Source organism: Balaenoptera musculus, chromosome 1, assembly GCF_009873245.2.
Source record: "Balaenoptera musculus isolate JJ_BM4_2016_0621 chromosome 1, mBalMus1.pri.v3, whole genome shotgun sequence".
Classification (NCBI taxonomy): Eukaryota; Metazoa; Chordata; class Mammalia; order Artiodactyla; family Balaenopteridae; genus Balaenoptera; species Balaenoptera musculus.
The window spans coordinates 97,800,774-97,944,952 of NC_045785.1; the positions used below are offsets into that span (position 1 = coordinate 97,800,774).

At 40.4% G+C, this 144,179-nt stretch overlaps 2 protein-coding genes and 4 pseudogenes across 3 annotated transcripts; 3 read left to right on the forward strand and 3 right to left on the reverse strand.

The window, feature by feature from the left end:
- The first annotated feature begins 729 nt into the window (after positions 1-729).
- Positions 730-5,415, forward strand: PIFO (primary cilia formation). Of its 2 annotated transcripts, XM_036870670.1 has the most exons (6): positions 730-748; positions 1,000-1,142; positions 1,777-1,875; positions 2,627-2,757; positions 4,189-4,306; positions 5,347-5,415. In XM_036870670.1, exons 1-6 carry the CDS (start codon positions 730-732, stop codon positions 5,413-5,415), a joined length of 579 nt encoding a protein of 192 aa, XP_036726565.1. The 2 variants fall into 2 exon arrangements, with proteins under 2 accessions (XP_036726565.1, XP_036726575.1); XM_036870680.1 differs by lacking the exon at positions 1,777-1,875.
- A 1,922-nt stretch (positions 5,416-7,337) lies between these two features.
- LOC118901020 lies at positions 7,338-26,485 on the reverse strand (annotated as a pseudogene).
- A 2,393-nt stretch (positions 26,486-28,878) lies between these two features.
- LOC118901074 lies at positions 28,879-37,139 on the reverse strand (annotated as a pseudogene).
- Positions 37,140-56,251: 19,112 nt separating this feature from the next.
- Positions 56,252-57,132, forward strand: LOC118905051 (annotated as a pseudogene).
- A 15,845-nt stretch (positions 57,133-72,977) lies between these two features.
- On the reverse strand, positions 72,978-81,758 carry LOC118901143 (annotated as a pseudogene).
- Positions 81,759-94,242: 12,484 nt separating this feature from the next.
- Positions 94,243-99,047, forward strand: LOC118903710 (protein pitchfork-like). The gene is made up of 6 exons (XM_036869061.1): positions 94,243-94,295; positions 94,533-94,675; positions 95,305-95,403; positions 96,135-96,265; positions 97,666-97,783; positions 98,816-99,047. Exons 1-6 carry the CDS (start codon positions 94,277-94,279, stop codon positions 98,882-98,884), a joined length of 579 nt encoding a protein of 192 aa, XP_036724956.1. The 5' UTR covers positions 94,243-94,276; the 3' UTR covers positions 98,885-99,047.
- The last annotated feature ends 45,132 nt before the right edge of the window (positions 99,048-144,179 follow it).

The following is a 144,179-nucleotide window of genomic DNA, read 5'->3' on the forward strand; positions in this document are numbered from 1 at the left end:
ACTAGGCAATGAACTGCTTTAATCCTGTTATCTTAATCCTCTCAACAACCCTATAAAGAGGAATTATTGTTCCCAATTTAGAGATGAGGAAACTGGGACTTAAGTAACTGCCCCCAAATTTAAACTATTAAGCACTTCTGTGATTCCACTGCACTCTTACTGTTCCCCTAAGGACTCCAGACCTTTTAAAGCCTCGAGCACCACTTAGAGGTAGAAGGGGGTAACCTGATGGGAATTGCTTGAAGAAAGGGAAAAATGTGTCTAAGAGAGGCCTAATACAGATCTATCTGGGCTCCATTAGGTCCCCAACTCCCCTCTTCTGGGCATTTCCCAGGAATCCCACCCCCATAGGCCACCACTGCAGAGGCTGTGTTTTCCCACATCCTTGAACCTAGTAGCTTGGATTTCAGGGCATCCTGAACATGGGGGTCCCTGCTTCCTCAACAGTGCATTTCTGGTGGCCCAGCTTCCAAAGCTCTTCAGCCTACAACTTCAGATGCAGCAAACCCCCTTCCTCCTGCCCAGCTGCAGAATTCTCACTCCCCTGTGCTCCTGGCCTTGGAGGTACAGTTCCTGCCCCAAGGATGGCTCTGCAGGATTCCCCACTTGCTGAGTAGGCTAGCTCAGAGCCACTCCTCTCCGGGAGCTTGGCAGCTGGGGCTGCCCAGCCCCGCCTCTGTTTCTTAGGCAATGTAGTACACAAACTCTGGCCCTGGTGGCATGGCTGAGATGTGCTTCAATAAAGCAGGTAAGGAGGGCTGTAATGGAGGAGTCAAAAGTAGAGGCAAGAGGAAGAGTAGGGAGGCTGGGAAAGAAGAAGGGCGAAGGAAGGGAAAATGCGCTTCACCTCCTTACATGGAGTTGATCTGGTTTTTGTTAAGAGCTGGGCCTGCTCTTAAGAGCTCTGCCCCTCCTCCCTACACCCCACCTGCCCCCGAGCTCTCACTTAGACCAGGGGTCTTCCCTCATGTGGAGTTTCTCCTGTTTCTTGATCTTCAGAGCCGCTGGTTAACTACTCCTTTGGAACATGTCAACAGAGGAAGGTCTTTCCTCACTCCTGTCCCCCAAGCTTGTTGGGGAACAAGTTGCTCCCTTTTAGGGGAGCGCCCAACAGAGGGCCTGGATGTTACATAGCAGAAGATGTGAGTATTCACCTTCCCTTAGGTGGGTCTCAGGGTATCTAAGGATACCCAAGTTTCCTGGAAGAAAAACTGTATGGGATTTGTGACCTTCAGGGTCCCAACATGAGAAATTGCCCTGGTCCTCTACAACTAGCTGTCAGGGCCAATATCAGAAATCAAAGGACAGTTGCTCCCTTTTTGCCTCCCACCAAACACAAGCCTTGGCCTCATGCAGTCCCCAGTATAGTCCTCACCAAAAGAGACTCCATTCCTACCTCCAAAGTCAAGTGACTCAATAGCTCCCCTTAGTCCAAATCTGGACTGTGGCTGTGCTGGTAGGTCAGTTTATGAAATCATATAATCAGACTGACAGTTGCATTACAGCAGATTCAGCTCTGTGGGGCTCAGAGGAGTGGATTCACTGGAAGTAGAGAAATGTCAATCACTCTACCTATCCAGCCACATTCCTTTGTAGAGTTGCCTGGGTTACTTATGTAATTGCTTGTATGGTCTTGATGCAGAGGAATCAAGAAAGAAAGAGCAACTTTGGCAGAGAAGATTCAGGAATACTCTAAGTTCATTCTGTTTTAATAACTATAATGTTCTCTATGTATGTTTTTTCTTTCTTTCTTTGTTTTCTATATACTACCGGAAGAGGTATGGCTTGGCATACAACCTCTCTAAGGTCCCAACCAGTATAAAAGGATATGCTTTTGGAGCCAGAACAGCCATGAGGTTTAAGCCAATTAACAAGGTGAGAAATGGCTGAATGTGCTTAGATTTTAGTGTGATCCATGTTGCTGTGTGTATTTGCACTGGGGAGCAAAGCTGGAGGTTATGTAAAGAATATGCCCTGAAATTCAAGAAAAAAAGTCATTTGGGCAAAAGCTACTAAGAAGCCTATCAGAAAAGCTTGGATGTTAGCATTGCAAATGTGTGTGTGAGTATACTGGGAGAGTGGAAAACAATTCTCAGAATGAATGGTACCAAGGCAGGGCTTCAGTCTTGAGACACCTGATGTTAAAATACTGGAAGCTTTGTTTATATGCATCATATTATCTTGTCAGTTAAAAAAAAAAATCCAACTTCTTCACCCTTTTGCGTGATTGGCCTTCAAGTCTTCAGTATAGGTTCCTAATCTCTTGTTGGACGTTTTCTTGACACTTAAGCTCAAGGAGAGGGATACTGGCTCCAGAAGAATCTCTGAGTGGGATGGTGGGATGGTGGGATGGTGGGGATAGTAGCTGCAATAAGTTACCTTGGCTCTCTACCCACCATAGGTTTATTTCTACATCCTAAGCTTTAGGTACATTTAGGTAGCTGAACCATACCCTTATTTTAGTTTTCTACCTACTATAGGCTTGTTTCTAAACCATACCTGATATATGAACAGGAAAAGGATGATTTTGTTTTCTCTACTTAGAAGACTTTTCGTGTGTGTGTGTGTGTGTATATATATATATATATATCACCCTCTAACATATTGGTCTTTTTCTTGGAAACAGGATATGACACCTTACCCAGGCATGTACCAGACAGTCAATCCTCGAGAGCAAAAACACAAACACAATTTTGCTCCATTTAATTCTTTGCTGCCTCGATTTAGGACATACTCAAAGGACTCTTGTTATCCTGGGTATGTGTCCCTTTTTCTGGTGCGCTTCAACAAATAGCAATAGGAAAGGAAGTACAAAAAGGGGTTTCATCCCAACCATGCCCTCTAAATAAGAAATCATCTGTCTTTAAAGATTCAACCTCTTGCCTTCCAGGTCTCTAGAATTATAAAATTGTAGAGTATAGTGATTCATTCAATAAATATTTATAAATGGCCAGGCAGATTTGTAGGGTTCAGAGATTTTGCATTAAACCCATCACACAAGATTCCTGATTTCTTCGAGTTTATATTCTAGAGTCCAAACAATGAGAAGCAAATAAACAAGAAAATATCAATGGTAATAAGGAGAGTGGCCATATTATTTGTTAGTCAGACAGTGACACTTCTGAGAATGAAAGGGTGTCTTATTAACAATTATACCAAGATGGTAGCCATAAACTAGGGCTGTCATGGGTGCATCAGGAAGTCTGGTGACCTGGTGATGTGCTGAATAAAATCAAACAGGATGATGATATCATACAGAGTGGTGGACTGGAATCTACTTTGGCAAGGATTGTCAAGATAGGTCTTTTTGGGGAAATGACACTACCTGAAATCACAATGACAAGACTGAGCTGGCCCTGTGAAGATCTGGGCCCAGAGTTTCTCCTAGAGGAGGAATAGCAAGTGCAAACGCTATAAACTGGGAAGGAATTTGGTGTGAGGAAAAAAGAAAGAAGATTAGTTTGGCGAGAGTGCAGTGAGCAAGGAGGAAATGAGAGCATAGGAGGAGGGGCGGGGCTAGAATACGTAGGCCTAATAGACCAAGGGAGGCATTATAAGTGCTTTAGGAAGCCTTTCAGAATGTGTGGAATTGTAGGGCACAGTGTCAAGGTCTTTCTTTTACTGGTGAGAAATCCAAGGGTCAGAGAGTGAGTGTAACTTTCTCAAGGTTGTAGTAAGGAAGTGGAGATGTTGAATATTGATTCCCTTGTCCATTCTATGTGTTATTTCCACAGCAAAGAGTCTACACCAAAAGGCAAAGTGTTATGAACAAAGGCAATTATTAAATAATCCCATTATCAAGAAATTTCACCTGGTTCTGCTTTGCTGTCCCTAGATTACTGATAACTTTAAATTACCACTGCACTTTTATCCTCAATTTTATATCATGAGCAGTACTTATGTATCACTGTGTTAGTTGTCTTTTATCACCCACCATTTCTGGGAACTTTTGGTCTCTCAGCTAAGGATACTGAAGTTCTGGAAATATTTTAAAATAGAGTTGATTTTTACTTTGTCAAGACTAGATATCTTGAACGCTAAAACTTAGAAATACATTAAAAGGTAAAGGAATCCTATGTTAATCAGTTGGCTACCATTCCCCAAAGAGTTAGGACTTTAGATCAGAGGTAGAAATTCATATATGGCCACTAACTCATTACATATGATGTTTTGTATTTTTGTTTCTAGCCCCACCACATACAACCCAGAGATAAAGCCACCAAAAAAAGTCACCTGGCCAATGAAATTTGGATCTCCAGACTGGGCTCAGGTTCCATGTTTACAGAAAAGAACACTGAGAACAGAGGTAATAGGATTGGACTTCTATGGAGCCCTTTACCTAATACGTCCATGTATATCAGTGATTCTTAACCAGGAGTCTGTGAATAAGCTTCAAGAAATCCTTGTTCCCCTGAAATCACTTGCACAGTTTTGTGTGTATATGCATATGGGGATCTTTTTGGAGAGTTACACAATTTCACTTGATTTTTAAATGTGCGTGTGAGCAAACAAGTCACATTTTCTTATTTAGTTCTCAAATAATGTATAGTAGTCAGAGATACTTATCCCTCTATGACTGAGGAGGAAACTGAGGCTCAGATGAATTAAGTGGCTTGTAGAAGTTGCTCAACTAGAATCTAGATCTTGTGAGTCCTAAGCCAGTGTTCTTTCCATCACACCACTTGCATATTAGATCATCAAGGGGCTATGGATCGTTCTGTCAAGATCATGGATTTCAGGAACAGACTGCCTGCGTTCAAATACTAGTTCCATATTTGCTTGCTTTGTGATCCTGTGCAAGTCATCTAACTCTTCTAAGCCTCAGTTTGCTTATCTTTAAAATAGATATAATAATAGACTCAATCTGATAAAGTTGTAAAGATTGAGATATTGTAGAGAAGCATTTAGCACAGTAGCTGTAACATAATAAATGCTCTCAATCCATGTCAGCTGTCATAATTCCAGAGGTGCCTTTTTTCCCCTAGTGGAACTTTGGATTAATTCTACAAATATTTATTAAACATCAAACGTATTAACATCATTGTGCCTATGGGTAACATTCAAGTATTAAACACATAATCTTCATTTTCAAGAAGTTTACCAGCCATACTTGACAATTTACCAAGTAGAAAATAATTCCTAGAATGATATATACCAGAGTAAGATGACAAATAGTACATGTACATAGTAATGTTGAGAGATTCACTAAGGCTAGGTTACTATGCAGTTGGGGTTCAGCTAGGCCACAACAGCTATAACATAGAGTTCTATTTTGCACAGCCAAGAAGACCAGAGGCAGAGGGTTCTCATTCTAATATTAACCTAGACAACATTCTTCCATTGCAGTTGCCCACAGACAAAGACTTTAGAAAACATCGGAACCGTGTGGCCTACCTAAGCCTGTATTACAACTGAAAAGCTGTGACTACCTTCACGTGCTCCTCCTGACCACAGACTCTCCAGGATTGAGGACACAGCTGCTCTTGTCCTTCTGCATTGCTCTGGCCCTCCTGTCTGCCAGCATGGGGCACAGGGAGGGGCAAGGGGCTCATAACTACTCTATGACAGCATAAAGACTAGTTCAGAGGGCTCTCTCTCCATGTGCTGGTTTGTTGTGTATACATGTAGATGGGTCAAGGGGGTTCCTACTGAGTGTTCAGTGGGGTGGCTTCACTTTACTGAAATACCTGTGGGTCCCTTCCCTCTAGCTCTAATTCCCAGGCATGAGTTTTATGTTTTCTACCACTAGCCCTCGTGATAGGTGACTGTTAGTCTATACATATCAAGGATTTGGATGGCTTGTTTGGCCTTGTATTTGGGCTTGCTAGATGCAGAGGATACTTAAAGACTTATAATATTTAGGTTTTAGGAGCTCTTCCAAGTGTCTGAGTTCCCCAGCGTGGATTGGGGAGGTCCTGATTTGATTGCCTTTCCCAGATTTGTGTAAAACTCACAGAATCAAAATATCCCCCCTTTCCCATTACATCATCTATTTAGTCTGTCAGTCATCATCATATTGAGCTCCTACCATGCATCAGGCAGAGTGGCAAACACTGGGGATAGAGCAAGAATCAAAATAAACTCACTACTGGCTTCTTGAGCCTGGACTTAAGAATGAGAAGGACTCCCCAGGGAGGCTAGTGAATTGGATCTGTTCCCCACTCCCAGTTTGAATGATGCCCTGAAGCCTTACAAGTTACTCTAGGTGTGTTAAGGTCAGAACTCATAGCAGCCACATTCAATGTACTTATCTAGACACTGGCCTGGGAGACAGGCCTTTTCCTTCCAGCACAAACTGAAATAACTCAAGTATGGTTCCTTCAGAAAGGGCATTAAGTATAGTCTACCTTATCTTTTAATGGGAAGGTCCTTTTGTGCCTACTTAGCCTTCTTAGTAATTATCAGACCGATGGCAAGTCTTCATGTGTCTGGATACCAAAGAGTGAGATGCTGTTAGTGCCTCAAAAAGCTGTAGCCTGCTGTACTCTTCAGGGTCAGCATATGATAAGTGTTAGCTGATGAAAGAAGCACTAGGAGTTGAAACCTACTGGGAATATGATGCTGAGAGGCCTAATTCCTTAGGGGCCAAGATCTTCTGAAGAAAAATGGTGAAAGACAAGTCCACTGGAAATCAAATTAGAATATTGAGATAATGCTAAATATACCTCAGTCTAAAAACTTTTACTTCATTTAATCTGATCATTTAAAGATTTCTATTATCTTGTCAAGAAGTATTTTTATGACTTGAGATAAATCAAGATTAACATTTCTCACCGCTTTAGCACACCTCCCTCCCTTTTCTCCTTTGGATCCACACACATGCTGCTTTCAGAGGTGGTAATTTAGCATTCATTATTTTTTCTGACTTAGGGTCTTGGGCCCCTTCTTTGGAGGATATTGACAGGGATGAGAGAACATCTTTCACACTGTTTTTTGGTTCATACTCTCAAGGCTTTTGCCAGGGAAGGCAACTCCTCTTTCTAAAATAGTAATCTGATTTGACAAAAAGTAAAAATTTTACTATAGCTTCAGTTAACCTCCAGGGTCCCTTGAAATGCTTAATTGTATATACAAGTACTTAAGAAAGAATACAAATGAATACAAAAAAATAAAGTATACAGTGTCATTTATTTTACATATGGGTTTTGTTCAAGGGGTTTACAGTTTTTTTTAGATCTTAATGGAGTAAAACCTAATTATAATGCTGCTTTAGTAACGTAGGGCTTCCAAATTGACAGATAGATTGATATAATATGTAGACTACATGGAGTATTGGAAGATTAAGTTTGACATGCAGCACAAGAGCATTTGTGACAAAGTAGAATTTTTCCAACATTTTAAATTGAAGGCCAATTACAACACTTGCGGTTCTGGTGGAACACCAGACCCTGAGCACACTGGGAGTGGAAGGTCTTGCCTCCAACACACTGGTGGAACTTGGTGGTGTCTTTAGGATTGCTAAAAATGCCATCTGCTTTACCAGTACAGAAACCTTCATCTCCTCCACTGCCCCCATCACCACCACCTTCTCCGCCACTGCTGCTGTCTCCACTGATATTGGCACAGAAACCTTCACTTCCGGGTGTCACTGGTGGGTTGTCTCCACCGATATTGGCACAGGAAACTTCATTTCCGGTTGTCACTGGTGGGTTGTACCAGGTCTTGGTGGCTGGTGGAGTGCATTCTAAAAGAACAAAAAGACCATTTCAGAACATCATCATAAGCTGTTTTTGAATGTAGAAGCAAAAACTATAGACCTCCTCTTATATCAGTTTTGTTCTCCAAGAACTTGAGCCCTGTGAGAGTTCCAAGTTATGGTTGGGAAGAATGTCCAAAGGGGACAACAAGGGGACAGATGTCCAAAGCAAGCAGGAAGGGAGAACAAGGGCCATTGGAGTCCTAGCAGGCTGTCAGGCCTGGGCTTATGCTACGTTTCCACTGAGGGAGATGTGAACCCAACCCTACCATGACTGACCAAGGATTTTATGTGGGGGGCTAATTAATACTTGTGTTTTCGTAGAGGAGGCTTATCCATATTTCTGTCATAAGTAATACATCTGCATTTTGTCATCTTGTTAGCCGCAAGTATTATACTTAGATTTTATCATCTTGTTATGTTTTGTTTCTTATGCTTTATTTTTGCTTGTTTCCTTTCAACATTGCTTTTTCTCCCCTTTTTCTCCCTCTGGCAATTCAGACATTTTATATTTCATTTTACTCTATTACTAGAACCCTCTCCACCACTAGAATTTGCTACCTCTTACTCCCTCACTCTATAATTTGAGCCCATCTTTTTATAATCATCTCTTAACAGGTTTTACAATTTAAAAAATCAATTATTCTGTCAATTCCTGAGAGTAGAGACATACGGAACCCTCATATCTTTTACTTCTCTACCTCCATCTTTAGCCTTACCCCAGGGATGCTTAACCAAGGAACATGCAAAGCCATATGAAGAGCAGGGGTTTCTCTCCTCACACTGCTGAGTCATGGACCAATCAGCAATGTGAGCCTTTGTGCCTGCTCTTCTTCAAGACCTACCTCCGACCCTCCCCACTAGCACCCAAAGACAAAATCTGTAACTAAAGCAGGTGGGAAGTGGCTAACTGGCCTGCTTATGTCTAAGTTATGATATGGTGCACTGCACTGACAGGGAAGCTGTCTAGTTTAGAGAAAATGTCAGCACATGCATCAGATTCACTTTCAAGATATCAGATTCTTCCTCCCAGACAAAATTTTCCTGAGAAGAAAGGCCCACCTCTAGGGTATAAGGTGTATTCAAATCTTTGCCCACATAGCTACTGAACTTAGACTGGCCTCTTGGTTGAAAAAAGTATTTCTAAAAAGCCTCTTCCTGTAAATCTGTCCCTTTTTCACATGATGCTCTGTGGCTGCCTCCATGCACTCTTGTCCCTCTGCAGTTGCCATTCTTGCAGCTTGACCTACATCATCTTTAGAACAATGTGGTGAACTTAGTAGTGATGCACCTGAGGACAAGCCCAGGAGTGACTTCAGCTTGATTGTGAGTGAATATTTGCCCTTATTGCAGAAGGAGCCTAATAAGTCATCCAGATCAATGGCCCAAATCATGGCCCCACCAAAATTGTTCTCCTTGAGAAAGTCAACCTGCAGACACAAAGAGCACTTGGTAGCCAGAATCAAATGGCATCTACACGACAAAGAATGGAGTACAGGGTGACAAGGGGATATAAGGGAGAAAATTGCAAGTGGGTTGAAACCCTATGAATTTTTTTTTTATGAAAGGATATGTGCTTTGTGAATTCAAGGTATGATTGTCTAACTCAGTTCTATTTTTGTTTTCTTGCTCCAGTTAATAAACTCTTGGGTATTAATATAAACAAAGCTAATATTTATTTAATACTAGTAGTCCAAGCTAAGCTACATTTTAACATTCATTACTTGCTTAATCTTCACAGGAACTACTGGGTAGATCCTATTATTATTACTCTTTCACAGATTTCTGGGAACTCACCCAATCCTAGATCAGGACTTGAGAACCAGGTATATCTGACACCAAAGTCTAGACTGTTAACCACTGCACCATACAGCCCCTTTCTCCTCCATGTTGACCACTTTTCTCCTGACCAGGATTCTGTAAAGATGAACTGACAGAGTAGTGCGATGGAAAGAGCCTAGATTCTGAGCCAGATAACATGTTCAATTACTGCCTTTGCATTCTCCAACTATGTAACCTTGGATTAGTCACACAATCTATGAACCTCAGCTTACACATCTGTAAAATGGAGATGCTATTTCTTACTTCACTGGATTGTGTAGAATCAAGTAAGATAATGGTTGCAAGGCATTTAGGTAAAAATGTAAAGGATTATTTTCATTATTGTCCATGAAAATGTTGGTCTTAGATCTAGCTTATAACCATTTCACATGAATTAGTATAGATTCATATTGGACAAAAATTGGGCAATAAATTTTAAACATATTAGAATATTATACTATATGTCAGTGTATTCTCCTATATATTGTACACTGTATCATTAAATCTATATTTAATCATATTGTTTTCTCTGTCTTGGTGGAAAGGTAAGTCATAATGAGGTTGGTCTACTCCACTTTGTACATATTTAAAACTTTGAAACCACTTAGGATTTGAAGCTAGAATTGTAATTTTTTACACTGTTCATACCTTATATCCATAGCTCTTAATATTGTCATAGCCAACCCCCTCAGGGTTTTTATAAGCATATGGAACTTTTTGGTCTTCTATCCAGGCATTTGTGACTTCACTTAGGAATGTGCAGATCTATGGGAGGAGTGAAGAAGGAAACATTGAGTATGTCACAGATTATGTCATGTATTGGAGGAGAAAGGACTTAAATGGGAGAAAAATAGTAAGAAATGGGAGACAGATGGAAAAGGGGGCATTGTGAAATATCTACTTTAATTTCACATATTTCTCTAGAAAGTGATTTTGTTTCATAAACTGAAGACACAAATTTATATGAAACCAGGTACAAAGAAGTGAAATTCTAATTCTATAACCACAGGTTAGTTGAGAAATGGTAAGCATGACCAAATGTGCTGAGGTCATTCTTCCACAAACACTCGAGTCTTTGGCAAACACTGCTAACTATTCACCTATCAGTCTGAATTTTTAACACAAGATTTGAGTACATGCAATCAATTCAGGTTGGAAAGAAGGTCCAATTATATGCCATCACTAGGCTAAACTACTGAAATCCTTCTCCATCTATTTACATGGATGTAACAGAATTCAGTATAGCTTTGGAGTGTAGAAAATATGGTCCCATACACTTCAAAACCCAAAAAGGAAATTCAGCTTGGTTTTTTTAAGTGAAAAGTATTCCACAGTCATCAACCTGCCTTTCCACAGGCTGCTATGCTCAGAGCTGTTAGATCCGTGAAAGCTGGGATATAGGATCTCAAGAGCAGAGGAGTAACAAAATGACTTGGAGAGTGGAAGAATTTTCCCCAGGGCATTTTAGCCTGAATTAGCTGTGTTAGTTACCTCATAGTAAGTCCAGAATCCATCCTCACCTGTGTAAGGACCAGATGACCCTGCTCCAGAGACTGGGCACAGACTGAGGTGTCAGAAGTGCTGAGCCAGAAAGTCCTCCCATAGGTGAGGAACCCCATGATGAGCTTCTCTGAAGGGACCCCATTGTCTCTCCAGGGCTTCATGGCATATTCCTGCAGAAGGTAACACAGACATTAGTCCTTACCAGTGTTTTCTCCATATGATTAACAAAGTCTAGCTAATTGTCCCCCAAAGAGAAACCCTGTTTTCCAACAACCAAGTTTCCCAATCCCTTCCCTGTCTTCCATCTGCATATGATTTGGGTCTTTTCTTTTTTACACAGTTGAAAGAACATATGTCGCCTTGATCCTTGGATCCTACACGCAGGGGGCTGTTGTGTCTTGTACTCGTGTCCCAGCCATGATGGAAGTCATAGGTCATCACACTGATGAAATCAAGAAGCCTGGAGCAAGAGATTTTGAGCCATCAAGATCCTGGGAGCATTTTCTTATGGACAATTTAAGAGCAAGAAATGGTAGCTGTGGAAACTCATGATGTCAAGTAGATATCCATATGGCCCCACTAATGTGGCTTCCTGGGTGTTATCTTCTGTGACTTCCATAGGGCTAGATAGAAAGTCTCCTTTACTTTCTTGAAATAAACAGGGCAAATCCAGAGCAGAAGGTAAGAAAACATGGTAGTTAGAGCATGTGTCTCAGAAACACATGTCTCTAGGGCCATGGGAGTTGCAGGTGAATATCTCTCCTATTGTTTTGTCAATAATAGCTTTTTAAAAAATTTTATAGCCTTTTTCAAAAGAAACTGTTAATGAGGTTAGCTGTTACATATAAAGATTTTCCAAGGTCTTGAATCTTGTTCCTCTTTCCCCCAAAGCCTACTACAGTGACAATTTAAAGGGGTCACCACCTTATCCCAGAACCACTTCAAACATTGTTGGCAATTGATGGTACCAACTTTCTCAACATTATGTTTACACAACTACTTGGAATGCTTTCTACCAAAACGTTTAGGTATCTCTGCTCTGGGATTTGGAGAACCTGAGAGACTCCTCACACTCACTTTCCAATCTCTGCAATTTCATATCCCGCATCAATGGTCCCTTTGCCTGCAGACACAGCTGCTGTGATCAGCAGTCTGGGTTTTCCTCTTTCTTTAGCCTCTTCTTCAAAAGCCTGTAGCATTTCCTGGAGAGAAGAGAGGGTGAATTTTAGTGGCTGTCTTCATTATCTATTTCCTATGGTGAGTACTTCTTGAGATGGTTTCCAGCTCATAGCAATTCCCCATTTCTGGAAATAGCCCTTGAAATATAGGGATAGATTCTGGTAAGGTATAACTTGGAACAAAGATAAAAACAGTAAGAGTCCTTGAATCTAAGTCTCATTTAATGACAATTCTAGAGAAAAAGACCAGAAACTCCTGGCAGAGGATCTAGAAACTCTCTTCCTTGCTGTGACTTCGTTCTCCCTTTTGAAGCTCTATCCTCAGCATTTGTTCTTTCCTGCCTCTAGCCTTTGCAAATGCTTTTATCGCTTCCTTAGAAAATTCTTCCTATCCTTTGTATTCATGGTTGCTTTTTTATCTTCATGTTGTTGCTCAAATGTCGCTTCTTTGAGTAGACTCCCCTGACCATCTTATTTGCTGCTATCATTGTTCTTATCATGATTGACAATTACTTATTCATTTATTTGTTTGTTTTGCTCTGTATCCTCCACTATGCTGTAATCCCCACAAGAGCAAGTATCACAATTATCTTACTCACTACTCTGTATCCAGTGTGAAGGACAGTGTCTGGATCATAGAATGCACTCAATACTTACTGAATGAATGACATAATGAAAGGTTCCTTCTTCTTGATTCAAGAATTTCTTGGAAGAGAGGATTCAAGGTGGAAGTGTAGAAGGACTCTGAACTGACTCCTCCCATGGATACAACAAATCTACTACTACATATGGAAAAATTCCCTCCAGAAAGGGCCTGAAAACTGGATGAATAGAGTCTCCACAACAAAGGGTAAAAGGACAGCATTGAGATGGGTAGAAGAAACAGAGATACAGTCACATCAAGGAAAAACCACACTCCAGCCACAGTGATCCACAATCACGAAGTATAACAAAGGTACAGTTACCTGAAACTAACACAACATTGTAAATCAACTATACTCAAATAAATTTTTTTTTAAAGTACAGTTATTTTCCCTGAGGAATAAAATTTTCGAGTTCCACATCAGGCAAACTAAGCCTTAGATCCTTCTCAGGAGATACAAACCCTGCCCTCCCCAAACCACTGAGTTTAAAAACCAATGTGAAATACTCCCAGGAAAACCATAGAACTACAGGGAAAGGAAAACTCGTTTTTAAAGGGCCCACACACAGTCTCTCTTGACACAAAAACCTGCATAAAATCACCAGATTGAAAAGTGCATGGACCATAGATGAAAGGGACACACTTTCTAATCCTGAAGCATCTGCTATAGAGTAAGGACCAGCTGGGATGATCCCTGGGGACTGAGACCCTAGTGGGAGCTATTTTTGCCACCTCAGGCTACCTTACTAATACTGGCACTGGTGGCACCATATTGGAAATCTCCATCTAATCTGTGGGTGCACACTGCTAAGAGCCCTGCCTACCTCTGTGTTTTGGCAGTGCCTCACAGCCAGCCAGGAAATAACCCTGCTGGGCACTGGTGGGCACAGCCCCACTGCAGTTCTGAGGGTCAGCCCTATCCCCCAGCATATGACAGCCCTGAAAATAGTCTTTGCAGCCATTATATGGCCAGCTCTGCCCACAGGTACCCAGCAGCCACCATGGATGAGTCTCACAGCCATTCTGGGACCAGCCAACCCACTAGTAACTGGCAGCCACCATGACTCGGCCCCACAGGCATTCCAGGGGCTACCGCTGACCACCAGCATCCAGCAGCCACTATGGTGAGACCCCATAGGCAATTTGCAGGGCCAATCCCGCATACTAGTGTGCTGTCATAGTATCTGTGACCCCACAACAACAGGAAAACATATGCAGCCCACATAGGGGACATGGCTTGTGCACATTGCTCTGGTGGCCAGTTAGGATAGTTCTTCTGAACCCCACAGGACATCTCCTATATAAAGCCAGTCTTTCAAGACTGGGAGTGGTAGCTGATTTACCTAATACATCAAAACAAACACAGAGAATTAGGCAAAATGAGTAGACAGAAGAATATGTTCCAATCAAAAGAACAAGACAAAAATCTCAGAAAAAAAATGAAATGAAATGGTGATAACCAACCTATCTGATAAAGAGTTCAACATAATGGTCATAAAGATGCTCCCTGAACTCAGGAGTAGAAGGGAAGAACACAATGACAGCATCAACAAAGAGATAGAAAAATATTTTTAAAAAGTAAACAGAAGTTATAACTGAACAGAAAAATACACTAGATGTGTTCAACAACAGATTACAATAGTAGTCAAACAAATCAGTGAGCTAAAAGGCAAAGCAATGGAACTCATCCAGACAGAGCAGCAAATTGAACAAAAAATTTTAAAAAGTGAAGATACTTTAAGGGACCTTTGCTACAACAACAAGTAGCATAACATTCACATTATAGGGGTCCCAGAAGTAGAAGAGAAAGAGAAAGGGACAGAAAAACTTATTTGAAGAAATAGTAGCTGAAGAATTCCTAATCTGGGGAAGGAAACAGACATCCAGGTCCAGGAAACTTGGAGAGTTTCGAATAAACTGAACCCAAAGAGACATGCACCAAGACACATTGTAATTAAAATGGCAAAAGTTAAGGAAAAAGAATCTGCTGCTTTTAGGAGAGCAGCAAGGGAAAAACAATTTGTTACATACAAGTGAAACTCCATAAGGCTATCAGCAGATTTTTCAGCAGAAACCTTACAAGCCAGTAGGAAGTGGCATGACATATTCAAAGTACTGAAAGGAAAAAACTTCCAAGAAAGAATTCTCTACCCAGCAAGGTTATCATTCACAATTGAAGGAGAGATTATGAGTTTCCAAGATAAACAAAAGCTAAAGGAGGTCACCACCACTAAACTGGCCTTATAAGAAATGTTTAAGGGACTTCTTTAAGATGAAAAAAAGGCACTAATTAATAATTTTTAAAAATATGAAAGCAAAAATCTCACTTGAAAATGTAAATATATTTTTTAAAAAGTAGTGGATCAATCACTAATAAAGTAAATGTGAAGGTTAAAAGACAAATGTAATAAAATTAACTAAAATTACAATAATCAGTTAAGAGTTACATAAAATAAGATGTAAGCAAAAGTATAAAATGTGGGAGAGATTAAAAGGGGATATTTACATAGAATGTTATATATGAACTTCATGGTAACTACATGAAAAAAAAAACTTTAAATGTAAATGGACTAGATTCACAATCATAAGACATAGAATGGCTGAATGAATAAAGAAACAAATCCATCTATATGCTGCCTACAAGAGACTCACTTCAAAAATAAAGACACACGTAGACTGAGGTGAAGGGATGGAAAAAAATATTTCATGCAAAAGGAAGTTAAAAAGAAATTTAGAGTAGCTAAACTCATACCAGAGAAAATAGACTTTAAAATAAACACTGTAATAAAGACAAAGAAGGGCATTACATAATGACAAAGGGGTCAATCCAATAAGAAGCTGTAACATTTGTAAATGTATATGCACCCAACAGAGGAGCACCAAGATATATAAAGCAATTATTAACGTACTCAAAGGGAGAAATTTAAAGCAATAGTAATAGTAGGGGAGTTATCACCCTCTTACATCAATAACAGATCATCCAGACAGAAAATCAAGAATAAAACAGTGGACTTAACACATTAGATCACATAGTTTTAGAGATATATACAGAACATTCCATCCAGACTAGCAAAATACACATTTTTTTCAAGTTCATATGGAAGGTTCTTCATGATAGATCACGTGTTAGGTCATAAAACAAGTCTCAATAAATTCAAGATTGAACTTATATAAAGCATCTTCTATAACCACAATGATATGAAACTAGAAATCAATCATGAGACAAAAATGAGAAAAACAACAAAATGTGGAGATTAAACAACAATGCTATGAATAACCAATGGACCATCAAGAAAATTAAAAGAGAAATCAAAAAATACCAAGAGACAAATGAGAATAGAAATATGACATGCCAGAATCCATCAGATGCAGCAACGGTGGTTCTGAGAGGGAACTTCATAGTAAAACAGACCTACATCAAGAAAAAAGAAAAATTCAAGTAAACAATCTAACTTTACCAAAAGGAACTAGAAGAAGAACCAAAAAGATCAATGAAATTAAAAGCTGTTTCTTTGAAAAGATAAATAGAATCAATAAGGCATTAGGCAGACTAACAGAGAGAGAGGGAGAGAACAAGTAAATAAAATCAGAAATGAAAGAGGAGAAGTTACAACTGATACCACAGAAATACAAAGGATAATAAGATACTACTAAGAACAATTGTAAGCCAATAAATTAGTCACCTAGAAGAAATGGATAGATTTCTAGAAACATACAATCTTTCAAGACTGAATTATGAAGAAATGGAAAATCTGAATAGACTGATTACTAAGGAGATTGAAACAGTAATCAAAAATCTTCCAACAAACAAAAGCTCAGGACCACATGGCTATTTAATACCTATCCTTCTCAAACTCAATTGAAAAGGAGGGAAAATTTTCACACATTTTACAAAGCCAGAATTGCCCTGATACCAAATCTAGACAAGGACCACACACAAAAAAAAACTATAGGCCAATACCCTGGATGAACATAGATGCAAAAGTTCTCAATAAAAATATTAACAAACCAAATCCAACAATACAATAAAAGGATCAGATGTTACTATCAAGTGTGATTTATACCAGGGATGCAAGGATGGTTCAGCACCTACAGATCAATCAAGGTGATACATCACATTAACAAATGAAGGATAAAAAACATATGATCATCTCAGTAGATGTAGAAAAAGCAGTTGACAAAATTCAAGATCCATTTATGATAAAATCTTTCAATAAAGGAGGCATAGAGGGAATGTATCTCAACATAAAAAGGCCATATATGATAAATCTACCTCCAATATATTCAATAGTGAAAAGCTAAAAGTTTTTCCTCTAAGATCACGAGCAATACAAGGATGCCCATTCTCACCACTTCTACTTAACATAGTGTTTGGAAGTCCTAGCCACAGCAGTTAGGCAAGAAAAATAAATTAAGACATTCAAATTGAAAAGGAAGAAATAAACTGTCACTATCTGTAGACGACATGATGTTATATATAGAAATCCCTAAAGACTCCACCAAAAAAAAAGTAAGAATAAATGAATTCAGTAAAATCGCAGAATACAAAATTAATATACAGACATCTGTTACATTTCTATACAATAATAATAAACCAGCTAAGAAAGAGAAATTAAGAAAACAATCCCATTTACAATTGCATCTCAAAGAATAAAATACCCAGGAATAAATTTAACCTAGGAGGTGAAAGACTTGTACTCTAAAAACTATAAGACATTGATGAAACAAATTGAAGACAATGAAAATACATGAAAGTATAAGCCATTCTTGTGGACTGGAAGAATTAATATTGTTGAAAAGTCCATACCAAAGCACTTCATAGATTCAATGCAATCCCTATCAAAATACCTATGGCATATTCACAGTATTGGAACTAATATTCTAAAATTTGTATGGGACCACAAAAGACCTTATATTCTCATATCATACTCCCTGATTTCAAACTATACTACAAAGCTATAGTAATCAAAACAGTATGGTACTGCCACAAAAATAGACACATAGATCAATGGAAAAGAATTGATTCCCCAGAAATAAATCCATGCATGTAGACAATTAATCTATAACAAAGGAGCAAATAACATATAATGATAAAAGACATTTTCTTCAATAAATAGTGTTGGGAAACTTGGATGGCCACACACAAAAGAATTAAACTCGACTACTCTCTTACACCATACACAAAAAATAACTCAAAATGGATTAAAGATGTGAATTCAAGACTTGAAACCATGAAATTTTTGGAAGAAAACTTAGGTAGTAACCTCATTAACATTGGTCACAGAGACATTTTTGGGGATCTGACTCCAAGGCAAGGGAAACATAAGCAAAAATATACAAACAAAATTACATTAAACTAATAAGCTTCTTTACAACAAACAAAACCATCATCAAAACAAAATTCAACCTACTGAATGGGAGAAAATATTTGCAAATCATATATCTGATAAGGGGTTAATATCTAAAATATGTAAAGAATTCAGAAAATTCAAGACCAAAAAACCCCAAACACTCCAATTAAAAAATAGGCAGAGGATCTGAATCGATATTTTTTCCAGAGAAGATATACAGTTGTCCCACAAGCACATGAAAGGATGTTCAACATCATTAATCAAAACCACAATAAAATATCCTCTCACAACTGTTAAAATGGCTATTATTCAAAAGACAAGGAATAACAAATGTTGGACAGGATGTGGAGAAAAGAGAACCCTCATACTTTGTTGGTGGGATTATAAATTGGTGCAAGCATTGTAGAAAACAGTATGGAGATTACTCAAAAAATTAAGGATAGAACTACCATATGACCCAGCTATTACACTTCTGGGTGTTTATCCAAAGAAAATGAAAACACGAATTAAAAAAAATATGTTCCCCTATGTTAACTGAAGCATTATTTACAATAGCCAAGATATGGAAGCAACCTAAGTGATCAAAACATGGTATACATGTGCGTGTATATATATATATAAATGGAATTCTACTCAGTCTTAAAAAAGAATGAAATTCTGCCATTTGCAACCACATGGATGGAACTTGAGTGTATTATGCTAAGTGAAATGAGTGAGATGGAGAGAGACAAATACCATGTTATTTTAATCATAGGTGGAATCTGAGGAAAAAACCCAGCAAACAAACAAAATAAAACAAAAACAAAGTCATAGATATAGTGAACAAACTGGTGGTTACCAGAGGGGAAGAGGGTTGTGGGGTGGGTGAAATGGGTGAAGGACATTAACTGCATGGTGATGGCTAATAACTAGACTTATGACTGTGATCACTCTGTAATGTATACAGATGTTGAACTATCATGCTGTATACCCGAAGCATATATAAAAGCATATATATTGATGAAGCATATATATTGACGAAGGAAGTCAATGACAGAACAGATGAAGATTTTGCTTTTGGCAGCTGTGGAGACCATGGTGGTGAATCTAGGCAGAGAGTTTGTCTGTATTAACATCACAGATCCAGGAATAATCCCCACAACATCTCTGATATCAATTTTTATTATGCATTTTATAGTAGCCACCATTGGATTTTTACAGTTAAGGTGAACTCAAAGTGTTAATGTTAATTAGTAGATAAGTGTTTATAATTAAAACTTTATTTTCTTCGGTATACCCATTCAATAATATTCTCTATTTATTTATAATATCAATGGTACATGTGCACTTAAATTATTAGTGAGATCTTTCAGGGGCAGTGGTTTAGATATCACAGTTCTTTGATCCTAAGATGTTCATTTTTTATATTTACTGTTTCTAAAATTAAGATGTGATTTATAATATGTGAATACGTTTAATGAAGCCCTTCTGACTCCCAAAGATGTGCTATTAAATATACTGAGTCTTGTACTTAAAGCTGCCTTGAAATCTAGAAAAATTAGTTCGTCTGTCATAGTCAGCAATTTTATACTCTATAAACACATTTTTAAACCCTCTTGGTTAGTTCTTGATTATAACGAGCCTGTGGTAAACCCTTTGTAACCTGGATCAAAACCTCCCTAATTTATCTTCTTTTTTTTCTTTTCTTTTTGCTTTTAGTTCAGGTATTCAATAGCAATTAAGTTTTATTTTTAATTGAAATAAACTGACTAGTGCAAACTGAGTTACCTAAAAAGGGAGGGGGGACATATTGTTTGGAGTTATGGGAATTGACCTGCAAAGATTTTCCTATATAAGTGATTTGTGAGCAAGATAAGAAAAAAGCTCTATTGGTGGAGTGGACTTGAGGCAGAAGAAATATTGATCAAATACCAAAGGTGAGAATTAGCTTGTTATCTGATAGGTAACTGCCAGAAAGTTCACTTGGCTATTTGAGAATAAAAACACTCATTGCAACTTGTTCCATCATTGCATTTTATGAGTAGCTGCCTACCTCTGAAGAATTTTGGAGGGAAGAAGAGAGAGGCAAGTTACTTTTCATGTCAAATAACTTTGTGATCTCTAATTTCAAAATAATTATAGGAAGGCCTTACTTTCAGAATTTAAAAAGTAGTTTACCACTGACTTGGATAACTTTTTACATACAAATCTAGTCTAACCTCATCATCTCTTTTTTCCAACTCAGAATCAAAAAGCCTGTGAGGTTACCAATCCTTTCTCACTGCTTCCTGGAAGAAAAGCCTATGACTCAACCCAGGGCTCATATTCTCGTGAGGACCCAAGTGCTTCTCCATCACCACGCCAGTTCTTTCTCACTCACCATTCTTCACATTCTTTTGAGTGTTTGCCCACCATTTTCTCCATACTATTTCTATGTTTCCACATCTGCTGCAGTCAGCCCTTCCCACCTGCAGACAGTATCTTCTTAAGTACCAGTCTCTTTCCCCCTGGAATATCCATTTTCACCTACCCACTGGTATCACATTTTCCCACCCCAGCCTGAAGGATTCTTCCTTTTGCCTCCACCCTCATATTCTGGCCATAGAAAGACTTACTTCTGAGTGCCAAAATTCCAGCCACCAACAGCCAGCAAAGTGACCAGATCTCTGTTGCTGCAGAAAGAAACAAACAGACACTTTTTAGTGAGACCTCTGTGAGCTTGCAGGATACAGGTACTGCAAAAACAACTCTGCTATCCTCATTCTTGACTCTCTGGGAAATAGGCAGCCACCAAGTACAAGCTCTAAAGTCCCCATGGCAAGTGTGCCTCTCCATCTGCCCACGTTAGTCTTTACATCATAGTTTACCATACATGTGTCAGAAATCTGTGTATTCTTTTCAGGAAAAAACTATCTGCAAGGGACTTTGCCTCTCAGAATCTTATGATATTTGGGAATAAATTGGAGACTGAACTTGGGCTCTCCATTATCCCTCGCTGACTCCCACTCACCGTGGATTCAATTCCCATTGACCAGTCTTTCAGGGTTTGGAACTGAGTATACAAGACATCAATATCATTCCATTCATAGGGAGCAATCTTGTTGTCATTCATGGTGGCAAAGGCATATATCAGATGTGTGCACAGACATGGGTCCACATCCTTGGGGAAGAACTTGGCTGGTTCTGGTCGATACTGTGACCAGTTGGTAAAATAGCACACTATCTTATAGGCTGAGCCTATGAGAGAAAGCAGCAGCCATTGTGGTGCAAGTCTCCACTGTCTGTGTCACTTGCTGATGACCTCTTCAAGGGGAAGGGCTACCTAAGTGTTCACATGACAGATACCTGGTAGATACTGCTGCACTCCTTTCCCAGGCCTATGAAGGACCTGGCTAAACAGTCATGACACTTTTGTGAACAGAATCTCAGCAAGACCTATGCATCTTTCATGACTCAGAAAGCTTTAAATCAATTCAAGTCAACACATAAAATAAAATCAATTCACCATCATAGCAGCAAATGGTGAGGTTAATTATGCTCCTTGGGTACTATTCATAACTTCAAAGACTACTCAAGTTCATTACCAATAAAACAAATACCTTTTGTAGATGGCATATGATGTGACTGATGCTTTATTTAGAGGTTTTATATGCATTGTTTTACTTAAATTTTAATACCCATACAGCCTTATGGGGGAAACATTCTCATTTTTAGATGAGACTCAGAACTACTCAAGGCTGAAAGATTAAGATGAATACCAATTCATTCATCCATTTATTCCCCAAATATTTATTGTGCATGCACTATTTCCAGGCAGTCTTGCTCTGAAGCTCACGCTCTTCCCACTCTCCTCTCCTGAGTCCCCATATCTGGGCCTTAGTAATATTTCACATCCACAGACCAATGCTTAGTTATTAGAAAGAACGTGAGGACATTTGAGGGGAAAAGAAGACAACACAAAGAAGAGTATAGACTACTAGGTAATAGACACTATTCTTGGCATTAGAATATTGGGTTAAGTCCTGGTGCTGAACAACCAAGGACAAGTCGCTTCCCTTCTCTGTGCTTTAGTTTTCCCACCTATAAAATGAGGCATTCTGGATTAGATGAGCTATATGTCCCCTCCCAGTGTCGACTTTCTGAGATCAAGCAAAACAGGCTGGGGCTAGTCCTAGTCCTGACATAGCAAAAGGAGAAGGAAATGCAGACTTGGAAGAAAGGAGGGAAAGAGGCGTAACTATCAGGAAAATTGGAGTGTGGATAGAAGGCTGTGTTACTCCTTACCTAGTTGTACCTGCAGCAGAACAGCCAAGCTTGAAACAAACAAAGAAAAAAAATAAAAAAACCAGGCGTCCTCAGATGGGTTTCCCTGTTAGGACCTGCTGTACTCACGAGACTTCCAGGACATCAAGGGCCTTTGGATTTATCAGTGGCATTTCCCCAGGACCCCATTTCATCACTCTCAGGCGTGGATCCCAAGTTCCTCTATCCACAGCCTGAGGCATGGGGGAATCCCCTATGTACAAGGCTCACTGAAACAGAAACCTGCCCTCCTCCCCATCCCCAGGGACACCCCATGACCTGTGGGAAGGAAGAAGGGCAAAAAGAGTAAGAGACTCACAGGCCCAGAGCAGCATCCTTCCCATTGTGCCTACACACTGACCACCTTGGGCAGCCTCTTGACCCAGCGGTATATAAGGAGAAGACCCCTTTTGTCACTATGGGAACAGCACAGCTGCCATCTCATGACCACAGGTGCCCAAGGGTGTCACGTTCATATCACCACCCATCCCATCTCATCCAGATTCATGAGAATCTAAGCGGGAGAGAATCCAGGAGAGTTCCCTCACCAGCCCAGGCCTGGCTACTCTGACAGAACTGCTTACAATTGGAAGCCTTAGCTCAGCACTGAGGTCAAGTCCCTCAGGGGATGTGGAAGCCCAGAGAAGGAATGAAGGGCACAGTGTTAGAATCAGGGTCCCAAGGTACAAGGCTCAGGGCCAGAAAAACACATGGTGGGAGGGTTTAGTTGTGATGTTAAGCATTCATTTAAGGCATGTAACTTTCTTCCTACAGGACCAGGCCCTACTTTTAAGGCCAGTGGCAAGGGTCCTAGAAGGAACCTGGTTCATGGAAGGGGCAGGATTAGCCCAGCTCATCTTCTCCCCCTTGTCCCCTAGTGATTTTACTACCACAGTGCTGGAGGGGAAGGACAGGGGCAGACATAGGATGCTGCAGCTCCCAGCTCTCCCCCCTTATTCCAGCTCAGGGAAGAGATAGGGAGAGAGCAGCTGCTGCCAGAGAAACATGGACCTTGTACCTCTGCCCTCTCCTCCTCATTCTGGGAGGAGTGGTGGCATTAGGTGTGTAAAGAACATTGTGTCCTATTTTTGCTAGAGTTTGACTCCTTAGGAAAAACATGAGATTGGGGTTTTGGTGGGGTGAGAGGTGTGGCTGGGAGAGCAGTCAGTGCTACAAGGAGTTGCAGAGGTCAGGGCCTGTTTTATCTCACCTGATGCCCCAAGGCCATAGACTTGCCACTGCCAGCAGCCACATCACTCAAACCTGGGCCTAAGCCAGTCCGGCAGATAAGAGTGGGCACAGGTGCAGGGGCAGCTGTCAGCCTTGGCCTTAAAGCAGGTCCCCAGGCTGAGCCAAGAATTTCTTCAGTGTATCTGGCCTCCTTTAAGTCATCTTGAATTCATCTTTGGATCCCTGGAAGTTGACACAGACTAGGCACTTGATACAAGTTGGTTGAATAAATGGATGTCTCTTCTTCAACAGTTCTGGTGTTGGGCAATCTCATGGCCAAATATCAACAACCAAGCTATTCCTGACTCTATTCATTATCTGTTGCTGTATAACAAATTATCCCCAAACTTAGACACTTAAAACAATAAGAAATATGTATTATTTCATATAGAGTCTATAATTCAGGAGCAGCTTGGCTGAGTGGTCCTGGATTGGGTTCTCTCCTGAGAACTGCAGGTTGCAGTCAAGATGTTGACTGGAGCAGGGGGACTTCCCTGGTGGTTCAGTGGTTAAGAATCTGCCTTCCAATGCAGGGGACGTGGGTTCGATTCCTGGCCAGGGAACTAAGATCCCACATGCTGCAGGGCAGCTAAGCCCGTGCACCGCAACTACTGAGCCCGCACGCTTTGGAGCCCACGCACCACAACTAGAGAGAAGCCGCGTGCCACAACGAAGAGCCCATGCGCGGCAGCAAAAGATCCCACTTGCCGCAATGAAGATCCCGCGTGCCGCAACTAAGACCCGATGCAGCCAAATAAATAAATAAATATTTAAAATATATATATATATATAAAAGATGTTGACTAGAGCAGTTATTGAAGGCTTGACTGGGTCTGAAGGATTCATTCCTAAAATAACTCACTCACATGGCTGGCAAGCTGGCACTGGCTGTTGGCAGAAGATCTCAGTACCCCTTGTGGCCTCTCTTTAGGGCTGCTGGAATGTCAGCTGGTTCTCTCAGGGTACGTGAACCAAGAAAGAGCATGATAGAAAGGTCTGAGCCCCACATCAGGCTCCCCAGTCTGGTGACCTCGTGACCCTGTGGTCACTGGACAGGTGGTGGGGGTTTTGACTAGACTGAATCTCTGCCCCTCTTACCTGTCTTGATGTTGCCTTTCCTTTATATCCTTAGTTGTAGAAAATCTGTTTTGCTAGTCTTCAGGTCATTTTCAGAGCTAGTTTTTTTTTTTTTTCAACATCTTTTTTGGAGTATAATTGCTTTACAATGGTGTGTTAGTTTCTGCTTTATAACAAAGTGAATCAGCTATACATATACATATATTTCTATATCTCCTCCCTCTTGCATCTCCTTCCCTCCCTCCCTTCCTTCCTTCCTTCATTCCTCTATTTATTTTTTTGTAACAATTTTGAGTATCCTACAGGAGGTAGAGACTCCAGTTCTCTCAGATTTTCAAATATGTCTAAGTCTGCTGATGGTGGAAACTCCTCTATCAAAAGGAAAGACACTCATGATGCTTACCAAGCTGCAGCTGCAGCAATACAACCAAACCTGTAAAAAGACAAGAAACAAATCCATGACTCAGGTCGGGGCTTCCCAGGGAAGCTACAGACCTGTTGCACTGCTGGGTAACTAACAATGAACAGTCAGCTACTGGTGAGTCCTGTACAGATCTTCCTCTCCACAGCTTGTGTCTAAGCCACCCTGGGGAGGAAGGGGTCCTGGAGCTGGGTTCCCCACCACCTAGTGAGTGGTGAGTAGAAAGAGCATGGGATCTGAGCAGATACTGCTGTGCTTGAAGCCTGGCTCTTCTCCTTCCAGCTGCAGGATGCTGGATATCTTGTCACACAACACCTAACCTCAATTTGCTTACTGACAAAAATGGGGAGATTAAAACCCACTTCAAAATATATTGTGAGGATTAGATGAGATAACTGAAGTGACATTACCTAACGTACAGTCAGAATAAAATAAATGTGTGTTAATTAAACCAGTAGCCTATCTACCTGGCGCAGTCATCAAGGCTCCAATAGACTGGATTCTCACCTTCCGACAGTGACCTTAAGCCAAGATCTAGCTTATCTACTCTTGTTTTAGCTCAGCTGTATCTTTAGTGGGGGCAAGAGCTGAACAGCTTTGCATTCTCGCTGAGGCCCAGGATGTCCCAGAATCTGTTGGATCAGCTGCTCCCACTGGTGGTGTTCAGCATCCTCAGGTACTCATGGACCACAGCCTTCCAAAGCTCTTTGGGAGTGGGGTGTTGCCAGGTTAAGGATCTGAGCACTGAGGGTAGCATTAGTTCTTCCTCTACAGAAGGTGGCACTGGGCAAGATATGGGTGGTGAGAGAGGTGATAGATGAAGGAGTAGAATCATTGTAAAAGTCATTCTATTAAGTGGGACATTGCAGAGAGAGAGGCAGTGAGATTTGGATTGGAAACAACAGAAGCAGTGCTTTGGGTTAGATGGATTCAGGGAATGCCTGACTTGCTAGGGCACACCTGCTAAGCCTTCGAAATTCAGTACTTTGTTAATTAGCACTTCCTATCAATGTACAGATGGTGTCACTCTTTTTATTCTGGAACCTGGGCATGTATAAGAGAAAGAAAAAGCCAGCAGCCTGGCAAAGCAGGGACCTAATGGGATGGCACATGCCAGGACAAGAGAGAAATGACATAGAAAAATCCAAACAAAGTCTTTCTTTATGGAAGCAAACTTCTGGGTCCCTGCTTTCTGATGCTTGATGGAGAGGATTCTCTGGATTTAGAGGAGAAGAGGGAATTGGGTCTGTGTTACTTACCAGTCCAAAGCAGCATCCTTTCCATCACTGCTGCAGTCCCCAGAGAAAGACCTGGCATCCTGTCGCTTTGTGTAAGATCTGAGCTGAGACAGGCCTCGTTATCTCTGTGACAGTAGAACAACCTATTGTGTTGTCAACTCCTCACCTGGTGTGGCCAATTTCAGAGGACTTGTTCAGAGAATGCATCAAATCTTCTCAAGAAGATAAAATCCTTTTGCCATGTCTTTGACCGTGAGAGGGACAAGGAAGGAGGCCTTGGTCAAAACATGCCACCAGGACAGTGGGGAGCTGTTTTTGTGGTTCCTGTGACTTTTGGATAGTAAAGTGGAGAGTCACAGTGGAACTAAGAAAGAGGGAAGCTGAGAGCTCTCTGATTTGGGTTGGCTCTAAATTCTGGGTATAGGAGTCTTTCACTTCTGTTTAGGTTTCTCGGCCATGACCATGAGCTAGGAAAATGGCTAGAGTCCTAAGGCAGAAGCTCTACCAGGAATGAAGAATATGCATCTCTCTGGAGTTGTGTCTCCACCAGGTACGGGAACCTGAGGAACCCCAAATGAGGGCTGTGGAACAGAGGGGCCCTGCCAGCAGACCTCTCTTCCTCAAACAAAGGTCTGATCATTCTCTCTCTTTTTCTAAACCCATTGTGGTTCCCATCGATTAGATAATAAAGTCCAGACTTTTAGCAAGGCCCTGCTCATCTGATCCAATCCACCTGGCAGCCTCATTCCCTGCTATCCTTTCCAGGTTCTGTGTGCTCCAGCCAGTTCAGATTCTTTGCTGATCTGCAATGGCACAAACTCTTCGAAGCCTCTGTGTTGTTCTTACGTTGTTTTTCTGCATGAGATGCCTTTTTACTTTCCATACATGATGAGCTCCTACTCATACTTCAAGGTCTAAAGTTAACACAGTTTCCTCTGTGATACCTTCTTCTTTCCTGACACTCTCAGGAAGAATTCACTGTAACAGCATTAATCTCACTTGTATTGTATATCATTAATTTAGTAGTACAAGTTTCTGCTAAGTACATCTTTTCTGCGAGACATCTAAGATCTGGGGATTTAAAGAGAAAATAACACAGTCTCTTTCCTCTAGGAGATCATAATCTAGTTGGGTAAATGGGTACAATCCAGTGCACTGTGTAATGCATTATCAGAGATACAAAGTATTGTACCTCTTCATAGAGAGTGGGAGGATAGGCAGAGGAAAGGGAGAAAGATGTCAGGGATCAGGGAAAATTTCATTTACACAAACCAAGATTTTGATTAATAGTTTATGAATAAATTAATGACATTTGACCTGTGATGACCCCATTAGAAATAATTAAATGGAAATCTCTTTTATAAGTATAACCCAAATATAGGCTGGGGTCCCATGTGGCCAGTGTCTTCATGAATTCAATTTAAAGAGCACATTATGACTGCCAATAATAATTAAAGGATAATTCCAATCTTTATATCTCTTTAGGAATATTTTTAAAACTCTAATTTGTAAGCATAGGCAACATTTCTCAGAATCTCCATCCTACATTCCTCTCTAGAGATGTTGTTCTGGAACATCTCCCCCAAAAAAACCCAGATCTCTAACTTCACCTCCACCTTCCATAGCTTCTACCTCTTCTCACTTTCCTGTTTCCTTGCAGCTCTCTATTTAAATACTTTTCTCTTTCCTCCTACCTTTGTGGACCTGCTGCTCTCTCTCAATCTATTGATATTTCCCTCTCTCTCCCTCTCCTTCTTCCCCTGTCTCTCTTCCCAGTCTTCAAATACTCTATCTCAGAAGAGAATATGTGCAGGTAAAGTGAATATGTGAAGCAGCCTGAAAGTACTGGTAGGAATAAATGGAGTCTGTGAAATGTCCCATAATATTTAAATTTATTACAACTGTGTTGCTCCTTTACAAAAACAAACAAATGAACAATAACACTATGTTCTGATCAGATATTGGCCTTCCAAGCACCTTTTTGAAATGCTCTCTAAGGATTCTTTTTTCTTCTCCAAAATTCTTCAGTCAGCAATTGATCTGGCTCACGTCTTTTTTAAGAATTTAGAGAAAATAATTTTGGAAGAGAGAGTGCTGGGAGGGGTGAAAACCTCCAACCACGACCATCATGTAGAGACCACTGTGTCCTTGACACCCATGCTGCATGCAGCCAGATACTGCCTCTCCTGTTCTCTCCCATTGATTAAAAGAGCCTCCAAACAGCTGTTGCTAACTTTCAATTTAGGATAAACTACTAAATTGTTTGTTGGAAGGAGTCTCAAAAATGTTTGGAGATTTCTGATTTCTTAGGTTCAGGAAGAAAAACACTCTAGTGGGCAGAAGGAATCAGGATAGTTTAAAATGCTGCCCTCAGCCACAAAGGCATTAGGGCAATTGCAGAGTCCTTGGGGAGGTTGCAGGCAGCTGCCTTGCACTAGTCTAAGTGGAGAGGGCAAAGCCCACATGATTGTTGGCCACATCGAAGACAGAGTAATACTCCTTGAGGAAGACATTGCCCAGAATCCACAGAGGCTCCCCGCTGGAGGAGGGCAGGTAAGAGGCCTCAATCCCCAGCATGCAGTAACTATTGTTCTGAAGAGACAGAGGACATGAGGACATCACCAGTTGCACTGCAGAGGCCTTTCCCATGGGAACGCCCCCCACCCTATATTCCGTGATGCCTGGGGCTCCCTGACTTCTTGTTCACCCTCAGCCCTGCCCCTGGTGATTGCCCATAGCAACCCAGATGTGAGCTGGGACACAGACCAGCCTTGGTCCCATCCAAACACACAATCCAGGGACCCTGGGGTGAATACGTATGTTGAAGACATAGGCAGAGGGAGGCAGTGGGAAATGGGACCCACTGATGATGAAGGTGATGGTGGGCATGCTCTGCACGGAGTCGCAGTTGACCACAAACAGAGAGAGAAGAGGCAATGCTGCAGAACGCCAGGGCTGGGGGCCCAGACAAAGGGCCCAAGTCCCCCCTTTCCTGTGAGACTCTCTTCTCCACCTTCCAGCAGAGGCTGTTTCAGAGCATGGAAGGCCAGGCCTGACTCTTGGGCACAATGTTGACTGGTCCTCTTGCTTCTTGACTCCTCTCCTTAAACATACCTCAGCTCTTAGTTTTGGGGAGTGTGGATATGGCCATAAGGAGTTAGGCTCTTCCAAAACCCAAATTCTAACCTCAGAAAGTACAAATTACAGAGAAAAGGCATTGGCACACTTTTGTAGAAGTATACTCATAACACACTCTCATATCCACATTTGTGTATACCAGTCCATGTACTCATCACATGCACACACACATCCACACACAGACACTTGCATGCAGGGAAAAGCAAACTACATATGTGTACCAAGGGGTGGAGATGTGGGCACAGGAGGCTCCTCAGAGTAAAACCCAAAGGTGCATTTCTAGAGAAGGAAGAAAGCCAAGTGGAATGTACAAGGGCATTGTGGCCTGACTCTATTTCACTCAGTCAAATGACAGTGGCCAGACCAAGCTGAATGTGCTCCTAGGACCTACAGTGAACTAGCAGCACCAGACAACCATTCAGCCCTCACTCACAGTCTGGATGGGGTTGGTATTATTCCCTCCCCTTTCCCTTCCGTGCATTGGAGGTTCATGAAATGCCAAGCTGTGTCCCCACCTGTTCTGTCCTGCCAGGGTTCAGGTCCCCACACAACCCTTCCTCCTCCCTCTCATGAACTCAGGCACTTGGGCTCCTGGCTGAGGCTGCATGGATGTGCAGAGAAACCTTTGGCTTCTGGCTACTCACATCACCATTCTCGTTTTCCTGGGCTCCTGTTGACTGCAGGAAGGAGGTTATGTACTGCTGGGAAACAGCCAGCAGGAAGGTCCCCATATCCACAATGGCCTGGCAGCCCTGGGAACACCAGCCAGTGGCCTGGTCACCGATGGCAAACCTGAGAGGGACACCAGTACAAAGAGAGTCAGGTGCCTCTTCCACAACCATGAGCCCTGTCCTCCCCTCATCACCGCCACCACCGCCCCCAATCTAGGAGCTCCAATGTTCTGCATCTTCCAGGAAGCAAGGCCACCCTATGACATATCTACCCATGTAATGGTGTTGGGCCTTTGTGATTATTGGAATAATAGCCTCAGTCTTGTACTGGTGACCTCTCCAGCTCTGACTGGAAGCTCTTGGAAGGCAGAGACTGTGTCTTGTCTTCTTTAATCTACCGTTGTGTGGCCCAGCACACAGTGCCAAACACAGTCAGGGCTTGAAATTAATTGATATATACAAGTTGAGCACCTACTATGTGCAAGACACTCCTATAGGGATCATGGTGATATAAGGAGGGGGTAAATCATACTTTCTGTTTTTAAGGAGCTTATTCTAACTGAAAAGACACAACACAATATGTCATGCCATGACAAACACTATAAGGCAGTAGCTGATAAACTCCATAATGTGGTACATAAAGTCCTATATGATTCAGTCCCTCATTCCCTGTCCAGCTTTTTCTGCTGCTCTACTTCTCCTCTTCATTCTCATGTGTTTGCTGGTGCTGTCTATGAGACAAGGCACTTGGAGATACAATGGTGAGCAAGACAGACACCACAGCCTAGTGGAAAGGCCAGACACTTAACAAAAACACACATATATGAGGTGTAATTGCAGTCCTGATATGTGCTGTGAAGAAAATACAATGTTTCAGAGAAGAGGAAACTTGAGCTATTCTGGGGTTTCACACAAGGGTTGTTCTAAGGAAGTGATGCTTAAAGAGTGAGAGTAATTGGTCCATGTGAAAAAGACACCTCTATTCCAAGCGCATGAAGCTAGTCCCCAGACATGCCCAGTTTTTCCTTTCTCCACTCCTGCACATTGGGCTGTTTTTCCAGTGCTTACCCAGTGATTTGGACATATAAATTGTGACAGGGGCACAGGTAAATACTACTGGATTAAAAGTGAGAGATCACTGTGGACTGGGCCCCCGGGAGAAATATGGAGGGGATAGGAGTTAATCCAGGCTCTGAAGTTTGCCTAAAATTCAAATAAGCATGGAGAAGAGGAGGGACACTTCAGGTGATATTAACAAAAGAAGCAAGAAAGTCATGACAAGGTGCAAGCACTTGATGAAGTCTATGCTTCAGATCAGGGAGTAGGGGAAAGGCTGTATAGATAGGTAGGGGCTAGCTTCTGTATGGTCTTGAGTACAGGCAAAAGGCGTTTTTTCTTAAATTTGCATGTGATGGAAAATTCTTGAGGGCTTTGAGTGTAGAAGCAGTGGATTCATGATCAGTGGGATCTGATGTGTTGTGTTCAGGTTCAAATTTTGAAATTTGTAAAATGTGTGACTTTTGATAATTTACCAACATCTGAGCCTTGATTTCTTTATCGATGGAATGAAATACAGTTCTGACATCCTTATAGTGTTATGGAAATTATATGCAATAGTATATGTAAAATATTTAGCACAGTATCTGGCACGTGGAAAGCATCAATGCATCAATAGTAACAACCATTACTCTTACTGATGATGGAAGTGGTAAAGATCATGTTGATGGGATAACGAAGCTTCTAAGAACAAAGACGTGAAGTCACAGGGCCTAGGAATGACCAACCTGCTGACACGGCAAAGCTCAGGGACCAGTTTAAAAAGTTCAGTCAAGAGCTAGACTCCAGAGTCTACTGAGCTCCAGGACAACCTCAGCCTGGGGGTTTGATGATTCTTTAAGAAATCTGTGTCATGAGAGGAATGGGAAATATTGTCATGTTGGAGGAACATCCTAGGAGTGTCCATAATCCATTGGAACTGTCCACTCTACTTATTCCTAGATGACAAGCTGCCAGTACATTTCCCGGGTGACAAGGATCCAGACGATCTGACCAGAATAGAGTTGGGTGTCCACACCTTCCAGGATGAGCTCTCACCATATTGATAGATTGGTTGGCTGGGGAGAAAGGTACAAGAGCATGAGTTCCACCACATGAATGGGTCAGGCAGTTCCTCTCTCTCCTCCCGCCTTCCCTCTCTCCCTCAGACACAGAGGTACTGCAGAACAAGGGTGTGCTGTCCTCTGAGCTGCTCCTTAGATTCCACCTGACTCAAAGTACAACAGAGAGGAGAATTCTTAGAGAAACACCCAAAGTGTCAGAGACTTGGAAACACAGACTCCATTATATAGGAGAGGACAGGCACCTGAAAACAAACTATAGAAGTATCCCAGAGAGACCTTTCCTGGACAGGGTGAGAATAAGAAGAAACCCCTCTGAGAATACCTGGAATGGGGCCTGACAGAGACACCAAGTGTACCATGATGGGCATGCTCCTATCGTGGTCAGGTTGGTAACTATATAATGTGAAGAGGATCTAGGCCTCCTGTGTTTACTACCTTGGATCAGGTACCCTGAGCTTGATATATTTAGGAAAAAAGATCAGGAAGTAAAATTTGCCATAAAAGTTCGAGGCCAGGTGGAGTAGGAAAAGTACTGGATTTCTGATCAAGACATTTAAGCTTGAGTCTCGGCTTCACACCTACTAGTGACTGACCTTGATCAACATCAACAACCTGTTTGAGCCTTCATTTCCTCATTGGCAAACCTGGGCTAATAACAGGATTTTTGAGATGTCATTTGAAGGGATTGCTACAAGAGTACCTTATAAAGCCAGAGATGTTATTATAATTATCATTCCATTTCTGTTCTCTTACTAGTAAATGCTCATGTGGCTTGTTCAATTGCTCTACAGTTGTGCAAATCTAACACAGCAATCTCTAGATTTACTAAACAAATGTTGAAGGAATATTGCATTTTTTAAGAAAAGAGTCATCATATGGCTTATGGTCATAATTAAAAATTCTTCTACTGTGTAAAATAAAATTCCCCCCACAATGTAATTACAAATTTTCAGAAATACATGGATTGTTTTACTCACTGTATCAGGAAACTTTTTTACCTAGGCTCTGTCTGATGTTGAGTTGTCCAAAGCCCCCACAGTGCATCATTTGATGAGCCCTTCCCAGGACAAAGGTTCTTACCGAGAGAAGTAGAAGCTGAAGAGGGGTTGGGTGAGCTGGTCCTGCTGCAGCCTGCTCTGCATGACTGTTGGGGTACCTCCCACCGCCAAGCTGGGGTAGGCCATTCCCAGAATCCCATCAAAGTCTAAATAGTAGAAGGGATAGCTGGGTTCACTCTCTCACTCAGGCCAAACTCCTGGTTATCAGTGACGAAGTTCTGAACCTGGGGTGAGCAGAGAGAAGAGTTTCACAATTCAGGTGGACAAATCTTTCCCAGACTTAGGTGCCCAGGGTCTGGAATCTAGAACCTCTCCCAGGAGAGGAAGTTGGCTTTTTTCATGCTAAGCTCAAACATGAGTGTGAGGGTGGAAGGTGAAGGGGCAACAACATAACCCAACCAAATATGTCTTGGAAAAAGGAGTGTGGCTGTTACGGAAGCAGAGGCAGCTGATTTCTGGAGTCATAGTTTCCACATCCATGGGCAAGGAAGAACAGTGACTGGTGTTATATTGAAAAATCCACGTGCAAGAACAAGAGAGAACTGTGGGAGTTGGATGTAAAGAAATAAGGAAAATGTGAAAGGATATGTCTTCAAATATCCAAAGTGAAATTGTGTGGAAGAGGGAGCAGATTTATTCTATCTGATTCTGAACAGCAGAGTAAAACCAGGGAAGAAAGTCAAAAGGCATAGCAACCTTAGCACCACATAAAGAGCTTTCTGCAGTCAGAACTGCTGTGGAAGCAATGCCTGTCTTGGGAGGAAGGTTGAATTAGATGAACTTTGACATCCTTTCCAACTCTAGCTTCTGGGAATGTCGTACAAATTAGTAATTGTGGATTTCTCTCATAGCTTAAGGCTCTAGAAAATGAAAGCCAAACCACAGAACCTCAGAGGATATTACTCACAGTAATATGAGGATATTACTCACAGTCATGGTATCAAATACCAAGACCACAACCAGGCTTCCAAAATCATAGGACAGTGTATAGGTTTGCCCATTGTTTCTGAAAGTGGAGGACTGGCTGGGGTTGAACTTATTGTGATTGGCTGTAGAAAGACAAAATGAAATATTAGTCTCATTATTACCCTCGATGGCCTAGGATCATCAGACCAAGGCTGGGATAGGACCTTAGCCTCACTTCCTTTGTACTGTAGACAAACTGTGTTAGCCACAGAAAAGCCTGTCCCCTTGGATAACATACATTGCCCAAATTCCTTCCAATCCACCATCCCTGAGGGATACATCTCTTCAAAAGTGCCAGGAATTCCAGCCCACAGGAAAGAAGGGATGGAAAGGAACAATGTAGAAAGGAATGGAAGCCTCAGTCTATTTCTGCTCTCTATCTACTATTAGGACTTTTTTTTAAACTTTTATTTTATATATTTTAAAATACAGCAGGTTCTTATTAGTTATCAATTTTATACATATTAGTGTATATATGTCAATCCCAATCTCCCAATTCATCACACCACCACCCCCACACCCCCGTGGCTTTCCCCACTCGGTATCCATACGTTTGTTCTCTACATCTGTGTCTCAATTTCTGCCCTGCAAACCTGTTCATCTGTACCATTTTTCTATGTTCCACATACATACGTTAATATACGATATTTATTTTTCTCTTTCTGACTTACTTCACTCTGTATGACAGTCTCTAGATCCATCCACGTCTCAACAAATGACCCAATTTCGTTCCTTTTTATGGCTGAGTAATATTCCATTGTATATATGTACCACATCTTCTTTATCCATTCGTCTGTCGATGGGCATTTAGGTTCTTTCTATGACCTGGCTACTGTAAATAGTGCTGCAATTAACATTGGGGTGCATGTGTCTTTTTGAATTATGGTTTTCTCTGGGTATATACCCAGTAGTGGGATTGCTGGGTCATATTGTAATTCTATTTTTAGTTTTTTAAGGAACCTCCGTACTGTTCTCCAGAGTGGCTGTATCAATTTACATTCCCACCAACAGTAAAAGAGGGTTCCCTTTTCTCCACACCCTCTCCAGCATTTGTTGTTTGTAGATTTTCTGATGATGTCCATTCTAACTGGCGTGAGGTGATAACTCATTGTAGTTTTGATTTGCATTTCTCTAAAAATTAGTGATGTTGAGCAGCTTTTCATGTGCTTCTTGGCCATCTGTATGTCTTCTCTGGAGAAATGTCTAGGTCTTCCACCCATTTTTGGATTGCATTGTTTGTTTCTTTAACATTGAGCTGCATGGCTGTTTATATATTTTGGAGATTAATCCTTTGTCCATTGATTCATTTGCAAATATTTTCTCCCATTCTGAGGGTTGTCTTTTCGTCTTGTTTATGGTTTCCTTTGCTGTGCAAAAGATTTTAAGTTTCATTAGGTCCCATTTGTTTATTTTTGCTTTTATTTCAATTTCTCTAGCAGGTGGGTCAAAAAGGATCTTGCTGTGATTTACGTCATTGAGTGTTCTGCCTATGTTTTCCTCTAAGAGTTTGATAGTGTCTGGCCTTACATTTAAGTCTTTAATCCATTTTGAGTTTAATTTTGTTTATGGTGTTAAGTACTGTTCTAATTTCTTACATTTACATGTACCTGTCCAGTTTTCCCACCACCACTTATTGAAGAGGCTGTCTTTTCTCCACTGTATATTCTTGTCTCCTTTGTCATAGATTAGTTGACCATAGGTGCGTGGGTTTATCTCTGGGCTTTCTATCTTCTTCCATTGATCTATGTTTCTGTTTTTGTTACAGTACCATATTGTCTTGATTACTGTAGTTTTGTAGTATAGTCTGAAGTCAGGGAGTCTGATTCCTCCAGCTCCGTTTTCTTCCCTCAAGACTGCTTTGGCTATTTGGGGTCTTTTGTGTCTCCATACAAATTTTAAGATGATTTGTTCTAGTTCCGTAAAAATGCTATTGGTAATTTGATAGGGACTGCATTGAATCTGTAGATTGCTTTGGGTAGTATAGTCATTTTCACAATATTGATTCTTCCAATCCAAGAACATGGTGTATTTCTCCATCTGTTGATGTCATCTTTAATTTCTTTCATTAGTGTCTTATAGTTTTCTGCATGCAGGGCTTTTGTCTCCCTAGGTAGGTCTATTCCTAGGTATTTTATTTTTTTGTTGCAATGGTAAATGGGAGTGTTTCCTTAATTTGTCTTTCAGATTTTTCATTATTAGTATATAGGAATGCAAGAGATTTCTGTGCATTAATTTTGTATCCTGCAACTTTACGAAATTCATTGATTAGCTCTAGTAGTTTTTTGGTGACATTTTTAGGATTCTCTATGTATAGGATCATGTCATCTGCAAATGGTGACAGTTTTACTTCTTCTTTTCCAATTTGTATTCCTTTTATTTCTTTTTCTTCTCTGATTGCCATGGCTAGGACTTCCAAAGCTATGTTGAATAATAGTGGTGAGAGTGGACATCCTTGTCTCGTTCCTGATCTTAGAGGAAATGCTTTCAGTTTTTCACCTTTGAGAATAATGTGTGCTGGGGGTTTGTCGTATACGGCCTTTATTATGTTGAGGTAGGTTCCCTCTATGCCCACTTTCTGGAGAGTTTTTAACATAAATGGGCGTTGAATTTTGTCAAAAGTTTTTCTGCATGTATTGAGATGATCATGTGATTTTTATTCTTTAATTTGTTAATATGGTGTATCACACGGATTGATTTGCATATATTGAAGAATTCTTACATCTCTGGGATGAAACCCACTTGATCATGGCGTATGATCTTTTTAATGTGTTGTTGGATTTGGTTTGCTAGTATTTTGTTGAGGATTTTTGTGTTTATGTTCATCAGTGACATTGGCCTGTAATTTTCTTTTTTGTGTGATATCTTTGTCTCATTTTGGTATCAGGGTGATGGTGGTCTCAAAGAATGAGTTTGGGAGTATTCTTTCTGCAAATTTTTGTAAGAGTTTGGAAAGGATGGTTGTTAACTCTTCTCTAAATATTTGATAGAATTCACCTGTGAAGCCATCAGGTCCTGAACTTTTGTTCATTGGAAGATTTTTAATCACAGTTTCAATTTCATTCCTTGTCATTGGTCTGTTCATATTTTCTATTTCTTCCTGGTTCAGTCTTGGAAGGTCATCCCTTTCTAAGAATTTGTCCATTTCTTCCAGGTTGTCCATTTTATTGACATAGAGTTGCTTGTAGTTGTCTCTTAGGATGCTTTGTATTTCTGCTGTGTCTGTTGTAACTTCTCCTTTTTCATTTCTAATTTTATAGATTTGAGTCTTCTCCCTCTTTTTCTTGATGAGTCTGGCTAATGGTTTATCAATTTTGTTTATCTTCTCAAAGAACCAGCTCTTCGTTTTATTGATCTTTGCTATTGTTTTCTTTGTTTCTATTTCATTTATTTCTTCTCTGATCTATATGATTTCCTCCCTTCTACTAACATTGGGCTTTGTTTCTTCTTCTTTCTCTAGTTCCTTTAGGTGTAAGGTTAGATTTTTTATTTGATATTTTTCTCGTTTCTTCAGGTAGGGTTATATTACTATAAACTTCCCTCTTAGAACTGCTTTTGCTGCATCCCATAGGTTTTGAGACATTGCGTTTTCATTGTAATTTGTCTCTAGGTATTTTTTGATTTCCTCTTTGATTTCTTCAGTGATCTCTTGGTTATTTAGTAATGTAGCCTCCATGTGTTTGTGTTTTTTACGTATTTTTCTCTGTAATTGATTTCTAATCTCATAGCATTGTGGTCAGAAAAGATGTTTGATATGATTTCAATTTTCTTAACTTTACTGAAGTTTGATTTGTGACCCAAGATGTGATCTATCCTGGAGAATGTTCCATGTGCACTTGAGAAGAAAGTGTAATCCGCTGTTTCTGGATGGAGTGTCCTGTTAATATCAATTAAATCTATCTGGTCTATTGTGTCATTTAAAGCTTGTGTTTCCTTATTCATATTCTGTTTGGGTGATCTGTCCTTTGGTGTAAGTGAGGTGTTAAAGTTCCCCACTATTATTGTGTTACTGTAGATTTCCTCTTTTATAGCTGTTAGCAGTTGCCTTATGTATTGAGGTGTTCCTATGTTGGGTGCATATATATTTATAATTGTTATATCTTCTTCTTGGATTGATCCCTTGATCATTATGTAGTGTCCTTCTTTGCCTCTTGTAATAGCCTTTATTTTAAAGTCTATTTTGTCTGATTGGAGTATTGTTGGTCCAGCTTTCTTTTGATTTCCATTTGCGTGGAATATCTTTTTCCATCCCCTCACCTTCAGTCTGTATGTGTCCCCAGGTCTGAAGTGGGTCTCTTGTAGACAGCATATATATGGGTCTTGTTTTTGTATCCATTCAGTGAGTCTATGTCTTTTGGTTGGAGTATCTAATCCATTTACATTTAAGGTAATTATCAATATGTATGTTCCTATTACCATTTTCTTAATTGTTTTAGGTTTGTAATTTGAGGTCTGTTTCTTCTCTTGTGTTTCCTGCATAGAGAAGTTCCTTTAGCATTTATTATAAAGCTGGTTTTCTGGTGCTGTATTCTCATAGCTTTTGCTTGTCTGTAAAGATTTTAAATTCTCCGTCAAATCTGAATGAGATCCTTGCTGTATAGAGTAATCTTGGTTGTAGGTTTTTCCCTTTCATCACTTTAAATATATCCTGCCACTCCCTTCTGGCTTGCAGAGTTTCTGCTGAAAGATCAGTTGTTAACCTTATGGGGATTCCCTTGTATGTTATTTGTTGTTTTTCCTTTGTTGCTTTTAATATTTTTTCTTTGTATTTAATTTTTGATAGTTTGATTATTATTTGTCTTGGCCTGTTTCTCCTTGGATATATCCTGTATGGGACTCTCTGTGCTTCCTGGACTTGATTGACTCTTTCCTTTCCCATATTAGGGAAATTTTGAACTATAATCTCTTCAAATATTTTCTCAGTCCCTTTCTTTTTCTCTTCTTCTTCTGGGACCCCTATAATTCAGATGTTGGTAAGTTTAATGTTTTCCCAGAGGTCTCTGAGACCGTCGTCAATTCTTTTCATTGTGTTTTCTTTATTCTGCTCTGCGGTAGTTATTTCCACTATTTTATCTTCCAGGTCACTTATCCATTCTTCTGCCTCAGTTATTCTGCTACTGATTCCTACTAGAGAATTATTAAGTTCATTTATTGTATTGTCCATCATTGTTTGTTTCCTCTTTAGTTCTTCTAGGTCCTTGTTAAACGTTTCTTGTATTTTCCCCATTCTGTTTCCAAGATTTTGGATCACCTTTACTGTCATTATTCTGAATTCTTTTTCAGGTAGACTGCCTATTTCCTCTTCATTTGTTAGGTCTGGTAGGTTTTTACCTTGCTCCTTCACCTGCTGTATTTCCTTGTCTTCTCATTTTGCTTAACTTACTGTGTTTGGGGTCTCCTTTTCGCAGGCTGCAGGTTCGTAGTTTCCATTGTTTTTGGTGTCTGCCCCCAGTGGCTAAGGTTTGTTCAATGGGTTGTGTAGGATTCCTGGTGGAGGGAACTAGTGCCTGTGTACTGGTGTATGAGGCTGGATCTTGTCTTTCTGGTGGGCAGGGCCATGTCTGATGGTGTGTTTTTGGGTGTCTGTGACCTTATTATGATTTTAGGCAGCTTCTCTGCTAATGGGTGGGGTTGTGTTCTTCTCTTGCTAGTTGTTCGGCATAGGGTGTCCAGCACTGTAGCTTCCTGGTCGTTGAGTGGAGCTGGGTCTTGGCATTGAGATGGAGATCTCTGCGAGATTTTTACCATTTGATATTACGTGGAGCTGGGAAGTCTCTGGTGAACCAATGTCCGGAGCTTGGCTCTCCCACCTCAGAGGCACAGCCGTGATGCCTGGCTGGAGCACCAAGAGCCTGTCATCCAAACGGCTCAGAATAAAAGGGAGAAAAAAAGAAAGAAAGAAAGGAGAAAGAAAGAAAGAGATTTTTTAAAAGGTTATTAAAATAAAAAACAAAAAATAATATTAAAAAATTTTTTTAAGTAATTAAAAAAAAAAGAAAGAAGGAAACAAGAGAACAACCAAACCAAAAAACAAATCCACCAATGATAACAAGCACTGAAAACTATACAAAATAACAAAACAAAAAACAGACAGACAGAACCCTAGGACAAATGGTAAAAACAAAGCTATACAGACAAAAATCACACACAGAAGCATATGCATACACACTCACAAAAAGAGAAAAAGGGGAAAAAATATATCGTTGCTCCCAAAGTCCACCTCCTCAATTTGGGTTGATTCATTGTCTATTCATGTATTCCACAGTTGCAGGGTACATCAAGTTGACTGTGGAGATTTAATCCGCTGCTCCTGAGGCTGCTGGGAGAGATTTCCCTTTCTCATCTTTGTTCACACAACTCCTGGGATTCAGCTTTGGATTTGGCCCTGCCTCTGCCTGTAGGTCGCCTGAGGTCATCTGTTCTTCGCTCAGACAGGACGGGGTTAGAGGAGCAGCTTCTTCGGGGGCTCTGGCTCACTCAGGCCAGGGAGAGGGAGGGGTACGGAGTGCATGGTGAGCCTGCAGCGGCAGAGGCCAGCGTGACATTGCACCAGCCTGAGGTGTGCCATGTGTTCTCCTGGGGAAGTTGTCCCTGGATCACGGGACCCAGGCAGTGGTGGGCTGCACAGGCTCCCGCGAGGGGAGGTGTGGATAGTGACTTGTGCTTGCACACAGGCTTCTTGGTGGCTGCAGTAGCAGCCTTAGCGTCTCATGCCCGTCTCTGGGGTCCACACTGATAGCCGTGGCTCGCGCCCATCTCTTGGGCTCCTTTAAGTGGCGCTCTTAATCCCCTCTCCTCGTGTGCCAGGAAACAAAGAGGCAAGAAAAAGTTTCTTGCCTCTTTGGCGGATCCAGACCTTTTCCTGGACTCCCTCCTGGCTAGCTGTGGTGCACTAGCCCCCTTCAGGCTGTGTTCATGCAGCCAACCCCAGCCCTCTCCCTGGGATCCAACCTCTGAAGCCCGAGCCTTAGCTCCCAGCCCCTACCTGTCCTGGCGGGTGAGCAGACAAGCCTCTCGGGCTGGTGAGTGCTGTTCAGCACCCATCCTCTGTGCGGGAATCTCTCCACTTTGCCCTCTGCACCCCTCTTGCTGCGCTCTCCTCCGTGGCTCCGAAGCTCCCCCCCCTCCACCACCCACAGTCTCCACCTGCGAAGGGGCTTCCTAGTGTGTGGAAACCTTTCCTCCTTCACAGCTCCCTCCCACTGGTGCAGGTCCCGTCCCTATTCTTTTGTCTCTGCTTTTTCTTTTTTCTTTTGCCCTACCCAGGTATGTGGGGAGTTTCTTGCCTTTTGGGAAGTCTGAGGTCTTCTCCTAGCGTTCAGTAGGTGTTCTGTAGGAGTTATTCCACATGTAGTTGTATTTCTGATGTATTTGTGGGGAGGAAGGTGATCTCCACGTCTTACTCTTCCACCATCTTGAAGCTCCCCTTTTGTGTAATTTTGACTTTTAGAAAACTATAAATGATGTTTCACATAACCCAAAAATAAGTAAATAAAATCAAGGATATAATAGAGGTGGTGGTGGTGGGGCAACTCAAATCTGCAATACAAACAGTGACGAATGAACTTAACCGTTTTTTAAAAATAGAACAACATAACCACAATGAAGGGATTAAGGAAGAAAAGAACTAACCATATTAACTTTGGAAAGTAAGATTTTGCCTACATACCTAAAGGCTGAAGACAAAAAGAACTATGCACAAATACTATACTCTAGTTAGCAAATTTGTTTTTTATAGGTGTATGTGTTAGCAATTCTGAAACTATTTGATGTGTGTTCCAGAACTAAACAAATAAGTAAATATTTTGTGGATAATGAAAGCCAGGTTTGTCACTGGCAGAGAATTAAATTACAAATAGGGAAATGGGAAAGGCTAGAATGAACACTGTGGTGTTGAAATCAGAGGTATCAGTATGAAATTATGGCTTTAATAACATATAGATAAGTTAATACATAAAATTGATATCGAAATATATGTATACATAAATATATTTCCTAGCTTTGACCACTGAAAGGGCCTAGAAATAATGACATCACAGAAGCAATAAGTACATCTAATGCCAAAATCTTGATTTCTAAATCCTGTTCTCCAATAAAAGAACCAGAGATCTTGAAGAAATGTCTGATTTGGGTGCTGGAGCAGGGAAAATACAAAAAAAGACTGGAACAGCTTATGTTTCCAGGAAGTAAGGAAGTACTAAAAAATGATGAGGTCATGTCAGAGGGACACAAGAGCCACCTTGAAGGAGTTCCCAGTGGCCAAAATTGGAACAATCTGAGTAACAAAATAATGATAATGATGAAATATGACCCATAGAATAAAGTAAATACTGAGTAAATACTATTACCAATGAATAATCAAATAAACAAATGGGGAAAAAGAGACAGATGTTACTTACAAGATGTCAGTTAATGAATCTAGAAGAAAGAGTGGAAAGTAAAAAGTCACTATTTGACAAATAGCACCCAGTAATAATTGTTGGAGACAAGAAAGAATCAATGGATGTCAGAAATTTTGGATGAAAGTATGACAAGAAACTTGATATTTGCATAGTCTTAAAGTATTTCACCACAAGATATTTGTAATTACTAAGGAAAATAGTAACTTTACAATGCAAGAAACACAGCAGACAGCATATAATACAAGAGATCAAAAAGTTAATATCACCAGCAATGAGACATGCCAACATCATGTAACTCCTGATATGATGCACTGAGGAGGACACAATATCTGTCCTCTGACTTTCTTTCCAAAAATGCATAACCTGAGTTTAAACATAAGAAAATATCAGACAAACCCAAAATGAAAAACATTCTACAAAATAACTGGCCATATTCTTCAAATGTGTCCAAGCCATGAAAGACAAGAACTACCCAGGTTGGGGGAAACTAAGGAGATATGACAACTAAATGCAATGTAGGATCCCAGATTGAATTCTGGACCAGAAAGAGGCATTTCCTTCAAAATAGAGCTTGCGTTGAACAAGTTCTTGACACATCCACTGCTCCTTCACTGACCTGAGACCCCCTATCACCTCTCATCTGTGTTACTAAGATAATCTTGGCTTCTTTGTTTTTATCCTTGTCCCCTACAGTCTATTATCAGCCCAGCACCCAAACTGAAGTCTGATCATGTTGTTCCTTTACAGTGGTTCCTGATTTTACTCAGAATGAAAGACAAAGCCTTCAGAATGACCAGCAAAAACTTTCCATGGTCAGGCTTCCCAGACCTCTAGAAGGGGCTCTCTCAGCTCTCTCCCTTACACACTGTGCTGCAGCTCTGCCCAGCTCCTTCTTCTTCACTGACACCCAGGCACACTCTGCCTTAAGACCTTTGCAAAGCTGTTCATTTGGTCTGGATCATTCTTCGCCCATATATCCCCATAGTGCATGCCCTTATCTTTTAGTCTTTTATCAAATGGCATATTTTCAACAAGGCATACACTAATCACCCTATTGAATACTGCCAACTGCACATTCCCTGCCCCTACACTTCTTTTTTGAAGTATAATTATCTTACAATATTGTATTAGTTTCAGGTGTACAACATAGTGATTTGATATTTTTATACATTCTAAAATGATCACCATGATGTCTAGTTACCTTCTGTCACCATACAAAGTTATTGCAATATTATTACTATATTCCTTATGCTGTAAATTATAACTGTGACATTTATTTTATACTCAAAATTTGTACCTCTTTATCTCCCTCAGCTATTTCACTTATTCCCCCAGTTCCACAGAAACCAGTTTGTTCTTTGTATCTATGTGTCTGTTTCTTTTTGTTATGTTTGTTCTTTTATTTTGCTTTTTATATTCCACATATAAGTAAAATCATATGGCATTTGGCCATTTGCAGCAACGTAGATGCAACTAAAGATTATCATACAAAGTGAAGTAAGTCAGAAAGAGAAAGAGAAATACCATATGATATCACTTATATGTAGAATCTAAAATATGACACAAATGAACCTATCTATGAAACAAAAACAGAATCAGGGACATAGAGAATAGATTGGTGGTTGCCAAGGGGGATCGGGGTGGGAGACAGATGGATTGGGAGTTTGGGATTAGCAAATGCAAACTGGTATATATAGGATGGATAAACAACAAGGTCCTACTGTATAGCACAGGGAACTATATTCAATATCCTGTGATAACAGAGATCAGCTCGATGCTTTGTGACCACCTAGAGGGGTGGTAGGGAGGGTGGGAGGGAGATGCAAGAGGGAGAAGATATGGGGATATATGTATATGTATAGCTGATTCACTTTGTTATAAAGCAGAAATTAACACACCATTGTAAAGCAATTATACTCCAATAAAGAAGTTAAAAAATAAATATCTTCCACCAAAAAAAAGAAAAATCCTGTGATAAACCATAATAGAAAAGAATATGAAAAAGAATGTGTGTGTGTGTGTGTATATATATACATATATATATATATATATATGTATATATATATACACACACACACACACATTCTGCATGTATATACATGTATAACTGAGTCACTTTGCTGTACAGCAGTAATTAATACAACACTGTATATCAACTATACTTCAATAAAAAGTTTTTAAAAAATCATACAGCATTTGTCTTTCTCTCTGTCTGACTTATTTTACTTAGCATAATACCCTCTAGATCCAACCAAGTTGTCACAAATGGCAAGATTTTATTCTTTTTTTGTAGCTGAGTAATATTCCATTGTGTATATATATACCACATCTTTATCCATCTATCTATTGATGAACACTTAGGTTGCTTCCACATATTGGCTATTGTAAATAATGCTGCAATTAACATAGGGCTGCATACAACTTTTTGAATTAGTGCTTTTTTTTTTTGGAAAAATACTCAGAAGTGGAATTACTAGATATTATGGTAGTACTATTTTCACTTTTGAGGAAACTCCATACTGTTTTCCATAGTGGCTGTACCAATTTACATTCCCACCAACAGAGTACAAGGGTTCCCTTTCTCCACATCTTTGCCCACACTTGTTATTTGTTGTCTTTTTGATAATAGCCATTCTGACAGGTGTAAGATGATATCTCCTTATAGTTTTGATTTGTATTTCCCTGAAGATTAGTGATTTTGAGCATCTTTTCATGTGTCTGTTGGCCATCTGTATGTCTTCTTTGGAAAAAATGTTTATTCAAGTCCTCTGCCCATTTAAAAAACTTTTTTATGTTGAGTTGTAAGATTTCTTTGTATATTTTGGATATTCCTCCCTTATCAGATATATCATTTGCAATATCTTCTCCCATTTAGTAGGTGGACTTTTTGTTTTGTTGATGGTTTCCTTCACTGTGCAAAAGCTTTTTGGTTTTTTTAGTTCTATTTGTTTATTTTGCTATTTCAATTATTCTGCTCTGATCTTTATCATTTCTTTCTACTAACATTGGGTTTTGTTTGTTCTTCTTTTTCTGGTTCCTTAGGTGTAAAGTTAGGTTATTTAGTTGAGATTCATCTTGTTTCTAGAGGTAGGCTTGTATTACTATAAACTCTCCTCTTAGAACTGCTTTTGCTGCATACTATAGATTTTGGATCATTGTGTTTCCATTTTCATTTGTCTCCAGGTATTTTTTGATTTCTTCAGTGACCACTGGTTGTTTAAAAGCATAATGTTTAGGGCTTCCCTGGTGGCGCAGTGGTTGAGAATCTGCCTGCCAATGCAGGGGACACGGGTTCAAGCCCTGGTCTGGGAAGATCCCACGTGCCGTGGAGCAACTAGGCCCGTGAGCCACAATTACTGAGCCTGCGCGTCTGGAGCCTGTGCTCCGCAACAAGAGAGGCCACGACAGTGAGAGGCCCGCGCACCGCGATGAAGAGTGGCCCCCGCTTGCCGCAACTGGAGAAAGCCCTCGCACAGAAATGAAGACCCAACACAGCCATAAATTAATTAATTAATTAATTAATTAAAAAAGCATAATGTTTAGCCTCCATGTGTTTGTGTACTGCAGTTGTTTTTATTTTAGTTGATTTCTAGTCTCATACCACTGTGGTCAGAAAAGATGCTTGATATGATTTCAATCTTCTCAAATTTATTGAGACTTGTTTTGTCACCAGCATGTGATCTATCCTGGAGAATGTTCCATTTACACTTGAAAAGAATGTGTATTCTGCTGCTTTTGAATGAAGTGTTCTATATTTATCTGCTAAGTTCATCTGCTCAAATGTGTCATTTTAGGCCAGTATTTCCTTATTGATATTCTGTCTGAATGATTTGTCCATTGATGTAAGTGTGGTGTTAGACAAAGTAGTCCTCTACTATGTTTGTGTTACTATCAATTTCTCCCTTTATGGTTGTTAATATTTCCTTTATAAACTTAGGTGCTCTTATGTTGGGTGCATATGTATTTACAATTATTATGTCTTCTTATTGGATTGAGTCCTTTATCATTATGTAATGTCCTTTTTTGTCTCTTGCTAGAGTGCTAGTCTTAAAGTCTATTTTTTCTGGTATAAGAACTGCTACTCCAGCTTTCTTTTCATTTCCATTCACATGAAATACCTTTTTCCATCCCTTCACTTTCAGTGTGTTTCTTTAGACCTGAAGTGAGTCTTTTGTAGGCAGTATTTTATGTGTCTTTTTTTTTTAAATCTATTCAGCCACTCTATGTCTTTGATTAAGGCAGTTAGTCCATTTACATTTAAAGTAATTATTGATAGGAATGTACTTACTGCCATTTTGTTAATTATTTTCTGGTTGTTTTGTCCTGCCGCCACACTTTGGTATTCCTACACTGCCTTACTTTTTTTTGTATTCCATAGAAGCAACCTGCTTTTGTAAGTTAGGAATATTGGTATCAGGTGACAGTAGCACACAGGGTTACTTTATGAATACGGTACTTTTATTGGGGTATAGTTGTTTTACAATGTTGTGCTTCTACTGTACAGTGAGGTGAGGTAGAGTTCCTTGTGCAATACAGCAGGTTCTCATTAGTTATCTATTTTATACATATTAGTGTATATATGTCAATCCCAATCTCCCAATTCATCCCACCCCCTTTCCCCCCTTGGTGTCTGTACATTTGTTCTCTACGTCCGTGTCTCTATTTCTGCCTTGCAAACCAGTTCATCTGTACCATTTTTCTAGGTTCCACATATATGCGTTAATATATGATATTTGTTTTTCTCTTTCTGACTTCACCCTGTATGATAGTCTCTAGGTCCATCCACGTCTCTACAAATGACCCAATTTCATTCCTTTTTATGGCTGAGTAATATTCCATTGTATATATGTACCATATCTTCTTTATCCATTCATCTGTCGATGAGCATTTAGCTTGTTTCCATGACCCGGCTATTGTAAATAGTGCTGCAATGAACATTGGGATGCATGTGTCTTTTTGAGTTGTGTTTTTCTCTGGGTATATGCCCAGTAGTGGGATTGCTGTTTCATATGGTAATTCTATTTTTATTTTTTTAAGGAACCTCCATACTGTTCTCCATAGTGGCTATATCAATTTACATTCCCACCAACAGTGCAAGAGGGTTCCCTTTTCTCCACACCCTCTCCAGGATTTATTGTTTGTAGATTTTTTTATGATGGCCATTCTGACCAGTGTGAGTTGATGCCTCATAGTTTTGATTTGCATTTCTCTAATAATTAGTGATGTTGAGCATCTTTTCATGTGCCACTTGGCCATCGAATACAGTATTTTCATTACCCCTCTCATTCATTCAATGCTCATTTGAATGCCTAGAGTAATCACATTGCCTCATAATTTGAATATGAATCAATACCAAAAGGAAAATGGGGGGGATAAATTAGGAGGTTGGGATTAACATACACACTACTATATACAAAATAGATAATCAACAAGGACCTACCTTGTAGCACAGGGAACTATACTCAATACTCTGTAATAACCTATATGTGAAAAGAATTTGAAAAAGAACAGATATATGAATACATATAACAATCATTTGCTGTACACCTGAAACTAACACAACATTGTAAATCAACTATACTTCAATATAAAAAAAATTTTTTTTAAGAATGCAGACATTTATATGCAAGGATCATTTCTTAATTATCTTTGTGTGCCAGAGCTTAGTACAGAGGTGAGCACTGAGTAGTCCTTCCATAAATATTGGCTAATTTGTGAACTAATAATTTGAAAATAAAGATCAGATTGTCATAGACTATAATAATCACATATGGATGGCTAGATGAGAGTGATCAGAGGAAGAGAGAGGGAAAGAAGAAGTAGAGAGTAGATTGTAAATCTCAAAAATCACATGCCTTCTGGAGCCAAAGAGCAAATTGTTCTACTCTTCTGGCAAAAGTTGCCAGCAGCCATTTCTGTGTAGACAGGGACACCAGGATTCTTTCTCCCCAGTGCATTTTACGTTAGTTATCACATCCTAATATTTATATTCCATCAGCAAAGCCACTGATTACCTTTTAAATTGTCTACAAAATGAACATTAAAGTACTTGATACTTGCCAGAGGGAAAAACAAACAGATTATTAGCTTGTGTAGGGACACAAGCTGGTACAAAGATAGGAAAGCTCATGTGCCTAGAGATTAAATGTGCAGGGAGAGGGCTTCCATGGTGGTGCAGTGGTTAAGAATCCGCCTGCCAATGCAGGGGACACGGGTTCAAGCCCTGGTCCAGGAAGATCCCACATGCTGCGGAGCAACTAAACCCATGATCCACAACTACTGAGCCTGTGCTCTAGAGCCTGCAAGCCACAACTACTGAGCCCATGTGCCACAACTATTGAAGCCACATGCCTAGAGCCCATGCTCCACCACAAAAGAAGCCACCACAATGAGAAGCCTGTGCACCGCAATGAAGAGAAGCTCCCACTTGCCGCAACTAGAGAAAGCCCGTGCACAGCAACGAAGACCCAATGCAGCCAAAAATAAAAATAAAATTTTTTAAAAAGTGCAGAGAGATGAGAGAGAGACTCAACTTCCTTCTGTGTATCCTAACCCTTGGGTCTGCCACCATGTCCTGTGTGTTGGTGGACAGTGAAAAATTGTCACCATGAAGATTCTTGTCTTGGTCCTGGTTTGTCTACACCTCTCAGAGGGTGTGGAAAGGTTTGTATTGGGATTCAGGTTCATTGTGAATTCCAGTCTTTAAAGAGAATGACAAGCCAGAGAAGAGCAAAGTAATCCATCTGTACATCTCTTCGAAAGGCAGTCAGATTGTTTCTTGATACCATAAAGTGAAAACCTGCTGGGGGCCAAGACTTAAATGGATGGATGGATGGCTGGATGGATGTGTGTGTGTAGGAGTGAGTTGGGTGTATTTTTTGCTTAAGAATGAAGGATACACGATCCCTGCCTCAGCTTATAGGAGGGTCTGGGAAGAAACAGACATTTCTTCTCTGGAAACAATATATAAGTACAAAACCCAAATATATGGAATAGTGTATTTCCATGCTGGGAATGCTGGAGTAACTGTGGAGATCAGAAGTTGCTAAAATCTGGGAGGATTTCCTATAAGAGGCTCGTCTTTAGCAGAGTACTGAAGAGGTTTGAAAACTCCAGGTCAGGTCATTGAAGGAATTGTTGTAATGGGACAAGGTGAAGCTCATTCTTTTTGTTTACCATATTCTCTGCAGAATCATGCTGAGGAAAGGAAAGTCTATCTGCAAGGTGATGGAGGAGCAGGGTGTAATGGAGAAATTCCTAAAAAAACACCCAAAGGTTGATCCAGCTGCCAAGTATCATTTCAATAATAATGCTGTTGCTTATGAGCCCTTCACCAACTACTTGGATGTGAGTGAATTGGGAGGTGGTGTCCATGACCCTTGGCTAATAACCATTCTTAAATACTCATTTATACTTCTTATTAACTCTGATTTTGGCCTAGTTACAGAACCTAAGTCTCACTTTCCTATGGAAACTATCTGAAAGAGTTATGAGTTGGTGCTAATTGTATAGTAGTTCTTTTTCCTTCCTGCTTCCCAAAGTCCCATTTATATGGTTAAAGGATTCATAGAGGGAATGTTCAAGCTGATTGAGAGATCCAAAGGAGGTCCTAGCAATGAGTTGCAGGGGAAAGAAGGAAAACACACGCAAGCCACTGGACAAAATCTCCAGTGGCTCCAGACACTATATATCTCCCTTTTCTGGAAAGACACACAGGTGACCACAGCAAATATTTGAATGGTCTTGAGGCTACAGTATCTGCTCAGGGCATCAAAACGTACTGGTGTCCTATGGACTGTCCTTAGTGAAATGTTACATAGAGTCTAGAGCTGGAAGCCACTTTAGGGATCTCCTATTTCAACTACCACGTTTTACAGATAGAGGAACTGGAAGCAGGTAAATGACATGGCTGACACAAATCCATTTAGAACTTGAACTACCTCTCAGTGACATTTTCTTCTTGCTTTCCATGCTACCTCTCACTTTAGACTTCCAAGAACTCTTTGCAAGTATATGACCAGGAGAGAGGAGAATGGTAGTGGGAGTATCTAACACTAGAAATGAAGGGGAGACGAGTGTGTGTGCAAATATGTATGTGTGTTTGTGTGTGTGTGAGTGTGTGTGTGAAGTGGGAGCATGGATAGACACTGGGAAAAGAGGGAAAAGTGATTCTTCTCCATCTTTGGGTATTCTGGCAGAGCATGGTAAATCCATGGAGGTATCACCTTATTACAAGGCAGAAAACACATTTAAAAGAGGATATTGGGGGAGGAGCTTCAAGATGGCGGAGGAGTAAGACGCGGAGATCACCTTCCTCTCCACAAATACATCAGAAATATATCTACATGTGGAACAACTCCCACAGAACACCTACTGAACGCTGGCAGAAGACCTCAGACCTCCCAAAAGGCAAGAAACTCCCCACGTACCTGGGTAGAGCAAAAGAAAAAAGAAAAAACAGAGACAAAAGAATAGGGATAGGACCTGCACCAGTGGGAGGGAGCTGTGAAGGAGGAAAGGTTTCCACACACTAGGAAGCCCCTTCGCAGGCGGTGACTGTGGGTGGCGGAGGGGGGGAGCTTCAGAGCTACAGAGGAGAGCACAGCAACAGGGGTGCGGAGGGCAAAGCGGAGAGATTCCCGCACAGAGGATTGGTGCCGACCAGCACTCACCAGCCTGAGAGGCTTGTCTGCTCACCCGCCGGGGCGGGCGGGGGCTGGGAGCTGAGGCTCAGGCTTCGGTTGGATCCCAGGGAGAGGGCTGGGGTTGGCTGCATGAACACAGCCTGAAGGGGGCTAGTGTGCCACAGCTAGCTGGGAGGGAGTCCGGGAAAAAGTCTGGGGTTGCCAAAGAGGCAAGAGACTTTTTCTTGCCTCTTTGTTTCCTGGTGCATGAGGAGAGGAGATTAACAGCGCCACTTAAAGGAGCTCCAGAGACAGGCGTGAGCCGCAGCTATCAGCACGGACCCCAGAGACGGGCATGAGACGCTAAGGCTGCTGCTGCCGCCACCAAGAAGCCTGTGTGCGAGCACAGGTCACTATCCACACCTCCCCTCCCGGGAGCCTGTTCAGCCCGCCACTGCCAGGGTCCCGTGATCCAGGGACAATTTCATTGGGAGAACACACGGCGCACCTCAGGCTGTTGCAAGGTCACACCGGCCTCTGCCGCGGCAGGCTCACCCCGCATTCTACCCCTCCCTCCCCCCGGCCTGAGTGAGCCAGAGCTCCCGAATCAGCTGCTCCTTTAACCCCGTCCTGTCTGAGTGAAGAACAGACGCCCTCAGGCGACCTACACTCAGAGGCGCGTTCAAATCCAAAGCTGAACTCTGGGAGCTGTGCGAACAAAAAAGAGAAAGCGAAATTTCTCCCAACAGCCTCAGGAGCAGAGGATTAAATCTCCACAGTCAACTTGATGTACCCTGCACCTGTGGAATGCCTGAATAGACAACGAATCATCCCAAACTGGGGAGGTGGACTTTGGGAGAAAAGATATATATATATTTTTTCCCTTTTTCTCTTTTTGTGAGTGTGTATGTGTACGCTTCTGTGTGTGATTTTGTCTGTATAGCTTAGCTTTTACCATTTGTCCTAGGGTTCTGTCTGTCCTTTTTTTTTTTTTTTATTACTTTTTAAAATTTTTTCCTTAATAATTATTTTATATTTTTTATTTTAATAACTTTATTTAATTTTATCTTCTTTCTTTCTATTTTTTCTCCCTTTTATTCTGAGCCGTGAGGATGAAAGACTCTAAGTGCTCCAGCCAGGCATCAAGGCTGTGCCTCTGAGGTGGGAGAGCCAACTTCAGGACACTGGTCTACAAGAGACCTCCCAGCTCCATGAAATATCAATGAGCGAAAATCTCCCAGAGATCTCCATCTCAACGCTAAGACCCAGCTTCACTCAACGACCAGGAAGCTACAGTGCTGGACACCCTAGGCCAAACAACTAACAAGACAGGAACACAACACCATCCATTAGCAGAGAGGCTGCCTAAAATCATAATAAGGCTCTAGACACCCCAAAACACACCACCAGACGTGCACCTACCCACCAGAAAAACAAGGTCCAGCCTCATCCACCAGAACACAGGGACTAGTCCCCTCCACCAGGAAGCCTACACAACCCACTGAACCAATATAGCCACTGGGGACAGACATCAAAAACAACAGGAACTACGAACCTGCAGCCTGTGAAAAGGAGACACCAAACACAGTAAGTTAAGTAAAATGAGAAGACAGAAAAACACACAGAAGATGAAGGAACAAGGCAAAAACCCACCCGAACAAACAAATGAAGAGGAAATAGGCAGTCTACCTGTAAAAGAATTGAGAATAATGATAGTAAAGATGATCCAAAATCTTGGAAAATACAAGAAACATTTAACAGGACCTAGAAGAACTAAAGAACAAACAAACATGATGAACAACACAATAAATGAAATTAAAAATTCTCTAGAAGGGATCGATAGCAGAATAACTGAGGCAGAGGAACGGATAAGTGACCTGAAAGATAAAATAGTGGAAATAACTATTGCAGAGCAGAATAAAGAAAAAAGAATGAAAAGAATTGAGGACACTCTTAGAGACCTCTGGGACAACATTAAACACACCAGAATTCGAATTATAGGGGTCCCAGAAGAAGAAGAGAAAAAGAAAGGGACTGAGGAAATATTTGAAGAGATTATAGATGAAAACTTCCCTAATATGGGAAAGGAAATAGTCAATCAAGTCCAGAAAGAACAGAGAGTCCCATACAGGATAAACCCAAGGAGAAACATGTCAAGAAACATATTAATCAAACTATCAAAAAAAAAATACAAAGAAAAAATATTAAAAGCAGCAAGGGAGAAACAACAAATAACACACAAGGGAATCCCCATAAGGTAAACAGCTGATCTTTCAGCAGAAACTCTGCAAGCCAGAAGGCAGTGGCAGGACATATTTAAAGTGATGAAGGAGAAAAAACTACAACCAAGATTACTCTACCCAGCAAGGATCTCATTCAGATTTGATGGAGAAATTAAAACATTTACAGACAAGCAAAAGCTAAGAGAATTCAGCACCACCAAACCAGCTTTAAAACAAATGCTAAAGGAACTTCTCTAGGCAGGAAATACAAGAGAAGGAAAAGACCTACAGTAACAAACCTAAAACAATTAAGAAAATGGTAATAGGAACATACATATCGATAATTACCTTAAATGTAAATGGATTAAATGTGTTAACCAAACGACATAGACTGGCTGAATGGATCCAAAACAAGACTCATATATATGCTGTCTACAAGAGACTCACTTCAGACTTAGGGACAGAAACAGACTGAAAGTGAGGGGATGGAAAAAGATATTCCATGCAAATGGAAATCAAAAGAAAGCTGGAGTAGCAATTCTCATATCAGACAAAATAAACTATAAAATAAAGACTATTACAAGAGACAAAGAAGGACACTACATAATGATCAAGGGATTGATCCAAGAAGAAGATATAAAAATTGTAAATATTTATGCACCCAACATAGGAGCACCTCAATACATAATGCAAATCCTAACAGCCATAAAAGGGGAAATCATCAGTAACACAATCAGAGTAGGGGACTAAAAACCCCACTTTCACCAATGGACAGATCATCCAAAATGAAAATAAATAAGGAAACACAAGCTTTAAATGATACATCAAACAAGATGGACTTAATTGATATTTATAGGACATTCCATCCAAAAACAGCAGAATACACTTTCTTCTCAAGTGCTCGTGGAACATTCCCCAGGATAGATCATATCTTGGGTCAAAAATCCAGCCTTGTTAAATTTAAGAGAATTGAAATCATATCAAGTATCTTTTCTGACCACAATGCTATGAGACTAGATATCAATTACAGGAAAAAATCTGTAAAAAATACAAACACATGGAGGCTACACAAATCACTATTTAATAACCAACAGATCTCTGAAGAAATCAAGGAGGAAATTAAAAAATACCTAGAAACAAATGACAATGAAAACATGACGACCCAAAACCTATGGGATGCAGCAAAAGCATTTCTAAGAGGGAAGTTTATAGCAATACAATCCTACCTTAAGAAACAAGAAACATCTCAAATAAACAACCTAACCTTACACCTAAAACAATTAGAGAACGAAGAACAAAAAATCCCAAAGTTAGCAGAAGGAAAGAAATCATAAAGGTCAGATCAGAAACAAATGAAAATGAAATGAAGGAAACGATAGCAAAGATCAATAAAACTAAAAGCTCGTTCTTTAAGAAGATAAAGAAAATTGATAAACCATTAGCCAGACTCATCAAGAGAAAAAGGGAGAAGACTCAAATCAATAGAATTAGAAATGAAAAAGGAGAAGTAACAACTGACACTGCAGAAATACATAGGATCATGAGAGATTACTACAAGCAACTCTATGCCAATAAAATGGACAACCTGGAAGAAATGGACAAATTCTTAGAAATGCACAACCTTCTGAGGCTGAACCAGAAAGAAATAGAAAATATGAACAGACCAGTCACAAGCACTGAAATTGAAACTGTGATTAAAAATCTTCCAACAAAGAAAAGCCCAGGACCAGATGGTTTCACAGGTGAATTCTATCAAACATTTAGAGCAGAGCAAACACCTATCCTTCTCAAACTGTTCCAAAATATAGCAGAGGGAGGATCACTCCCAAACTCATTCTACGAGGCCACCATCATCCTGATACCAAAACCAGACAAAGATATCACAAAAAAAGAATACTACAGGCCAATAACACTGATGAACATAGATGCAAAAATCCTCAACACAATACTAGCAAACAGAATCCAACAGCACATTAAAAGGATAATACACCATGATCAAGTGGGGTTTATCCCAGGAATGCAAGGATTCTTCATATATGCAAATCAATCAATGTGATGCACCATATTAATAAATTGAAGGAGAAAAACCATATGATCATCTCAATAGACACAGAGAAAGCTTTTGACAAAATTCAACACCGATTTATGATAAAAACCCTCCAGAAAGTAGGCATAGAAGGAACTTACCTCAACATAGTAAAGGTCATATATGACAAACCAACAGCCAACATTGACCACAGTGGTGAAAAACTGAAACCATTTCCACTAAGATCAGGAACACGACAATGTTTCCCACTCTCACCACTATTATTCAACATAGTTTTGGAAGTGTTAGCCACAGCAATCAGAGAAGAAAAAGAAATAAAAGGAATCCAAATCAGAAAAGAAGAGGTAAAGCTGTCACTGTTTGCAGATGACATGATACTATACATAGAGAGTCCTAAAGATGCTACCAGAAAACTACTAGAGCTAATCAATGAATTTGGTAAAGTAGCAGGATACAAAATTAATGCACAGAAATATACAGCATTCCTATATACTAATGATGAAAAATCTGAAAGTGAAATTAAGAAAACACTCCCAGGTAGGGGGATCGCTTTAGACCCTGAAGACCTAGGCGTCCCAGTGGTTTTTAGCACGATGAGCTCAATTGGCACCGGGTATGACCTGTCAGCCTCTACATTCTCTCCTGATGGAAGAGTTTTTCTAGTTGAGTATGCTATGAAGGCTGTGGACAATAGTAGCTATTGGAATCAGATATAAAGACGGCATTGTCTTTGGGGTAGAAAAATTAGTCCTTTCTAAACTTTATGAAGAAGGTTCTAACAAATGACTATTTAATCTTGATCGGCATGTTGAAATGGAAGTAGCAGGTTTGTTGGCAGGTGCTCGTTCTTTAGCAGACATTGTGAGAGAAGAGGCTTCCAACTTTAGATCTAGCTTTGGATATAACATTCCACTAAAACATCTTGCAGACAGAGTGGCCATGTATGTACATGCCTATACACTCTACATTGCTGTTAGACCTTTTGGCTGCAGTTTCATGTTAGGGTCTTACAGTGTGAATGATGGTGCACAACTCTACATGATTGACCTATCTGGTGTTTCATATGGTTATTGGGCCTGTGCCATTGGCAAAGCCAGACAAACTGCAAAGACAGAAATCAAAAAGCTTCAGATGAAAGAAATGACCTGCCGTGATGTTGTTAAAAAAGAAGTTGCAAAAATAATTTACATAGTACATGATGAAGTTAAGGATAAAGCTTTTGAACTAGAGCTCAGCTGAGTTGGTGAAATAACTAACGGAAGACATGAAATTGTTCCAAAAGATATAATGGAAAAGACAGAGAAATATGCCAAGGAATGTTTGAAGGAAGAAGACGAATCAGATGATGATGACATGTAACATTTACTTCATTTACTTCTATTTAACTATTTAGCCCTTCGGATTAATACATACCCACTGACCAACTTTCATTAAATCTTTGTCTTGTAAAAAAAAAAAAAAGGAAACACTCCCATTTACCGTTACAATAAAAAGACTAAAATACCTAGGAATAAACCTACCTAAGGAGACAAAAGACCTGTATTCAGAAAATTATAAGACACTGATGAAAGAAATTAAGGATGATACAAATAGATGGAGAGACATACCATGTTCTTGTATTGGAAGAATCAAAATTGTGAAAATGATTCTACTACCCAAAGCAATCTACGGATTCAATGCAATCTCTATCAAACTACCAATGGCATTTTTCACAGAACTAGAACCAAAAATTTCACAATTTGTATGGAAACAAAAAAGACCCCGAATAGCCAAAGCAATCCTGAGAAAGCAAAACAGAGGTGGAGGAATCAGGCTCCCTGACTTCAGACTATACTACAAAGCTACAGTAATCAAGACAATATGGTACTGGCACAAAAACAGAAATATAGATCAATGCAACAGGATAGAAAGCCCAGAAATAAACCCATGCACATATCATCACCTTATCTTTGATAAAGGAGGCAAGAATATACAGTGGAGAAAAGACAGCTTCTTCAATAAGTGGTGGTTGGAAAACTGGACAGGCACATGTAAACGTATGAAATTAGAAAACTCCTTAACACCATACACAAAAATAAATTCAAAATGGATTAAAGACCTAAATGTAAAGCCAGACACTATCAAACTCTTAGAGGAAAACATAGGCAGAACACTCTATGACATAAATCACAGCAAGATCCTTTTTGACCCACCTCCTAGAGAAATGGAAATAAAAACAAAAATAAACAAATGGGACCTAATGAAAATTAAAAGCTTTTGCACAGCAAAGGAAACAATAAACAAGACCAAAAGACAACCCTCAGAATGAGAGAGAATATTTGCAAATGAAGCAACTGACAAAGGATTAATCTCCAAAATTTACAAGCAGCTCATGCAGCTCAATATCAAAAACACAAACAACCCAATCCAAAAATGAGCAGAAGACCTAAATAGACATTTCTCCAAAGAAGATATACAGACAGGGCAATGGGCAGAAGACCTAAATAGACATTTCTCCAAAGAAGATATACAGATGGCCAACAAACACATGAAAAAATGCTCAACATCATTAAGCATTAGAGAAATGCAAATCAAAACTACAATGAGATATCATCTCACACCAGTCAGAATGGCCATCATCAAAAAATCTAGAAACAATAAATGCTGGAGAGGGTGTGGAGAAAAGGGAACACTCTTGCACTGTTGGTGGGAACATAAATTGATACAGCCACTATGGAGAACAGTATGGAGGTTCCTTAAAAAACTAGAAATAGAACTACCATATGACCCAGCAATCTCACTACTGGGCATATATCCTGAGAAAACCATATTTCAGAAAGAGTCATGTACCAAAATATTCATTGCTTCTCTATTTACAGTAGCCAGGACATGGAAACAACCTAAGTATTCATCAACAGATGAATGAATAAAGAAGATGTGGCACATATATACAATGGAATATTACTCAGCCTTAAAAAGAAACGAAATTGAGTTATTTGTAGTGAGGTGGATGGACCTAGAGTCTGTCATACAGAGTGAAGTAGGTCAGAAAGAGAAAAACAAATACCATATGCTAACACATATATATGGAATCTAAGAAAAAAAAATGGTCATGAACAACCTAAGGGCAAGACGGGAATAAAGACACAGACCTACTAGAGAATGGACTTGAGGATATGGGGAGGGGGAAGGGTATGCTGGGACAAAGTGAGAGAGTGGCATGGACATATATACACTACCAAACGTAAAACAGATAGCTAGTGGGAAGCAGTCGCATAGCACAGGGAGATCAGCTCAGTGCTTTGTGACCACCTAGAGGGTGGGATAGGGAGGGTGGGGAGGAGGGAGACGCAAGAGCGAAGAGATATGGGAACATATGTATATGTATAACTGATTCACTTTTTTATAAAGCAGAAACTAACACACAAATATTGTAAAACAATTATACTCCAATAAAGATGTTAAAAAAAAATACCCTAGGATTTTTGCCAAAGTAGAGTTAAGTAATCACTGTTTTTTTTTCTTGGTCAGACTAAGGACTCTGGACAAAATACACAAAACTTACAAAGGACGGAGGAGAAAAGAAAATTCTGTGTCAAATATTTATGGTCAACTGTTTTCAGGATCATGAATATATGAGTTCTTATGAAAAATACATGTCATTTTTTAGTTAATTCCTAATTTCTGAACTGGCAACTTATACATGTGTTTATATTTTTCCTGTTCACCTTTTGGACATTATGATGATTATTAATTTTTCTTTCAGAATATTGATAATGGAAAGGAAAGCAATAAAATGGAAATTAAAAAAATAAAATAAAATAAATAAAAGAGGATATTGTCTTTCCAGACTAAGTCTCAGCTGGTTAAAGGTTTTCAATTAGGGACACAAAAGTAGAATATTGAGACCAACTGGCTCCAGGTGGAAAGACGAACTTGAGAGAGAAGTCTCTTATTCCCCAAGGAAATCATTTGGGCAAAATATGGCTTCCAGTGGGCCAAATTATTCCCCATCCTTAGGACAAGGCTTGGTTGCTTAATGAAGGTGATAAAACTTTCTTTTCAGTCTATTTTGGGAATATCAACATTGGGACACCATCCCAAAATTTCCTGGTCCTCTTTGACATGGGCTCCTCCAACCTATGGGTGCCTCTACCTACTGCCAGACCCAGGCTTACTGTGAGTATACCACTATCACTACCACCTCCTGGATGGGAGCAGAAGGAGGGGCACCATCTGAATTAAGCACAGGCTGATAACGCCAAGTCCAGAGTTCTTGGTGCATAAAAATTATCTCATGCTCCTTAAGTTAAAACATCTGGAAGTCTTGCCATTGGTCTACATTTGAGAAGTCCTGGGGATTGGTTCAAGATGGCAGAGTAGAAGGACGGGCACTCAGTCCCTTTGGAGAGCACTGGAATCACAGCTAACTGCTGAACAATCATCAACACGAAGACACTGGAACTCACCAAAAAAGATGTCTTACATCCAAAGACAAAGGAGAAGCCACAATGAGACAGTAGGAGGAGAACAATCACAATAAAATCAAATCCCATAACTGCTGGGTGGGTGACTCACAAACTGCAGAACACTTATACCACAGAAGCCCACCCACTGGAGTGAAGGTTCTGAGCCCCACATCAGGCTTCCCAACCTGGGGTCCAGCAGCGTGAGGAGGAATTCCTAGAGAATGAGACTTTGAAGGCTAGTGAGGTTTGATTGCAGCACTTCAACAGGACTGGGGGAAACAGAGACTCCACTCTTGGAGGTCACACAAAAATAGTGTGCACATCAGGACCCAGGGGAAGGAGCAGTGACCCCATAAGAGACTGAACCCGACCTACCTGTTAGTATTGGAGAATCTCCTGCAGAGACAGGGAGAGGCTGTGGCTCACCATGAGGACAAGGACACTGGCAGCAGTAGTTCTGGGAAGTATTCCTTGGCATGAGTGCTCCCAGAGTGCACCATTAGCCCCACCAATGAGCCGGATAGGCTCCAGTGTTGAGTCACCTCAGGCCAAACAACCAACAGGGAGGGAACCCAGCCCCACCCATCATCAGACAAGCAGATTAAAGTTTTACTGAGCTCTGCCCACCAGAACAACAGTCAGCTCTACCCACCAACAGTCCCTCCCATCAGGAAACTTGCACAAGCATTTTAGATAGCCTCATCCACCAGAGGGCAGACAGCAGAAGCAAGAAGAACTACAATCCAGCAGCCTGTGGAACAAAAACCACAATCACAGAAAGATAAACAAGAAAAGGCAGAGGGCTATGTACCAGATGAAGGAATAAGATAAAACCCCGGAAAAACAACTAAATGAAGTGGAGATATGCAACCTTCCAGAAGAAGAATTCAGAATAATGATAGTGAAGATGATCCAGGACCTGGGAAAAAGAATGGAGGCAAAGATCGAGAAGATGCAAAATATGTTTAACAAAGACCTAGAAGAATTAAAGAACAAATGCTTAGAAGAATTAAAGAATAAACAAACAGAGATGAACAATACAATAACTGAAATGAAAAATACACTAGAAAGAATCAATAGCAGAATAACTGAGGCAGAAAAACGGATAAGTGACCTGGAAGACACAATGGTGGAATTCACTGCCAAGGAGCAGAATAAAGAAAAAATGAAAAGAAATGAGAACAGTCTCAGAGACTTCTGCAACAACATTAAATTCACCAACATTAGAATTATAGGGGTCCCAGAAGAAGAAGAAGAGAGACAAAGGACGTGAGAAATTATTTGAAGACATTATAGTAGAAAACTTCCCTAACATGGGAAAGGAAATAGCCAACCAAGTCCAGGAAGTGCAGAGAGTCCCAGGAAGGATAAACCCATGGAGAAACATGCCGAGACACATAGTAATCAAATTGACAAAAATTAAAGACAAAGAAAAATTATTGAAAGCAGCAAGGGAAAAACGACAAATAACATACAAGGGAACTCCCATAAGGTTAACAGCTGATTTCTCAGCAGAAACTCTACAAGCCAGAAGGGAGTGGCATGATATACTTAAAGTGATGAAAGGGAAGAACCTACAACCAAGATTACTCTACCTGGAAAGGATCTCATTCAGATTCGATGGAGAAATCAAAAGCTTTACAGACAAGCAAAAGCTAAGAGAATTCAGCACCACCAAACCAGCTCTACAACAAATGCTAAAGGAACTTCTCTAAGTGGGAAACACACGAGAAGAAAAGGACCTACAAAAACAAACACATAACAATTAAGAAAATGGTCATAGGAACATACATATCGATAATTACCTTAAACGTGAATGGATTAAATGCTCCAACCAAAAGATACAGGCTCGCTGAATGGATATAAAAACAAGACCCATATATATGCTGTCTAGAAGAGACCCACTTCAGACCTAGGGACACATACAAACTGAAAGCGAGGAGATGGGAAAAGGTGTTCCATGGAAATGGAAATCAAAAGCTGGAGTAGCAATACACATATCAAATAAAATAGACTTTAAAATAAAGACTATTACAAGAGACAAAGAAGGACACTACATAATGATCAAGGGATCAATCCTAGAAGAAGATACAACAATTGTGAATATTTATGCACCCAACATAGGAGCACCTCAATACATAAGGCAACTGCTAACACCTATAAAAGAGGAAATCGACAGTAACACAATAATAGTGGGAGACTTTAACACCTCATTTACACCAATGGACACATCATCCAAAAAGAAAATGAATAAGGAAACACAAGCTTTAAATGACACCTTAAACAAGATGGACTTAATTAATATTTAAAGGACATTCCCTCCAAAAACAGCAGATTACACTTTCTTCTCACGTGAACACGGAACATTCTCCAGGATAGATCACATCTTGGGTCACAAATCAAGCCTCAGTAAACTTAAGAAAATTGAAATCATATCAAGCGTCTTTTCTGACCACAACGCTATGAGATTAGAAATCAATTAAAGGGAAAAAGACGTAAAAAACACAAACACATGGAGGCTACGTTAGTAAATAACCAAGAGATCACTGAAGAAATCAAAGAGGAAATAAAAAAAAATACCTAGAGACAAATTACAACGAAAACACAATGTCCCAAAACCTATGGGTTGCAGCAAAAGCAGTTTTAAGAGGGAATTTTATAGCAATACAAGCCTACCTGAAGAAACGAGAAAAATCTCAAATAAACAAGCTAACCTTACACCTAAAGGAACTAGAGAAAGAAGAACAAGCAAAACCCGAAGTTAATAGAAGGAAAGAAATCATAAACATCAGAGCAAAAATAAATGAAATAGAAACAAAGAAAACAATAGCAAAGATCAATAAAACGAAGAGCTGGTTGTTGGAGAAGATAAACAAAATTGATAAACAGCTAGCCAGAGTCATCAAGAAAAAGAGGGAGAGGACTCAAATCAATAAAATTAAAAATGAAAAAGGAGAAGTTACAGCAGACACTGCAGAAATACAAAGCATCCTAAGAGACTACTACAAGCAACTCTATGCCAATAAAATGGACAATCTGGAGGAAATGGACAAATTCTTAGAAAGGTATAACCTTCCAAGACTGAACCAGGAAGAAACAGAAAATATGAACAGACCAATGACAAGTAATGAAATTGAAACTGTGATTAAAAATCTTCCAACAAACAAAAGTCCAGGACCAGATGGCTTCACAGGTGAATTCTATCGAACACTTAGAGAAGAGCTAACACCCATCCTTCTCAAATTCTTCCAAAAAATTGCAGAAGAAGGAACACTCCCAAACTCATTCCATGAGGCCACCATCACCCTGATACCAAAACCAGACAGAGATACTACAAAAAAAGAAAATTACAGACGAATATCACAGATGAACATAGATGAAAAATCCTCAACAAAATACTAGCAAACAGAATCCAAGAACACATTAAAAGGATCATACAACATGATCAAGTGGGGTTTATCCCAGGAATGCAAGGATTCTTCAATATATGCAAATCAATCAATGTGATACACCATATTAACAAATTAAAGAATAAAAACCATATGATCATCTCAATAGATGCAGAAAAACTTTTGACAAAATTCAACACCCATTTATGATAAAAACTCTCCAGAAAGTGGGCATAGAGGGAACCTGCCTCAACATAATAAAGGCCATATACATCAAACCCACGGCCAACATCATTCTTAATGGTGAAAAACTGAAAGCCTTTCCTCTAAGATCAGGAACAAGACAAGGATGTCCACTCTCACCACTCTTATTCAACATAGGTTTGGAAGTCCTAGCCATGGCAATCAGAGAAGAAAAAGAAAAAAAAAGGAATACAAATTGGAAAAGAAGAATTAACACTGTCACTGTTTGCAGATGACATGATACTACACATAGAGAATCCTAAAGAGGCCACTAGAAAACTAGTAGAGTTAATCAATGAATTTGGTAAAGTTACAGGATACAAAATTAATGCACAGAAATCTCTTGCATTCCTATACCCTAATGATGAAAGAGAATTTAAGGAAACACTTCCATTACCATTGCAACTAAAAGAATAAAATACCTAGGAATAAACCTACCTAGGGAGACAAAAGAACTGTATGCAGGAAACTCTAAGACACTGATGATAAAAATCAAAGATATTACAAACCAGATGGAGAGATATACCATGTTCTTGGATTTGAAGGATCAATATCGTGAAAATGACTATACTACCCAAAGCAATCTACAGATTCAATGCAATCCTTATCAAATTACCAATGGCATTTTTTACAGAACTAGAACAAAAAATCTTAAAATTTGTATGGAGACACAAAAGACCCCGAATAGCCAAAGCAGTCTTGAGGGAAAAAAACGGAGCTGGAGGAATCAGACTCCCTGACTTCACACTATACTACAAAGCTACAGTAATCAAGACAATATGGTACTGGCACAAGAACAGAAATATAGATCAATGGAACAGGATAGAAAGCCCAGAGATAAACCCATGCACCTATGGTCAACTAATCTATGACAAAGGAGGCAAAGATATACAATGGAGAAAAGACAGTCTCTTCAATAAGTGGTGCTGGGAAAACTGGACAGCTACATGTAAAAGAATGAAATTAGAATACTCCCTAACACCATACACAAAAATAAACTCAAAATGGATTAGAGACCTAAATGTAAGACTGGACACTATAAAACTCTTAGAGGAAAACATAGGAAGAACACTCTTTGACATAAATCACAGCAAGATCTTTTTTGATCCACCTCCTAGAGTAACAGAAATAAAAACAAAAATAAAAAACTGGGACCTAATGAAACTTAAAGGCTTTTGCACAGCAAAGGAAACCATAAACAAGACGAAAAGACCACCCTCAGAATGGGAGAAAATATTTGCAAAGGAATCAACAGACAAAGGACTAATCTCCAAAATATATAAACAGCTCATGCAGCTCAACATTAAAAAAACAATCCAAAAATGGGCAGAAGACCTAAATAGACATTTATCCAAAGAAGACATACAGATGGCCGAGAAGCACATGAAAAACTACTCAACATCACTAATTATTAGAGAAATGCAAATCAAAACTACAATGAGGTATCACCTCATACCAGTTAGAAAAAGCAGCATCAGAAAATGTACAAACAAGAAATTCTGGAGAGGGTGTGGAGAAAAGGGAACCCTCTTGCACTGTTGGTGGGAATGTAAATTGATACAGCCACTATGGAGAACAGTATGGAGGTTCCTTAAAAAATTAAAAATAGAATTACCATATGACCCAGCAATCCCACTACTGGGCATATACCCATAGAAAACCATAATTCAAAGAGACACATGCACCCCAATGTTCTTTGCAGCACTACTTACAATAGCCAGGTTATGGAAGCAACCTAAATGCCCATCAACAGACAAATGGGTAAAGAAGATGTGGTACATATATACAATGGAATATTACTCAGCCATAAGAAGGAACGAAAGTGGGTCATTTGTAGAGACATGGATGAATCTAGAGACTGTCATACAGAGTGAATATGTCGGAAAGAGAAAAACAAATATCATATATTAACGTATCTATGTTGAACCTAGAAAAATGGTACAGATGAACTGGTTTGCAAGGCACAAATAGAGACACAGATGTAGAGAATAAACGTATGGACACCAAGGGGGGAAAGTGGTGGGCGGGGGTGGTGGTGGTGTGATGAATTGTGAGATTGGGATTGACATATATACACTAATATGTATAAAATGGATAACTAATAAGTGCCTGCTGCATAATAAATAAATTAAATAAAATTCAAAAATCCCAAAAAAAATAAAATAAAAATAAAGGAGGTACCAGGAAACTCAGAAATCAAAATTTAAAAAAAAAAGAATCTCCCAAATAAGTTCTTGGCCAGACAATGGGACCCAAGCCAGGAGCACAGATCAGATCCAGTATGTTGACTTCCTCAATTAAATCTATGTTTCAGTAACCTATAGATAGTCACCTTTAAGTTAAGGGGTGGGGAAAGATAGGTAGAGTACACAGCCAAGAAATCAAAAGACCACAATTTCCAGGATTAAAACTGTATCCAGAGGAAATCATTGACTGTGGTTACTCACAGTTGGAACTAACTATAGTTGACCTTGAACAATGTAGGTTTGAACTGCACATGTCCACGTATATGTGGATTTTTTTCAATAAATGTATTGGAAATTTTTTGGAGATTTGTGACAATTTGAAAAAACTCACAGACGAATCACCTAGCCTAAAAATATTGAAAAAACTAAAAAAAAACTAGGTCTGTCATGAATGTTTAAAATATATGTATCATTTACTAAAATAATACACACATAAATCTATCATTGAAAGTTAAAATTTATCAAAACTTATGCACACACAGACTGTATATGGTGCCATTCGCAGTCAAGAGAAATGTAAACAAATGTAAAGATGCAGTATTAAATCATAACTGCATAAAATTAACTGCAGTACATACTGTACTACTGTAATAATCTCGTAGCCACCTCCAGTTGCTATTGTGGTGAGCTCAAGTGCTGTGAGTACCTGCTTACAATACTGTGTAATGCTAATCATCTCCACATTAGAAGTTGTCTCTGTGGTAAATTTTGTATTGAGTAAAAAGTGATCTTTTGCAGTTCTCCTGTATTTTTCATTGTGTTTATTGCAATACTGTAAACTTTGAATAATACCATGGGACTCATACGAAGTGCTGCTAGTGATGCTGGAAATTCTTCCAAGAAGCAGAGAAAAGTCATGACATTACAAGAAAAGCTTGAATTGCTTGATGTGTTCTGAAGATTGAGGTCTGCAGCTGCATTTGCCCTCCATTTCAAGATAAATGATCCAGCGTAAGGACCATTAAAAAAGAGAGAGAGAGAGAGAGAGAGAGAAAGAAAAGGAAAGAAAAGAAAAGAAAAAAGAAAAGAAAAGAAAGGAAATTTGTGAAACCATCTCTGCAGCTAGGCCAGCAGGCACAAAAACCTGCACACTTTTTGTGAAATAACCTTTTTATCTCATATTGAAAATGCAACTTTTATGTGGGTGCAGGACTGATATAAGAAAGGCATACCTCTAGATAAACAAAAAGGACCCACTGCATAGTACAGGGAACTATATTCAATATCTTATAATACCCTGTATTCGAAAAGAATCTGAAAAAGAAAAAAAAATATATATATATATATATGAATCACTTTGCTGTACACTTGAAACTAACACAACATTGTCAATTAACTATATTCAATAAAAAAGAAAGGCATACCTCTAAACTATAACATAATTCCAGAAAATATGAAGTTATTACATGACAACTTAAAACAAAAGGAAGGTGAAGGATTTAAACCTGGAGAATTTAATGCCAATAAAGGATTATAATTTTAGAAAGAGGCTTGGCTTACTTGAGTAATGTCAAGATAACAGGAGAAGCAGCTTTTGCCAACCAAGAGGCAACAGACTCATTCCAAGATGCCATTAAGAAAATAATTGAGGAGAAAGAATATCAGCCTGAACAGGTTTTTAATGCAGACAAAAGTGCCCTATTCTGGAAAAAAAAATAATTCCACAAAGGACATTTATTAGTAAGGAGGAGAGCAAGCATTGGAATTTAAAGCAGGAAGGGATAGGTTAACTCTACTGTTTTGTGCAAATGCAGTTGGATTTATGATCAGGACTGCTCTTATCTACAAATCTGCTAACTCTTGAATCTTGAAGGGAAAAGATAAACACCAACTGCCAGTCTTTGTACAACAAGAAGGCCTGGACATTGAGAACACTTTTTCTGGATTGGTTCCATCAGTGCTTTGTCCCTGAGGTCAGGAAGTACTTTGCCAATAGGGGACTGCCTTTTAAGGTTTTTTTTGATATTGAACTATTACCCTGGCCACCCAGATGCCCACAAGTTCAACACTGAAGACATTGAAGTGATCTAGTTGCCTCCAAACACAGTGTCTGTCATTCAACCGCTAGATCATGGGGTCATAAGGACCTTTAAGGCTCATTACACACAGTACTCTATGGAAACTCTATCAATGCTGTGGAAGAGAACCCCCAATAGAGAGAACATCATGAAAGTCTGGAAGGATTAAACCATTGAAGATGTCATCAGTGTTGTTGCAGAGAAAGCCATGAAAGCCATCAAGTTCGAAAAAATAAATTCCTGCTGGAGAAAACTGTGTCCAGATGTTGTGCATGACTTAACAGGATTTACAACAGAGCCAGTCAAGGAAATCATGAAAGATATTATGGATATGGCAAAAAAGAGGGGGGATGAACGGTTTCAAGATATGGATCTTGGAGAAATTCAAGAGCTAATAGAATTTTTTCTTTCTTTACCATCTTTATTGGAGTACAATTGCTTTACAATGGTGTGTTAGTTTCTGCTTTATAACAAAGTGAATCAGTTATACATATACATATGTTCCCATGTCTCTTCCCTCTTGCGTCTCCCTCCCTCCCACCCTCCCTATCCCACCCCTCTAGGTGGTCACAGACCACCGAGCTGATCTCCCTGTTCTATGCGGCTGCTTCCCACTAGCTATCTATTTTACATTTGGTAGTGTATATATGTCCATGCCACTCTCTCACTTTGTCACAGCTTACCCTTCCCCTTCCCCATATCCTCAAGTCCATTCTCTAGTAGGTCTGTGTCTTTATTCCCATCTTACCCCTAGGTTCTTCATGCCCTTTTTTTTTTTTTTTTAGATTCCATATATATGTGTTAGCATACGGTATTTGTTTTTCTCTTTCTGACTTACTTCACTCTGTAGGACAGACTCTAGGTCCATCCACCTCACTACAAATAACTCAATTTCGTTTCTTTTTATGGCTGAGTAATATTCCATTGTATATATGTGCCACATCTTCTTTATCCATTCATCTGTTGATGGACACTTAGGTTGTTTCCATGTCCTGGCTATTGTAAATAGAGCTGCAATGAAGCTAATAGAATTAACAGAAGATGACTTGATGGAGATGAGTGCTTCCGAACCAGTGCCAGACAATGAGGAGGAACATGCAGAAGAAGCAGTACCAGTAAACAAATTGACATTAGACAGTTTGGCAGAACTATTCCGTTTACTCAAGACTGCTTTTGATTTCTTTTACAACATGGGCACTTCTATTATATGGGCACTGAAATTAAAGCAAATGGTGGAAGGAGGATTGGTAACATATAGAAACATTTTTAGAGAAATGAAAAAGCAAAAAGTCAGACAGAAATTACTATGTATTTCTGTAAAGTTATATTGAGTATGTCTGTCTCTCCTACCTCCCCTTCTACCTCCACCACCTCTTCCACCTCTGCCACCCCTAAGACAGCAAGACCAACCCCTCCTCTTCCTCCTCCTCCTCAGCTTACTTAACATGAAGATGATGAAGATGAAGACCTTTTTGACAATCCACTTTCACTTAATGAACAGTAAATAATCATCATGCTATACAGTTAATAAGCTTGCCTATGGTGTATGCATGTGTGTCTTCATGTGAAAAAATCTAATAACTGTATGGCAAGAACTGTATGAGATGTTTTTTTGTCTTCATCATCATCATCGTCATTGCCTAAATATTCATCATGTAGAACATCGTGTTCAAGACTTGTATTGAAGTGGATAGCCCTATCCTTACATAGGCATAAGGTGAGTGATATTTAATATAAATTAATAATGTGTTAGCTTTCTTACTGTTTCATAACTTTGCATTCAAGGAATTACATTACCATACAGTATACCCCTCTCTCTCGCTCTCTCTCACAATAGGAGAGACTGTGTATCAACCTATCATCACAATTCAGTGGCTTTTAAAAAAAATGTAACCATGTTTCCAATACTGTATTATGAATATGACTATAATACTGTATGCCATAAAAATTTTACGATTTATGATTCATTTTTTAGTGGATAGGTTAGGTTGCCATGAAGTGGTCACATCAGTAGCACTAGGCTAACATACAGCAAACAAATTGCTGTTTCTTTATCAGTGCATAAATTGTTATACCTGTAAATAAATATGAATTTTTTCACATTATCTTTTCATTTTTGATGTCCAGTGTTAGTAACACATGTAACATCTACAGTATATTGTGTCATGTAAGACAATATTAATGTAGAAACTGACAGACAATTCAACTTGTAAACAGACAATGTAAACTTATAATATTGATAAATGCAGTACAGTACTGAAAATGTACTTTTCTTCCTTATGATTTTCTTAATAACATTTTCTTTTCTCCAGCTTACTTTATTGTAAGAATACAATATATAATACATACACAAAATATGTGTTAATCAATGTTTATGTTATCAGTAAGGCTCCTGGTCAACAGTAAGCTATTAGTAGTTAAGTTTGGGGGGAATCAAAACTTATATGTGGATTTTCAACTGCACAGGGGTCAGCGCTCCTAACCTCCATGTTTTTCAAGGGTCAAGTATAGATGTAAATTGACTAAAAGCCTGCCATGCCTTGGGAAATTTGTATTTCCAAAGCACTCTAGCTTAGCCTGAAAAGTCTGTGATTGTTTAAATCCTAAAACAACTCCCTGCCACCCCTAAAACTGCACCATCAAGAAGCAAGCTACATGGTGATGGATAAAAACTAAAATTTTGGTGGTAAGCACACTGTAGTGTATACAGAAGTAGAAATATAATGTTGTACACATTAAAAAAAAAAAAAAACAAGCTACAAAAACTGCACAGCCCATTGGAAGTGTAGACTCTCCAATGCCTACTTCAGATGTGGTCATGGAGAAAATGGGCAAGAGAAGGTTCCAAGAAAGCAGTCAGGAATATGGGATGCACATCATGTGCCAGGCACTCTTCTAAGTGTTTTAAGTGTATTAATTAACACATTTAGTTCTCAAATTTACCAACAAGGAAACTGAAACATGAAGAAAGTAAGTAACGTATCCAAGGTCACATAAAAGCCAAGATCAGAAGAAACACAGTCTGTTTCTGGATACACACATTAACCACATGCTCTACTTCCTCTCTGAAATGGACAAGAGATTCTTCTCAGAGAGAACTAGGGACTGACAGGTGGACTAACTACGGAACTCATGCCCTGCCAAGGAGGGAGTCTTTGTAATTCATAGCTAACAGGATATGATCTTTGCAATGTTCCATTCTTTTATTTTTCCAAAGGGAATTTTTATTGGGAGAGATGAAAACAATTTGCTTTATAGTTTGTAAGTTATCGGGCCATGGGAGGGGTCATATCTGGACCTAATCACAAAGACTGTGTACCACCCAAAAACCCTGGCCTTTGAGCTGGTTGCAGTAACTGAAGAAACTTTGAAGTCATCGTCCAGGAAGATAATATGTGGTTTCTAAACATGAACAAAGGGTTTGCACAGATATTTGAATGGCCAAAGGGCAGATGTATGGCAAAGTCTGCTATTTGCCCCCAATATCTGTCCTTATTTATATTTCATAGTGTAAAAATCCTAATATTTACCTGGGTCCATGGCCCCCCAGAATAAAACCAACACTTCTCAGGTTTCATTGCAGAATGAGTTCACTTTCGGAATAAATTCACAAGAGAAGGTGTGACCTCAATATTGAACTCCTCTCTTCCCCTCCTCTTGTGACCAATATAAGGTAGAACCTTTTTTTTTAAAATTTATTTATTTTTTATTTTATTTATTTTTTTGGCTGCATTGGGTCTTTGTTACTGTGCGTGGGCTTTCTCTAGTTGCAGCGAGCAGGGGCTACTCTTCGTTGCGGTGTGAGGGTTTCTCATTGCAGTGGCTTCTCTTGTTGCAGAGCATGGGCTCTAGGCACGCAGGCTCAGTAGCTGTGGTGCACAGACTTAGTTGCTCTGCAGCATGTGGGATCTTCCTGGACCAGGACTCGAACCCGTGTCTCCTGCATTGGCAGGTGGATTCTTAACCACTGCGCCACCAGGGAAGTCCCCAGGGTAGGACCTTGACTGCCCATTGAGCTATGTTGTGAGAGAGATGGTGAAGTTAGAAGTCCCAACCAATTTACAGCTAAAAGATAAATTCCAGGAAGCTTATAAGTTAGATTTTAAAAATACATAGATAAATATAAACTGTCAGGCACATCATCCTTGAATAAAGCACATGTAGAGAAGGGGACAGAAAAAAAATCATAAAGATTCATCAGAAATATTTATTGTCCATATAGGAACGGGTGGGAAAACTACACCTCTATCTCTTTTCTGTACGCTAAGAATGACCAATTAAATATATAATCCCTAACCTTTAACGAGATGAAGGTAAGATTTATACAACAAGTAGGAGAAGAAATCTGACAATCCAGTGTCCAGAATGAAATGTCAACCCATTTCTATTCCATCAGACCTTAATACAAACATGGAACCCTTTGATCCAATTGCCGGATCAAAGCACCCTGGTCCAGGGGGCATGACTACTACCCATAGACATATTCAGCTGCAGACAGTTTAGCCAATGCTTTGAAGTCAATAGACTTCTATAAAACACACATACACACACACACACACACACACACCCTAATTTCAGCTTCTCTTAAATACTAGAACATTAAGTTTGTAAAGCAGATTATTACAGTAATAACCTCCAATTTATTTATGTTTCCCTGTATCCACTTGGATAATTCCCTGCCATTCTAACTCTGGGTTTGGTCATTTGACTTGCTTTGGCCAATGGAACAATAGTAAACACGATTCAAGCAGAGACTTAAAAATTAATTGTCTATTGGAGATTTCTCACTTGCTTTCTAGTAACAATGAGACCACAACCATGTAAACTAGTCAGTTGAAGAATGCAAGTTCTCATGGAAAGAGACCTCAGTCAGCCCAGGTGAGACCACGATAAACCAGCCCACCCCAACCCAACCCACTAGCTGACTGAAGATGCCTGAGCCATTTCAGTCAAAACCAGCCAAGACCAGTTAAGACCATAAAAACCACCAAGTTCTTCGATGTCTCAGTCTGCCCAGCAGGGGTGACTGTCATCTTTTCTGAGGGGACGGTCATCTTCTCAGGGGCTTCAGCCTTCCTTCTTGGGGGCATGATTTTCTCTCCAGTCTGAAGATGCATAGGAGCCACAGTTTACCCTCCAGGGGTCACAGCCTGGTGGCCCACAGGGGTCATGGTCTCCTCTCCAGGGGTCTCAGTCTTCCATTCTGGAGCTACAGGGTGCTTTCCAAAGGACAGAGTTTCCCTTGTAGGGGTCACAAGCCCACCTCTGGGGACTGTGGTCCTAGTTTCAGCCTTTCTGTGGGTCTCAGTGGCCATAGTCTCTCCTCCTGGGGGCAAGATCCCCAAATCAATGGTCAAATCCTTGATCACAGTCAGGCTTTCAGGGCCAATTCTTGAAGAATTCTCAGCAGTTGAGAGCCAAAATTTTGGTGAAGGAGTTGAGCTGAACTCTAGAGGAAATCATCAGAAAAGGCTGAGATTCCTACCCCTTCCTTCCCATCCTATTACTGGCAGGACTAGACCCACTCTAGGGCTGAAGTACTTGCTCCCAAACCAGAATTGGAGGATTTCCTAATGCACCCACTTGAGGAAATAGATAAAATCTCAATACATAGAAACCCTGTTCCCCTACCTCATCATGGTAACATGATCCCAGGGGCCCATGGGCACTTGGTGGGTCGGCTACATTTCTGGTGAGTAACCTCAAGGACGAGTCTGCCAGTTCTCTATGCTTAAGCCCTTGATTTGACCTTTGCACCTTGAGCAAGACCTTGCCCCCAAAGCCTGCTTCTTACTTGTGGAATCCTCAAGGAGAACCCTTTTGTGTCCCCCATTGTGGGAGGCACCAGGAACAAGGCTGAGGGCAAGGAAGCTGCTCTAGACAGCATTTCGTAAAGAATTGGGTTGGATTCCCATTTCCACCTCTGACTTGCTGTATTATCTTTCTGAGCCCTAGTCTCCTCACAAAATGAGGGTTATAGACCATCTCCAAGATTGTTGCAGCTCTAGCATGCCAGGTTCCATCTCCTAACTGCCAAGGCAGTCTCTACTATCAAAGAGATATCAACAAGAAACCTAATTTCCTTTTCTGGCTCTTGTCCCATGAAAACAGGAAAAAGAAATAGAGAAATAAACTAACATATATTGTGTTCACTATGAGCCAGCATGTTTTCATTCCATATCTCATTTAGTTTGTATCATGTCCTGAGTATAAGGATTACTCCCATTTTGTAGATGGAGAAAACAAAGCTCAGAGAGATCTAATAGAGCATGCATTCAAACCAAGATTAGAAAGCAGACTAATGTGTCATCAAAGCTTATTCTCCTCTTTCAGTGTCATGTTGCCTCACCAAAGCCTTTAGATCTAACAGAAAGCACGCACCAGTAGCTGGGTGTGCAACAGCCAACCCATTTCCAGGTCATAGCTACTCAACAGCCTTCACCAGGAGATTATTCAATGTGTAGACAAGGGAGAAAGGGCCAGTGCCACAGAAAGTGCCCTGACGTCATCCATGTCCAATGTCCACACCATGGCCCCCCCCGAAATGCTCTCTCTTTATGGAAAATGCCTGAAAAAACAGTAGTCAGTCAACCCACTGTACTAGGTACAATGGCAAAAACAGATGGGCTCTCAGAAGGCAATATGGCAGGATGGTTAGGCATGTAGTCTGTATTTGAATCTAGCCTCTACTGCTTATCAGCTATGGGATCTTGAAAAAAGTTACATAAAGCTATGTCTCTTAGTTGCCTCATGTGTAAAAAAAAAAAAAATGGATAATAACATTTCCAACATTTTTAGGATCCAAAGAATTCCTACATGCACATGTTACAACATGGGTGGAATTGGAAGACATTATGTAAGTGAAATAAACCAGATACAAAAAGACAAATACTATGATTCCACTCATAGAAGTACTTAGAGTAGTTAAGTTCATAGAGATGGAAGGTAGAGTTGGGATTAGCAGGAGCTGTGTGAGGGAGGAATGGGGAGTTGTTTAATGGGTGTGGAGTTTCAGTTTGGGAAGGCAAGAAAGTTCTGAGATGGATAAGGGTGATAGTTACACAACAATGTGAATGTACTTAATGCTACTGAACTGTAACAAAATGGGTTAAATGGTGACTTTTATGTTGTATATATTTTACCACGATTTGAAAAAAATTTTTTTAATTCCTACATGTAAAATATTTGGAGCAATGCTTTGCATATAGTAAATGTTCATAAATGTTAAATACTGTCTGGCTCCCCAGCCTGCTAATCACCATTATCATCATATTAAATGACAGATATTGCTTCATTTTTTAAAAATCACATCAACATACCTTATACCGTAGTGATGCTAGAAAGAAGGAGAAGAGCAGATAATATTGTACACTTTACACATATAAGAAAATAAAGGCTTTTATCCATGATGTTTTAAACCTCAGATATAACTAAAAGGCAGATGTTTAGCCTTGAATCAAGGTTTTATTATTACTTTACGAGTGTTTTCTGTAAGGCTGATGGAAAAGATACAGTCTGTCATATCCAAGCAGCTCCATGACTTGGCCAAATCAGTTGGCTCTTCCTGGGATTTACTTTCCCCAAACGTTAAATAAGAATGAACCCCATAATAGTTAAGTTTGAAAATGAAGATTCCGAGATTTTTTTCTACTTACAGGCTAACAAGTTAACCTGCCAGTTTTATAGTTATACACACACACATACACTCACACACTGTACAGACAAAGGCCTCATGGAAGCAGAGGGAAACTCTATGCTGGAGCAAGAAAGGAACAAGGTCTCACCTTGTAACTGAAGCTGACGGCATCATCATAGCCAACCCACTCCTTCCCTTTGTAGGCATATGGGACATACTGATCATCAATCCAGTGCTTCTTCACTCCCCAGATGAAGGAGCAAATCTGCCAGGAGCATCAGAACAGAGGTCAGTTCTGTGACGTGCGATGGAGAGAAACGCCAACAGACATACCATTTCTCCCCCAGTGTTAAAGAATCCAAGAATCACTTATGAGGGAGTGAGGAGAAGGTGGACTGAAGAGTGGGTAGGGCAGCCACTCACAAAGGACCTCCTCTCTATTCTTCAAAATTTCTGCTATTGCACATTCCTTCCCCTAATATCTGTGATGGAAAAACAGGGAGAGAACCAAGGAGTGGGTGACATCCTTAAGAAACCAAACCGGTGTGTGGTAAATAATGTCAATACTAAACTACAGTAACAAACCTGACTCTGGACCAAACCTGTATCTTTTTCAAAGACTTTCCATTAACAAGTATCTCCTCTGCTTATTAAAACCAACATAAAGTTCCCCATCTAGGTAAGCTAACTTTTGAATCTGTAATAAATGTAAAGATCTGGAAGGCAGGGAGAACTAGGTTATTACAATTAAAGAAGCACTGCATGTGGACTGGGTATACAGCACTGAGCTGGAGACCATATGCTGTAAAGATATAGACATGTTCAACTTGGGTTGCAGAAGTTAATATGTAAGTGACTTTTTGGGAGGGTTCATTAAATGTGCTATCAAAATCTCTTTGACCCGTAATGTCCTTCAAGAACACTCCCTCAACTATGTCATCACTCATAACCATGCTTCATTGGATTAACAGGGAAACATCTCCAGGCAGCCAGCACAGAGCATTTTGGAGGGACACCAGCACCTCCACTACTACCACAGGCAAAGACACAGCTCTCCCTCTGGTGCCCTTACACACCTGTGTCTATGTGCCTGTTGTTCTCTGCCTAAGAGGTCCTTCCCATCTTGTCATTCCTGCCCATCAGGATTCTACCTGTGCCATAAGACATTCCCAGGTACTATGGCCACACACTCAGTGCCTCTTACTATCTTCTCTTGTGTTTCACATTCTGTTAGATCCATGTCTCTTTCCTCCATTCAAGAGCAAGTTTTGTTGAGATGGGGATTAGGGAGTGGAATCGAGCTACAGGAGAAAGAATCTGTGATGGGGGAGTCTTGGAATTGTTTCAAAATAATCTACTAGTGAGAAGGAAGGAGTCAAGGAGCAGAGAATAAACAAAATTGGCCATGAGTGGTTATTTCTTGAAGCTGGGTGAGGGGTGTTTGTGAATCAGGGTGAGTGAGAGAAAGTTATACTATTCTTTTACTTTTGCAAATGTTTGAAATTATATATATGTATATATATATATATATATATATACACACATTTATATATTGCAAATATTAATTATGTTTAAATAGGCCTATAGAAAGTCAGGATTTACTTAAATATCATTTAAGATTCTTCTAAGGGGTAAAATATCTGTCCCCTTCCATTCAGACTCCACACAGTCCCTCATCCCTTACAAAGGACTCAAATAACTTCCCCTGAAGAAACAGAGAATATCCCAGAGAGTGGGTTTCCCTTGCCCCAGTAAACCATCACCTTGTCCTGTCTCTAGCCCTCACTCTTGCCTTTCTCCCTGTCCTTGCTCTTGCCCTGGGCTGGGGTGTGGGAGCCCTAACTAACAGACAGAGGTCCCCATTCCTGTCACCTCATAATAAGCCAAGAATCCAGCTTGCTCGGTGTACTTCCCTGGAGATGCTGGTCCCACAGCTTCTGCCCACAAGTCATTCTTAGAGGCTTTGAGGAGGCAAAAAGTACATCCATAGGTGGGGAGCCCCATAAGGAGCTTCTCAGGGGGTGTCCAAGGTTTCACCAGTAGTTCATGGCATATGCCTGCAGGTAAGAAGAATACAAAACCCTCCTACTTACCAAGAGCCAATGGCCTGACTCAGGGACAGATTTCTGGGACACATGAGAGCATTCTTTTTCTTACCGAAGATTTGGGGTCCTTGGGCATAGAGAACAGCAGGCTATTGTGTCCTGTGAACTTTTCCCAGCTTCCATGTAAGTCATAAGACAAGACGCTGATGAAATCCAGGTGTCTGTATGGGGCAGGAAGAGGAAATATGAAGATCATGCTAGCGAGATTTCCAAGTCCAATCATCACAGGACTAACTAGCTAACTAGCTGAACATTGGGCACCCAACTTCCCTGCCATTTCTGCCTGTGGGGACTGCCCAAGCTGTGCCCTCCACTTGAGAGGCTGCCCCTGGAACACACAGCTGGTTAGGGACGGCAGTGCATCAGGACCTATGCCATGCTGAGAGTATCCAAGGGATTGAGCAGGGGTCAGAACAGAAAACAAAGGCATTCAGTCTGATACAAGTGCAAGAGAGGTCTGCATAAATCGTCATGTGTAAGCAGTTCTGACCCACAGCATAAAAGAGCTTCTGTCCTTCTACCATTCAACGAACTATTGAAACCCATCTCTTCCAGAAAGCTTTCCAAATGACAAAGTGTAATTCAGCCTTACCAGGTCACAGGTGTAGAAGTTAACATGAATTATCTAATTTAATTTTAATCTGGCCAATGCCCTAAGTACCACAATTGTTTCCATTTTAAAATGAAGAAATTGAAACTCAGATGGTTATCTAATTTGTCTAAGGTGACCCAGCTGGGTGAAGTTGGACTCAGTCCTGCCTGGCTGTAAGACCAACACTAGCCAACTCACCCCACTGGGTTCTCACCTTTCCTGCCACATTGAAACCACTCTCCCTAATTGTAATCACACAGAGGAACACCCAAGAGCTCTTGTGTTCTGCATCTGCCTCAGTTTTCACATCTGTAAATACTTGATTCTTGAGCTTTGGGAAAATTAGTGCAGAGCTGGCATGTCCAGAGAGTTATGACTCTCTGCCTGGCTTTGTAACATTTGCATGAAGACGTGTCCTGTGCTCTGAAAACTGGGCCTGACTGGGCATTCCTATTTTTGTTGCAGTGGCAGTAGTTGGCAACTAATCCGTCTGTGTGACACCAGCTATCTGGCACCCAGTGAATGCCTACAGGGGACTCTGGGACAGCAGAGGCCAGACCACTGGATTCTCTCCTAGAGACCCAGCGATGGGTGCTATAGGTCTCTACCCAAGAGGATGCTGTGGTGAGGACTGGTACTACGTCACCTCCCGCTGATCTCCTAAGCAAAGCCCAGAATATACTGGAATAATCCTTGTCCCCACCCATGCTCCTGATCAGCCCACCTCCCAAAGGTGCACTCACAGCAGGGCAGGAACTTGGAAAGCTCAAGGACAGTGCTTGGGCACCTCTGGGGTTCTGAGCTTGAGATGCCTCCTTCCCTCCAATGTCCTGTCCACCAAGGCAGCACCCACTCACCTTCCCAGAAGGTGCACATCATACGCTTTTTGGATGACACGGGGGTCCCCAGAGACAGCAGCAGAGAGCAGCAGCCTTGGACGCATGGTGAGCTGCGCCTCCTTCCTGAAAGCAAACAGGAGCTCCTGGGAAGAAAGAGAGGCAGACGCGAGAACCAGACAAAGCAGAGTCTGGGAAAACAAGACTCATCCAAGAAACCTTTATTTACGGAGCCCCTTGAGCCAGGAGAGTCAGACACAGGCCCTGCCCACAGGCTCGTGAGAAAGGCGGACGTGAGCCAATGTGGTAAGTCATTGAACAGAAGGCTGGCAGCAGGCCCAGGAGCAGAGTTCAGACAGCCCACCTGAGGGCGTCCAGGAGCTGCAAGGAGAAGGCATCACTCAGGCTGGAGGGCTGGGCCAAGGCCCGGATGTGACAGAGAGAAAGAGCCACCATAGGGCTCTTGCTAGGCAGCTCTTTGTCCAACACCTGCAGGTGATGGCAGTAAACAACCTTCTGTTACCGTTGTCTTGCCCTTGTCCCCGGCCTTAGGCTTCCCCTGTGCCCTGAGCCCAGATATGATCAAAGTAGAATCATTTCTGCATTCGGGGGCTGCCAGGCTGGCCTTACTTCAAGTAAGAAGACAAAGGTCCAGCGGTCATGGCTGGGGCTGCCTCTGAGTCCAGGGTACAAGAAGAAGAGGTCCAGACCATCAAAGCCATGTGTCCTCAGGAGGGCTATCACTGAATTGACAAACTTCTCCCGGTTGGCGAAAGTGGAAAGCATCGTGGTGAACCTGCAGGGAGACCAGGGGTGAGGCCAGGAGTGTTTTCTGCACAACCTCAGCCTCCCTTACAAGACCCCTTGTTTTGCACCCTGTGGAGGGCACAGTGGATGTGACTGAGGAAAGGAAGGCAGGTCTTTGAAACTCTCAGAGCCTCTTAAAGGCCCTCCCAGCACGGGGCTCCAATACCCAGGAACAGGGACTTCAGGCTCCAGGGAGGATTTGCAAACCACAACTCCCCCTGCCAGATGGAAACAAGCACACAGCCTGGGGTGGAGAGAGCAGGCTCAGGCCAGCTTGGCCTCTGAAAACATGGTCCGCCCCTGGCCAGGCACTGTCCCTCTGCTGTTTCCTCGTGGGTAACAGCTCAGTCCTGACACCCTGTCCTGGCACTGACTTTCTCTGCCTGAACAGATTCGGGGAGGGAACATGAGCCAAGGGCCAGCACTTCCAGAAAGATCTCTGAGCTAACATGGCACAAGAGGCCCATGCTCAGACTAGGAGTTCTGGACTCTTTGCTCTTTTGTTCAACACATATATATGGCATCTAAAAAAAAAAAATGGTTATGAAGAACCTAGGGGCAAGACGGAAATAAAGACACAGACCTACTACAGAATGGACTTGAGGATACGGGGAGGGGGAAGGGTAAGCTGGGACAAAGTGAGAGAGTAGCATGGACATATATACACTATCAAACGTAAAATAGATAGCTAAAGGGAAGCAGCCGCATAGCACAGGGAGATCAGCTCGGTTCTTTGTGACCACATAGAGGGGTGGGATAGGGAGGGTGGGAGGGAGGGAGACGCAAGAGAGAAGAGATATGGGAACATATGTATATGTATAGCTGATTCACTTTGTTATAAAGCAGAAACTAACACACCATTGTGAAGCAATTATACTCCAATAAAGATGTTTTAAAAAATAAATAAATAAAATAAAAGTCGTGTTATCTTGGGTCCTCCCCCAGAGATTCTGATTGAATTGGTCTGAGGTGGATGTCAGGCATAAAAATGTTTCATGTGCTGCCAGAGCACAACCACTGCTCTAATCTCTCCTCCCTGGGCCCCTCTGGCCCTTCACTGTGTCCTGTCTCACCTCTACCTAATCCAGGCCCCTGAGTCCCAGGATGCTTCTTAGGCACCAACAAGCTTATGAAGCCTGGCACCCCTGGACTGAGAGACATTGCAGGGCTGGGACCCACCACACTCAACAACCCACAGCAACAGCTTCCCCATCTCCATGTTCTGAGAGCTGTAGGTCTAGACATGGAACCCCTTTATATGCGCTTCCCCAGGTATGACCCTGGGACAGCACTGGGATAGCCCAGCTAAACACACAAAAAACCAGGGACAGTGATTAATGGGCAGCTGCCCCAGAGTCACAGTGACCCCAGCATCTCCTGTCCTCCCGCCCAGCAGAGCTATAGCTCTCAGATCCAACAAAGCAACAACTCCCTCTGACACTGGCACAGAGTGGGTGTCCACCATGGGCCCTGGCGAGGGCAGGGTGGTACTCAGCCCCTCCTCCTGGAATTCAGTGGACTGAGTATGAGGAAGAAACACTGAAGGGCAGCAGTAATTCTATTGTTTTAAGATTAGTGGTTTAGGAAAGCTGTGTAATGTAAAGTTAAAAAGCAAAAGACATGGACTCAGGCAGGCCAAAGTCTGAATCCTAGTTTCAAAAATTAGAAGTTTTATCATCTTGGACAGTTACTTAGCCCTTTGAGCTTCAGCTTCCACACTTGTAAAATGGAGATAACACTTGAACTTACCTCATAGGGTTTTATACGTATTAAAGAGATAATGCATCACTTCGTCCCAGCATTGACATATACACACTACCAAATGTAAAATAGATAGCTAGTGGGAAGCAGCAGCATAGCACAGGGAGATCAGCTCGGTGCTTTGTGACCACCTAGAGGGGTGGGATAAGGAGGGTGGGAGGGAGACGCAAGAGGGAGGGGATATGGGGACATATGCATACATATAGCTGATTCACTTTGTTATACAGCAGAAACTAACACAACATTGTAAAGCAATCATACTCCAATAAAGATGTTAAAAAAAAAAAGAGATAATGTGTGAAAAACTGTTAGTTCAGTGCTTTGCGTATAGTAAGGGCTCAGTCAATGGTAGCAGGTATTAGTGATACCATAAGAGTTTCCCCGAGAGCAGGGTTCTCAAACTCAAATGCTGACAGGCAGGTAATGTAAATCAGTGTAGTGGACACAATAGAATAGTTCACTTTCCACTTAATTGGAAGAATAATAGTTCAAGCTCAGTGATACACTTCAACTAACATGAAGCCTCTTGGTCAGGAGACAGCAGAGATTGGTATGAACAGGGACAGCACTCTGAGTAGCCACTAATTTCTGCCTTGCAGTGAAATAGAACCAATCTTTTGGCGGATTCTTCAATTTCTCAAGAGAAGACAAAAATCTGAATTTTTGTATGAGCCAGCAGTGTTTGAGCCAGTATATGAGCCAATGGTGACACTGTCATGAGAAGTGTCATGAACCTAAGGAATATAATGAATCCAATTCTGGACACCTGGATTTTTAAAATATACAACAATAATACAGCAATAATATGAAGGATACAACAATTTATGAAGGATAAATAACATAGGTCTATACTCCAATGATCCATCAGCTTTCTTTTCTGCTACAGAGGCTCTCAGACCATGAGAAGGTCCCATATTTCAGGGTGTGAACCTCAATCATGGGGGACCAGAAACTGGATGTTCTCAGTGTATCCACTATGCCCGTCCTCTTGGAGAGTCACACAGCTGACCTAATCCACATGCCACTGAGGTGCTAACCAGATATCAATATAATAAATGACACTGGCAAATAACAATGGCTAGTGGTTGAATTCACTTCATTTCCAATATGAAGAAACTAGGAAAGTTTAATTTGTATCAGCAGGTTGCTTGGATATCATGCAGTAAGAACAATAAGTTGGTATAGAATGTTTAGGGCAAGGATATTTCACTGAAACTTGGGAAAGCCAGAGAATACCCCACCCAACAGAGGCTGTATCTCCATTTGTTCAGCCCTCTTTGCCTTCCTTTATGTATTCAATGAATATTCACTCAGCACAGGCCAGGCCCTGATAGACACCCTAGGTATGTGGTGATGAAGACAGTTTCTGCTCAAGGAGCTTCTAGTTTAGTGAACACATGGATCACACTCCTCAGAGCCAGTGTGTGTCCCTCTCTTTTATCTCTTGGATGAGTGCAGTGGAAATCACATGAGTTTTGTTTCCAAACAACCTTGAGATCCAATTCCTGCTCTGTACTATCATTAGGTCTCACCTGCATGTTCAGTGCCACCCTCCATACCTTCAGCTAATATTAATCAGAATCAGGAGATACTTAAGCCTCATAAATGCAGTGCTGGATTAGATTTGGCAACATCTCGCACCATTGGTAGATTACCCCTGGTGCAGTTTCTAACTCTACTGACCAAGCTCTTACTTGTTTCCCAGTTCCTAGCCCTTGTGCCCTAATTCTTGTTTCTGGGTCTCCACTTTGATTTCTCCTGGTTTATAAATTGTAGGCACCACAGTTGGTTCCTAGGGCCTGGGTCCTGACTCATTCTTTCCAGGCTTCTGGTGCCATACTGCCTGTCTTTAAAGACCTCCCTGATGTGAACGCCTGTCTCTCTTTGCTTCTGAGCCTCCCTTCTCACCACTTCCTGCCCCCCAGCTACCACATCACTGAGATTTCCCACGAGGTTTGCGCCTTTCCACCCAGACTCCTTCCAGGGGCACTAGCTGTTCATGCTGTACCCATCACAGGACCAAATCTGCCTGCCAACTGAACCTCCTTCATCTGCACCTGGCTCAGTGTTCTGGGCTCCTAGTCTGCTGCAGTGGGCAAGGCTAGATCCCAGACCTCCCTCTTCCATACATTCAAAAGTGACTAACGATGTTGAGAAGAACGGCAAGATATAACAGTGGATGCCCAGGAGTGACCTCTGCTTCATTCAGGGATGACTGTGCCAAAGAATTGGCAACTAAGCCTCTGTGTGTAGGAGATGATGAATAGTGAAATGCTGAGTGAGGGTCAGGTTGAAAATCACTGTGCCACGTCGCACTGTTCACTCCCAATCCTCCTCCTTGGGTTCCTGCTGTCAAAAGTACAACCATTGCTTTGTATTTTTACATACCCACCCAGATACTTAGAAAACACTCCTTCCTAATGCTCAGCCTGTTCTCATGAAATGAGAAAAGGCACATACAATACCTTTTAGTTGGCTTGCTGAAGAAATCCCCACTGCAGCACAACCTCTTCCACATTCTACAACACTCAACTAGATGAAGGCAAGATCACAGACGTGAAGGGCTGTGGGTTTAACAAAGCATTTGACCAAATTTTTCATGATTCTCATGTGGAAGAATTGGAGAAGTATGACTCGAACAAAAGCAATTGGTTGAATAACATAAGAACACAAAGAGTGTTGACTCCAGATCAGTGTAAACCTGAAACAGCTTTACCACATCTCTAAAATGAAGGAGATAGACTAGAGCATTGTTTCCCAATATTTAATATAAAAGATAATTTGGGGTTGTACATTAGGATTTTTTAATTTTAATATTTATGTGTTTATTTTTAATGTGTGTTAGAAAATGTAATTATCCAAAAAACCCATGATTTCTTAGATAGTATTTAAGTGTAAAACTTGAGGCAATTCAAAAAAGAATATTTTAATAAAGTAGTAAAAGTAACACTATTCATTCAATCTCCTTAGAAGACATTTTGAGAACACCACAATCCTAAACGCATCTTATAACCCAGCAACTTCACTTTTAGAAATTTACCATGCAGACATATCTGCCCAAGTACACAAAGAAAGTATGTTCATTGCAGGTTTATTTGTAACAACAACAAAAAAGAGAATTCCCAACTAACTAGATGACCATTACTTGCAGACAGATAAAAATGTTATTGCACATCCATGCAATGACCTCTTTCTTTACCTTTTAAGCCAGTGGTTTCCTACTGGGCAATAAATCACCCCCATGGGACACTTGGCAATGTCTGGAGACATTTTTGCTTGTCACGATGGGGGCAGGGGTGCTACTAGTACCTAGTGGGTAGAAGACAGGGATGGTGCTAAATACCCTACAAGGCACAAGACAGCCTCCCACAGCAAAGAATTATCCAGTATTGATAATTAATAATCCCAAGGGTGAAAAAAAACCCAGTTAAAGCAGAGTTGCTTTCATTATTGTTCTTGTTCTTTTAATGCCATCACAAACCTGAGATCACATATATACTTACCCCTTATTACCCTAGATTTAAAATTAAACAACTGTTTCAACTCTTGCAAAGTGAGCTCTTTTAGCGAGGATAAGTGATTGATTTATCTTTGTAGCCCCAGAACCAGCAATTAAATGCTCTGCCTTTGGACTGAATGAGCTAAGAAAAAGCACAGCCAAGGAGCACACTCTGGCTTAGAAAGAGGCAACTGGCATTGGGTCCAGTTATAGAAGCAGGGATTGTAACAGCTATATTTTATATTACTTGTTTTTATCTTCCCATTTCCCTCCTGTTACTTTATATGAGGGCACTGTCGATGGCTAATTGTTTAGGTTTAAGATGAAACTATGAACAAATGAACATCATCCCATGATGATAAATAGCTGATGGAACTTTGGGCATCTCTTGTGTTGAGGTCATGACATTTGACCTGCATTTCGGACAAGAGAGGACAGTAGGGGGCAAACAGGCTGGACCACACCAATATTTTCCAATTATCCCTCTACCTCCCCATCTTTCTCCACCTTGCTCTCTGCCTCTGCAAGTTAGTCTGTTTGGACTACATCCAATAGCTCAGTGGGCTCTGCCTGACAGAAGAGTAGATGGAGGAAGGAGAGTGAGGTCAGGGAGTTTATTCCCCTAGGGATCACTCCCTGTGAAGTCACATCAAGGTAACCATAACTCTCCTTCGAGGTTCACTGCTTCTCTCAAGGAAGACTGCTCGACCTGACTATCTCTTCTTCTAGTTTCAGATAACCTCTCCCTGTAACAGCTCCACTGTTCTAGCCCTGGCTTCCTACACTAGCTCTATGATTCCCCTACACCACTCCCAAAACTCCGTAGTTACTCTCTTTGTAAATGAACCCTCCTCAAATTATCTTAATTTGAGTATACCATCTGTTTTCCTTAGGACCCTGACTGACAGACCATATAATCTTGGATCATGTTGCTTAATCTTTTTTTTTTTTTTGCTTAATCTTTATGAACCTGTTTTCCCACCTATAACATTAAAATATTAATAATTATCTTTCTGAGTGTTCAGATTATTAAAAGTCTTACTTTAAATAGAGTGTTTAAAGGGTAAGTACTCAAAAATATAATGACTATTAACTATTTGCATTTTTTAGGTGCAACAGAAAACTCAACTAGAAGCAATTTAACCAAAATGAAAACGTATTAACACTCATTAAAAGAAATCCAGAAGAGGTGGCTTAATCAGCACTGCTTAATTCAGGTGTTCAGCACAATCATCCAGGACCCAAGTTCTTGATGTGTTTCTTCTCTAAAGGACATGGCCACTCATACCTGAACAAAATCAAAGTCCTGTTGGTAAATATGGAGGAAGGAGGGAGAATAGTTATTAGACAGCCAACTGCGCATGCTACACTGTTATTAAAGTGTATGTTAATGAGCAGCTGCCCAACCTTTGGTGGCACATGAGAGTGGATGGCCCATAAAGACTCTTGGGGAAGGGGGCAGGGGTGGAGTCAGCAGAGCAGGGTCAGAACAAGACAGAAAATACCCTTCATAGAAATCAACGAAGAGGGACTGTTATTCCTGATGACAGTGATGACTTCGCAGAAAGATTCCCATAACTCTGACAACAGCTTCCATTCACTTCCAACCTCACAGAACATGCAGTATTTTCCCCACTGACCAAGACAGTAATTGTTGGAGTTGTGGGGTTGCAAACAACAGGCACCAGCTCTGGCTAAATCAATCAAAACAGGAATTCAAAGGAAAACCTGTAAGGCAACTTAGAATCAATGGGCATGTTGTAGAATAGTCTTGAAACACAGGCAGTGTATATATGTCCATTCTCTAATAGGTCTGTGTCTTTATTCCCGTCTTGCCCTTAGGTTCTTCATGACCACTTTTCTTTTTTTTTTTTAGATTCCATATATATGTGTTAGCATACAGTATTTGTTTTTCTCTTTCTGACTTACTTCACTCTGTAGGACAGACTCTATGTCCATCCACCTCACTACAAATAACTCAATTTCGTTTCTTTCTATGGCTGAGTAAAATTTCGTTGTATATATGTGCCACATCTTCTTTATCCATTCATCTGGCGATGGACACTTAGGTTGCTTCCATGTCCTGGCTATTGTAAATAGAGCTGCAATGAACATTGGGGTACATGACTCTTTGAATTATGGTTTTCTCAGGGTATATGCCCAGTAGTGGGATTGCTGGGTCATATGGTAGTTCTATTTTTGGTTTTTTAAGGAACCTCCATACTGTTCTCCATAGTGGCTGTATCAATTTATATTCCCACCAACAGTGCAAGAGGGTTCCCTTTTCTCCACACCCTCTCCAGCGTTTACTGTTTGTAGATTTTTGATGATGACCATTCTGACCAGTGTGAGGTGTTATCGCATTGTAGTTTTGATTTGCATTTCTCCAATGATTAGTGATGTTGAGCATCCTTTCATGTGTTTGTTGGCAATCTGTATATCTTCTTTGGAGAAATGTCTGTTTAGGTCTTCTGCCCATTTTTGAATTAGGTTGTTTGTTTTTTTGATATTGAGCTGCATGAGCTGCTTGTAAATTTTGGAGATTAATCCTTTGTCAGTTGCTTCGTTTGCAAATACTTTCTCCCATTCTGAGGGTTGTCTTTTCGTCTTGCTTATGTTTTCCTTTGCTGTGCAAAAGCTTTTAAGTTTCATTATGTTCCATTTGTTTATTTTTGTTTTTGTTTCCATTTCTCTAGGAGGTGGGTCAAAAAGGATCAAGCTGTGATTTATGTCATAGAGTGTTCGGCCTATGTTTTCCTCTAAGAGTTTGGCCTTACATTTAGGTCTTTAATCCATTTTGAGTTTATTTTTGTGTATGGTGTTAGGGAGTGTTCTGATTTCATTCTTTTACATGTAGCTGTCCCGTTTATGTTTTGGTTTTTGATAATAGTCATTCTGACAGGTGTGAGGTGTTATTTCATTGTAGTTTTGATTTGCTTTTTCCTGATGATTAGTGATGTTGAGCATTTTTTCAGGTGTCTGGTGGCCATATTTATTTACTTATTCATTTATTTATTTACATTTGGAAAAATGTATTTTAAGTCTTCTGTTCATTTTTAATCAAGTTGTTTGGGTTTTTTGATATTATGTTATATGAGTGCTTTATTATTCTAGATATTAACCCCTTATTGAATATATGATTTGCAAGTGTCTTCTCCCATTCAGTAGGTTGCCTTTCTGTTTTGTTGCTGGTTTTTTCCCCCTTGCAAAAGCTTTTTAATTTGCTATAGCTCCATTTTTCTTTCTTTCTTTTTCTCTTTCTCTCTTTTCTCTTCTTTCTTTCTTTTTTCTCTCTTTCTTTCTTTCTTCCTCCCCCACCCCCCATTTTGTTGTCCTTGCCGGAGGAGGCCGATCCAAAACATTATTGCTAAGATCTAAGTCAAAGATCTGACTGCCTATGCTTTCTTCTAGGAGTTTTATGGTTTCAGGTCTTACATTCTTACATTCAAGTGTTTAAAACCAATTTGAATTTAGCTTTGTATATGCAATAAGATAGTGTGGCCCAATTCATTCTTTCACATATAGCTGCGCAACATTCCTAACACTATTTATTGAGGAGACTCTCTTTTCTCCCCCGTTCTGTGTTCTTGCCTCCTTTGTCATAGCTTAATTGATCATATGAGCATGGATTTATTTCTCAGCTCTCTATTCTGGTCCATTGATCTATATGTTTGTTTTTGTGGGAGTATCATAGTTTTGATGTCATATTTTACATATTTTTATTTTGCATACCCTTAACTAATCATTTTAGATGTAGATTATTTTACTACTTTTGTCCTTTAGCTTTCATACTAGCTATAGGTGGTTGATCCACTGCCTTTTTCTTTATGTTTGCATTTATCAGTGAGAATTTTCTTTCATAATTTTTTGTATCTAGTTGTGGCCTTTTCTTTTCCATTTGAAGAAGTCCCTTAACATTCCTTACAGGGCCAATTTACTGGTGATGAACTTCTTTTACAGTTGCTTCTCTGGGAAACTCTTTTCTCTCCCTCAGTTATGAATGATAACTTTGCTGGGTAGAGTATTCTTGCTTTTTTTTTTTTTCTTTCAACACCTTTAATATATCATGCCACTCCCTTCTGGCCTGTAAACTTTCTGCTGAAAAATCAGCTGATAGTCTTATGGGGGTTCCCTTGCATGTAACTAGTTGATTTTCTCTTGCTTCTTTTAAGATTAATTTTATCTTTAACTTTTAGACATTTTAATTATGTCTTGGTGTGGGTCTCTTCTAGTTCATCTTGCTTGGGACTCTTTGTGCTTCCTAGTCTTGGATGTCTGTTTTCTTCACCAGGTTAGGGAAGTTTTCTGCCATTATTTCTTCAAATAAGCTTTCTGTCCCTTTCTCTCTCTCTTCCTTCTCAGACTCCTATAATCTGAATGTTACTACAATGTGATGTTGTCCCCAAAGTTTGTTAAACTCTCCTCATTTTAAAACTTATTTTTTCTTTTTGCTGTTCCAATTGTATGGTTTCCACTGCTATGTCTTCCAGATTACTGATCTCTTCTTCTCTGTCATCTAATCTGATGTTGATTCCATCTAGTGTATTTTTTACTTCAGTTATTGTATTCTTCCCAATTTGTTTTTTTGTATATTTTCTATCTCTTTGTTGAAACTCTCACTGTGTTCACCCTTTCATACTCTATGATCATTACTCTATGATCATTACTTTGAACTCCTTATCAGTAGATTACATATCTCCTTTTTGTTCAATTATTTTTTTGAGGTTTAGTCTTGTTCTTTCAGTGGAACATATTCCTGTGTCTCCTCATTTTTTCTAACTCTCTGTTTGTTTCTGTATATTAGATAGATCAGCTACATCTCCCAGTCTTGAAGGAGTGGCTTTATGTAGAAGAATTCCTATGGGGACCAGAGAGCAATCACTTCTGGTCATCAAAGCCAGGCACTCTAGAGGTGTACCCTGCATGGGCCTTCCTGTTGTGGTGGTTCTATGACAGTTGTGGGTGTGCTGGTAGGTGGGACTAGCCTCCAAGCTGGCTGAAAGTGAAGCTAAGCCACAGGTCTTGTAGGTGTACTGGTGGGCAGAGCTGGCTCTGGGGAGCTGACTCAGGGTACAGCTGCAACATTGAAAGCACACTTCTGGACAGGACTGACCCCTGGACTATCAGACTTAGAATTCACACCCACCACCACATTCCTCCTCTACCAGGGACAGAGCTGGTTGTGAGTCAGCTCCCCAGAACAGGGAGACAGTCAACAGTTAGCATGCTTCAATCACCCAGTCCCCTTGAAAGAGACAATACTTTTCAGAAGAGAAAAAGGACCCAGCAATCTGCTGCTCCCCTTCCTGATTCCTGATCACAGGGTTCTACAACACACTTACAGCTCAGAAAAGCCTGAGTCCAGAACAGCAAGTGAGCAGTCTTCACTAACAGAGACCAGGAAGGGAGCATTAGGAGAGAAGAAGAAGGTTGAGAAAGGTAAAGCCCATGGGTCTCAAGACAAAACCTGACTGGGCAATTCCCAAAGCCCACTCTAAAATGATCAGAGAAGGTGGCCTGATCCCCACTTTGGGTTAAAGTCTGGCTACCACTCAAGTCTACAGTACAAGTTCCAAGGAAAGATAAAGGAAATGGAGGAAAGCCAGGGTTGACAGCCATCCTGGCAACTAACCATCCCATCTAGTCCCTCCCTGTAGCTTTCGCAATAACCCAGAAACACAGGCTTTCCAACCACACAGCCCTACAGGCCCACAATATTAACCATTTTGGATGTTGAGCAGGAACAAGACCATATTTTAGCCATTTGCCGTCAGAGATCATACAACCCAAAAAATGGACTACAGTCTTAAGAGATCTTTCACATTCCAAAACCTCAGCTACAACAGTGCCTGCTTTAAGGAGCTACCCAATCAGCTAATGCTACGCCAACACAAGCACCCCCTCCCCCCTCATTCTTCCTATTCATACCCACCAGGCCCTTGATGACAAAGAACAGCACATGTGTGGGGAGAACACCAGCCCAGTGACACACTGGGAGTGCACAGCTGAGCTGAGAGCACAGCTTGCACTCTTGGTGTCCACAAGGGAGACAGTCTCATTCTCATCACCTGAAGGAAAGAGGGAGTACATCACAGAGGTTATGAGCATAGGCTTTGGACTCAACCAGATCTGGATTTGAATGCCCTCCATCTTGAACAAGTTAAACACTCTGAGCATCAGTTTCTTCTTTGGTAAAGTAGGGATAATTGGTCATTTGGGGGTTGTGGAAATTAAATTAATGGATGACATAATTGTTATCACAAACTATGTCACCATATACCCAGCCATATCACCATGTTAACACAACTGTCTCTACTATACAACCGTATTCCCTATGTAACAATCTACTTGCTTTGCGGCCCACTGACTTCTAGCCATGAATACAAGAGCCACAGCAAACAGTCAGGAATCAAATCTACTAGGACAACAATCATCATGTTCTCCAAAGCTAAACTAAAGCCACTTTTGGATCATCCCACCTCCCTGCACCCCCATGAATATAATTCACCTTGCGCCCAAGTGTGCTGATGAGGCTGAGCAGCCAGAGTCTCAAATTATGGAGTCAGCTCTCTCGCTCATCCTCCCCTTCCCAGAGTCAACACACAGTTCGACATGCTGCCTTACCAAAGACAAAGACTTCACTCTGCTGAGGATGCCAAGCCAGGGAGGCGGGAAGGTAGCCAGAGGCACTGCAGCCTGCAAAGGGGAGAAGAGGGGTCTGGAACAAGACTCCGAGCCCAGCTCTGAGCCGAAGCTTCTCAGGCAAAGTCACTCGAAATCCCAGGAGCACCTTTATTCAGTTTCCCAAGCCCTGCTAAGGCAGTCCTGTCCTCATCCTTGACCCTCACAACCTACATCAACCCATCAGCCTCCTGCCCTTTCCAGGCATGAGTCACGGGCAAGTTTCAAAACAAAGCATGAAGATAACAACTCTGGCCCCTTTGTTCACCCATCCAGGAAATGTAAATGACCCACCCAGGAACCAGACCTTCCTCTTGGGACCCACTGCATGAAATGGGGTCAGCAGAACTTTAGTGGGAAGAAAACAATTTTGTCACTTATGTCAAAGTGACTGGGCATCTGGCACCTTCACCTTTGACTCTGGCCAAGGAAAGCCTCTTCCAGGTGGATTCCTAGTACCATCTAAAACAAAACAGCCAAGGCTAGGACTGAAAAGGAAAGAGCATGCACTCATCTCGGTATGAATTCAGAACCATTTGCTGAGCAAGGTCCCAAACCTTGATGCTAAGAAGCAAAAGGAAACAGAAACTTAATGTTGACCTACACTGTCTACATAAAAACATGTGTTCAAACAAGAAATTCCTTTAACAGACACATCCTATGTCTTTGCCTACTGGACATCTGATACAGCCTATTTTTACAGTAGATTGCAAAATCTCTAAGGAAACCTTATAGACATGTCATAATTAGTCACTGGGTTCTTATAATAGGTCCAAAACATTACTTAATGAGGCCAGTATGACACTAAAGACACACAAAGGAGGCCTAGAGACTCGATGGGAGCAGGGACCCACCAGAAGTCTTTGCTACCACTGACAGCTTGTGTGCCAGAGCTCAGGGCACTGACTGTAGACATGATGTCATCATGCTTATACTTGCAGAACTTGCTGACAATGAGTGTCGAATTCTCATCCAGCTCCTACAATTCAACAGCACTTGTTGGAAGTGGGGAAGAGGGTGAGGAAAACAAGCTTGGATTATGCCAAGACAGCAATTCACTTCTAGGATTCAAGTAGTCCATTGTCAATAAACTAACAAATTAAGTTACTCCTATAAAAGCAAAGTCTGCATCTTTAGAAGGTTTAACTAACTCTCAAGCCATTTGGCTTTATTCTGGCATTACTGATGTCCTACTAACAGTCCAGAAAATTAGGTGGGGAAAGCTTCTAGAAAAAGACAGGGAAAGATGGAATGGCTAGTAAAATCCATTATCCTGCTTCCAGTAAGAAAACATTGTAAAATAAGTTCTTAGGAGACAAAGATGAATCTCCACAATGATCTGTGTAGCACACAGTCCAGTATGGTTAAATCTTCTCTGTTATTTGGACACTAATAAATATTTGTTGAACAATTTGAATAAATATCTTACAGAGTCATAAAAAATATGTTGAATAATTCAGTGTCTTCTCAGTGACTGGCTAAGTTCAAAAACCCTCCACATAGCTGTCCTGAATAAGTAGTGTTCAAGCTCAACTGCCAGAGAGGCTCAACCTTTAATGTCCCACATTTACCTTCCATGCAATGTCTGCCAACACCCAAATGATGTTGTTTTTTAATTCCAGAGTCTCCATTGCTGAGCCTGACATTCAAAACAAAGAAAGCAAAATGGGAAGAAACGGAAAGATACAGGTAGTACAGATTGGACATTCTTTTCTCTGAGGTGCTCATTCAAATTTTTACCCATTTTTAAAATTAGGTTCTATTTCTTACCGTTTAATGTTACTTCTCTCTCCCTTCCCCCCGCCCCCACCCCCGCCCCACGTATAGATAATTTTTCTGATATGATTCCCTAACCACCCTAAAAACTCTACTGTTACTCTCCCAGAGATTCTCTCAAACATTATGACCATACACCCCTACCAACGTGAAAATCAACATTGATAAACACTATCATTAAATCCACAGACCCTATTCAAATTTGGCAGTTGTCACAACAACACATCTTTCTTATTTCATTCAGGAATACGTGTTGCATTAGATTTTTATGTTTCATCAATATCCCTCAGTCTGAAGTAATTCCTCAGCCTTTTTATGTCACTCATATCCTTGGTACACATAAAGTCACTTTGTTTTTGCTAGTTCACACTCTCCTGGGCTCCTGGCCCTGGAGGTGCAGGTTCCCACCCAACGTGCCTCCGGGACAGCTCCGCTTGCTGCGCATGTGTGCTAGGAGCCACTCCCCTCAAGGAACACCAGAGCTGGGGTTGCCGGCCAGCCTCTGTTTCCTAGGCAACGCAATACACAAACGCTGACCCTAGTGGCACTGGCACAATGTTCTTCAACAAAGCAGGTGAGGAGGGCTGAGTCAAGAGTAGAGGCAGGAAGAAGAGTGGGGAGACTGGGAAAGATCAAGGGGGAAAGGAGGGAAATGTGTTCACCCTCCTCCTTGGATTGGTCACGGTTTTGTTCAGAGTTCTGTCTGCCCAGGTCTCTGCTCCCCCTCCCCACACCCCACCTGTCCCCAAGCTCTCACTTAGACCACGGGGCCTTCCCTCATGTGGAGTTTCTCCTCTTTCTTGCTCTCCAGAGACGCTGGTTAACTACTCTTTTGGAACATGTCAACAGAGGAAGCTCTTTCCTCACTTCCACCCCCCAAACTTGTTGGGGAACAAGTTTCTCCCTCTTAGGGGAGTGCCCCACAGAGGGCCTGGATGTTACATAGCAGAAGATGTGAGTACTCACTTTCCTTTAAGTAGGTCTCAGTTCCCAGACTATCTAAGGGTACCTAAGTTTCCTGGAAGAAAAGCCCTGTGAGATTTGTGACATTCAGGGTCCCAACATGAGAAAGTGCCCTGGTCCTCTGCAACCAGCTGTCAGGGCCAATATCAGAAATTGCATTGCTTGCATTGCTCCCCTTTGAATCCCCACCAAATGCAAGCCTTGGCCTTATGTGGCCCCCAGTATAGTTCCCACACCATTCCCACCTACAAAGGAATCAATAGCTCCCCTTAGTCCAAACCTGGACTGTGGCTGTGCTGGTAGGTCAGTTTATGAAATCATATAATCAGACTGACAGTTGCATTACAGCAGATTCAGCTCTGTGGGCCTTAGAAAACTGGATTCATTGGAATGCATAGAAATGTCATTCACTCTACCTATCCAGCCACGTTCCTTTGTAGAGTTGCCTGGGTTACTTATGTAATTGCTTGTATGGTCTTGATGCAGAGGAATCAAGAAAGAAAGAGCAACTTTGGCAGAGAAGATTCAGGAATACTCTAAGTTCATTCTGTTTTAATAACTATAATGTTCTCTATGTGTGTTTTTTCTTTCTTTGTTTGTTTTTTATATACTACCGGAAGAGGTATGGCTTGGCATACAACCTCTCTAAGATCCCGACCAGTATAAAAGGATATGCTTTTGGAGCCAGAACAGCTGTGAGGTTTAAGCCAATCAGCAAGGTTAGAAATGGCTGAATGTACTTAGATTTTAGTGTGATCCATGATGCTGCATGTATTTGCATTGGGGAACAAAGCTAGAGGTTACCTAAAGGACATGCCCTGAAATTCAAGAAAAAAAGTCATTTAGACGAAAGCTACTAAGAAGTCTATATGAAAAGCTTAGATGTTAACATTGCAAATGTGTATGTGTGAGTGTCCTGGGAGAGTGGAAAATAATTCTTAGAAGGAATGGTACAAAGGCAAGGCTTCAGTCCTGAGATACCTGGTGTTAAAATACTGGAAGCTTTGTTTAGATGCATCATATTATCTTGTCAGTTAAAAAACAAATTCCAACTTCTTCACCCTTTTGCGTGATTCCTTCAAGTCTTCAGTATAGGCTCCTAATCTCTTGTTGGACATTTTCTTGATGCTTAAGCTCGAGAGGGATACTGGCTGTAAAAGAATCTCTGAGTGGGATGGTGGGATGGTGGGGGTAGTAGCTGCAATAGTTACCTTGGCTCTCTACCCACCATAAGTTTATTTCTACAACCTAAGCATTAGGTACCTTTAGGTAGCTGAACCATACCCTTATCTTGGTTTTCTACCTATTGTAGGCCTATTTCTATAGCTTGAGGTGGTTAAATCATAGCTGATACATGAGCAGGGAGAGGATGATTTTGTTTTTTCTACTTAGAAGGCTTGACATGTATATATATTGCCCTCTAACGTATTGATCTTTTTCTTGGAAATAGGATATGACACCTTACCCAGGCATGTACCAGACAGTCGGTCCTCAGGAGCAAACACACAAACAAAATTTTGCTCCATTTAATGCCTTGTTGCCTCGATTTAGGACATACTCTAAGGACACTTGTTATCCTGGGTAAGTGCCCCTCTTTCTGGTGCACTTCAACAAAGAGCAATAGGAAAGGAAGTACAAAAAGGGGTTACATCCCAACTATGTCCTCTAAATAAGAAACTATCTATCTTTAAAGATTCAACCTCTTGCCTTCCAGGTCTCTAGAATTACAAAATTATTATAGAGGATAGTGATTCATTCAATAAATATCTATAAATGGCCAAGCAGTCTTGTAGGTTCTGAAGATTTTGCACTAAACCCACCATGCAAGGTTCCTGATTTCTTGGAGCTTACACTCTATAGAGTCCAGACAGGTGAGAAGCAAATAAACAAGAAAATATCAGTGGTAATAAGGAGAGTGACCATATAATTTATTAGCTAGTGTGTCACTTCTGAGAGTGAAAGGGGATCTTATTAATAATTATACCAAGACTGTAGCCATAAGCTAGGGCTGTCATGAGCACACCAGGTAGTATAGTGACCTAGTGATGTGCTTAATAAAACCAAACAAGATGATATGATATGGAGTGATGGCTGGAATCTACTTTGGCAAGGACTGTCAAGATAGGTCTTTCTATGGAAATGACACCTGATCTGAAATCACAGTGATAAGACTAAAATGGCCCTGTGAAGATCTAGGCCTAGAGCTTCCCAGGCAGGAGGAACTGCAAGTACAAAGGCTGTAAATTGGGAAGAATTTGGTGTGAGGAAAAAAGAAAAAAGGTTAGTATGGCTACAGTGTAGTGGGCAAGGAGGAAATGAGAACAGAGGAGGAGGAGGGGCTAGAGTATATAGGCCTAGTAGACCAAGGAAGGCATTCTAAGTGCTTTAGGAAGCCATTCAGAGTATGCGGAATTGTAGGGCACAGGGTCAAGGTCTTTCTTTTACTGGTGAGAATTCCAAGGATCAGAGAGTGAGTGTAACTCTCTCAAGGTTTCAGTAAAGGAGTAGAAGTGTTAAATCTTGATTCCCATGACCATTCTACGTGTTATTTCCACAGCAAAGAGTCTACACCAAAAGACAAAGTGTTATGAACAAAGGCAATACAAAATATCCCATTGTCAGGAAATTTCACATCATGGGCAGAACTTAAGCATCACTGTGGAAGATCTCTTTTATCATCCACCATTTCTGGGATCTTTTGGTCTCTCAGCTAAGAATACTGAGGTTCAGAAATATTTTAAACTAGAGTCGATTTTTACCCTCACTGCATGTCAAGACTAGAAATCTTGAACACTAACAACACCTATTTAGAAATACACTAACAGGCAAAGGAACACTATGCTTGCCTGACATTAAAATCTAATCAGTCTGTTGCCTTTTCCAAAGGAGTGAGGACTAGTTCAGGTGCACATGTGGTACTGATGAGGTTTGTATATGGTCACTAACTCATTCAACATAATATTTTATATTTTTATTTCTAGCCCTGGCACATATAACCCAGAGATAAAGGCACCCAAAAAAATCATCTGGCCAATGAAATTTGGATCTCCAGACTGGGCCCAGGTTCCATGTCTACAGAAAAGAACCTTGAAAGCTGAGGTAATAAGATTGGACTTCTGTGGAGCCCTGTATTTAATACTTCCACGTGTATCAGTGATTCTTAACCAGGAGTCTATGAATAAGCTACAAGAAGTCCTTGTTCCCCTGAAATTACTTGCACAATTTTGTGTGTATATGGATATAGGGATCTTTTTAGAGAGTTACACAATTTCACTTGACTTTTAAAGGTGTGTGTGCTGAACAAAAGTCACATTTTCTTACTTAAACCTCAAACAATCTTTTGTGGTAGTCCAAGATAATTATCCTCTATGATTGAGGAATAAACTAAAGCTCAGACGGATTAAGCAGCTTGTAGCTGTGACTCCTAAGCCAGTGCTCTTTCCATCACAACACTTGAGTATTAGATCATCAAGCGGCTGTAGATCATTCTGGCAAGAACATGGATACCAGGGACAGACTGCGTGGGTTCAAATACTAATTCCATATTTGCTTGCTGTGTGTCCTCTAAGTTTTCTAAGTTCAGTTTGCTTATCTTTTTTTTTTTTTTTAGTTTGCTTATCTTTAAAATGGATGTAATAATAGACTCAATCTGATAAAGTTATGAAGATTGAGAGATCGTAGAAAAGTATTTAGCACCGTACCTGTAACATACTAAATGCTCAATCCGTGTCAGCTATCATAATTCCAGAGGTGCCCTTTTTCCCCCTAGTGGAACTTTGGATTAATTCTACAAGTATTTATTAAATACCAAATGAATTAACATAATTGTGATAGGGCCTATGGGTAACATTCAAGAATTAAACACATAATCTTTGTTTTCAAGAAATTTACCAGCTATACTTGAGTATTTACCAAGAGAAAATAATTCCTATGATATATCCTAGAGTAAGATGACAAAGAGTAGATGTACATAGCAATGTTGAGAGACTCACTAAGGCTAGGCTCCTATGGGTTGGGGTTCAGCTAGGCCACAACAGCTCTAACATACAGTTCTATTTTGCACAGCCAAGAAGACCAGAGGCAGAGGGTTCTCATTCTAATATTAACCTAGACAACATTCTTCCATTGCAGCTATCCACAGACAAAGACTTTAGAAAGCATCGGAACCGTGTGGCCTACCTAAGCCTGTATTACAACTGAAAAGCTGTGACTACCTTCACGTGTTCCTCCTGACCACAGATTCTCCAGGATTGAGGACACAGCTGCTTTTGTCCTTCTGCATTGCTCTGGCCCACCTGTCTGCCAGCATGGGGCACAGGGAGGGGCAAGGGTCTCATAACTACTATATGACAGCATAAAGACTAGTTCAGAGGGCTCTCTCTCCATGTGCTGGTTTGTTGTGTATACATGTAGATGGGTCAAGGGGGTTTCTACTGAGTGTTCAGTGGGGTGGCTTCACTTTACTGAAATATTTGTGGGTCCCTGCCCTCTAGCTCTAATTCCCAGGCACGAGTTTTATGTTTTCTACCACTAGCCCTGGTGATAGGAGACTGTTGGTCTACACATATCAAGGATTTGGATGGCTTGCTTGGCCTTGTATTTGGGCTTGCTGGATGCAGAGGATTCTTAAGGCAGAATAAATGTTTTAGGAGCTCTTCCAATTCCTGGACAAGATGGCAGAGTAGAAGGACCTTGAGCTCACCTCTTCTCATAAGCACACCAAAACCACAACTAACTCCTGAACAACCATCGATAAAAAGACTGGAAACTACCAAAAAATATTCTACATCCAAAGACATAAAGAAGCAACCACAACAAGACAGTAGGAGGGGCACACTCATGATATAATCAAATCCCATACACCCTGGGTGGGTGACCCACAAACTGAAGAATAATATCACAGAAGTTCCTCCACAGGTGTGAGAGTTCTGAACCACACATCAGGCTCCCAGTCTGCAGGTCCAACATCAAGAAGAGCCCCCAGAGCATTTGGCTTTGAAGGCCAGTGGGGCTTAATTGCAGGAGCTCCACAGGACTGGGGGAAACAGAGACTTCACTTAAAGGGTGCAAACAAAATCTCACACACACCAGGTCTCAGAGCAAAGGCAGTAACTTCATAGGAGCCTGGGCATGACCTACCTGCTGGTATTTGAGGTTCTCCTGGGGAGGCGGGGGCTGCTCATCCTGGGGACATAGACACCAGTGGTGAAAATACTGGGAAGTGTTCATCTGCATGAACTCTTGCTGGAAACTGACATCTTGCTTGGGTCATTAGCACCAAGACCTGGCCCCATCCAACAGCCTCTAGGCTCCAGTGCTGGGACGCCTCAGGCCAAACAACAAACTGTATGGGGATACAGCCCCACCCATCAGCAGACAGGCTGTCAAAAGACTTCCTGAGCCCACAGCGACCTCTAGACATGCCTCTTGACATGGCCCTACCCACCAGAGGGCCAAGACTCCCAGCTCCACCCACCAGTGGGCAGGCACTGACCCCTCCCACCAGGAAGACTGCACAAACCTGTAGATCAGCCTCACCCACCAGGGGGCAGACACCAGAAACAAGGAAACTACAGTCCTGCAGCCTGTGGAACTGAGTCTTCAAACACAGTTCGGAACCTACCCTGGGACCAGCTGGTCCCTGGTTCCTGGGAGATGAGAGGGGAGTGTGCTCCTGGGATACATAAGACATCCCCTACAGAGGGCCACTTCTCCAAGGCTGAGAAATATAACTAACCTTCCACATACATAAAAATACAAGTAGAAGTTTAGACAAAATGAGATGGCAGAGGAATATGTTTCAGATGAAAGAACAAGATAAAACCCCAGAAGAACAGCAAAATGAAGTGGAGAGAGCCAATCTACCTGAGAAAGAGTTCAAAGTAATGATTGTAAAGATGATCCAAGAACTTGAGAAAAGAATGGATGCACAGAGTGAGAAGTTACAAGAAGTTTTAAACAAAGAGTTAGAAAATATAAAGAACAACCAAACAGAGTTGAAGAATACAATAACTGAAAAGGAGCTCTTCCAAGTGTCTGAGTTCCCTGTCGTGGAGTGGGAATGTCCTGATTTGATTGCCTTTCCCAGATTCATGTAAAACTCACAGAGTCAAAAATCGCCCCTTTCAGGGACTTCCCTGGTGGCACAGTGGATAGGACTCCGCACTCCCAATGCAGGGGGACTGGGTTCGATCCCTGGTCAGGGAACTAGATCCCACATGCATGCCGCAACTAAGAGTTTGCCTGCCACAACTGAGGAGCCCACGTGCCACAACTAGGGAGCTGGCGAGCCACAACTAAGGAGCCCACGTGCTCCAACTAAGGAGCCGGTGAGCTGCAACTAAGGAGCCCTGGAGCTGCAACTAAGGAGCCTGCCTGCCACCACTAAGACCCCACGCAGCCAAATAAATAAATAAATATATATATATATATAAAAATCAAAAATCCCCCTTTCCCATTACATCATCTATTTAGTCTGTCAGTCATCATCATATTGAGTTCCTACCATGGATCAGGTAGTGGCAAGCACTGGGGATACAGCAGGAATCAAAATAAACTCATCTACTGGCTCCTTGGGCCTGGCTGAAGTATGAGAAGGACTCCCCAGGGAGGCTAGTGGATTGTATCTGTCCCCCACTCCCAGTTTTAATGATGCCCTGAAGTCTCACAAGTTACTCTAGGTGTGTCAAGGTCAGACCTCATAGGAACCACATTCAAAGTACTTATCTAGACATTGCCTGGTGTCTACCCCACCCTGTGCATATTTAAAACTTTGAAACCATAGATCTTAGTGAAATGGGCTCCTGATGAGCTTAAGATTCAAAGTTAGAATTGTAATTTTTTTACACTGTTCATACCTTATATCCATAGCTCTCAATATTGTCATAACCAAATCATTCAGTGTTTTTATAAGCATATAGGACTTTTTGGTTTTCAATCCAGGCATTTGTGGCTTTATTTAGGAATATGCAGATCTACGTGGGGAATGAAGAAGGCAACACTGAACACGTCACAGATTATGTCATGTATTGGAAGAGAAAGGACTTACTTAAATGGGAGAAAAATAGTAAGAAATGGGAGGGGGATGGAAAAAGGGACGTTGTGAAATATCCACATTAATTTCACATATTTCTCTCAAAAGTGATTTTGTTTCATAAAATGAACACAAATTTCTATGAAACAGGCTACAAACAAGTGAAATTCTAATTCTGTACCCAGAGGTTGAGAAATGGTAAGCATGGCCATATGTGCTGAGATCATTCTTCCACAAACACTCTAGTCTTTGGCAAACACTGCTAATCATTCTCTGGATTTTCAGCATAGAATTTAAGTAAAATCAATCAATTCAGATTGGCAGGGAGATCAAAATATTTGCCATCCCCAGGCTAGTCTGTTGAAGTCCTTTTCCACCTATTTACATGGACGTACTAAAATTCAGTATCGCTTTGGGCTGTGGGAAAGATGGTGCCATATACTTCAAAACCCAAAAAGGAAATTCAGCTTGGTTTTTTTAAGTGAAAAGTATTCCACAGTCATCAACCTGCCCTTCCACAGGCTGCTATGCTCAGAGCTGTCAGATCTGTGAAAACCGGGATGGATATAGGATCTCAAGAGCAGAAGGGTAGCAAGATGACTTGGAGAGTGGAAGAATTTTCCCCAGGGCATTTTAGCCTGAATTAGCTGTGTTAGTTATATCATAGTAAGTCCAGAATCCAGCCTCACCTGTGTAAGAACCAGATGACCCTGCTCCAGAGACTGGGCACAGACTGAGGTGTCAGAAGTGCTGAGCCGGAAAGTCCTCCCATAGGTGGGGAAACCCATGATGAGCTTCTCTGAAGGGACCCCACTGTCTCTCCAGGGCTTCATGGCATATTCCTGCAGAAGGCAACACATACATTATTCTTCACCAACGTTTGTTCCATATGATTAACAAAGTCTAGCTAATTGTCCCCCAAAGAGAAACCCTGTTTTCCAAAAACCAAGGCTCCCAATCCCTTCCCCATCTCCCTTCTGCATATGATTTGTGTCTTTTCTTTCTTACACAGTTGCAATAACACATGTCACCTCCATCCTTGTTTCCTACATGCAGGAAAATGTTGTGTCCTGTACATGTGCCCCAGCCACCATGGAAGTCATAGGTCATCACCCTGATGGGATCAAGGAGCTTGGAGCAAGAGATTTTGAGCCATCAAGATCCTGGGAGCATTTTCTTATAGACAATTTAAGAGCAAGAAATGGTAGCTGTGGAAATTCATGATGTCAAGTAGATGTCCATATGGCCCCACTAATGTGGCTTCCTTGGTGTCTCCAGGGAGCAGATTATCTTCTGTGACTCCCATAGGGCTAGACAGAAAGTCTCCTTTACTTCCTTGAAAGATTAAGGGCAAACCCAGAGAAGAGGGAAGGATATGTTGTTAGAAGAGTGTGTTTTAGAAACACACATCTCCAGGGCCATGGTAAGCACAAGTGAGTAGCTTTGTCAATAATAGTTTTCCTGATTTTACAACCTTTTCCAAAAGGAACTGCTAATGAGAATTTCTATTACATATAAGGATTTGCCAAGGTCTTGAATCTTGTACCTCTTTTCCCCAACACCCATCACAGTGGCAATTTAAAGGAGTCAGCTCTTTGCATTAATTCCCCAAACTTCTTTGGCAATTGAAGGTACCAGCTTTCTCAACATTATGTTTACATAACTACTTGGGATGCTCTCCACCAAAAAGTTTATGAATCTCTGCTCTAGGATTTGGGGGCCCTGGGAAGTTCATCACACTCACTTCCCAACCTCTGCAATTTCATATCATGTGTCAATGGTCCCTTTGCCAGCAGATACAGCTGCTGTGATCAGTAGTCTTGGGTATCCTGTTTCCTTAGCCTCTTCTTCAAAAGCCTGTAGCATTTCCTGGAGAGAACAAAGGGTGAATTTTTGCGGTTGTCTTCATTATCTCTGTCCAATAGTATGTACATTTGGGGCTGCTTTCCAGCTTATAGCAATTCCCTTATTTCTGGAAATAACCCCTGAAATATAGGGATAGGTTCTGGCAAGGTGTAACTTAGACCAAAGAGATACAAGGACACTAACAGTCCTTGAATCCAAGTCACATTTAATGACAATTCTAAAGAAAAAGCCCAGGAACTCCTGGCAGAGGGTCTAGGAGCTATCTTGCCTGCTGTGACTTCACTTTCCCTTTTAAAGCTCTAGTCTCTCAATTTTTAATAGTCATGCCTCTTTCCTGCCTTCAGTCCTTTTCTGTTACCACTTCCTTAGAAAATTCTTCTTCCTATCTTTTGTATGCCTGGCTCCTTTTAACTCTTCATATTGCAGCTGAAATATCACTTCCTCTGAGAAGGCCCCCCGCCCCGACCATCCAATTTGCTGCTATCACTGCTGTTATCACCATTTGCAATTATTTGATTTTTTCTTTTTTCATTTTATTTGTCTTTCTTTTCTTTTTTTTCCCCCTCTGTATCCTCCACTATGCTGTAACCCCCCAAGAGCAGGGATCATGCTTGTCTTGTTCACTGCTCTGTCTCTAGTGAAAAGCACAATGTCTGGATCACAGTAGATGCTTAATAAATACTTACTGAACAAATGATATAACAAATGGTTCCACCTCCTCAACTCAAGAATGTCCTCCCTGGGTTCCTTCAGATACCAGTATCCTTTCAATAAATCCTCTTTTGGCTTGAGTTAGCTAGAGTCTGTTTCTGTTGCCTGCAAACCACAAACACCTTCACTAGTGTACTTCCGAGGGCAGCATCCTTTGCTATCTCCAGGAAATGCAACTCTCACAGAAAATCTACTAAGGTACCAGCCTCTCTACAAGAAGACACAGAGCTAGTGCTTCATTCCCACCTTAATCAAGATGGTAAATCGCTGTTTGTCCTCAGGTGGGAGGGATATTTCCTGGGATATTCTATATCCCCTGGATATTCTATACCCAAGTCAGTGCCATCAAATCCATGTTGACGAAGGAAGTCAATGACAGAACAGATGAAGATTTTGCTTTTGACAGCTGTGGAGACCATGATGGTGAATCTAGGCAGAGAGTTTGTCTGTATTAACATTACAGATCCAGGAATCCTCCCCACACCATCCTAATATTAATTTTTAATTTGCATTTTATAATAACCCCTGTTGGATTTTTACATTTAAGATGAACTCAAAAATGTTAATGTTAATTAATGGATGAATATTTTTAATTTAAACTTTTTTTTCTTTGGTGTACCCATTGAATAGTATTTTTCTACTTATTCATAAGATCAAAGGTACATGTACATTTTCTTGTTTAGTGAGATCTTTCAGGGGCAGTGGTTTAGATAACTATATTTCTTTGATTCTATGATGTTTGTTTTTTATATTTACTGTTCCCAAATTAAGATGTGATTTACAATCTGTGAATACATTTAATGAGACACTTCTGACACCACAAAGAATATGCTATTAAATATTTTCTGAATCCTGTATTTGAAGGTGCCTTAATATCTAGAAAATTTAGCTCCTCTGCCATAGTCAGCAGTTTTATAGTCTATAAACACATGTTTATACACCCTCAGAGGGGAGATCAAGATGACGAAGTGAGAGGACGTGGAGCTCACCTCCCACCATGAACATATCAAAAACACATCTACATGTGGAGCAATTCTCACTGAAAACAAACTGGAGAATGGCAGAATGACTCTTATACAACCAAGGCTGTAAGAAAGATCCACATGTAATCAGGTAGGAAGGGAAGAGAAGTGATCAGGTCAGGACCTGCAACCCTGGGAGGGGACACAGAAGAGGAGGAGGATTATGTGGGCTCAGAGATCCTCCCTGGTGGGCCACATATTGGACGTCCCAGCCCTGGGGTCCAACACCAGGAGGAAAAGTCCCCTTAGGTGCTTTGAAAACTAGTGGGACTGGCAAGGAGCTATAAGAAACCTAGACTCCACTCTTGAAGAGTGTACACATACTTGCTAATCCTCAAAACAAGGCGGAGGAAGCAGATTGAAACTGCCTGGGACTCTGACCGGTTTCCCACCACTGCCCCAGTGCGTGCCCCAGCTTCAGTAGAGCACCCGCTCTGGCTCCTCTTTCTCTGTAGTGCAGTTCCACAGTAGGGCCAGAGCTGCTATGGCCCAGCGGACCGTGTAGTTGTGAGGGAGGTGGCTGGCTTGGACCCAGAAGGCATCTCAACAGGTCAAGGGCAACCATTGCTGGAGCCTAAGGAGGCAGTGGATCAGGATCAGTCTGGGATGCTGACTGATGCTGGGACCACAGCAGCCTGCGCCCCAACCCACACTGGGGTTCTAGTCCTGACATCACGAAAGGAGAAGGAAATGAAGACTTGGAAAGAAGGAGGGAAAAAGGAGTAATGATCAGGAAAACTGGAGTGTGGATAGGAGGCTGTGTTACTCCTTACCTAATTGTACCTGCAGCAGAAGAGCCAAGTCTGAAACAAACAAAGAAACAAAATACAAAAACAAGGAGTCCTCAAATGGGCTTCCCAATTAGGACCTGCTGCTACCCAGGAGACTTCCAGGATGTCAAGGGCCCAAAGGCCTTTGGATTTATCAGTGGCCTTTCAGAGCCCAAGGCATTGGGGTGGGGGGGTGGTATGTAGAAGCCTCACTGAAACAGAAGCCTGCCCTCCTCTCCATTCCCAGAGACACCACATTACCTGTGGGAAGGAAAAAGGGCAAAAAGAGTAGGAGACTCACAGGCCCAGAGCAGCATCCTTCCCACCATGCCTACACACTGGCCACCTTGGGCAGCCTCTTCGCACAGTCCTTATGTAAAGAGGAGACCCCTTTTATCATTCTGAGAACAGCACAGCTGCCACCTTATGATCACAGATGCCCGAGGCTGTCACATTCATATCTCCACCCATCCCATCTCATCCCAGATTCATGAGAATCTAAGGGGAAGAGAATCCCAGGAGAGTTCCCTCACTAGCCCAGGCCTGGCTACTTTGAAAGAACTGCTTACAATTGGAAGCCTTAGCTTAGCACTGAGGCCAAGTCTCCCTGGGGATGTGGAAGCCCAGGGAAGGAATTAAGGGCACAATACTGGAGTGAGGGTCCCAAGGTAAAAGCCGAGAACCAGGAAAACACATTGCAGGGGGCGGTTATTTGCGATATTGAGTATTCATTTAAGGCATGTAATTTTCCTCCTATAGGGCCATTTAAGGCCAGTGGCAAGGGTCCTGGAAGGAACCTGGTTCAGGGAAGGATTAGCCCTGCTCATCTTCTCCCTCTTGTTCCATAGTGATTTTACTGCCATAGTTCTGGAGGGAAAGGACAGGGGCAGACATAGGATGCTGCAGCTGCCAGCTCTCCCCCCTTATTCCAGCCCAGGGAAAAGATGGAAAGAAAGCAGCTGCTGCCAGAGAAACATGGACCTTGTATCTCCACCCCCTCCTCCTCATTCTTGGAGGGATGGTGGTATTAGGGTATAAGGAACATTGTGTCCTATTTTTGCTAGAGCTTGACTCCTTAGGAAAAACAGATGAGGTTTAGAGGTGTGGGGGAAGGAGGGAGAGGTGTGCCTGGGAGAGTAGTCAGTGCTACAAGGCAGGCAGGAGTTACAGAGGTCAAGGCCTGTTTTATCTCACCTGATGTCCCAAGGCCATAGATTTGCCACTGCCAGCAGCCACATCCCTCAAACCTGGGCCTAAGCCAGTCCGGCAGATAAGAGTGGGCACAGGTGGAGGGGCAGCTGCCAGCCTTAGCCTTAAAGCAGGTCCTCAGGTTGAGCCAAGGATTTCTTCAGTGTATCTAGCCTCCTTTAAGTTTTCTCGAGTTCATCTTTGGATCCCTGGAAGTTGACACAGACTAGGCATTTGATACAAGTTGGTTGAATAAATGGATGTCTCTTCTTCAACAGTTCTGGTGTTGGGCAATCTCATGGCCAAATATCAACAACCAAGCTATTCCTGACTCTATTCGTTATCTATTGCTGTATAACAAATTATCTCCAAACTTAGCCACTTAAAACAATAAGAAATATGTATTATTTCATATAGAGTCTATAATTCAGGAGCAGCTTGGCTGAGTGGTTCTGGATTGGGTTCTTTCTTGAGGACTGCAGGCTGCAGTCAAGATGTGGACTGGAGCAGTTACTGAAGGCTTGACTGCGTCTGAAGGATCCATTCCTAAAATGACTCACTCACATGGCTAGCAAGCTGGCGCTGGCTGTTGGCAGGAGGTCTCGTTACCTCCTTGTGGGCCTCTCTTTAGGGCTGGGGGAATATCAGCTGATTCTCCCAGGGTAAATGAACCAAGAAAGAGCATGACGGAAGTCCCACTCCAACGTATCCACAGTGTCCTTATTGGTTACACAGGCCAGTCTTATCAGTGTGGGAGGGAATGATACAAGGGTATGAAGACAAGGAGGCAAGAATCACTGAAAGGCAATTTGGAAGCCTTATTCCAAATTTTTAAAGAAATATTTTCTTGACCACTTTCACTAGTGTATTTTTCTTGATTAACCTGATAATCAGTTTATCCAATTAAAAAACACACACACACAGCTCTGGGATTTTTACATTGTGATACATTTAGAAATTACTATGTGAAAATTGACAAATTTATAATGTTGAGTTTTCCCATATAGGTATATGATTTATTCTGATGGATTAGAAAAGCCATGAAGAAAAGAAATTTATATATCTTATTTGCTTCTGATCCCCAGGGCCCAGCAGAATCCTGGGAAATAATAGATGCTCAATACATATATGCTTATTCTTTATCTCTATCAGGTTTAGTTGAAATGTAAATAAATTGAAAAGATTTTTCTAGGCTCTGGAAGTTCTTAATTCTTTCTTAAATGTTTGAGGGCTGTCTGGGCCTGGTAGCTTTGGGGGGTAATTTTTAATAGCACTTTCAACATCTTCCAAGGTTATTGGTTAGTTTAAGTTTTCTACCTCTTTTTATGTCAATTTGATTAGTTCATGTTTCCCTACAACTTATTCATCTAAATCTTTTAGTTTATTATTATTTGAATCATCTTTTTATCAATGGTAATCTCTGGAAAGAAAACAACGTACTGATTCCACATTCAGATAAGTCTAAAGTGAGCTCTTCACTAGAATAGTAGAGGGATCAATACCCTAAACATACAAAATTAGAAAAGTCTTCTCTTCTTAAAGCCAAATCAAGCTAGATTAGAGGTAGGAGGACGCTTTTCACCAAAGATTAGAGCAGAGTTGCAGATTACTACAGGATTCTTTGCTCAAAGTGAAAAGAATGTTAGTTTTATTCCTTTCACTAGATAGACTGGAAAAAATATATAGTCTTGAAATATTTGGTATTTAGTTTCTTTGCTGAGTTACACAGCAATAGCTGTTTCTTGATGGGCAAAATGAATTAGTCTCAAGTTCACCATAGCAAGGCAGTAATTTTGTATATAACATACTGACAGTTGGAAAAGTGCATATTTTCTAGGGTTTTGTTCAGTAATTTACCTCAAAAGCCCATCTCAAATTCTCAGATGAGAAATTATTGAACGTTAGAAACCATAAGTTGTCTTGATGTTCAAGGTACTGACTCTCATGGTACATCATTTAAATTGTAATATCCTATGCCTAGGTGAAATGGTTCATGGGCCCTGGCCTACTCTAAATAGGATGACCATCCATCCCACGTTTCTGTGGACTCTATAGGGTTATACTATTATTCACTCAAAAATGTCCCAGTACTGATACATTTACAACATGAATACTACAATTCCGTGCATATGAATATCCTGAAGAGACAAATGTGTAGACACAGAAAGCAGATTAGTGTTGCCTGGGGCTGAGCAGGAATGGGGAGTGACTGCAAACGGGTTGTTTGAGGAATTTTTTTTTTTTTTTTTTTTTTTTTTTGGCCACACTGCGCAGGATGTGGGATCTCAGTTCCCCTACCAGGGATCAAACCCACGCCCCCTGCAGTGGAAGCGTGGAGTCTTACCCACTGGACCATCAGGAAAGTTCCCTGAGAGATCTTTCTAGGATGATGAAAATGTTCTAAAATTGATTTGTGCTGACAGGTCTGTAAATTTTACAAAAATCTTTGAATCGTAATATGAGTGAAATTGTAAAATTGTATTGTTAAAATGAGTAAAGTTCATGGTATGTAAACTATACCTCAATAAAGTTGTTTTTAGAGAAGGGGAAAAAAGTATCCCAGGTTGGGAAGTAAAACATATGGCCACCCTTGCTAGAATTTTTAATTTTTCTCTGCAAAAATAAATTTAAATCCCCACAGCAGGAATCATGCCTCGTGCCTCTGCTTCCTAGAGAATCAGTAAGTGCACCAATGTGTATGGAAGTATAGTTTCTTTGGTTCAAGGTGTTTCTCTAATTACCTGGTGTCTAAAGCCCCAGCAGAGACTTGAGCTTGAAGATCAGAGGGTATAAACCCTCACTGCAGAAGTTTCCCAAGAAGTCATCTAAGCCAAGATCCCAAACCATGGCACCATCCATCAAACCCATTGGCTTTCAGAAACTTCATTTGTGATACGAGTGTCATCTATCAACCTAGCACAAAGTCTCTTAAAACACTATAAAATTATTGAAAGCATTATGCAATACCTTTGTAAAAAGAAAATATAAAGAAAAACATCATCATATCACTGTAAAATAACTCATCACTTTTGCATGTTAATCACAGTCTTCATGCACCCACCATCATTATTTACAAGGTCACCATCACGCATAAAAACCATCTCTATCCAGTTTTTTATCTTTGTTTTCACTTTGGATGACAAATAAACATTTCTCATATTTCTGCTTAATCTTTATACTTATTTTTAATGATTTAAAATACTTTTTCATGTTTATGAAATATAATTTAATACACCATTATTCATTCTTGTGATGTTTTACAATCATAAGCAAGACTCTGAGAAATACCTTAATACATAAATGCTTTGATCATATTGTCTTTCCAAAAATACCCAAGAATTGAAATTGGAGGCTAAAGAGTATACATATTTACACAATTCCTGTTATATACAGCCATATTGTTTTCCAAAAGAGGAAGCCAACCGAACCCTATACAAGAGGCTCTTGGAATGACAAGTGTTCTTACAAACTGGGAGTCTGTTAAGGTGTGGTGAATAGAGGATAAGTTTGGAATTATTCAGACCTGTAAACCAAATCCCAGTACACCATTTACTATATGTCCTCCAAAAGTAAATTAACCTCTCTTTGCATCAATTTCCTTATTAGAAAATGAAAATTATAATACATATTTCATAATAATAACACTTCCATTTGTTGAGCATACATTCATCATGCACTCTTCATGTAATCCAGCCTCTAGGCTTATTATAAGAATTAAATGGAATATCATATGTAAAAAAGCTAGCACATTGTAGATAATCAATAACATGTAGATTTCCTTCTCTTTCCATGGAATAAGAATAAATTTTGTCATAATCTCAAAAAAGAACTCTCTAAGCAGAGAGAGCTTTGTCTTCAGTTACGTTTATGGAGTGCCAGCAGCCTCCACCAAGCATGCAGACATGGTCCTGAGGCCAGGATTTTATTGTCAAGTGCACCTACAGGCACCATCAAGTCCCCTTTTAGTCGCCAATGAATCGTCAAGGTCTGAGAGACTGAGGCTACCCGCTTCTCACACACTTGCATTAGTGGTAATAGGGTTGATTATGGTTAGCTTTACCGTCTCCTTCTTAAAAGTTATGCCAGCAAAATTATTGGGCCCTCTGTGACCCCCCATCCACGCCATGGCAAAGGTTTGGCACTTTTGTTACCCTGCTCATCAATATAAGGGGTAATGTTCCTCCTCTTGGGCAGCTTTAATTCTATCTCCTCTCTTATGAACAAAGGGGTATGAACACTCAGAACCTCCTTCCTGCTGCCCCAGGCCAATCTCATCTTCCTTTGTCTTACCTTTGTTTACTCTTCTCTAAACTTATCAAAGGAGGGAGGACAGAGGTAGAAAGGCAAGGCCGAACATGCAGTTAGAGATAAAAGAGTTGGTCGGGGTTGGTGAAGAAAAAACAAATATTCCAGTTTCAATTTCTTCTCTACCACAACCCCTGGATTTGATTACAAAGAACCAGAAGTTAGCGTGTTTATTTGTAAAAGTCTTTTAGGTATTAGTGTATATGTGTGTCTGTGTACATGTCTAAGAAGGTAAATGTCAGTGATTCATGTTCATGTATTTTATATATATTATATATGTGTTATATAAATTATATATAGTCCATAAACATGAATCCTGACATATATGTAAATCATTGATTTCTTTTTTAATTTTTAAATTTTATTTTATTTATTTTTTTATACAGCAGGTTATTAGTCATCAATTTTATACACATCAGTGCATACATGTCAATCCGAATCACCCAATTCATCACACCACCATCCCCACCCCCCATGGCTTACACCCCCTTGGTGTCCATATGCTTGTTCTCTACATCTGTGTCTCAACTTCTGCCCTGCAAACCGGTTCATCTGTACCATTTTTTTAGGATCCACATACATGTGTTAATATACGATATTTGTTTTTCTCTTTCTGACTTACTTCACTCATTGAAGTTTGGATTTGCATTTCTCTAATAATTAGTGATGTTGAGCAGGTTTTCATGTGCTTCTTGGCCATCTGTATGTCTTCTTTGGAGAAATGTCTATTTAGGTCTTCTGCCCATTTTTGGATTGCGTTGTTTGTTTCTTTAGTATTGAGCTGCATGAACTGTTTATATATTTTGGAGATAAATCCTTTGTCCGTTGATTCGTTTGCAAATATTTTCTCCCTTTCTGAGGGTTGTCTTTTCGTCTTCTTTATTGTTTCCTTTGCTGTGCAAAAGGTTTGAAGTTTCATTAGGTCCCATTTGTTTATTTTGTTTTCATTTCCTTTACTCTAGGAGGTGGATCAAAAAAGATATTGCTGAGATTTATGTCAAAGAGTGTTCTTCCTATGTTTTCTTCTAAGAGTTTTATAGTGTCCGGTCTTACATTTAGGTCTCAAATCCATTTTGAGTTCATTTTTGTGTATGGTGTTAGGGAGTGTTCTAATTTCATTCTTTTACATGTAGCTGTTCAGTTTTTCCAGCACCACTTATTGAAGAGACTGTCTTTTCTCCATTGTGTATCCTTGCCTCCTTTGTCATAGATTAGTTGACCATAGGTGCGTGGGTTTATCTGTCGGCTTTCTATCTTGCTCCATTGATCTATGTTTCTGTTTTTGTGCCAGTACCATATTGTCTTGATTACTGTAGCTTTCTAGTATAGTCTGAAGTGAAGGAGTCTGATTCCTCTCACTCCATTTTATTCCCTCAAGACTGCTTTTGCTATTCGGGGTCTTTTGTGTCTCCATACAAATTTTAAGATTTTTTTGTTCTAGTTCCATAAAAACTGCCATTGGTAATTTGATAGGGATTGCATTGAATCTGTAGATTGCTTTGGGTAGTATAGTCATTTTCACAATATTGATTCTTCCAATCCAAGAACATGGTATTTCTCTCCATCTGTTGGTATCATCTTTAATTTCTTTCATCAGTGTCTTATAGTTTTCTGCATACAGGTCTTTTGTCTCCCTAGGTAGGCTTATTCCTAGGTATTTTATTCTTTTTGTTGCAATGGTAAATGCAAGTGTTTCCTTAATTTCTCTTTCAGATTTTTCATCATTAGTGTATAGGGATGCAAGAGATTTCTGTGCATTAATTTTGTATCCTGCAACTTTACCAAATTCATTGATTAGCTCTAGTAGTTTCCTGGTGACATCTTTAGGATTCTCTATGTATAGTATCATGTCATCTGCAAACAGTGACACTTTTACTTCTTCTTTTCCAATTTGTATTCCTTTTATTTCTTTTTCTTCTCTGATTGCCGTGGCTAGGACTTCCAAACCTATGTTGAATAATAGTGGTGAGAGTGGACATCCTTGTCTTGTTCCTGATCTTAGAGGAAATGCTTTCAGTTTTTCACCTTTGAGAATGATAATTGCTGTGGGTTTGTCGTATATGGCCTTTATTATGTTGAGGTAGGTTCCCTCTATGCCCACTTTCTGGAGAGTTTTTATCATAAATGGGTGTTGAATTTTGTCAAAAGTTTTTCTGCATCTATTGAGTTGATTAAATGGTTTTTATTCTTCAATTTATTAATATGGTGCATCACATTGATTGCTTTGCATATATTGAAGAATCCTTGCATCCCTGGGATAAATCCCACTTGATCATGGTGTATGATCCTTTTAATGTGTTGTTGGATTCTGTTTGCTAGTATTTTGTTGAGGATTTTTGCATCTGTGTTCATCAGTGATATTGGTCTGTAATTTTCTTTTTTTTGTAGTATCTTTGTCTGGTTTTGCTATCAGGGTGATGATGGCCTCATAGAATGTGTTTGGGAGTGTTCCTTCCTCCACAATTCTTTGGAAGTGTTTGAGAAGGATGGGTGTTAGCTCTTCTCTAAATGTTTGAGAGAATTCACTTGTGAAGCCATCTGGTCCTGGACTTTTGTTTGTTGGAAGATGTTTAATCACAGTTTCAATTTCATTACTTGTGATTGGTCTGTTCATATTTTCTATTTCTTCCTGGTTCAGTCTTGGAAGGTTATCCCTTACTAAGAATTTTTCCATTTCTTCCAGGTTGTCCATTTTAGTGGCATAGAGTTCCTTGTAGTAGTCTCTTAGGATGCTTTGTATTTTTGCGGTGTCTGTTGTAACTTCTCCTTTTTCATTTCTAATTTTATGGATTTGAGTCCTCTCCTTGTTTTTCTTGATGACTCTGGCTAGCTGTTTATCAATTTTGTTTATCTTCTCAAAGAACCAGCTTTTAGTTTTATTGATCTTTGCTATTGTTTCCTTTGTTTCTATTTCATTTATTTCTACTCTGATTTTTATAATTTCTTTCCTTCTGGTAACTTTGGGTTCTGTTTGTTCTTCTTTCTCTAGTTCCTTTAGGTGTAAGGTTAGATTGTTTACTTGAGATTTTTCTTGTTTCTTGAGGTAGGCTTCTATAGCTATAAACTTCCCTCTTAGAACTGCTCTTGCTGCATCCCATAGGTTTTGGATCATCATGTTTTCATTGTCTTTTGTTTCTAGGTATTTTTTCATTTCCTCTTTGATTTCTTCAGTGATCTCTTGGTTATTTAGTAACGTATTGTTTAGCTTTCATGTGTTTGTGTTTTTTACGTTTTTTTCCCTGTAATTGATTTCTAATCTCACAGCATTGTGGTCAGAAAAGAGGCTTGATATGACTTTAATTTTCTTAAATTTACTGAGGCTTGATTTGTGACCCACGATGTGATCTATCCTGTTCCATGCGCACTTGAGAAGAAAGTGTAATCTGTTGTTTTTGGATGGAATGTCCTATAAATATCAATTAAATCTATCTGGTCTATTGTGTCATTTAAAGCTTGTGTTTCCTTATTTATTTTCGTTTTGGATAATCTGTCCATTGGTGTAAGTGAGGTGTTAAAGTCCCCCACTATTATTGTGTTACTGTCAATTTCCTCTTTTATAGCTGTTAGCAGTTGCCTTATGTATTGAGGTGCTCCAAGTTGGGTGCATATATATTTATAATTGTTATATCTTCTTCTTGGATTGATCCCTTGATCATTATGTAGTGTCCTTCCTTGTCTCTTGTAACATTCTTTATCTTAAAGTCTATTTTATCTGATATGAGTATTGCTACTCCAGCTTTCTTTTGATTTCCATTTGCATGGAATATCATTTTCCATCCCCTCACTTTCAGTTTGTATGTGTCCCTAGGTCTGAAGTGGGTCTCTTGTAGACAGCATATATATGGGTCTTATTTTTGTATCCATTCAGCAAGCCCGTGTCTTTTGGTTGAAGCATTTAATCCATTCATGTTTAAGGTAATTATCGATATGTATGTTCCTATGACCATTTTCTTAATTGTTTTGGGTTTGTTTTTGTAGGTCCTTTTCTTCTCTTGTGTTTCCCACTTAGAGAAGTTCCCTTAGCATTTTAGAGCTGTTTCGAGCTGTTTTGGTGATGCTGAATTCTCTTAGCTTTTACTTGTCTGTAAAACTTTTGATTTCTCCATCGAATCTGAATGAGATCCTTGCTGGGTAATCTTGGTTGTAGGTTCTTCCCTTTCATCACTTTAAGTATATCATGCCACCCCCTTCTGGCTTGTAGAGCTTCTGCTGAGAAATCAGCTGTTAACCTTATGGGTGTTCCCTTGTATGTTGTCATTTTTCCCCTGCTGCTTTCAATAATTTTTCATTGTCTTTAAGTTTTGCCAATTTGATTACTATACTATGTGTCTCGGCATGTTTCTCCCTGGGTTTATCCTGTATGGGACTCTCTGTGCTTCCTTGACTTGGGTGGCTATTTCCTTTCCCATGTTAGGGAAGTTTTCAACTATAATCTCTTCAAATATTTTCTCTGGTCCTTTCTCTCTCTCTTCTCCTTCTGGGACCCCTATAATGCAAATGTTGTTGCATTTAATGTTGTCCCAGAGGTCTCTTATGCTGTCTTCATTTCTTTTCATTCTTTTTTCTTTATTCTGTTTTGCAGCAGTGAATTCCACCATTCTGTCTTCCAGGTCACTTATCTGTTCTTCTGCCTCAGTTATTCTGCTATTGATTCCTTCTAGTGTAGTTTTCATTTCAGTTATTGTATTGTTCATCTCTGTTTGTTTGTTCTTTAAATCTTCTAGGTGTTTGTTCTTTAATTCTTCTAGGTCTTTGTTAAACATTTCTTGCATCTTCTCGATCTTTGCCTCCATTCTCTTTCCCAGGTCCTGGATCATCTTCACTATCATTATTCTGAATTCTTTTTCTGGAAGGTTGTCTATCTCCACTTCATTCAGTTGTTTTTCTGGGGGTTTATCTTGTTCCTTCATCTGGTACATAGCCCTCTGCCTTTTCATCTTGTCTATCTTTCTGTGAATGTGGTTTTTGTTCCACAGGCTGCAGGATTGTAGTTCTTCTTGCTTCTGCTGTCTGCCCTCTGGTGTATGAGGCTATCTCAATCATTGATTTCTGAGCTACCTTTCCTATGTCTCACAAGAACATAGGAAAGGCAGCTCAGAAATCATTGATTCCAGTGGCCTTGTTTTAAAAAGTAGGAAACAGGATTAATAATGGGAATTATTGGCTTAAAATCACAGTGAGACCATAACAAAGCTGTGACTATAATTGTTATTTCTTTTCATCTTAACTAGGGCTCTTCCCACTTAGCGAATTTTTCAAGGGCAGAGATAATGTAAATAGTCTTAAAGTCCACGAGCTGAAACTAACCTTATGCTCATAGCTTTCAGTATTGTCAAACCAAATCCATGCATTTCTTTGTAGTCTTAAGGGGGCTTCTGGCCTTTAATCCATGAGATGGTGGCTTGAGGTAAAAAAAAAAATGTGCATATCTAATCAGAGGGACCCAAGTGAGCAAAATCATGATGATGGGGCTGTCAGTAGGAAAGGTGAATATTTTTCTTAGATGCTCACATGCAAACAATTCTACTGTTGCACAAATCACACTTTATTGTAATTATTCCTTTGTGTTTTTGCTTCCTACACTTGGGCTATGAGCTCCATGAGAGCAGAAACTATGTCTTAACTTAACTATATTCCCAATGTCCAGCACACTGCCTGACATATGTAAGTGCCCAATAAGTTATCTTAGACATACTTATTAAACAGTAGCTTGAGTATTACACTGAGCTCACAAAAGAGTTATTTCCCCGAAAGCTTTTTTATTCTAAAAATTAAAAAGCAGAGATTTTAAAACTTTGCATTTTTACTTGGGTTTAAACTCTTACTATTAAAAGGAGCTTACCTCTCCTATAAGTCAAACTAAGGTCATCTTACACATAGGAAGACCACTTCAATTTCCAAGGTGATTTATCTCTTCCTGGGGAATGTTTTTCATCTCCAATTGGGGTATATGGAGAGACATAAGCAATTATGCAACAAGAGGTATTTTATAATTGAAAGGAACCCAAAGTTTATCTAATCTCACTCCCTAACTGACCAGAGTTTCCACTGCAGTCTCTCCTGGGAGGAGTTACCTCATAGTAGATCGGAAGCCAGCCTCCTGGGTGTGGGTCCCAACAGACCCTGTCCTGAGGTGGGTGCTGCCCACCATTTGAAGAAGTAAGGTGTTTGGTCTGTCCATACGTGGGGATCTGCATGATGAGCTTCTCATCAGGAACTCCATCATCTCACCAATATTCTTGTGGCAAGTTCCTGGGGGAATATTCAGCTTAAGGCTCAAATCCAGTTCCTTTCTACCTTCCTCCCCATTTCTGCTTCCCAGTCCTAACCAATGGCTCCTACTTTACAGTGTTGAAGTAGACAAAATTTCCATGGTCAGTGGAATCCTGGTGCAGGGGGCTGTTTTGTCCTGTGCCAGTGTCCCAACCTCCATGAATATCATAGGTCATCACATGATGAAGCCCAGGAGCCTAGGAGGGAAATGGCACAGGAGGGTGAACAGCAGCTGAAGCTGTCATTGTCATGATGGCTGAGACAGGGACCACGGCCATGGCTATGTCTGCAGCTGAGACATTTCTCAGGGACCCAGTGGATTATCTGCTGGTGTGGGTTTCTGTTTTGTTTTTCAGTGGTGATCCACAGTATCCTAGAAACCTGGACAAGGATGCATGAACCATGTCAACCAGAATCCCTTCACTTTTATCTCTTTTCTGATTAGAGATCTGACAAATATTTCATTTGAGAAGGAGTTACAATGCTTTTTCAAAAGTTTAAAAGCCACTGGTTTGATGTAAGTTCCCACCAGAGCATTAAAAAGGTTCATTTAGGCTTTGCTGTACACTTTTTTTTTATATAGGATCTTTTCAGATGTAATTAAGTTAAGGATCTCAGGACAGCATTCTTTTTTTTTTTTTTTAAACAATCACTTTTGATATTTATTTATTTATTTATGGCTGTGTTGGGTCTTCGTTTCTGTGCGAGGGCTTTCTCTAGTTGCGGCAAGTGGGGGCCACTCTTCATCACGGTGCGCGGGCCTCTCATTATCACGGCCTCTCTTGCGGAGCACAGGCTCCAGACGCACAGGCTCAGTAACTGTGGCTCACGGGCTTAGTTGCTCCGCGGCATGTAGGATTTTCCCAGACCAGGGCTCGAACCCGTGTCCCCTGCATTAGCAGGCAGATTCTCAACCACTGCGCCACAAGGGAAGCCCTGCTGTACACTTTTGAGATAACCACCTAATCAGGCATTTGATACCATTATGATGTGGCTCTCAATCTAACAACTGGCCCTAGAAAGTTAATTGTTTTATTGATCTGCAAATTGATTCCCTGTAATTTCTTCCTGTTGGCACTAGCTTTTCATTCAGGACCAACAAAACAAGTCTGTGCTCTCAGATGTAATTGTACGTGATTCCCCTACCCCACTTTTTTTGTTTGTTTTTTGTTTTGCTGGATCATATGGTAGTTTCATTAATTAAAAAAATACTCAGCAGTTTATTTTTAAAAATAATTGACATGGAATGTTATATTAGTTTCAGGTATACAACATGATTCAATATTTGCATTCATTGTGAAATGATTTCCAAAGTAAGTTTCATTAATATCCATCACCTTACATCATTACAATTTTTTTCCTTGTGATGAGAACTTTAATTTTTTTAGATTAACTTTATTATACATCATTACCAAACTGTTATTATTATTTTTAAAAATTAATTATTTACTTACTTTTGGCTGTATTGGGTCTTCCTTGCTGCGCGTAGGCTTTCTCTCTAGTTGCGGTGAGTGGGGGCTACTCTTTGTTGTGGAGCATGGGCTCTAGGTGCACGGTCTTCAGTAGTTGTGGCTCACAGGCTCTAGAGTGCAGGCTCAGTAGTTGTGACACACAGGTTTAGTTGCTCTGTGGCATGTGAGATCTTCCCGGACCAGAGCTTGAACCCATGTACCCTGCATTGGAAGTGGATTCTTAACCACTGTTCTACCAGGGAAGTCCCATGAGAACTTTTAAGATCTACTCTTAACAACTTTCAAAAATATGTAACACTATATTAACTACAGTCACTCTGCAAAGCACTTTGATTATCTGTCAACTTGGATCTCAGAATTTCTTCCAGGAAAACAACTTCTCTATTCCTTTAAATCTCCAATGAACTAGTGTGTCATTCAGGTCCATTCCAAATAGGCTTCCTTCAGCTCTGGATAATGATGCTCCATGACCTCAGAGACCCCTCTGGTTTCTCATGCAGTGGATAGCTCAGGGGGCTGATGAACTAGCTATTGCTGGAGTCTTGGGAAGAATACCCTGGAGCCAGACCTCTTTCACCTCTTCATGCCTAGTGTCAGGCTACAATGTAAAAAAAATTTCCCAGAACAGTCCTAGGGAAAATACAAGCAGAGGAATTATCAACACACCTAGCTTGCCCCATCACTGTAAAGGCTGGCATTGACAGTAGGCTTGATTGCACTCAGAATAAAGAACTTTCTCTAACTCTCCTCTTCTGCTGTCACTAGTGGCATGCCTTCAGTGGATGCAACAAGCCTTCCTCTCCCTGGATCGGTACAGTAGCTGGGCCACGTGCATTCATGCAAGCTCATGGAGAGCCTCAAGTCACGTAGGACACATGGAACACTCTCTAGGTCCTAAGCAGGAGACAAGAGTGGTTAGCATACAGCAGCTGTCAGGCAAGAGACTTGAGGAAGAGAAAGGAGAGTGGAACCCCACAAACAGGCAAAGATGTACAGACTATGTTTAGTCTGACTGCAGCTCCATGGGTCCCTCAGGTTTAAATTTCGCCCTGGAATGAGACTTGCTGTTCAGGCCTTCGGATACTGCTGGCTGACTCATGTTCTGATCTTGGCCATTTCATAACACAAAACAACAGTTCCTTTGCCTGCAGATATGGCTGCCAAGATTATTAGACAGGGATGGCTTGAGCCTCAGCCTCAAAAGCTGATAACATTTGGCAGTATATATAAGTCCATGCCACTCTCTCACTTCGTCCCAGCTTACCCTTCCCCCTCCCCGTGTCCTCAAGTCCATTCTCTAGTAGGTCTGCATCTTTATTCCTGTCCTGCCCCTAGGTTCTTCAGAACCTTTTTTTTTTTTAGATTCCATATATATGTGTTAGCATACAGTATTTGTTTTTCTCTTTCTGACTTACTTCACTCTGTATGACAGACTCTAGGTCCATCCACCTCACTACAAATAACTCAATTTCGTTTCTTTTTATGGCTGAGTAATATTCCATTGTATTATATATACTACCAAATGTAAAATAGATAGCTAGTAGGAAGCAGCCACATAGCACAGGGAGATCAGCTCTGTGCTTTGTGACCACCTAGAGGGGTGGGATAAGGACGGTGGGAGGGAGACGCAAGAGGGAGGAGATATGGGGATATATGTATATGTATAGCTGATTCACTTTGTTATAAAGCAGAAACTAACACATCATTGTAAAGCAATTATACTCCAATAAAGTTGTTAAAAAAAAAAGCTGATAACATTTCCTGTTGGAAAAGATAGGACAGTATTGGTGATTATACTAGTAATAATTTTAGGGAAAATACAGTATTCATACATGACCCAAATTTTAAGTTAAATATATAAAATTTTATATTTAAATATAAATTTATATAAATACAAATATAAATATAAATACATAAATAAATATAAATTTATATAAAATAAAATTTTATATATATAAAATATAGCAATATTTGGTAGGGGAAACAACTCCCTGTGTGGACTGGAATGTATGTTTACTAGGTATGTGTGTGTGTATGTGTGTGTGTATGTGTTTGTGCGTGTGTGTGTATGTGAGTGAGTTAAGGCTTGAGACCAAAGTGTCTGGAATATTTTTGCCTGCTCTGGGGTCCAGGTACTCAAAGTCAAGGTCAATGCCATCAAACTCATCCAACCAGATGTATGTGATCACTGAGTCAATGAATACCTTACAGTTGCCAGCCTTGGCCACCGTGGAGGTGAACCTGGAGAAGGCATGATCTTGAGTGGTACTCAGATGCCATCACCTGTTCCCTTTCCTTCTTTCACTCATATGGATTTGATCTAGTCCAAGCTCCAAGAAATATCAGAGGAATCATCACCAGCCCATGCAGCCCTGTCCTGAGCAATCCATCTTCATCTCCAGCATCTGCTCCTGGTAGTCTGATATCATATAAATCCTCCTATAGAGTCTATACGGCAGTCAATATAGCTAACCTGGCCTTTTGGTGCTTGCAGATGAACAGTCCCTTACTTATTTTAGGGTCTTCTTGAAGCCACTTACCAGTCACACTCCATGTACTCTCATTAACTCCCAAATCCCTTCAGCAGGGGCATCATAATACAGCAGTAGGGAAAGAAAAATGACATCTCCCTTCACAAAATATTCATTATCACTCTTCCTCCCCTCTTTCTCTTTTCCTCTCTTTAGGATATGGTTTTACAGCTACTCGATTGCTCAGAGTTCACCCAAACACTCGTTTTATACACTCACACTTCTACGCCTTTGCTCGTGGAGTTCCATTCTCTTACAATGTCCTTCCCATTCTTCTCTGACAAACTTCTACTTATTATTCACTGCCTTTTTCAAATGTTACCTACCGTTAAATCCTTCACCCAAGCAGAATTTACCATTGCTTTCTCATCATTTTCTGACGACATTTTACGTATTCCATCATGGCGCTCCATTGCAGTTTTCAGCTGGGTGTGTACATGTTTGTTTCTCCACTAGACAAAAAGATTCCTGGGACTCTTTCATTCACCTTTTCTCTCCTATAGTGTCTTGAAAGGCTCTGGCTCTATGCTAATTAACAGATATCAAATATCCTTGGGTTATCCCAACAATATCTAATATCCTTCATGAATTCCCCAGGCTGGCAATATCCCCCTATTTATCTTCTTTGCTCTAGTTGACATAGTAGGAGACATTGTATTAAGATCTCTTCTCTTATAGCTCCTTCTTCCTTGTATATCTTGCATCTATCTTATCCTTAGTACCTACCATGGTACTTAGCACATAATAATGGACTCAGTAAATACTTATTGAAATAAATGGAAGCACTGCAAATAAACTTATCGTATACTATATGTAGGTCATATGACAGATTCCTTCCACAGAGTAACCCCTCATGCTGGTTCTCTTTCTCTAGTTCTCTGCCTTTCTTCATCCTATTATCCTAGATCTGGATAAACTCTATTTATCAAAAGGCACCCCTGAGACTCTAGAGGTTATCCTCACCACCACCACATCACCACACAAAATTATCAATTGCTTCACCAATTTGAAAACAGAAAAAAATGGGGATCTTCCAAACTGGGTTGACTCCTCTCATCCTGATGTCAGTAGGAAGGTAATTCACCTAGAAAGTTCTTTAACTGAGGCTAATTTCAGTCAGTCTCTGAGATTACTTTCCTTTTAATTTCCTCTGGAAATTCTGGACTTTCCCTTGCTCACTGCTTTCAGCTAAGTAGCTTCAAAGGGACACGTGATGGAGCACTATAGGGCCTTCCAATTTACAAGTGTGAACTTAAAAAATAAAACAGCCAGTTACTTTTCAAGCAGAATGGGTTTATTCAGGAACAGCAAAGAATTACAATTTTGGACATGCAGGCTATAGCAAAAGCCAAGGGAAATCTAACAAACAAAGGAGAGGAAAGTTATTTTACAGAGTAAAAAGGAGGAAGTTGGGAGGGGTTGTTTTGACCAAAAGGCGGAAAGTGGGAGTTCAGAGAGATGATGGTTTCTCATAGGCCTAGTAGCTGGGGTAGTCCATTTCCTGTAGGAGATACAAGTACATCTTTCCTGTTGAGGCCTGTAACTGATGATTCTTTCCTGATGATGATTCTTCCTGTTGGGGTCTCTAAGCGACTGTCCTTCCTGTTATTGACCTTGAGGGGTACTGTGTGAGAACTCCCCCTTCTGGCATCTCAATTCCATTTTAAAAGAAGTTTCTCTTTATTAATTTTCACAGAAGTAAGGTTAAGGAAAGGGAAAGAGAAGATTAGAGCAATGAAGCCAGTTACTGTAGCATGCAAAATTACTGCTGAGGAAAGGGAAGTCATTTTGATTTGTGTCACGCTGGCTTGTCATTTTCATTCCTGTCTCCTCCGGAGCCACCCTCTCCATATTGCGTACTTTAGCCCTGATTTGGGAGATGGCTCCCAAAACTAGCTCTGAGTTTCAAGTCCACCCAGAGCGTCTGTCCCACGACTCTCCCAGATATTCCAGGACAAGGTACTCACTGCTACTTGAGGGCCTGGAACCCGGGGTAAATGGCATCATCGCTCCACTGGGAGCCATCTTGATCTTGAACCATTCTTGGAGAAGGGAAATTTCCCCTTTACCCCTCTTGAATTCTTTTGGCTGGTCTAATAATTAAATTAACACACTACAGATTAACAGGAGTAAAAAAAGAAATTTAATTCATAAACATGGAGGTTTCAAAGAAATCAGATCCCCGAAGTGACCAAATCAGACTGTTTATATATCATTTTTAAACAAAGAAACATTTACTTGTGAAGATTTAACAAAACAAAGGGGTGAGCCCTTGGGGTAGCAGACTAATGAAGAAGTAACAAAATTTGTTTATGCAGACTTCTTGGTCATGAATTCCCTGTCTCTGGGGATAAGGGTGTCCTTCTACCTCCAGATGCAGGGAGTGCCCCTTTCACATGAGAGATTTATTTCCTGCTTTCAGGGAGACAGAAAGGAGGGTCAAAGTGTTCCTCTTGCAGCAGCTATTTCTTAAGAAAATTTAATTCAAAATAGTCAATATGCCATTGAGGCATGTTTTGGGGTGGCCTGCCCTGGGCCCCAACCCCATAGTGGTGAAGACATAGATGAGCTCTGTACACTGGGGATGTGAGGAAGACATGACAAAGGCTCAGATTGCTGAGGTAAGACTGCAAGCTAAAATTCCCCTCTCAGAGACCTGGGAATGGAGTCAGAGCAAATACAGGATAAAGTGGACCACCTTTCCTGAAGAGTTCTAATTTCTATGGAGTTAAAGACTGGTCCACTCTAAACTAACCCATTGTACTGCTATCTTAATTCCTTACCCTGACAAGGGTCATCGTGATTCTCAGCACTCTCATTCCCATCTCTAGTCCAAAGGAATGTGGATACGGGGGTGTAGGAGGTAGAGTTGAGGAAGCTCTCTCTTTTTTTCTTCCTTCCTTCCTTCTTTCCTTTCTCTCGTTCTTTTTTGTAACAATTTTAAGTGTCTTATAGGAGGTGGAGAGTCCAGCTCTCTCAGATTTTCAAATATGTAAGTTTGCCGATGGTGGAAACTCCTCTGTCAAAAGGAAAGACACTCATGATGCTTACCAAGCTGCAGCTGCAGCAACACAGCCAGACCTGTAAAAAGGCAATAAAGAAATACATGACTCAGCTCGGGGCTTCCCGGGGAAGGTACAGACCTGTTGCCCTGCTGGGTAACTAACAATGAACAGTCAGCTACTGGTGAGTCCTGCACAGATCTTCTTCTTCACAACATGTGCCTAAGCCACCCTGGGGAGGAGGGGGTCCTGGAGCTGGGTTCCCCACCACCTAGTGAGTGGTGAGTGGAAAGAGCATGGGATCTGAGCAGATACTGCTGTGCTTGAAGCCTGGCTCTTCTCCTTCCAGCTGCAGGATGATGGATACCTTGTCACACGACTCCTAATATCAATTTGCTTACTGACAGAAATGGGGAGATTAAAACCCACTTCAAAATATATTGTGAGGATTAGATAACTGAAATGACATTATCTAACATTACAGAAGTGACATTATAGTGAGAATCAAATAAATGTGTGTTGCTTTTTTTTCTTAACATCTTTATTGGAGTATAATTGCTTTACAAGGTTGTGTTAGTTTCTGCTATATAAAAAAGTGAATCAGCTATACATATACATATATCACCATATCTCCTCTCTCTTGCCTCTCCCTCTCACTCTCCATATCCCACCCCTCTAGGTGGTCACAAAGCACCGAGCTGATCTCACTGTGCTATGCATCTGCTTTCCACTAGCTATCTATTTTATATCTGGTAGTGTATATATGTCCATGCCACGCTCTCATTTCGTTCCAGCTTACCCTTCCCCCTCCCCGTGTCCTCAAGTCCATTCTCTATGTCTGTGTCTTTATTCCTGTCCTGCCCCTAGGTTCTTCAGAACTTTTTTTTTTTTTTTTTAGATTCCATAGATATGTGTTAGCATATACGGTATTTGTTTTTCTCTCTCTGATTTACTTCACTCTGTATGACAGGCTCTAGTTCCATCTACCTCACTACAAAAAACTCAATTTTGTATCCTTTTATGGCTGAGTAATATTCCATTGTATATATGTGCCACACCTTCTCTATCCATTCATCTCTCGATGGACACTTAGGTTGCTTCCATGTCCTGGCTATTGTAAATAGTGCTGCAATGAATATTGTGGTACATGACACTTTTGAATGGTGGTATTCTCAGGGTATATGCCCAGTAGTGGGATTGCTGGGTCATATGGTAGTTCTATTTTTAGTTTTCTAAGGAACCTCCATAATGTTCTCCATAGTGGCTGTATCAATTTACATTCCCACCAACAGTGCAAGAGGGTTCCCTTTCCTCCACACCCTCTCCAGCATTTATTGATTGTAGGATTTTTGATCATGGCTATTCTGACTGGTGTGAGATGATATCACATTGTAGTTTTGATTTGCATTTCTCTAATGATTAATGATGTTGAGCATTCTTTCATGTGTTTGCTGGAAATCTGTATATCTTCTTTGGAGAAATGTCTATTTAAGTCTTCTGCCCGTTTTTGGATTGGGTTGTTTGTTTTTTTTTATTGAGCTTCATGAGCTGCTTGTAAATGTTGGAGATTAATCTTTTGTCAGTTGCTTCATTGGCAAATATTTTCTCCCATTCTGAGGGTTGTCTTTTAGTCTTGTTTATGGTTTCCTTTGCTGTGCAAAAGCTTTGAAGTTTCATTAGGTCCCATTTGTTTATTCTTGTTTTTATTTCCATTTCTCTAGGAGGTGGGTCAAAAAGGATCTTGCTGTGAGTTTTGTCATAGAGTGTTCTGCCTATGTTTTCCTCTAAGAGTTTTATAATGTCTGGCCTTACATTTAGCTCTTTAATCCATTTTGAGTTTATTTTTGTGTATGGTGTTAGGGAGTGTTCTAATTTCATTCTTTTACATGTAGCTGTCCAGTTTTCCCAGCACCACTTATTGAAGAGGCTGTCTTTTCTCCACTGTATATTCTTGCCCACTTTATCAAAGATAAGGTGACCATATGTCCGTGGGTTTATCTCTGGGGTTTCTATCCTGTTGCATTGATCTATAATTCTGTTTTTGGCCAGTACCATACTGTCTTGATTACTGTAGCTTTGTAGTATAGTCTGAAGTCAGGGAGCCTGATTCCTCTAGCTCCGTTTTTCTTTGTCAAGATTGCTTTTGCTATTCGGGGGCTTTTATGTTTCCTAACAATTTGTGAAATTTTTTGTTCTAGTTCTATGAAAAATGCCATTGGTAGTTTGATAGGGATTGCACTGAATCTGTAGATTGCTTTGGGTAGTATAGTCATTTTCGCAATGTTGATTCTTCCAATCCATGAACATGGTATATCTCTCCATCTTTTTGTATCATCTTTAATTACTTTCATCAGTGTATTATAGTTTTCTGCATACAGGTCTTTTGTCTCCCTAGATAGGTTTATTCCTAGGTATTTTATTCTTTTTGTTGCAATGGTAAATGGGAGTGTTTCCTTAATTTCTCTTTCAGATTTTTCATCATTAGTATATAGGAATGCAAGAGATTTCTGTTAATTAATTTTGTATCCTGCAACTTTACCAAATTCATTGATTAGCTCTAGTAGTTTTCTGGTAGCATCTTTAGGATTCTCTATGTATACTATCATGTCATCTGCAAACAGTGACAGTTTTACGTCCTCTTTTCCAATTTGGATTCCTTTTATTTCTTTTTCTTCTCTGATTGCCCTGGCTAAAACTTCCAAAACTATGTTGAATAATAGTGGTGAGAGTGGGTAACCTTGTCTTGTTCCTCATCTTAGTGGAAATGGTTTCAGTTTTTCACCATTGAGGATGATGTTGGCTGTGGGTTTGTCATATATGGCCTTTATTATATTGAGGTAAGTTCCCACTGTGCCTACCTTCTGGAGTGTTTTTTATCATAAATGGGTGTTGAATTTTGTTGAAAGCGTTTTCTGCATCTATTGAGATGATCAATATGGTTTTTATCCTTCAATTTGTTACTATGGTGTATCACATTGATTAATTTGCGTATATTGAAGAATCTTTGCATTCCTGGGATAAACCCCACTTGATCATGGTGTATGATCCTTTTAATGTGCTGTTGGATTCTGTTTGCTAGTGTTTTGTTGAGGCATTTTGCATCTATGTTTATCAGTGATATTGGCTTGTAGTTTTCTTTCTTTGTGACATCTATGTCTGGTTTTGTTATCAGGGTGATGGTGGCCTCATAGAATGAGTTTGGTAGTGTTCCTCCCTCTGCTATATTTTGGAAGAGTTTGAGAAGGATAGGTGTTAGCTCTTCTCTAAATGTTTGATAGAAGTTGCCTATGAAGCCATCTGGTCCTAGGCTTTTGTTTGTTGGAAGATTTTTAATCACAGTCTCAATTTCAGTGCCTGTGATTGGTCTGTTTATATTTTCTATTTCTTCCTGGTTCAGTCTTGGAAGGTTTTGCTTTTCTAAGAATTTGTCCATTTCTTCCAGGTTGTCAATTTTATTGGCATAGAGTTGCTTGTATTAATCTCTCATGATCCTTCGTATTTCTGCAGTTTCAGTCGTTACTTCTCCTTTTTCATTTCTAATTCTATTGAGTTGAGTCTTCTCCCTTTTTTCTTGATGAGTCTGGCTAATGGTTTATCAATTTTATCTTCTCAAAGAACCAGCTTCTAGTTTTATTGATCTTTGCTACTGTTTTCTTCATTTCTTTTTCATTTATTTCTGATCTGATCTTTATGATTTCTTTCCTTCTGCTAACTTTGGGGTTTTTTTTCTTCTTTCTCTAATTACTTTAGGTGTAAGGTTCAGTTGTTTATTTGAGATGTTTCTTCTTTCTTGAAGTAGGAAAATATTGCTATAAACTTCCCTCTTAGAGCAACTTTTGCTGCATCCCATAGGTTTTGGGTCATTGTGTTTTCATTGTCATTTGTTTCTAGGTATTTTTTGATTTCCTCTTTGATTTCTTCAGTGATCTCTTGGTTATTAAGTAGTGTATTGTTTAGCCTCCATGTGTTTGTATTTTTTACAGATTATTTTCCTGTAATTGATATCTAGTCTCATAGCATTGTGGTCGGAAAAGATACTTGATACAATTTCAATTCTCTTAAATTTAACAAGGCTTGATTTGTGACCGAAGATATGATCTATCCTGGAGAATATTCCATTAGCACTTGAGAAGAAAGTGTATTTTGTTGTTTTTGGATGGAATATCCTGTAAGTATCAATTAAGTTCATCTTGTTTAATGTATCATTTAAAGCTTGTGTTTCCTTATTTATTTTCATTTTGGATGATCTGTCCATTGGTGAAAGTGTGATGTTAAAGTCACCTACTATGATTGTGTTACTGTCAATTTCCCCTTTTAGGGCTGTTAGGATTTGCATTATGTGTTGAGGAGCTCCTATGTTGGGTGCATAAATATTTACAATTGTTATATCTTCTTCTTGGATTGATCCTTGATTATTATGTAGTTTTCTTCTTTGTCTCTTGTAATAGTCTTTATTTTAGAGTCTATTTTGTCTGATATGAGAATTGCTACTCCAGCTTTCTTTTGATTTCCATTTGCATGGAATATCTTTTTCCATTCCCTCACTTTCAGTCTGTATGTGTTCCCAGGTCTGAAGTTGGTCTCTTGTAGACAGCATATATATGCGTCTTGTTTTTGTATCCATCCAGCCAGTCTATGTCTTTTGGTTGGAGCATTTAATCCATTTACATTTAAGGCAATTATCATTATATATGTTCCTATTACCATTTTATTAATTGTTTTGGGTTTGTTATTGTAGGTGTTTTCCTTCTCTTGTGTTTCCTGCCTAGGGAAGTCCCTTTAGCATTTGTTGTAAAGCAAGTTTGGTGGTGCTGTATTGCCTTAGCTTTTGCTTGTCTGTAAAGGTATTAATTTCTCCATTAAATCTGAATGAGATCCTTGCTGGGTAGAGTAATCTTCGTTGTAGGTTTTTCCCTTTCATCACTTTAAATATGTCCTTCCACTCCCTTCTGGCTTGAAGAATTTCTGCTGAAAGATCAGCTGTTAGCCTTATGGGAATTCCCTTGTATGTTATTTCTTGTCTTTCCCTTGCTGCTTTTAATATTTTTTGTTTGTATTTAATTTTTGATTGTTTGATTAATATGTGTCTTGGTGTGTTTCTCCTTGGATTTATCCTGTATGGGACTCTGCATTTCCTGAACTTGATTGACTATTTCCTTTCCCATCTTAGGGAAGTTTTCAACTATAATCTCTTCAAATATTTTCTCAGTCCCTTTCTTTTTCTCTTCTTCTTCTGGGACCCCTATAATTCAAATGTTGGTGAGTTTAATGTTTTCCCAGAGGTCTCTGAGACCATCGTCAATTCTTTTCATTGTGTTTGCTTTATTCAGCTCTGCAGTAGTTATTTCCACTATTTTATCTTCCAGGTCACTTATCCATTCTTCTGCCTCAGTTATTCTGCTACTGATTCCTTCTAGAGAATTTTTAAGTTCATTTATTGTATTGTTCATCATTGTTTGTTTCCTCTTTAGTTCTTCTAGGTCCTTGTTAAACGTTTCTTTTATTTTCTCCATTCTATTTCCAAGATTTTGGATCATCTTTACTATCAATACTCTGAATTCTTTTTCAGGTAGACTGCCGATTTCTTTTTCATATGTTTGGTCTGGTGGCTTTTTACCTTGTTCCTTCATCTTCTGTGTGTTTCTCTGTCTTCTCATTTTGGTTAACTTACTGTATTTGGGGTCTCTTTTTTGCAGGCTGCATGTTCGTAGTTCCTGTTGTTTTTAGTGTCTGCCCACAGTGGCTAAGGTTGGTTCAGTGGGTTGTGTAGGTTTCCTGGTGGAGGGGAGTAGTTCCTGTGTTCTGGTGTATGAGGCTAGATCTTGTCTTTCTGCTGGGCAGGACCATGTCTGGTGGTGTGCTTTGGGATGTCTGTGACCTTATGATTTTAGGCGGCCTCTCTGCTAATGAGTGGGGTTGTGTTTCTGACTTGCTAGTTGTTTGGCATAGGGTGTCCAGCACTGTAGTTTGCTGGTTATTTTGTGGAGCTGGGACTTAGCGTTGAGATGGAGATCTCTGGGAGAGCCTTCACCATTTGATATTAGATGGAGCCGGGAGTTCTCTGGTGGACCAGTGTCTTGAACTTGGGTCTCCCACCTCAGAGGCACAGGCCTGATACCCAGCCGGAGCACCAAGACACTGTCAGCCAAACAGCTCAGAAGAAAAGGGAGGAAAAAAAGGAAGAAAGAATGAAAAAATAAAATAAAGTTATTAAAATAAAAAATAGTTATTAAAAATTTAAAAAATTAGATTAAAAAGTAATTTAAAAAAGAAAGAAAGAAGAGAGCAACCAAACCAAGAAACAAATCCACCAATGATAACAAGCACTAAAAACTATACTAAAAAAAAAAAGGACAGACAGAACCTTAGGACAAATGGTAAAAGCAAAGCTATACAGACAAAATCACACAGAGAAGCATGCACATACACACTCACAAAAAGAGAAAAAGGAATAATATATATATATATCGTTGCTCCCAAAGTCCACCGCCTCAATTTTGGGATGACTCGTCTATTCAGCTATTCCACAGATGCAGGGTACATCAAGTTGATTATGGAGATTTAAGCCGCTGCTTCTGAGGCTGCTGGGAGAGATTTCCCTTTCTCTTTTTTGTTTGCACAGCTTCTGGGGTTCAGCGTTGGCTTTGACCCTGTCTCTGCATGTAGGTCACCTGAGGGCGTCTGTTCTTCACTCAGACAGGATGGGTTAAAGTAGCAGCTGATTAGGGGGTTCTGGCTCACTCAGGCTGGGGGTAGGGAGGGTTATGGAATGCGGGGCAAGCCTGTGGCAGCAGAGGCCAGCATGACGCTGCACCAGCCTGAGGTGCGCTGTGTGTTTCCTGGGGAAGTAGTCCCTGGATCACCGGACCCTGGCAGTGGCGGGCTGCACAGGCTCCTGGGAGGGGAGGTGTGGATACTGACCTGTGCTTGCACACAGGCTTCTTGGTGGCTGCAGTAGCAGCCTTAGCGTTTCATGTCTGTCTCTAGTGTCCGTGCTGATACCCGCAGCTCGTGTCCGTCTCTGAAGCTCGTTTAGGCGGTGCTCTGAATCCCCTCTCCTCACGCACCCCGAAACAATGGTCTCTTGCCTCTTAGGCAGGTCCAGACTTTTTCCCGGACTCCCTCCTGGCTAGCAGTGGTGCACTAGCCCCCTTCAGGCTGTCCTCACGCAGCCAACCTCAGTCCTCTCCCTGGGATCTGACTTCTGAAGCCAGAGCCTCAGCTCCCAGCCCCCACAAGCCCTGGTGGGTGAGCAGACAAGCCTCTCAGGCTGGTGAGTGCTGGTCGGCACTGATCCTCTGTTCAGGAATCTCTCCACTTTGCCCTCTGCACCTCTGTTGCTGCACTTTCCTCCGTGGCTCCGAAGCTTCCCCCCAGCCACCCGCCATGTCCGCCAGTGAAGGGGCTTCGTAGTGTGTGGAAACTTTTCCTCCTTCACAGCTCCCTCCCAGTGGTGCAGGTCCCGTTCCTATTCTTTTGTCTCTGTTTTTTCTTTTGGCCTACCCATGTACGTGGGGAGTTTCTTGCCTTTTAGGAAGTCTGAGGTCTTCTGCCCGCATTCAGTAGGTGTTCTGTAGGCGTTGTTCCACATGTAGATGTATTTCTGATGTATTTGTGGTGAGGAAGGTGATCTCCACCTCTTACTCTTCCACCAACTTGAAGGTCTTTCCCAATGTGTGTTAATTAAACCATTAGCCCATCTACCTGGCGTATTCATCAAGGCTCCAAAGGACTGGATTCTCACCTTTCGACAATGACCTTAAGCCAAGATCCAGCTTATCTGCTCTTGTCTTAACTCAGGTGCATGTTCAGTGAGGGCAACAGCTGAACAGCTCTGTATTCTCACTGACACCCAGGACGCCTCAGAGCCTGTTGGATCAGCTGTTCCCCCTGGTGATGTTCAGCATCCTCAGGTGCTCATGGACCACAGCCTACCAAGGCTCTTTGGGAGTGGGGTGTTGCCAGGTCATGGATCTGAGCACTGAGGGTAGCATTAGTTCTTCCTTTACAGAAGGCCTCACTGGGCAAGAAATGGGTGGTGAGAGAGATGATGGATGAAGGAGACTAGGAGTTGTAAAAATTATTCTATTAAGTAAAATATTGGAGAGAGAGAGGAAATGGGACTTGGATTGGAAGCTATAGAAGCAGTGTATTGGCTTAGATGCCCTGTCTCTAGGAGACCATTGTGCAGGCCCTGCTTGGGCTTGGGCTCAGGGCAAGCACTCAGGAAAGTAGATTCACTACCCTGGACTAAGCCTTCACTCCCTTATCAGAGACGGAGTAATACTGTGACCTTTGTCGACTCTAGGTTTTCATGCCATAAAATTAAATAATGAATGTGAAAGAGCTCTAAAAACACAAGGGATTGAACAGGAGTCAAATACTGTCTGATAATACTGAGATTTGCTTTTTGGTTAAAAAATGGCCCAGTACCTGTCCTATAGTAACTTCTTAATAAATACTTATTGATTGAATGAGTGGTGTGATTAGAATAGGAATAGGAATCTGCCCTGACCTAGATCTCCCAGTCTCATTCCAGATATCTCCTACTCCCTTGAAGCCATATTTCCCCCTCCCTACTTGCCTCCTCCTTGTACTTAGGCAACAGAATAAAGTGGCACATCATTAATGGGGTGAAAGAGAGAAGGAAAGAGGAAAGAAAATGGAAGAAACACCCAATATGTCCGTAGGGGTGGCTCTGAGGCACAATCATTTCACCCAGGGGAGCCAGAGACATGCAGGGAATGGATGACTTTCTGGGACACACCTGCTTAGACTTTGAAATGCAGTTCTTTGTTGCTTTAGCACTTTCTATCAATGCACAGAGGATGTCACTCTTTACATTCTGGACCCTGAGCATGTGCAAAAGAGAAAGAAAGCCATAGCCTAACAAAGCAGGGGCTTAATGAGATGGCACATGCCAGGACAAGAGAGAAATGACATAGAAAAATCCGAACAGAGCCTTTTTGTATTGAAGCTAGGGGCTGGATCCCTGCTTTCTGATGCCTTGATGAAGAGGATTCTCTGGATTTAGAGGAGAAGAGGGGAGTGGGTCTGTGTTACTTACCAGCCCAAAGCAGCATCCTCCCCATCTCTGCTACAGTCCCCACACAAAGACCTGGGGTCCGTCACTCTGTGTAAGATCTGAGCTGAGAGGGGTCTCGTTATCCCTGTGACAGTAGAACAGCTGCACAAGGCATTGTACCAGAATCCAGCTGCAGAGCCTGCATCCAGCTCCACACTTGTCCCATTCCTGAGGTCCCTGGGTAGCCTATTGTGTTGTCAACCCCTCACCAGCTGTGGCCAAGTTCAGAGAACTCTTTATGTGTCAAAACTTCTCAAGAAGATAAAATCCTTTTGCCATGTCTTTGACCGTGAGAGGGACAGGGAAGGAGGCCTTGGTCAAAACATGCCACCAGGACTGTGGGGAGGTGTTTTTGTGGTTCCTGTGACTTTTGGATAGTAAAGTGGAGAGTCACAGTGGAACTAAGAAAGAGGGAAGCTGAGACCTCCCTGATTTGGGTTGGCTCTAAATTCTGGGTATAGGGGTCTTTCACTTCTGTTTAGGTTTCTCGACCATGACCATGAGCTAGGAAAATGGCTAGGGTCCTAAGGCAGAAGCTCTACCAGGAATGAAGAATATGCATCTCTCTGGAGTTGTGTCTCCACCAGGTACGGGAACCTGAGGAACCCCAACTGAGGGCTGTGGAACAGAGGGGCCCTGACAGCAGACCTCTCTTCCTCAAACAAAGGTCTGATCTCTCTCTTCTCCTAAACCCATTGTGGTTCCCATCAATTAGATAATAAAGTCCAGACTTTTAGCAAGGCCCTGCCCATCTGATCCAACCCACCTGGCAGTCTCATTCCTTGCTATCCTTTCCAGGCACTGTGTGCTCCAGCCAGTTCAGAGTCCCCACTGATCTACAATGGCAAAAACTCTTCCAAGCCTCTGTGTTGTTCTTATGCTGTTTTTCTGCATGAGATGCCTTTTTACTTTCCCTACCTGATGAGTTCCTACTCACACTTCAAGGCCCAAAGTTAATTTCCTCTGTGATACCTTCTTCTTTCCTGAAACTCTCAGGCAGAATTCACTGTAACAGCATTTATCTCACTTGTATTATCATTAATTTGGCAGTACAACAGATGTCTGCTAAGTACTTATCTGCAAGGCACCTAAGATCCGGGGATTTAAAGAGAAAAATAACACAGCCTCTTTCCTCTAGGAAATCATAATCAAGTTGCAGAGATATACATGCAAATGGGTAAAATCCAATGCACTGTGTAATGCATTATCAGAGAACAAAGCGCTGTACCTCTTCATAGGGAGTGGGACGGTAGGCACAGGAAAGGGAGAAAAATGTCAGAGATCAGGGAAAATTTTATTTACACAAACTGAGATTTTGATCAATATTTATGAATTAGTGATATTTGACCAGAGATGACATCGTGAGGAATAGTTAAATAGAAAGAAATGTCTAGAACCTGTTTTAAGTATAACAAGTGTAACCAAAATATAAGCTAGCATCCCAAGTGGCCATTGTCTTCATGAATACAGTTTTTACCAGGGCCATGTTTATTTCTGGGTTCTCCTCTGTCTGGCACATCTCTGGGTCCAAGCAGTGTTTGCTGACTTTAGAATCAGTGGACAGAAACTATAGCAAATTCCATCGGCCACATTATGGAATATTTATGTTATGCTTTAGTGTGTTACCTTTGGATTTTGAGGGAAAAAATGAAGACAGTTTAGCTGGAGAGGGTGTGGAGAAAAGGGAACCCTCTTACACTGTTGGTGGGAATGTAAATTGGTGCAGCCATATGGAGAACAGTATGGAGGTTCCTCAAAAAACTAAAAATAAAGTTGCCATATGATCCAGCAATCCCACTCCTGGGCATATATCCAGACAAAACTATAACTTGAAAAGATACATGCACCGCTATGTTCATAGCAGCACTATTTACAATAGCCAAGACATGAAAACAACCTAAATGTCCATGGACAGATGAATGGATAAAGAAGATGTGGTATATATATACAAAATGAAATATTACTCAGCCATAAAAAGAATGAAATAATGCCATTTGCAGTAACATGGATGGACCTAGAGATTATCATACTAAGTGAAGTAAGTCAGAAAGAGAAAGACAAATACCATGTGATATCACTTATATATGGAATCTAAAATATAACACAAATGAACTTATCTATGAAACAGAAACAGACTCACAGATATAGAGAACAGACTTGTGATTGCCAAGGGGGAGAAGGGGTTGGGGGACAGATGGATTGGGAGTTTGGGATTAGCAGATGCAAACTGTGATATATAGGATGGATAAACAACAATGTCCTACTATATAGCACAGGGAACTATATTCAGTATCCTGTGATAAACCATAAGGGCAAAGAATATGAAAAATGATATGTATGTATATATATATATATATATATATATATATATATATGTATATATATATATATATGTGTGTGTGTGTGTGTGTGTGTGAGTGTGTGTGTGTGTGTGTGTGTGTATAACTGAGTCACTTTGCTGTATAGCAGAAATTAATGCAACATTGTAAATCAACTATACTTCAGTAAAATTTTTAAAAATGAAAAAAAAAGCACATTACTGCTGCCAATAATAATTAAAGAGGAATTCCAATCTCTACTTATATCTCTTGAAGAACATTAAAAATTAGAATTTGTAAGCATAGGTAACATTTCTTAAAATCTCCATCATACGTTCCCCTCCAGGGATGTTGCTCTGGAACATCTTCCCCAACAGAGCTCTATCTTCACCTCCACCCTCCGTAGTTACTACCTCTTCTCACTTCCATGTTACCTCCCAGCTCTTCCTATCTAAATACTATCCTCTATCTTCCTACCTTTCTGGACGTGTTCTCTCTCTCCCTCTCTTCCCAGTCCTCCAATTCTCTATCACAGAAGATATGATAATTGGGCAGGTAAGATCTTTATTTAGTGTAGTAGAGACAGAGGGGTGCTAGTAAATGGTGAGGAACAGTCACATATTAATAAATCATGTCCCCATTCCACAGTGATAGTCAAGGCAGAACAGACTTTAACTTGTGGAGCAGTTTCTGTTGGGTGTTATTTTCTAGAATCCAGAAGCAGATAGAATTTTCTAGCTCTGGCTTTACCAATACCTCATATGTTGTTCCAGCAGGCTGATTCCTGCTGATGAATTTCAGGTGACTCAAGATAACTTGTATTTTGTTGTATCTCAGTATTGAGAACTTTCCAGAAATTATATCTCTAACTCAAGATCTTTGCTTTAAATAGTTGAGGTCAAAGGCCAGAACACGAATAGAGGTGATACTGAGGCAGGAACAGTGGCTGACAACACAGGGGATGAGGATGGAGGTGAATTGGGGTTAACCTGCAACTCCCTTCATTGACAAAAAGAATCTATTTCTTCCATTAGAGAAATGCAGCAGAAAAGAAAGAAGGAATGGCTCAAGTGCAGAGACAACTCAATTCAATAAAATCAATGCACTATGTGTTAGTAGAGACCGCTGATGAAATGACATAGGAAAATACATACCTACATCAACCACTACCAACCCACATACATCTGGATTGATAATGCTTTGCATCTTTCTTTCCAGATATGTCCCAATTACATTGGTTCAAGTAGTTTTGAGGTCCCAGAGCAATAACAGTTTTTAATTCCCTGGAGGTAGCATTTCTGCATGGGAAGAACCTGCTCCAGATGATTACTGATAACAGTGTATTGCAAATTCAGCTATTGGGCTTACTTCAAACAGGAAAAGTGCTCAAAAGTAAAATGCTCTATTGGGGAAGTGACCAAGATGGCAGAGTAGGAGCTCTACTCTGAGTCTGAGCTCACCTCATCCCATGAGCACACCAAAATTACAATTATTTACAGAGTAACTATTGATGAGAATGACCTGAAAACTAGTTGAAAAGATTTTCCACATTTAACAATATAAAGAAGGAACCACAATGAGATGGGTAGGAGGAGCAGAGATGTGGTCTAGTCAAGATTCACACACCCATGAAGGTGACCCACAAACAGGAAGATAATCACAATTGTAGAGATTCTCCCCCAAAAAGTGAGGGGTACGAGATCCACATTGAGCTCCCCAGACTGGGGATCCTGTAACCAGGAAGCCAAGCCCTCGGAATGTCTGGCTTTGAAGGCCAGTGGGACTTGCCTACAGGAGAATCAGAGGACTGTAGGAAGCAGAGACTCCACTCTTATAAAACACATGCAAAATCTCACACACTCTGAGACCCAGTGCAGAGACAGTAATTTGAAAGAATTCTGGGTCTGACCCACTTGTTGATCTTGGTGAGCCTCCTGGAGAGGCAGGAGGGAATTGGGACTCCCCCTGTGGACATAGACACTAGCAGCAGCCATTTGGTGGAGCTGCTTCTACCATGAGGACACTGGTACTGGCTTTGGAGTCCTTCCTCTAGCCAATTAGTGCCAGGGGCTTACCTGCCCACCAGCCAGTGGATACCAGTCCCAGAACCACACAGGCTGAGGAGCCAGCCACGTGGGAACTCAGCCTCACACACCAGCAGACCAGCACCAGCCCTGGGCTCCCCCAGGCTCCCCATAAAGCTGCCCCAGAACCCATAACTACCCAGCAGTGGCTGCCACTAGACCCATAACACCCAGGCCCTGCAGCCAGCTGCACAAGGACTTGGCTGCAGCTACCAGTAGGCTAGCTTTGGTCCCAGGACCCCCACCCCTCAGCCAGCTCCATCCACCAGCAGCCAGCAGCCTCCACATTAGGCAGGGCCTGGCAGCCAACCGAGATGGGAACCAGACTTGCCTATTAGTACACCCACAGTAGTTTTCCCTGCCACAACAGGAGAGCCCACTCGGCCCACATAGGGGACACCCCTAGATTATATAGCTCTGGTGACCAGAGGGAAGTGTGCTGTTGGGCCTCATAGGACATATCCTACATAAGGTCCCTTCTCTATGACCAGGAAACACAACTGAAATAAACACAGAGAAATAGGCAAAATAGGGGGACAAAGGAGTATATTCCAAACAAAGGAACACGATGAAACACCAGAGGAAGAACTAAGCGAAGTGGAATAAGCAATCTACCCAATAAAGCGTTCAAGGTAGTGATCATAAAGATGCTCAATGAACTCGGGAGAAGAATGGATAAACACCATGAGACATTTGAGTTAGAAAATATAAAGAAGAACCAAACACAGCTGAAGAAATAATAACTGAAATAAAAAAATACACTAGAAGGAATCAACAGTACATTAGGTTATACAGAGGAACAGATCAGCAAACTGGAAGACAGAATGGTGGAAATTAACTAAGTTGAACAGGAAAAAAAATTTTTTTAATGAGAGCAGTTTAAGAGACCTCTAAAACAATAACAAACATACTAACATTCACATTTTAGGGGTCCCAGAAGGAGAAGAGAAAAAGGGCAGAGAACTTATTTGAAGTGATAATAGCTGAAAACTTCCCTAACCTGGAAAAGGAAACAGACATCCAGGTCTAGGAAGCACAGCAAGTCCTAAACAAGATCAACACAAAGAAGGTCTTGAAGGTACACCAAGACTCCCTGTAATTAAAATGGCAAAAATTAAACATAAAAAGATCATATTAAAAGCAGTAAGGGAAAGGCAACTAGTTTTATACACAGGAACTCTCATAACACTGTCAGCTGACTGTTCAGCAGAAATTTTGCAGGCCAAAAGGGAGTATCATGATATATTTAAAGTGATAAAAGCAAGAAAGCTACAACCAAGAATACTCTACCAGGCAGGGCTATCACTCAGATTTGAGGGAGAAATAAAGAGCTTTACAGACAAGCAAAAGCTGAAAGAGTTCAGCACCACTGAACTGAATTGACAAGATAAGTTTAAGGGACTATTCTAAGTGGAAAAGAAAAGACCACAACAAGAAATATAAAAATTATGAAAAGAAAAAATACCATTGGTAGAGGCAAATATATAGTAAAGTTAATAGGTCAACTACTTATAAAGCAAGTAGGAAGGTTAAAAGACAAAAGTAGTAAAATTATATCTGCAATAAATAGTTAAGGGATACACAAAACAAAAAGATGTAAAACATAATGCCCAAAATACCTAACAAGTGGTGAAGGGAATAACATTCAAACTTAAGAGATCATTAACTTAGGGACTTCCCTGGTGGCACAGTGGTTAAGAATCCACCTGCCAATGCAGGGGACATGGGTTTGAGCCCTGGTCCAGGAAGATCCAACGTGCCACAGAGCAACTGAGCCCATGCGCCACAACTATTGATCCCACGCTCTATAGCCCACGAACCACAACTATTGAGGCCGTGCAGCCGAACTACTGAGCCTATGCACTGCAACTACTGAAGCCCGCACGCCTAGAGCCTGTGTTCCTCAACAAGAGAAGCCACCACAATGAGAAGCCCGAGCACCACAATGAAGAGTAGCCCCTGCTCGCCACAACTAGAGAAAGCCTGCGCACAGCAACAAAGACCCAATGCAGCCAAAAATTAAAAATAAAAAAGAGATCATTAACTTAAAATAATTGTATACATATATAGAGAGAATATATATTACTTATGTTTTATATATATTATATATAGGGTTGTTTTAGATATATAACTTATGTTTATATGAAATATATATTACTTACGTTTTATATATATATAGGGTTGTTTTATATATATGAGAGAGATATATATATATATATAAAATATATATATATATATATATATAAAATATATATATATATATATATATATATATGGTTGGCCAAAAAGTTTGTTTTGGTTTTTCCATAGATGTTATATATATATTACAAATATATTATATATATTATATATACGTTATATAATATGTATATATATAAATTACTTTGGTACCAAAATCCATTGGTACCACAATCCAACATCTGAAGGTCTATAATAGATACACATACACACAAAAAGAAAGAAATCCAAACATAACTTAGAGGTAGTTACCAAATCACAAGGGAAGAGAGCAAAAGAAAAAGAAAGGAACAAGAAGTACAAAAACAACCCCAAAACAATTAACAAAATGGCAATAAATACATACATATCAATAATTTCTTCAAATGTAAATGCACTAAATGCTCTAATCAAAAGACACAGAGTGACTGAATGGATACAAAAACAAGACCCATACATATGTGGCCTACAAGAGACTCACTTCAGATCTAAAGACACATACAAAATGAAAGTGAGGGGATGGAAAAAGATTCCATGCAAATGGAAATGAAAGGAAAGCTGGAGTATCAGTACTTATATCAGACAAAGTAGACTTTAAAATGAAGATGAGGGTTTCCCTGGTGGCGCAGTGGTTGAGAATCTGCCTGCCAATGCAGGGGACATGGGTTCAAGCCCTGGTCTGGGAAGATCCCCCATGCTGCGGAGCAACTAGGCCCGTGAGCCACAACTACTGAGCCTGCGCGTCTGGAGCCTGTGCTCTGCAACAAGAGAGGCCGCGATAGGGAAAGGCCCGGGCACCACAATGAAGAGTGGCCCCCACTTGCTGCAACTAGAGAAAGCCCTTGCACAGAAACGAAGACCCAACACAGCCAAAAATAAATAAATAAATAAATAAATAAATGAAGATGATAACAAAGAAGGACATTACATAATGATAAGAAGATCAATCCAGGAAGAAGATATAACAATTATAAATATATATGCACCCAACATTGGAGCACCTAAATACATACAGCAAATATTAACAAATGTAAAGGGAGAAATTGACAGTAACACAATCATAGAAGGAGACTGTAACACCCAACTTACATCAATGTCAAGATCATCCAGATAGATTCAATGAGGAAACACTGGCCTTAAACAACACATTAGATCAGATGAACATAATATATATATATATAAGATAGGTAGATAGATAGAGAGATAGGTAGGTAGGTAGATAGATAGATAGATAGACAGATATTCAATCCATATGAAAAAGAATACACATTCTTTTCAAGTGCACATGAACATTCTCCAGGATAGATCACATGCTAGGCCACGAAATAAAATAAGTCTCAATAAACTTAAGATTGAAATCATATCAAGTATCTTTTCTGACCACGACAAAATGAAACTAGAAATCACCTATGAGAAAAAAAAAACTGCATAAAACACAAATGCAGAGAGATTAAACAATATACTACTAAACAACCAGTGGGTCACTGAAGAAATCAAAGAGGAAATCAAAAATTATCTAGAGAACAAAGGAAAACAGAAACACAATGATCCTAAATCTATGGGATGCAGCAAAAACATCTCTAAGAGGGAAGTTTATACCAATATGAGCTTACCTTAGAAAACAAGAAAAATCTAACCCTACACCTAAAGGAACTAGAGAAAGAAGAACAACCAAACACAAAGTTAGTAGAAGGAAATAAATAATAAAGATAAAAGCAGAAATAAGTGAAATAAAGACAAAAAACAATAGAAATGATCAATAAAACTAAGAGCTGGTTCTTTGAAAAGTTAAACAAAATTTATAAACCTTTAGCCAGATTCAACAAGAAAAAAAGAGGGAGGAACTAAATAAATGAAATCAGAAACAAAAGATGAAAAGTTACTACTGACACCACAGGAAAACAAAGGATCATAAGAGATTTCTATAAACAATTATATACCAATAAAGTGGACACACCTAGAAAAAATGGATAAATTCCTAGAAACATACAATCTCCCAAAACTGAATCAGAAAGAAATACCAATTACCTGTATGAAAATTGAATAAGAAAAAAATTTTCCAACAAACAAAAGTCCAGGACCAGTTGGCTTCACAGGTGAATTCTTCCAACCATTTAAAGAAGAGTTAATGCCTACCCTTCTCAAATTCTTTTTAAAAACTGAAGCTGAAAGTATGCTTCCAACTCATTCTATGTGGCAAGCATCACCTGATCCTAAACCAGACAAAGATGCCACAAAAAAAGAAAGTTACAGGCCAATATCATTGATGAACATAGATGCAAAAATCCTCAACAAAATATTAGCAAACCAAATCCAACAATAAATTAAAAGAATCATCCACTATGACCAAGTGGGATTTATTTCATGAATGCAAGTACGGTTCAACATTTGCAACTAAGTCAATGTGATACACCACATTGACAAATTGAAGAATAAAGATCATATGTTCATCTCAATAGATGCAGAAAAAGATTTTGACAAAATTCAACAACCATATATGATTAAAAACTCTCAACCAAGTGGGTATAGAAGGAACATACCTCAACATAATAAAGGCCATTTATGACAAATCTTCAGCCAATATCATACTCAATCGGGAAAAGCTGAAAGCTTTTCCTCTAAAATGAACAAGACAAGGGTGCCCCTTCTCACCATCTTAATTCAGCATAGTATTGGAAGTCCTAGCCCCAGCAATCATATTAGAAGAATAAATAAAAAGCGTCCAAATTGCAAAGGAAAAAATAAAATTGTCCCTGTTTACAGATGACATGATACCATATATAGAAAATCCCAACAATGCCATTAAAAAACTATTAGAACCAATAAATAAATTCAGTAAAGTAGCGGGATACAAATTTAATATACAGAAATCTGTAGCATTTCTATACACTGACAACAAAGTATCAGAAAGAGAAATTAAGAATCAATCCCATTTACAATTGTATCAAGAAGAAAAAATACGTAGGAATAAATCTAACCAAGGAGGTAAAAGATCTGTACTCAGAGAACTGTATGACACTGATGAAAGAAATTGATGGCAACACAAACAAATGTAAAGATATACCGAGGTCATGGACTGGAAGAATCAGTATTGTTAAAAAGACCACACTACCAAAGGCTATCTAGAGATTCGATACAATTCCAATCAAAACACCAATGGCATTTTTCAAAGAACTAGAAAAAATAATTCTAAAATTTGTGTGGAAACACAAAAGACCCCACATAACCAAAACAATCTGGAGAAAGAACAACAAAGCTGAAGATATCATGCACTCTGATTTCAAACTATACTACAAAGTTACAGTAATCGTTTTGATGGTATTGGCACAAAAACAGACACATTGATCAAAGGAACAGAGCAGAGCACTCAAAAATAAACCCATACTTTTATGGTCAATTAATCTATGACAAGGAGGCAAGATTATACAGTGGAGAAAAAACAAGCTCTTCAATTAATGGTGTTGGGAAAAATAGCTATGTGCAAAGGAATCAAACTGGACTACTTTCTCATACCATATACAAAAATAAATTCAAAATGGATTAAAGACTTAATGTAAGACCTGAAACCATAAAGCTACTAGAAGAAAACATAGGCAGTATGATGTTTGACATTGTTCT

Bases quoted from the DNA above. Each gene is read 5' to 3' on its own strand.
- LOC118903710 (XM_036869061.1), top strand. The intron at 95,404-96,134 runs GTTAGAAATGGC...TCTTGGAAATAG, and splicing joins GGTTTAAGCCAATCAGCAAG to GATATGACACCTTACCCAGG. The intron at 96,266-97,665 runs GTAAGTGCCCCT...TTTTATTTCTAG, and splicing joins AAGGACACTTGTTATCCTGG to CCCTGGCACATATAACCCAG.
- PIFO (XM_036870670.1), top strand. The intron at 1,143-1,776 runs GTGAGTATTCAC...TACTACCGGAAG, and splicing joins GATGTTACATAGCAGAAGAT to AGGTATGGCTTGGCATACAA. The intron at 2,758-4,188 runs GTATGTGTCCCT...TTTTGTTTCTAG, and splicing joins AAGGACTCTTGTTATCCTGG to CCCCACCACATACAACCCAG.